Below are 144179 nucleotides of genomic sequence, written 5' to 3'. Positions count from 1 at the left end.
TTGTGATCCGTTGGGTGATAAATGGAAAAAGGTCACACTACTAAAAAAACACTTCACTGCTGGCTTATAAAGGGGTTTCACTACCTGTTTTAGAGCCGGCAGTGGGCAACAGGCAGTGATAGTCCCCGACTATCACTGTCAATCCGGGGACCGGCAGTGAAGGGGTTACCACTGCCGGTTGAAGGCTTTAGCCGACAGTGATAGTCGAACGCCGAATCAATCTTTTTGGGACTAGAAAAATTAAAAAATATATATATATATATTTACACCTGAGAAACCCCCACGTCCGCGCCGTCACAAGTCACGAGATTTTTCATGTGTAATACGTGCACTTGCAGTTCGTGGCACTCGAACTCAGAACCTCTCAGCTCGCGTGATATATCCTTACCATCCCACCAAATAAGTACTTGTGATACCATTAGCATATGCAATCATTTTCACATCTTCTATCTGAAACTTCAAATGATTATTTGGATATCTAAATGACATCAAATGAAAAGTTTTCAACTACAAAATTGTAGATCTCGTCGAGGGCTACAATTTTGATATAAAGTTTGTCTCCATCTGATTTCGTATGAAATAGTTATGAATTTTAAAAAATAAGCTACCATCCACTATCACCGGCAGTGATAGTCAAGGTTTCACTGGCGACTCATAACACGAACCAACAGTAATACTATCTCTGTCGGCTCATGACTAGAGTTGGCAGTGATAGTGGATTTTCACTGTCAGTTTTTTTCGAATGGTCTTTTGGTGCCAGTCCATGGTATGAACCGACAGTGATATTCCATCACTTCCAGCTCGTAAGAAACCGACAGTGATGGGTCGGTATATAAGCCTATTCCTGTAGTAGTGTCATCCGTATCGAAAGAAATTAGTAAGGCATCTATTCATCCCCTCTAATCACCATTCTCAATCCTACAAAGTCGTTGCCTCTGTGTATGCATCTCCTTTTAGGGTTCATGCATGAGCTACTTCAAAATTGGAAGATGTGAGAAAGACCCAGCCCGATTGAGTCTCCTATCCGTTTCTGCAACAACGTGAAACCGCAAGCTTACCTTTGCATCGATTGATCAATCAATCTAGCTAAGCTCGATAAGGTTAGACCAATCTGAGCGAATGTACATGGAGCAGCCTGAGCAACACATTATATTTGCATCAGCAGCTAGCTTGATTGTCCGTGATTCCGGCTGCGACTTCGACTTTCGTTTCGATTGTGATTGACATGAATGTGAAAACGGAATTGATCCTTGCACTGTGTGAGATACTGAGCTTTATTGGCTGAGATCAGCTAGCTGTTCTCTTTTGCCCTCACACTACTATAGAATTGGTCTTATATGTCGGTCCATCACTGCCGGTTCCTAATGGGCTGGCAGTGATGGGACATCGTGGCTTATGAACCAGCAATGAGAAAGGTCATCATCGCCAGTCAATGGATTGAGCCAGCAGTGATGCCCTGCTCCCTCATCACTGCCGGCTTAATCTACCGGTCGACAGTGATAGCATAACATCATTGCCGGCTGGTTAAATGAGCCAGCAATGATGTCCCAGCTATATAAAAATCACCCTCTCCTTCAGCAAGCTCGAGCACAATAGAGAGGAGCTCTGTTCTTGCTCAGTGGCGGCTATTTTTGCTCACCAGGATCTTGGTGGCTTCAAAATTTTGAGAAATCCTCATGCCCTAGGTGTTCCAAGGTGCGTAACTTCCTCTCCAATCCATTTCTATTTGAATTTTATTTGCTAAATTGCTCTAGATTTTGAAATGATGGAGATGAACCTATGGCCATGATGTTTTGAGACAATGTAGATGCAATTATACCTCATTTATGATATGGAAGCTTCAATTTTGGTGGAAAGTGTCTTTATTATTGAATTACATTAGCTATATGTATGAGCATATTTATTTTTGGTTTTTAATGAATTAGAAAATTTAGCCATGATATTATGGTATAGAGCAAACTCCAATTATATTTTTTATATTTTAATTAATTAGCAAGGTCCAATTATATTTTTTCTATTTTAACTAATTAGCATGTTCCCAATGTGGAAACTTTAGGTATGAGCGTATTTATTTTGATTTTTAATGAATTAGAAAATTTCGCCATGATATTTAGGTATGTAGCAATACAATTATATTTATGTATGAACGTATTTATTTTTCATGTTTCCTTAATGAGTCATAGATAAGGTGTTGAATAAGAAAGAAAATTTCTAGGGATGGCACCAACAAATACTCATCGGAAGCGGACGCGAAAGCATGCAAAAGGTGGCTCCTCTAACCCGGGCCAATTGCCGGTAGGAGATGACGAGGTAATTTATTTGTTGGTGATCGCGAAAAGTTCTAAATGTTATGAATTTGGATTTACAATAATGATATAATTGTAGATGGACAGAAGATGGATGTACGATGTGAGCCGTGTGAGCGCAGAGTACAAGAACGGCGTGGATTGTTTCCTGGTACAAGCCACGACGCACAAGTCAAATACACAGTCTCAATACATGTGTTGTCCATGCGTTGATTGCGAGAACAAGAAGCAGTTCTCCACCACCCAGCAAATACATTCCCACTTGATGCCAAGGGGCTTTATGCATGGCTATAACCGTTGGATCGAGCCTGGTGAAATTGAGATCATACAGGAAGGGCAATACATTGAAAGAGAAGACGAAGACATATAAGATACGTTGGCCGATATGCCAGTCGACGAATACATCGATATGCCTCTTGCCGGGGATACGTTGGCCGATGATGATCTAGAGGAGATGTTGGTCGATGCCGACGTTGATGATTTGGAGCAGATGTTGTGCAATGGGGAGGGGAACTTCACCAATGAAAGAGAGTTTCAAAAGTTCCAGTGTATGTTAGAGGACTTTAAAACACCGTTGTTCCCGGGCTGCGAGAAGGAGCACACAAAGTTGCGTACCGTGCTTTCACTGTTGCAATTGAAGGCAAGCAACGGGTGGTCTGGTACAAGCTTCATAGATTTGTTACTGTTCTTGAAGAAATTACTTCCAAAGGAAAATGTGCTGCCAGAAAACACGTACCAGGCCAAGCAGGTTTTGTGCCCATTGGGGTTGGAAGTACAGAAAATACATGCATGTCTAAACGATTGCATGTTGTATGGTGGAGAGCATGCAGACATGCAATGGTGTCTCGTCTGTGGTGGAGCATGGTACAAGCGTGACATTGATGATATCGATGGTGAAGGAAAGAAGAAAAGGCATCCCGTGAAAGTGATGTGGTATTTTCCTATAGTCCCCCACTTGGAGCGTTTATTCGCGAACAAAGGCATGCCGAATTGATACGATGGCACGCTAATGAGTGCAAGGATGATGAAATGCTGAGACACCCCACTGATTCTACGCAGTGGAGAAACATCGATAGGAAATACAAGAAGCCCTTTGCAGAAGATGTGAGGAATATAAGATTTGGGTTGAGTACAGATGGGATGAATCCATTCGGTAACATGAGCAGTAGTGATAGCACTTGGCATGTGACTCTATGTACCTACAACCTTCCTCTTTGGTTGTGTATGAAGCGGAAGTAAATTATGATACTGGTGCTGATACCAGGGCCGAGGCAACCAGGCAATGATATCAACGTCTATCTGAAACCATTAATGGAAGATCTTGTAATACTGTGGAATGATGGTGTGTAGGTATGAGATGCATACAAACAAGAGAACTTCATCCTACATGTAATGTTGTTCGTAATGATCCAAGATTGGCCAGCCCTTGGCAACCTATCGGGCCAGACTGTCAAAGGCTATTGTGCATGCATGCATTGCTTGGATGAAACAGAGAGCTTGTGGTTGAAGAACATCCAAAAAATGGTGTACCTAGGTCATCGTAAATTTCTTCACAAGGATCACCCGTACCGCAACAATAGAAGAGCTTTTGATGGGAAAGTTGAGACTCGATCACCTCCTAAGCATCGCACTGGGAGACAAGTATATGAGATGGTAAAGAGACTTAGGGTTATCCTTGGAAAGGGACGCGGGAGTACACCGGTTCCGAAATCTAATCTTAGAGCTCCTATGTTCAAAAAGAAATCTGTCTTTTATGACTTAGCATATTGGCCAAATTTGGTGGTTCGACATGCAATCGATGTCATGCAAATTGAGAAGAACGTGTGTGATAGCTTGATTGGTATGTTACTAGACATACCTGGCAAAACAAAGGATACACTCCAAGCACAGAAGGACCTAAAATGTTTGAAACTCAGACATGATCTACATCCCAAAGATATGGAAGAAGGCAACAAATATCTTGGCCCCGCGAGCTACAATCTGAGCAAGGCGGAGAAAATTGCAATGAGCATGACCGTCTCTTTGAAGCATTATGGGCATATCGGATTACAATTCGTACCCCCACGCAGTCAACACCCTATGCTTTGTTTTTGGCACAGAAGCCGTTTAACCACTTGAGCTAGAGCTCCCTGCGCTTCGGATCGCCATGCATAATGAAATCATGCAAGACGAACGGGCTTGCTTGCGGTTCCAAGAATTGGATGCCCTTGAAGAAGAACGCCTCAACGCCCTCCAAAATTTGCAGTATTATCGACAAAACATGATTCGAGCGTATGACAAGCTTGTCAAACCTCATGTATTTAGGAAGGGCGAGTTAGTACTCGTTTTGAGGCGCCCGATCATTCTCACCAGCAAAAGCAAAGGCAAATTTGAGCAAAAGTGGGAGGGGCCCTACGTTGTAGAGTAGGTCTATGATGAAGGTGCCTATCAACTTATTAATCAGGAGGGCGTTCGTCCAATGCTCCCTATTAATGGTCGCTTTCTTAAAAAGTTTTTTTTGCTTAAAAGCCATCCTTCGTTTCCCTTGGATTAACATTGAAAAGGGAGAAATCTAAGGATCATTGAATGTTTTCATAAATAAAAGGTGTCAACCCACCCAACAATAATCATTCCTTTTCTACCCATCGCTGAGTTGTGATCTCAGGGTATGGCCACTTGCAGGACTCACCTCTAGAGATGTATGAAGTGTCATGGCAATTTTAAGCTGTGATAATAAACACATTGCACAAAAGACACATGTTCCTCTGTCTATGCTTGGGCATCAAGGCCGACTCATTCTGCCTCTGAAGCGACCAACCATTGTTAATCCTGTACTCTTCCATCCCAACATAAGTTCACCCGGGGATGACTATAGGAAAAGAGCAAGAGAGGGCTACCTTCCTGACACAAGTCGTGGGTATGTGTGCAGCTTCTTGCCACCCCTGGCATGATCAAAACAAGGGCCTTGTTACACCAAAAGTTGCCCGCAAGGTTTAGAACCACAAAGCATGGATGTGGGATCTCAAAGGCATTCGCAATCCTGAGATAAAGCTCAAGTGCAAGCAAATTCAAAGGCCTCAACGAAGGTCGATCAAAGTTCAAAACACCCAATTGAAGGTGTCAACAATTCAAAGCCCTCCCAAAAGTTAAGGGAGAAGAATCAACAAAGTGCAAGAAAATTCGCCATCAACGGGTGGCACGGAGACTACGAATGCCAGCGAGTGACCATCGTTCATAACCCTCGCAGAAAATGGGGGGCAACAATGCCACAATTTGCTTCCTACCCATCTTTGATCCATACCACACACAGATATAGCCTCCAGGGAGTACAAAATTGTCAACGTGCTCTAGCCAAGGAGGTAGTTTCGGGGAACCCCCACCATTTTCAGAAGTAGTTTTAGACATGTGTTCTTCACATGTACACTGATGGGTTGTACAATTAAATGCAACTATCATGACTCTTCGTCATCTCTAGAGGAAAGAGTCTCTTGTGGTCATGTCTTGGGATCACCTCATAGCTCAGTGACACAAGAGATGTCCATATTTCAAAAACATCAAAAGCATCAAACAGGGCCGTTAGAATGCATTTCCCCTTTTATTATCATTTAACCATGTTTCATAGCTAGTGCAGCTTGATGAAGCAGAGAACTATGCCATGTTAGCGTTTACGGATCTGTGAATACTTCAATTTCACTGGCTAGCACCTCCCAAGGTCCCAGTGAAATATTGAATCATTCCCCATCTTCACTGGTTGACACCTTCCAAAGTCGCAGTGGAGTTTTTATTTACGCTATGTCTTCACTGGCTGGCACCTCCCAAGGTCGCAGTGGAGTTTTTATTTACGCTATGTCTTCACTGGCTGGCACCTCCCAAGGTCGCAGTGGAGCCTTTAATCATTCTTTCGACAATAGTGGCTGGCACCTCCCAAGGTTGCAGTGGAATCGAGGATCACCTCATAGGTGGTGATGAGTTTTGCCGCAACTAAGTATTATCAGGAGCAGTGAAGCGTGCTAGTGCGATTCACGTGGAGCTGTGAGACCCTTCAACCCCATTGGCTGGCACTGTGGCTACTACATGGTCGCAATCGAGTTGATAAAATCTCTCAAGAGGGCCCTCACTGGCTGGCACCTCCCAAGGTCGCAATGGAGTTGACAATGCTGGTTGGCTTTGCAAAGCTGATGTAGCGGAAGGCTCCAGGGTGATACTCGGCAGCTGTTCATGTGCACCAAGTCAAGCCCCGCTCTTTTCCTCACGCAGACTCGACTTGGTGGGGGGAATTTGTACAATGGTATTTTGTTGTGTATATTCGCGATCCCCTATGTACATATGCGTATATAAAAAAAGGAAATAAAAAAAGAAAAAAAGAAGAAGAAAAGAAAAAAAGAGAGGACGGGCCTATTTTCTTTCCGGCCGAGCCGGCCCGAGCTCCCTCTCCATCCGCACCAGGCCGGCCCAACTCCCTCCTCCTTATATCTTACGCCAGGCAACGGCAACCCTAGCGGAGGGGGCGCCGGCCTCTTGTGCATCTTCTCTTCCCCTCCCTCTCTTTCCCCGCTGCCACTGCCGCTTCCCTCGGGCACCATCTCCTCACGCTCACCGGCTCGGCTGCGCCCGCGCCTGAACCTCGCCCTCTCTGCTCCCTTCTCACCTCTCTCTGCCCCCTGGACCAGCGCGCCCGAACGCGTGCCTCGGTCGCGCTGCACCTGAGCTGCACCGCCGATGCTCCTGAGCCGCGCCCACCTTCTCCGGTGCGCATCTCCCTTATCTCTTCCCTCATGCTTATCCTTTCCCCAACCGATTTGATCCAAGGACCTCCACGTGGGAGCCCCCCCTCCCCCCCCCCCGGCTGCTATATAGGTTGGGAGAGGGTGCCCGTGGAGGAGGGGCCGGATCGGAGAGGAGGGAGAAGAGAGAAGAGAGAAGAAAGAGAGAGAGAAGAGGGCGGATCGGTGAAAGAGAAAGAGAGAGAGAAAGGTAGAAAGAGAGAGAGGTCGCCGCCTCTGGCCACTGCTTTGTTGTCGCTGTTCGTGCTCGCCGGAGTGCCATGGTCGTCACTACTTTTACCAGTGGGTCTCGGCAATGATTTATCTCCCCGCTCTCTATGTACTACAAGTGGCCAGCTGGCCTCCATTCCGCGCCGTGCCCATGGGTGGATTTGGTCGACTAGCTTGATTGCCGCGTCCATACGTGTGTTGGCCGGTGCCTTCAAGCCCACGCGATGAGCAAATGGATGTGGTGATTTGTGCTAGCCTTTGTGCCGAGGTGTTCGTGTTTGAACCCGGCTGTTCTTGTTTATGGTGACCCGGTCGGCCTCGCGTCGTGTCTGTGGTGATGCTTTTCGTTGTGGTTGTCTGCTATTCTTTGTCTCTCTGATCGGGCCGGCCTCCGCACCACGACCGTGGAAATTGGTCGTGCTTTGATTTTGGTGGTCAGTGGCCCTTTTTTCTTTGCGTCGAAATCCGGCCGACGCTTCAGCGCCGTGTCCGTGCAACGTAGGTGGCCGGCTGGCTTGATTGCCGCGTTTATGCGTGTGTTGGCCAGAGCCTTCATGCCTTCGCGCGATGAACTGGTGGTCTGGCGTGTGTGTCTCTTGCTACCGTGAGGAGATGATGGCCTCCAGCGTGTGTCTCTCTCGCCACCGTGAGGAGATGATGGACTAGCATGTGTGTCTCTCACCGTCGTGAAGAGATTACGGGCTCCGGCATGCATATCTTTTGGCCTTCGTCGCCATTGTGGCGCTCGGTGCCGGCTGTTTTGCTGTGTGATTGGGTTGGATGTGTTCTCCTTCTATGTTCTCGGCTGTCAGTCTGTGGTTGAAATCGGCCGGCCTTCGTGCCATTGACGTGGTGGTGCTTCTTTGTTTGGCCGGCGCACTTGTGTAGTTGGTAACCCTTTTGTTGAATTAACATGCTCATGCCTAGGCCATCCTTCTATCGGCTGGCCTATATGCTTCTCTATGTGTTGGCCCTGTCATCAGCAATGTGTTCTTTTGGTATGGAAAGGAGAGGGCAGTAGAATTTGCCTCTTTGTGGCGTGATGCTCTCTACTCTATACATCACTGATGCTTTTGTGGTCCAGCTGTTGTGGCCTTTGACGTTATAAGTTGTGATCAAATCAGTGGTAGTCTGAGGCCTGATAACTTGCTGCTTCAGTTCTCCTGGCTGCTGGTGGCTTGGCCTGGTCCTGTTATTGTGCCCTTGCTAATAAAAAAAAAACTCTATGATGTGCTCATTTCACTTGATAGTCTGATGATGCTGTTATATGGCCAATGATGTTTAATGAGCTTATTCTGGTATTGTGTCGCGGCCAATGATGTATAGCGAGGCCCGATCGCACCTTTGTAGCTTGCTATTACCCTTCGCCTTTGTGGTGCTAGCCTTCATGACTCTGTTACTATGGGATAGTGATAGAGGTCATAGATAGGAGTTTAGAGGCATTGGTCAGTTTGCTGGGCTCCCGTTAGGTTGTAGCTGGTAGACTGTCGTGTAGCTAGATTCTCTCTCCCTCTATCCTCATGTAGCACCTGAGGCTACGGCCGATAATGAGGGGCTGCAGTTTCTGAGGCCTGTGTGGCCGATGATGGTTCGGGATATATAAACAATCCATAAAGCTCATGCTAGACTGTTTATCTCGTCTTTTTTACCGTTCTGTTTTCTGACGCTTACTTGGCTTGGTCTGGTCTGTGATGTATGTGACTACAGCCTTGCAGGCTCAGCGATGATCTGCTGACGACCAGTGCAAAGCAGCTTAACCGGAGGTTGTCTGGGAGAGCTGGACAAAATTAATCGATGGCCTCACGAGGCCCTGGGAACCAGAAGACACAATCGCCAGAAGTAGTCAGATAGCATGTGCGTTGTACTCGTGTGTGTGACATTGTATTCATATGAAACTATACTTTATGAATTTGAGATTGAATGAATAAAGTTACGTGTTTTGATTAAAAATTTCTTTTGTTCTTCGTATACACTGGTATACTAGCACGCCCTGACAGCTTGGGTCCAGGCAAAATACTTTTACCCCTACTTAGAATATATTATCCACTATGGCAAATAAAATGGTGTAAGTGGTCCTAAAGGCGATATACTGGGCCGGCTGCCTATTACGACGCCACACTTTCCAGGGTGTCAGGTCGGCTACCACTTGCATTGGGATGTCAGGATGACCTCTGCTTGCATGGGTAATAAGTTATACGAGCAACAGGGATGTCATAGTTAGAATCAACTATTTTCCATATTGCACTTCCTTGGCTTAGAAGATAAGCCTCCATGCGCACCTTCCAGTATGAAAAATCACAACCATCAAATAGCGGAATCTTCCCACTTCCCTCCATTATCGCCTACAAATCACAAAGCCAGTTAAGATCAACAGGTGATCAAGCTGGCTCTGATCCCAATTGTAGGACCGAGAATAGCGACTTGAGGGGGGGGGGGGAATAGGCGCCTTACCAATTTCCTTCAAAACGGATGCCATCTTCTTTTTATCACCCAACGCACCTTAAAAATCAATAGCAGAAGTAAAATCTAAGGGAATCAAGTTACTAAGGAAATCTCTATAAAAACATATGGCTCTCGTGGATGCATATGAACCCTAGGTTCTATTGAAACTCATCCCACGAGTCCTTGCCACCAAATATTGCAACTTTGAGGAAGAAGACCTTCAAACCAAAAAGGAAGAGCACCATATGAAGAAACTCTCAAAGTTGAGGATCTGGAGGCAAGGGAATTGAACACCCACTTGTGGACATTTGCATGTGAATTTTATGCCTCTAGCAACAAGGAGATTTGACTTCTCAAGGTGCTGAAAAAAGCAGCACAAAAACCAAAATGAAAATTGCATCCTAAAAGGAAAAACTTGCAACAAAGCAGCGGAGCCAATATCTAAACACGAGTATCGGAGGAAACATGCACTTCATTTCTTTAAGAGGTCAGACCTATTTTAAGTAGATTACAAAATATTTTTCTCACAAAAAGCTCTCACCTATTCCAAAGGTTAAGCACTCCTCTTTCACTCTCCAGAAACTCAACCACACAACTCTCCAATGGCGGGCTCACCCTCTCCCAATAGCTATACCCCTCTATTTATAGGCCTTAGGAGCTTTCTTAGATGCCAACTTTTCTTGTTCTGAAATACCCCTCTTTTGTAGTACACTCCTACCTACCATTGAGGGTATTTTGGTCTATTTTTCGCTCCATCCATCAAACGGCTGCAGCGCCTTCATGACTTAGATTTGCCTTGATGCAAGCTTCATGATGATGCCATGTGGACCCTGTCTTGCGATCTTGATAGCCAGTAAGTCTTCCCCACTCCTGATCCCTCGGGCAGCCTTGTCACTTGCACCGGCATCCCTTTCGCTTGACTTTGTCAACACGTCGACTTCATCCATTTCTTATAGTTTGCTTGACCTCCATGTGTACTGCTAGGATCACCCTTGACTTCACTAGGCCTCCTTGACTGTCCGGCACCAAGCATCCCACTTAGTCCCGATCCCGCCGTTGACCATCAAGTTGCATCCATCACCTGTACACCATAAGACAAGCAAACATAAATCTTCAAACCATGTCCAATTAATCCAACTCAAGAATCTTTAGGTGTCAATACAACCCGCAGAAATTGTGAACACCGGATGTCCCGGTCACATCCGATGCGTGTAAACTCCTCTGTTGTCTATGCTCTTCACCGGAACATCCGGTGTAACATCTAGATTACTCACCGGAACTTCTGGTGTCAACACTGGAACTTTCAACGTTCAATACAGCACAAAACTCTCCGAAATATTCTTTTCTGCAAGAAATGATCTGGTGTCATCACCGGAACTTCCGGTATCAACACAGGAACTTTCGATGTTCAATACAGCACATAACCCTTCAAAAAATTCTTCTCCGCAAGAGATGGTCTAGAGTGCACAAAACCCCAACACCGGACCTTGCGGTGAGGACCGGAACTTCCGGTGTATACAATTTTTCTAAAATCAAAGATAAAACTTTCAGCACAATTTTCTCTCCAACTTTGGTTAGACAATATCATAGTTGCAATATATATAGACACTCTAATGCAAACCTAGAAATCATCAAACCAAAACAACAACTTTATCAATCACTCATTATAAATTAATCAAGACATATTTCAACTTAGTTTCTCAGACTTCTTCAATTCCCTTCTGCCGCCTTTCAGGAGACTGTCTAAAACAATCTCGATGTTGAGGAATAAGTTGATAATAGACGAAAACTAACTGCAGTCATTGACAACTCCTAATCTGATGAGAAAATGAGGCAAAGCATTGCATCCTTATTAATCCATTTCTTGGGGATGTTAAGAAAGAAGGGACTAAAAACATGAGAGTAAGAAAATACAAGAACAGGGTGTCATGTTCTTTGGATACTACATGGATTGAATATGCCAAAAAAAAAAATTAAGTAAACCATTTGAAATTTTGGATGTTACCAAGGAAATGGACACAGATTCCAGTCACAAAAGAAAAATGAAAACAGGGTAATTACACATTATGTCATGTCACTTTTCCCTTTCTATATAATACCCCATTCTGTAGCAATTTCAAAGAGCTTTCAAAGAAAAGTTTCTTGCGGGGTTTCAATCCTTAAAGAAGCCAAGCATTTTCCTTTTGTTTCAAGAGAGCCTTAGCATGTTTTTCTTACGGGGAACGACGGTAGGCCAATCAGGCTGACCTGAACGACTTTTTATTCTCTGGGCTTTTTTATAGTACACCATGAGAACAAAATGAAGCAGATAAAAACAAGAGGGAGTTACATCAAGAGATTGACCAAAATTAGATGATCAAGTTGTTACACGAGCTAGCGTGCCACCCCATCGCGATAGTGGGGAGCACGATATTTCAGGAGGGTCAAGATCATCTTTTATATAACGCGCAAAGTATCTCTGAACCATAGCATGTTTGGGTGGCGTCGCTTTATTTAACTGTTCCCTACCCAATTATCATGTAATGGGCTAGAATCTTGTACGAGCTTGACACTTGCACTGCTGCTGGTGTTTAACAGATGTTTTTCGCTGGCTAGAAGTACTTAATTAGGCTTTCCCTTCTGTTTTTCAAGACCCGGCCTCCTTGGTAGATCCTCCTTTTCAGGTCAAAGGAAAATAGCAGCTCTCCTGTTTCTTTTATCTTTTTTTTAAAAAAACTTGCTGAAAACTGAACATTGGTAAGAAGATTGATACTCAACATCATGTTGCATACATCATATATCCAACGTGCATATTACATAGAACTATATTAGCAACTGAAGCAGTATCTTACATACTACATCCAAGGATAATATCAAATATATACGTACAGCCATACCGATTCCATAGATGCAACAGTACATTTTTCTCCTAGTCCATAGATGGAACAGTACAACATAATCTAGCGAAGGAATTGCTCCTTCTTCAATCTGATGTATTTTTCAGACCTCTTGTTGATGTCTTCCACAGAAACATTGTTGTACACGAGCTCAATCCTCTCAACCTTCTGAACCCTAACCTCTCCATCCATGGGAGGGGCCATGGTGGTCTTGGTGCGTCGAAACATTTTCTGTTGGTGTTTGTTTTAAGAGAGGATGCTAGATTGCTAGGCAAGATTATGCTCTTGAGCTTGCTTGGTTTTGGTGGAAACATGGTGATCTCTATTTATAGGCGGTTGGGAGTTGTTTTCTTGTGAGATTCCCTATCTAGGCGTTATTCCCATTTGTCTTTAATTAACTTGAGAAGGAACTAGTATTGCCATTTGTTGACTGAAATTCCTGGCTAGATGCTCTAGGAATTGAGCAGGTGGCTGTAAAACTATCACTTGGGCATCTTTGTGGAGCCACCGATGTAAACATCCTTAACACGTACCTCATGCCGGAAAGCGAAAAACACAAATATCAATGAGGAACGAAGCATAATGGAAGGGAAGTGTTATCCATAGCATAGTCACATAGGGACAACGAATGACCTAATTCCTCAGGTGTCCTATCGGTTGGATAGCTATCACTATGTAAAAAACAGATAATGGAGGCACGGAATTAATAACGGGTCATAATATGACTCGTCACTTATGATAATAGTGATGGGTCGTAGTTGTGACCCATCACTTATGATAATAGTGACATGTCATAATTCCACTGCATTATCACCAACAGTGCCTCTTTTTCTTGTGTAGTGAAAATAGTCTTATTAGGTCATGATTGTGACTTTGGTGATTAATGACAACATAGTCAATGGAACTAACATATTTGTTAAGAATATATATTAGTAGGTCTCATGGATGCAATACATGAAGAAGCCACCGCAGCCGGGATAAAGTTTGGTCGAATTGAAGAAGTCTCAGGAAGATTTGCCTCACCGGATGGTCCGGTGCTATGGATATTGTGCTCACCAGAACATATTTCACAAAGGGGAAGAAAGGCTTAAAGACCTAACTGGAAGGTCCGGCGATTAGCATGTGTACTTACCAAAGCAATTCTTCCAGAGAAGGGTGTCGTGCTGAACAATGAAGGCTAAGCCTCATCGGATAGTCCGATGATCAAAGCTTGGTAACACCGGAGTGTTTGTGTCCAGAAGGCCGAATGGAACAACCCACCGTATAGTCCGGTGATCAGAGAAGGATACACACCAGAGTATTTCCACTAAAGAAGATTGCAGTTGTGGAAGATCGAAGTTCAACACACCGAAAGGTCTGGTGCATGTGTTGTACACACCAAAGGCTTAACACCAGAGTAATTTACACATACAGGGTGCCAAGTGTTGAAGAATGAAGTTCAAGGCATGATGAAGTGATGTGTATCGGATGCTTACACTAGAGCAATTTACACAGAAAAGAAAGAAAAGCTCGAATAGCTCAGGATAACTCATCGTATAGTAAGGTGATAGAGATGAAGTATACACCAGAGTGTCTGGTGTTCATAGAGGGTTGAGTGAGATTCCAATAGCTAGTTTATGAGATTTGTCTCACCAGATGATCCGGTGTTAGTACTATTGTTCTCATCGGATCATCTGGTGTTAACAACTTTTCTGAGCCGTTGGAGTTTTCGATGGCTAGAAGTACTTAGGATTTCCCTTCTTTTTTTCAAGACCTGGCCTCCTTTGTAGATCCTCCTTTTCAGGTCAATGGAAAATAGCAGCTCTCCTGTTTCTTTAAAAAAGAAAACATGTTGAAAACTGAACATTGATAAAAAGATTGATACTCAACATCATGTTGTATACATCATATATCCAACATGCATATTACGTAGAACTGCATTAGCAACTGAAGCAGTATCTTACATATTACATCCAAGGATAATATCAAATATATACATACAGCCATACCGATTCCATAGATGCAACAGTGCATTTTCTCCTAGTCACGGGCTCAAAGTAAACAACATAATCTAGCCAAATAATTGCTTCTTCTTCTCTCTGATGTATTTTTCAAACCTCTTGTTGAGGTCTTCTATAGAAACATTGTTGTCAATCCTAACATTGTTCTCAATCCTCTCAACCTTCTCAACCCTAATCTCTCCATCCTTGGGAGGGGCCATGGTGGTCGTCTTGGCGTATCGAAACATTGTTTGTTGGTGTTTGTTGTAAGAGAGGATGCTAGATTAATGCTAGGCAAGATTATGCTCCTGAGCTTGTTGCTTGGTTTTGGTGGAAACATGGTGAGGTATCTCTATTATAGGCGCGCGGTTGGGAGTTGTTTTCTTGTGAGATTCCCTATCTAGACTGCGACAAATTTTCAGCCATACTACACTCATAAAAATCTTAGGACACCTTCGCGTAACATTAGCGAGTACCCCAGCTCGGATATTTTAGATTGTCGTGCGATGAGGGCCTACGTCACTATCAATCAACAAAGGACAAGAAGCACTACTTGCTTGATCGGAGGCCCACAAGTGAAATGGCATGGAGAATCTGTGCTTAGGGAAACAGGTGAACATCTCGCCCCGATAAAACAAAATGGAAAGCCGGTGCATTCTGTAAGGAGTATAGAATCCTTATTCGTTATCCTTCACGTATATGCTACTAGAGTCATTTTTGTGTGTACTCTCATGTGCTCCATATATTGTCCTATTAGATCTTTTATTGAATACAATTCCTATTCATAACTGATGTGATTCATGGATGAAACTGATGCGATTTAAGTGTGAATGAAGTCTCTGCCTGCCGAACTGAAGCGTGCTGAACTTCTGTTGCCGCAGATAATTTCAGGTCATTAAGAGTTTCAGAATTCAGATTAAAGAAAACTTCGAGAATAAGTGGCTGAAGTTCAACTAATACCTGTTGGACCTTAATATAAACTATAATAAAGATATTTAGGATCGATAGTGCCATGTTTTATATCATAGTCTTCATAGAGCAAGCAGCTCATCACGTGGTACATATGCAGTCCTATGCATAACTAAAGCAGTCTTATACATGTCATGTGATGCTAATTCCATAACATAATGCTGTATTTGGAGTATAAATAGAACATTAGATCATGAGCACCGGTGTTGAGCTTTTGGACTTGTCATCTCTTCTCAAACTAACTTAAACTAAGCTTCTGGGTGAACAAACTGCTTCTTCTTCCTTGCGAGGTAGTCGTCGATCTCTTTCACCGACGGCAGGTCCCTGAACTCCTTCCTGCCGGAGACTGCAACATTAGCGGTCGGCTTTGTCATCACTGTCACTGTCTTTGGGCTGGCATACACTGAAGGCCTGGTGACCAGGTTGTAGACGGGTTCAATCTTCTTTACCTTTTCGACACTCACCTCACCCTCGGCCGCCACAGGGTTCTTGGCCCGATACATGGTGTGTTCACTGGTTTGTCGCAAGAAAGGAGACTAGATAGCTGGTGAGCAGGTTGTTGAGCTTGCTTGCCTTCCATGGTGCTGGTGATGGCCTCCATTTATAGGCCTCATGGGGTGCTGTTCTATAACTAGTTGTTTATCACAGTGAGGAATAAAGCTAGCAGCGGAGTTATTTCTGATTTGTTGTCTTGGCTGTTCAGTAGATGCCGTCATTATAAGCTATTACGCTAGCTTCGCAATTGGAATTGTAGTGGAGCCTTCAATTAGTGTGAACACATCAACATCCTTAACCTTGCAGAACATACTCGAAAGCACAAAGGTTCGTGTTTCCAATGAAAGGAAGGAGCTTCATGGAACGGAAGAATTTCATCAGAGAATAACCCGATTTTCATCCCAATCAATTTGTTTAACCATGGTTCCGCAGACTGACAAGTTTATTCATAAATGCGCATAGCGCCAATCCATGAATAATATAGATGTATATCACAGGACAGATTGGACCTGGAAGCTTTTAATCTGTATTTTAACATCTAGTTCATCTTCAGCATCTTTCATATCTATTTTCCGAAACACGTAATTTCAGAACAAAATTCAAACTTAATGACAAGAGACCCTCTTTTCCCCAACAATTTGTCAGGCAATCAGCTAAATCAAACACATCACCAACGTACAGAATATCTGCAATCAAACCCTTGGCACCAATTGGCAGAAGAAAGGAATCCAATTAGGCGCAAAGGTGGTGAGCTTAGTGGATATCTAACTTTCCTATTAAGTGGATTAATTAATCATGAAACTTTTTTGTTTCGTCTCGAACACGACTAACTAACTAATTGCATGCCCCTAATCTCAGATTCTTTGTTAGTGGAGTTCCAACTCCTCAAATATTTGCCAGATGTGCGTGCTAATATCATGCTCTAACACTTATCGGTGTCAACCAGTATTATCTGGACACCCGTGTCCAAATGTTTTTACGGAATCAGACACCCCAAATACCAGTCGAATTTCGACACCTGTATCAGATTTTAAGTTGTATTTCGCATGTCCAAATTTTATTTGCCGAATCAGACACCCAAATTCATGTCAGATTCCGACACCTGTCTCTATATTCAGGTAACACTGGCACCAACATGATAACCTAATCTGTCAAGACTCGAATGGTGGCAAATTAACCTGAGAATAAACCGTGTTTACCGTTGCCAACACACTAAAATCAAAGAACACAATAATGCACTGTCACATTGATGTAGTCACCCGCATGACATGTGCAACTTATCTTCTTAGCACCTGGTGCTTTGCCCTTCTTAACCTGAGAAGAAGTAGAGAGAAAGGAAAATCAAACGTGTTGTTGATATTGTATGCCAGCCACCTATTACGGCACCGCACCGTTCATGGTGTCAGGCCGGCCACCACTTGCGTTGGGATGTCAGAATGACCTCCACTTGTGTTAGGTGTTCGAATAAGAGAAGATCATCAATTTTGCAAAAAAATTGTTGATGCGTCTATTCAATCCCCCCCCCCCCTCGTCGCCATTCTCGATCCTATAGAGTCTCTCTCCCGTAGCGCGTCCAGCATGGGACAGTAGTCGGAGGCGCGGTAGTCCTGGACGTAGAATAGATCAACACAACATGTGTCATCTAACAACAAGAATCTAGAGAGAAAACAGGAAAGGGAATACAGATGTTAACTCTAAAAAAAACTAATTTAGCTGAGAAAGCATAGGGAAATGGTTCCGGATTGCCGCACAACATTATGTGGGCTTCATCTCTATTTGAATTGGTGCTACAGATGTACATCCGATGGAGAGATTCAATCCCTTGCTACAGATATGCAAAGAATGCAATCGGTTGTTACTAAAACAGTCCTGCCGGACAAGGAATAGTACTCATGCCGGATATGATACAGTTCTACTGACTAGGGCAAATACACAGCAGGACTTGTCAATGCAGCAGCATCTTTACACGGTTGTTCAACAAACCCCTGTTAATTACATGTAGGTGATCTATACAAGTTGAGAGCCGATACTAAGGTCCGAAAAGGCAGTGAGAAACGACTAGTAATAGAACCATCGACCTTGACCTACTTTTTTAGGCAGTGGATGTTCATTCAAACAGAAAAACATAGAAGCCTCGTTCCCCGAAAGTCCAAAAGAGTTGGGTGGAATATGTGCCTGTTCATGACTGGTTCCCCACAGAAACTGTTCGAGATGTTGGGACTCCTGATTTCAACGAAACAGATCATGCATACTTGCAAATGGGAAAAAGGATTATTCTCCTCGGGAACAATAAAGTTCTTATTCGCGCAGATTATAAATACGATCGATTTGTTTGCTTCGTCAAGGAAATTAAGCTTGCTTCAACAAAGCTATAAATTTCAGCGTCAAATCACCGGCAAAATGTGGTCTGATTCCATGAAGCCTAAATGCCTAATTCAATACCGTGAAAAGTCGTAAATTAAAAGAAAAACGTTGCTACTTATTCATATGGATGGAGACATGGAGTAGTCCTGTGGTAGCTCGTGTCATGAGCTTACGTTGAGGGCAAAAGATCAGCTAGCTGATCTCAGCCAATAAAGCTCAGTCGCTCACACTGTGCAAGGATCGATGCCGTTGTCACTTTCATGTCAATCACAATCGAAACGGAAGTCCAAGTCGCAGCCAGAATCACGAACAATCGAGCAAGCTGCCGATGAAAATATAATGTGTTGCTCAGGCTGCTCCACGTACGTTCTCTCAGATCTGTCTAGCCTTATCGAGGTTAGCTGGATTGATCAATCAATCGATGCAAAGGTAAGCTTGCGGTTTCACGTTGTTGCAGAATAATTAATCAGGTGCCTTCCACACCGGCTAGGAGACTCGATTGGGCTGGGTCTTTCTCACGTCTTCCAATTCTGAAGTAGCGCATGCATGAACCCTAAAAGGAGATGCATACACAGAGGCGATGACTTCTTCAATTCCCTTGTGTGAACTGACCTTCAATTTTCTTTTTTCCCCCTTTCAGGAGACTGTCCGAAATAATCTCGATGCTTGCTAGGTAAAAGTTAGGCATAATTAGCTAGCTCTGTGGCCAGACCAAGTGGATTCTTCAACAAGACCCACGGGGTGTTTGATGTGAGGAATAAGGTGATAATAGTCCACAACTAACTGCAGTCATTGACAACTCCTAATCTGATGAGAAAATGAGGCAAAGCATTGCATCCTTATTAACCCATTTCTGGGGACGTTCAGAAAGAAGAAGACTTAAAACATGAGAGTAAGAAAATACATGAACAGGGTGTCATGTTCTTTGGGTACTACAAGGATTGAAAATGCCAAAATAAGGGTGTTGCTATATTTCAGATGCCTGAAAATAGAGTAACTATCAGTCGATGAATGTCACCTCCATCCGACGATTGTCATTCTTTCTTCTTCCTCCAATTTGCCCTATTCTGTTCTCCTTCTTGCTCAAGCCAGCACAACTTGTCCCTGCCTACCACCTACCTCCACCATCTCCGATGGCTCTCTCGCCGCCGGATCCGCGCCAACCGCCCGCCGTCGTACTAACCCGGCACCGCCACCTGCCGTCCTCCCTTCCCACGATCTCTTTTATGTCCAACGACGAAGGAAGCCCCCCTCCCCAAATCAGCCGTAACATCCTGAGTTTTGACATATAGATTCTAGCAAAATTCACTTCTTTTTAAAATTCTAATTATTTAAACCAACATAAAATCTAGAAAGTATATGGTTGAATATATAAATATATGTAAGTATATATATTCAGATATATTACTAGTTGACTAAGTATTCCAACATGCACTGAGGTAGTTTATGAAATTAAACGCTGCATTAAGATGAATCATTGCATTCTTGGTTTATTCGTATTTATGGTTCTTTGCTTGGATATTTGAATTTGAATGTCTCTCAAATTTAAATCCAATCCCTAGTTTCAATTCAACTGAAATCCAAATCAAAATTCAAATAGCCCTATTTGAATTTAATACCAAATCAAATCCCTTTTCTTTTTCTCCTTCCCGAGCCTCCCTCTTCTTCCTTTCCCCTCCACGCCGGCCCAACCCCAACGAAGCCAGCCCAACCGCCCCCTCCCTCTCTCCCTCTGCAAAGTGGGCAGCGACATGCGCGTGGGCCCATATGGCTAAGACAGCCTAGCCGCGTGCGCTCTCCTCCTCTCCTCTCTCACTGATACGTGGACCCACCACCCAGACTCTTCTCCCAACTCTAGCTCACCCGTGTTGTTCCTAGTCGCGCCCTCGTCCAGCGAATTCAAAGCCCGACAACTTCTTTGCCCACTATCTCTCTCTCTCTCTCTCTCTCTCTCTCTCTCTCTCTCTCTGCTCTCTCCCTGTCACCTTAAGATTACCTGTCGTTATTTATATTAACGTTGAACGCCGCCTTGATATCTAGCATGATTAGGATTGAATACATCTCTTCGGATATGTCGCTAATGGAATACATCTCTTCGGAGATGTCACTTCATTGAATATACATTCAACTCATATACCATGAATCTTTGGTGATTGTGGAATTCTTAATAAACGTGTGGGATATGACGAGTGTGGTGTAAAATGAGTTAAAACTATTTTGAGGGGGGCAAGTAAAGTAGTCCTCCAGTGAGAATGCTCTTGGGGATCGAGTGACCTACGTAGTACTCCTTGCTAATTATAAAGATGCTTGCATTGGCTATATAAAAGACCAAATCATTGCGCCGTTATGCTAAGCTACCCCAGTGTAACCATGCATCCTATTATGGGCAGGACTTGACTTTTCTATCTCCCAACCAAGCTGGATATTTTACTAGGAGGCTAGGGGAGCAACGAGAACCCAAGCATGTGTTAGGTGCTTCACAGGTGTGTTTATTGAACTAGACTCTTTGCGAAGGTCCAGGTGGTACCTGGCACCCAGTACGAGACCTGTAGCACTTGGGGTGCCTTGAAGTAGTGTACAATCTCTGTAGAGTGTAAATCTTTTTAAATAGTCGTGTCAAGAGTCATGGACATGCAAAGCAATGACCTCATTTAGTTAGACTCAGGGCGTGCAGATCTTTGATGAGTGAGTGTGTGAACTAGATGATCATATGATGAGATTGTTGGCTCGTGTCTACCAGGAGCTGAGTGATACTGAAGGTACACCGAACACATTGATAGGGATTATGGAGTGAGGTGTATCCCCTCTCAGGACAAAAAACCCCAAATATAGCTTGCTACCTTGTTTAAATTGATTTAAAGTTAACAGTAGAGAATATAGCTGGATATCTACATGAACTGCTTTACGCTTAAAACTAAACCGTAAAACCTTATTTCTTGAGTTATCCTTTATGCATCTATAAACCTCTTGAAGTAGTATACACTACAACAGAAACAGTCATCCGTTCTGTCCCATCAATGTCGGTTATGATTGAATCGGCACTGATGAAGTATCAGTGCCGATTCGTAACTTCCCGCGCTCAATCAACAATCGAGCCGGGTTGAACCGGCACTGATACTCAGTATCAGTGCCGGTTCGTATTACGAGTTGGCACTAATAAGTCGAGTCTATATAAGGCATCATCCTCTTCCCCAACTCTTTGCACCAACCTTCGTCTCTTCACGCCAACCGAGCTGCCTCACCGTCGAGCAGCCTCACCGTCGTCTCTTCGTGCCAACTGAGCATACAGTGAGCTTCGCGGGGTCGTGCTCTACCTTTAGCGCTCCTCTTTTTCCCCTCGGCCTGAAGCTGTGACGCCTCGCACACCGCTGACGGAGCTCCGAGCGGGCCCATGCCCCTTTTTACGTATCGCCAAGTCCGTGTGCCCGCGTAGATTCTCCGGCCACTACCCCTGGCCGAACGGCGGCGCCGTCACCATCGGCGAGCTCGACCGAAGGCCGACGGCAATGGCTGTGTGCCATGTTGACCGAAGTGAACTTGGTCAGTCCCACTTTACATGTGCTGGGCTAGGTACGTTGGGTACAAAAAGTATTTTAGAGCTTTAGATATTATTTTTATTTTAGTAAAATCAAAAATGCGAAATAGAATTATTGTTCAATGGTTAAATCGGCTGAAAAATTGTAAAATGTGTAGAAAAATGAATATTGCTCCAATAATTATGAAACTAATTTTTTTAGCTTTGTTTTAGAATACTATACATGTTAAAAATTATAGGAGCAATGAATTATATATTTAAATTTCAATGGTTAATAAAATAGGTTTAAGCACTGATAATTCATAATTAATTATTGGTAAGTCCAAAATTGGTGAAATCAATTTTTTTAATCTTTTGATTCTATTCCCTATTCATTAAAAATACTCACCCTCATGATAAACATAATATTCATCTTTTTAGTTTTTTCTAAATAGGATTAAGCTTTACTTAAGAATAATTAATTCAGGAAATTATTAGATGTTTAACAATAATTCCAATTAATACTCTAGTTGAGCTCTAATTGAGTATGTGATTATGCCATTGTTAGCTAGATCTCCAATTTTGTAGTAGTGATTTGAGGAAGAAAATGTTAAAATCACCTCTAAATAGATTAAAACCTACCTCCAATTTTGTAGTACTGAATTAGTTAAAAAGATTAAAATTGCCTGTAAATAGATTAACATATTGAACATGAATATTGTGTTGTATGGATGGCAAATCCACCCACTAGTCGCAAGCGGACGTGGCAGTATTTAGAAGGTGGGTCCTCCAACCGAGACCAAGTGCCGAAAGGTGATGGGCCATCTATCATGGAGCAATTAAGATGCGAGATAATTCAATAAATTAGATTGCATTTTGAAATATTGCATGGTTATCATTTCATTGGATTTTTATTGATTGCTAAAATGTAATGATAATCATAAATTTGCAGATGGACTGGACATGGATGTACAAGTCTAACCGTCATGACCAAGAGTTCTTTCCTGGCGTGGATGCTTTTTTGAGAGCTACCGCGGAGTTCAGAAAACCAAAAAACAGAGGTGATGATCACTATATATGTTGTTCGTGCGTTGATTGTAAGAATGAGAAGCAGTTCTCAGGCATAGAGCAAATCCGTGCACACTTGCTTCGCAGGGGTTTCAAGCATGGCTATATCCGCTAGACCGTGCACGGTGAACATGAGGAGGTTGTGCATGAAGAGCAGCCCACATTCGAGAAAGACATAGGCAACGATATGATGGCTAACAAAGACATCGATATGCCAGCGTTCGAAGATACTTTTGTCTGCAAATAAAGTCTAGCAATAGTTGGTTTGATAAGGGCTTCAACGAGTTGTTATGATTCATGAGGGACTTGCTTCTAGAGGGCAACGAGTTGCCTAAAAACACGTACCACGCCAAGCAGATTATCTATCCATTGGGGTTGGAAGTAGAAAAAAATACATGCATGTCAAAATGATTGAATGTTGTTTCGCAATGGGGATGCAAACTTGGAAGCGTGTCGTGTTTGCGGTGCATCATGGTACAAGTGCAACATTGACGATATCGATAGCGATGACGTAGGGGAGAAGAGTAAGGATAAAAGACCCCCCACTAAGATGGTTTGGTATTTCTCTATAATCTCTCGTCTGAAGCGATTATTTGCCAACAAAACAAATGCCAAGTTGATGCGATGGCATGCCGAAGGGCGCAAGAAAGACGGAATGCTTAGACACCCTGCTGATGGAATGCAATGGAGGAACTTCGATACAAAATACAAGGAATTCAAAGTTGAAGTGAGGAATATAAGGTTCGGGTTGTGTACAGATCGGATGAATCCTTTCGGCAACATGAGAAAAAGTCATAGCACTTGGCCTGTGACTCTCTGTATCTACAACCTTCCATCTTGGTCGTGTATGAAGCAGATGGTCCTTATGATGCCTTTGATGATCAGTGGTCTGAATCAACCAGGCAATGATATCGATGTGTATCTCCAACCATTGCTTGATGATCTCCTTGTACTATGGACAGATGGTGTACAGGTGTGGGATGAATACAAACGCGAGCATTTCAACCTACGCGCAATGTTATTCGTAACAATTCAGGATTGGCATGCTCTTGCTAACCTATCGGGAAAGATTTTAAAAGGTTACAATGGATGTGTCTAGTTCTTGGATGAAACAGATGGACTGTGGCTGCAGAATTGTAAGAAAATGGTCTGCATAGGTCACCGCAGGTTTCTACGTCCGGATCACTCGTACCGCAGGAATAAAGAGCTTTTGATGGGACAGTGGAAACTCGTCGCGCTCTGAAGGTTCACACTAGGGAGCATGTATATAAGATGGTAAAGAATCTTAGAGTTGTCCGTGGAAAGGGGAAAGGCAGTACAAAATTCCCAAGTGGAAAACTTGCTCCTATGTTTAAGAAGAGATCAATTTTTTGGGACTTACCTTATTGGAAGCACTTGATGGTCTGACACGTGATCGACATCATGCATGTGGAGAAGAATGTGTTTGACAGCTTGATTGGTACCTTACTGGACATACCTGGAAAAACAAAAGATACACTCAATGCACAGTTGGACCTGGAAGATATGAAGCTAAGGAAAATTCTGCATTCTAAAATCCTAGGCAACAGGACAAACGAACTTCCCACAGCTTGCTACACCCTAAGAAAGGAAGAGACGATGAGCCTATGAATTGCTTGCATGGAATCAAAGTTTCGACTGGTTACTCCTCCAACGTAAAGAGATTAGTGAACATAAAAACTTTGAAGTTAGTTGGCATGAAGTCCCATGATTGTCACATGATGATGATACAGTTGTTTGCTGTTGCAATTAGAGGTATTATGCCGGATAAGGTCTGAGACCCAATCATAAAGTTGTGGTCATTTTTCAACGTAATTTCACAGAAGGTCATCGATCCGAGCAAACTAACGAAGCTACAAGAAGACGTGGTCCATACTATATGCTAGCTTGAGAGTATTTTTCCTCCATCGTTCTTTGACATAATGCCCCATCTCTTTGTTCACATCATGCATGAGATAAAGTACCTTGGCCCCGTGTTTTTGCATCAGATGTATCCTTTCGAAAGTTTCATGTCAGTTCTAAAGAAATATGTTCATAACCGAGGTCGGTCGGAAGGTTGCATGGCCCAAGGCCGGGGAACGGAGGAGGTCATTGAGTTCGCCGTCAACTACATGGCTCTGAAAGCAATTAGTAAGCCTGTATCTCGCCATGAGGGAAGGCTCAAGGGGAAATGCTAGCTAATGGGCTATCAACTACGATTCATACAAACAAAGCATACGACATTAACGGCTATACATTTTATACGAGAGAATAAGACAACAAGAGCACTAACCAAAATAGTTGTGGCCGTATTGATGCGTACGACCGTGGTGGCAATAAGGAGACCTACTATGGATTCATAATGGAGATTTGGGAGCTTCAATATGGAGAACAGTTGAAGGTCCCCCTGTTCCGGTGCCAATGGGTCAGTCTCCCAGGTTGAGTGAATACCGACAAGTACGGTATGACTAACGTCAACCTCAAACGTGTCGGATACAGGGAACAACCATTCTTGCTTGCCAAAGATGTTACTCAAGTCTTCTATGTAAAGGACATGGACCCAGTTAACAAGGAGAAACGCCATGTGGTTCTACAAGGAAAAAGAAAGATTAACGGTGTTGAGAATGTCATCGACGAGGAAGACTACAATCAATTCGATGACCTGCCTCCTTTCGGAGAGAATGTCGACCTGCCTTTCATTGATGACACTGAGGAACCTACATACATATTCCGTGGTCACAACGAAGCTATAATCGTTAAATGAAAGCAGCTTTGATGTAATAATTAATTCAGGATTCACTATAATTTGTATCAGGGACATGTAAAAAGTGTGACCGATATTGGGGCTATTGTATAATTTATGATAGTTATAGATATATTTCGTATTTACTAAGAATATATCTTAATTTCTATTAAGTATAAAGCTTGAATTTTTTTATAAACAAATACAATGCCTTAAGTAACGAAGATGTAGTACACAAATTATAAATCTAAATATACAATAAGTAAGTTCATGTAAAAAAAGGTTATAGTGTAGGGCCTAGATATACAACAAAATGTTTTGTCAAAAAAAAGTAAAAACAATATCAGTGCCGGTTATAGGGAAAAACCGGCACTGATAGACCAAATATAAGTAGGACTTAGCCGCAGCCTCTCCATTCCTCCCTTGTGCACCCTAGATTCCCACTGTCTCACAACGCCGCCTCCCCGTCGCAGCCCCAGCGCCCGTCGCCATCCCCGGAGCCCTGCCATGCTCATCCCCATCGCCATCGATCCCCGGAGCTAACACTGCCTCCCCACCGTCACCTCCCCGTCGTCATCCCCGTGCCCGTCGCCATCCCCAGAGCCCCACCGTGCTCATCCCCGTCCTCTTCCCCGGAGCCTGCACGCCGTCCCCGAAGCCACACACGGAGCCAATACCATGCCCGTCGCTGTTCCTGGAGCAGACGCCGCCCACGGAGTCGACACCGTTCGCCGCCGCATCTACCCCGTGCACCCTTGCCACCTCCCTGTGCATGTTTGACAAGTACTTGAATCTGTGACTTACTTTATAGCAATAACATTGCTCCACAAAATTGGTGTTTTAATCAACTTTCAATTTGTCTGAAGTTCTATCGCTATGAATGTAAAATATTGTTGGAACTAAAGTATTATTATGCACTACTTGTATCATAATGATTCTTCAGCAACTTATCAACTCTCAGAAGAAAATCAACTTGATCTTTGTGGATGTTTTGGGCTTAGCAATACAATGCCTCTGGTTTGAGCATGGGACCATGCAAGACTTTGCAAGTAGGCATGTTAGTTAGCACCATCACCATGTGTTCACAGAAATTTTATGAGGAAACATCTAGTATTAACAGAAATTTTATTGTGTCGTCTGATGGCTCGTGATGTGGTTGTTGCTGTATAATAAACACAGTGATTTATGCTTCCGTTCTTTCGCACAAACTGAAACAAGGTTGCTTTGCGCTTTTCGTCAAAAAAAGAGAGAAACATTTCTCTGCAGTTCCAGTTCATATTTTGTGCATCTGTTAGAAGTAATATTTATGATGAGCTATTTCTAAAGTTGTTTTTCAATATTGGGTACTCTTAGTAACGACATCTAGTATTAACAGAAATTTTATTTCCAAGGATCCTCTTAGTAACGAGGATAATTCACTCGCCTTCTAAATCAGAACAATAAAACATATTAGCCTTTTCCAATCCCTTGAATCATGAATCTCAAAGGAAGAATGTCACATAATAATATTTACATTCCTCCAAAGATTATGCCACAATTAAGGGGAAGGAGTGAACTTAGACTTGATGGTCTTATGTTGTTAGCCAGGAAAGTTAACCTTAGTATGGTGGCATTTAGCTTTCAATTGAATGGAACTGCACAGCTCCCTTTGTCTACATGTGTCCCAAGATTTCTCTCTTCTTTTCCCTATTTCTGTCATGCACTTCTATCCTCTTTTGTGTGACAATTATGTGCTGATCACCAAAAGAGAAGAAATATACTACCGATCAAGTTGGACTGTCAAATAAAAATGGAAAATTTGAGGATTGCACTCTATTCTTTGGCATCTTAGGAATTTTAAACCCTCACTGACATGTGGCCCTATTAAAAAACTTTCTTTCGATTTCAACTATTTCTTCATACCAATCAATCTTTGTCCAATTTGATTCTACAAAATGTTAGCTGCTATTTATTTTTCTTATTTGTAAGGCAGTCACAGCCCTGTGTTTCATGTCTTCATTTAGGCTTGAGTTGTATAGAGTGTGAGCCTAATTGTATGTGTATTTTGATTGTCTTTTTTTTAAGAAATTGCCATCGTATTTGTATCATGTGAGCAGTCAGTTCTGAATTTCTTAGAATATGATATTCTGTTATGAAAGTATAGATATTCAGTATTTTTTTAAGAATTTTTCTCTTTGATTGGAGCTGCATGTGGCGAAGTTGAGTCGAGGGCATGGAATGCCAACTGCATATCAAACGCCAAGGGCATGGACCACCTCAAGGGAAGCATATCGAGAGAGGAGCTCACTAGGATAATCATTGCTCCCAACATCCTTCAGTCATTTGGCTGATTCCCGGCATATGCACTTCTCCACAGGCTTCCTTTTTAGTTAGCTTTGTTTAGACAGTCCATGTTATATGTTGAATAAGCTTGTGTGTTGCAAAATGATATTGTGCAAATATTTTTTCATTTGTGTTTTCTATCTGAACTGAGTTTTGTTGGGCAGAGGGGCAGAGGAAAGAGACTGTATACCCTTTTGTGTGCACATGATGTACCTGTTTGAATTGTGTTCTTTTCATTTTGTGTATGCATGTCAAATTTGAACTTAAAACTCTTCGCCCATGCAGTACATGGGCTGAATTCTAAGGTACGCAAAGATGCCCAACAAAAACTCAAAAAATATTCCTTTGGATGGCCCGTGTGTCCGCAACAAACTACACACAAAAACAAATGCTTGCAACTAACTTTGTCATGTCCTAGCTGACTACTTCCTGTTATCGTCCCATCCCTATAATCCTTTTTTAATTGCTTAATTGAACCTTCAACTCGTGGGCCGTTGAGTTCAACAATTGCAAATGATTAAGCATGTGAGTTGCATCCACTTTGACTAACAGATAGATGAACAATTCTCAAATGTGTCCGAAAGAAAAACCTTTACAATTGTTTAATCCTCCACTTCCTCGATCTAACCTTGTCATTTAACTTTGTTCTATTAGTACTTGTACTTATATCGATGTTGCAAGAAATCTGAATAGATCGAATTTTTATGTAGGAATGGCTCGTGCAAAATCAAGTCGTCACCCACGGACGTGCCCCCCGATACAAGGCCCCTCCTCTGACCAGGCACCAGTCACGGATGATGCTTAGGAGGAAAGCCCAAGTGCATACCTCAACTTGAATCAACCTAACGATGATGCTCCAGAGGTTCGAATCACTGATGCTGCTGAGGATGGTCCGACCATTGATGCTCCGGAGGGGCCAACCACTAAGTCTGCGCCGAATGGTCAGTCGCCCGAAGGACCGAGGCGTGGCTGAGGTCCCAGCAAGATGCCTGAAGGCTGGTTTGTTATCACGGAGGTCGATTCAGTCGGAGAGCCCATAAAACTTCTACACATACTCGGGTCGTTCAAGACAGCATGCGGATGTCTCGTAAGGGACCACGTCGCAATCACTTACAGAACTTGGAGACGCAAATGAGGTGACAAGTGGGCGGTTCCTGATACCATCAAGGATTTTATGTGGGGCAAGTTGTCGCAAAAGTTCGAGTACCCTAAAAGATCCAACATGGCCATAGCGAACCATCAGGCCCTAGTCCTAATGGGCAGAATTTTTAAAAATTTTAAGGGTAAATTCTACAGAGATTATCACTTGAAGGGTCGAACGCCGGACTGGGATGATTATCCGACACTGAAAGATTTTTGGAATGATTTCGTGGAGTACTGGGATTCGGAGGAAGCAAAAAAGATAAGTGAAGCAAACAAGACTAACTCCAAGAAGAGCATATACCCCCACAGAACTGACTCGCGAGGGTACGTTAGAAAACTTAACCAGTGGGAGAAGATGGAAGAAGACGTAACTAAAAGCGGTGTCACACCTGTGACGGCTGAGTTGATTCCACGAGCGAAGAACTACCTGTATGGGAGAGGGGTGACTCTTGCGCTTGATGGAACCTTATGCTTCAAAAGCGAACGAGAGCTGGAAGTCATGTAGAAGATTAGAGATGCCCATGCCCAGTGTTCCCAGGGCTCCTTCCAGGCAAACAATGAGAACGATGAGCTAACACTGGCACTGGGAAACAAGGAGCACACCGGTCGCACACACGGCAAGGGTTTGAGGCCTTACAAGGTCAGATTTGAACAAAATGCCAACACTTACAAGAAACGAAGAAAAGAAAATATTTCAGAAATGATTGCCATATTAGAAGAACATGTAGAGGAGAGATACATGACAGACGTGAAAATAGAAGTAGCTATGCAGCAAGCTAGGCAGGAAGCAAGGCAGGAGCTGTTAGCCGTCACAGAGAATGCTTTGGTGCCGAGCCCTGGTGGTCTCGGAGTAGCTGCGCGTCCATGGGGCTTCCAGGAGAAGCCTAAATCTGTTACCCCGTAGACACCATCACAGAAAGTACACCATGCAAGTTTGGCATGCTAGTATTGTGTGTTCGCACCACGGTGGCTAGGGGTCTAGCTGAGCAATGGGTGGAAGGGACCCTCTTCAACGATAAACAGATACCACAGGGATATTCTAGGGTATATGTGGACACTGTAATACATAAGTACCATAAAAGAAAGCTGGATTACCTTGGAGAGCCGGGGGAAACGAGGCTCTTGAAAAACGTAGGCCATTACGTCTTGTGGCACAAGCGCGACATATTATTTGGCAAAGACAAAGATGAGTTCGGGTCTAGTTCAGAGTCATCGGACACACCTAGAGGATCTCTGCCTCCTCCGTCGTCGCCTCTACAGCCACCCAGAAGCTCTCCTCCTCCTCCGCCGCCGCCTCCACAACCACCCAAAAGTTCTCCACCTCCATCGCCACCTCCACAGGCACTAAGAAGATCTCCACCTCCGTCTCCTCGACCACCGCCTCCACAGGCACTCACAAGACCTCCGCCTCCTCCGCCAAGACCTCCACAGCCACTAAGAAGATCACCAACCCCTTCACTGCCACCACCTTTCCTATTGCAGAAGCCAGTAGCACCTGCACAAGCTCGGAAGTCGATGTCATCTCAGAAATCGACTTCGTCACAGCAGCGAGCAGCATTTAAGAAGCAACAGTCAGCATCTAAGAAGTCGGCATCTCCTCTGCCTTATGATTTAACTGAGGAGGAAACCAAAAGAAAAGTGAGCGTCGATGTCACTGCACACTTCAAACGTATTGAGCCAGAGAAGATTCCTATGGATCCAATAGTGGTCGGCAAGTTTCTTAACTCTTTGATGGCCTGGGCCTCCACCGCAAAAACCTAACTACGCCCGCATCATGGGTAAAAGCTAGTTGAAGAAGACGTCGATCGATAAGGTAAAAAAACAAAGAGCGCTACAACAACAGGAAGAATTAGGAAGAAACTTTCTAATGTTGGCTAGACTGACAAAAGAAGCTCTTTATGACGAGTCCAAGGATGAAAAGGCAAAATTGTCTGACATTTTAAGCTTGGCGAACCACTGGTTGAGTCCCTATCGAAGCTAACAACCCAAATGCAGAGATTCCATACCTCGTACTTGGAACAGTCGAAATCGAAGGTCGGTAGAGAAATGTTCGTATTCAAATACAGACATTGTGATTTCCCTACGAGGACGGCGAAGTCTGGATTCATTTCAACGAAATGTATCAACTGTACCACCAAGACGCCGTCGGCGTTCAGCTCTTAAGTTTGTGTACTCTGTAAGTGTCTTACATGTACCATTCACAGTATATATTCTTATGCCATTAAACTGAATGTCTTAACTTCTTGTGTATATAGAATGGAGATACATACATGCGGTCAAAAGGGAATCACTCATGTAGGATTCCTCGACCCAATGAAGATAAACCAGATGACGGTCAAAACCAGGCCACAGGAAACTAAGGATTATGCACTTCAATTTTTTCAAACGTACCAATTAAAGCGATACATACTTCTACTTTCCAACTTTGGGTACGTGTTTTCCTCCATGTTTTTACTACTCTTTTTTAGCATCACGACATTAGGACTTACGACTAATTACCTACGGTGACATATGTGCAGATTTCACTGGACCCTATTTGTCATCCAGACTGACTACAACTGTATCATTGTCCTCGACGGGAAAAGAAATTCAGTAGCCGAATACCAACCCGTCATAGATTTGTTACAACGGTAAACTAATTATTTCACTAACACTTTAGTAAACTTCGCATTGATTGAACCTAAGTCTAGTTATGGTCAAAAATCATACTTGTACAGGGTGTACGTGCGCTACGTGAAGAGGAAATGATGTCACTTTCCGTTCTGGAACGAATGGAGGATCGTAACAGACTTCCCTTGTAGGTTTCAGACCCAGGGCAACAATTTATGTGGCTACTATGTATGTGACTTCTTGCATGGATGGATCGAAAGCAATTATAGTGACATTCTCAAAGCTGAGGTTAGTGGTATAGATATTGATGTTTAATTTTTGGTTCTTACTAGTGTTCAAATAAATTAATTTCTTCAATTCTGGTAATTGCAGGACCTCCAGATGGAAACAGGTATCCTCCCGCCGCAGAAAATCAACGCAATTCAGGAACAACTCTACGGGTTCATCAATGACCAAGTCATTCTAGAGTCTGGGTGGTACCATGTTCCCAAATGGTGTATTTCGGACAAAAGCGCCCCTTCACAAGACCCGTGGAGTTCGTTACCTGATTCTTCAAAAGGTAAAATACGTAGTTCAGGGTCCTCGGTCAACAAGAACAATTGAATGACATCGTTTCTTACCCTTTTGTTGTATACTTCTGTTAATTATGAACTTTTGTTGCAATTTATTATTAGTTATGATCTGTAGTCAATAACATGTGAAATAACATTGTTACGTATGCATGAATGAGATGAGATGAGAATGAATTATGTATGTGTGTGATGCATTATGTGCTGAGATGATTATATGTGCATGTGCTTTATGTGACATTATTTGTGTTGTTGTCAGGAAAGGCTACATTCTGTACAGGGGGAGCGACTATCAGTGCCAACTCAATATAAACAACCGGCACTGATATAGATAATATCAGTGCCAGCTTTTACTAAAAACCAGCACTAATATTCTCTGTATCAATGCCAGTTTTTATTCTTTAGCCAGCACTGATACTCATTATCAGTGCCCGATCAAAAACCGGCACTGATAGTCCATGACTATCAGTGCCGAGTAATCAGTGCCGATTCAAAAACCGCCACTGATGGCACTTTTGAGCCGGCACTGATGACCATTTCTATTGTAGTGATAGAACTTGTTGAGTACCTTCCGTACTCATTCTTGCTATCATTCAGATGAGGAAATGGATGCTAACTTTGCAGGAGACGAAGGAGCGGATGGGGATTATATTTGGCGGTCACGTTCGCACCCAAGCTGTCTGTGGCGTTGGGTTATTTTTCGTCGTGCTTTTGTTGGCCGGTTGGCCAGATTTGTAATGTACTATATGGTTTAAAGACCTTTTGTACTCATGTAACCTTAATCTTTTATACGCGATGTATGATCGTGATGCCACAAATGTTGTACTATACATATCAGCTACTTGATTCAGGGACTAATACAAAAGGCGTGGGAGATTCCGGGACAGGGGTCTTACATCAACCCCCTACACTAACCCCTACCGGCAGCTGCCATTCTTTGTCACCTGTTCGATCGATCTCGTTTTCTAGCACCAGATCATTTGGAGGTGTGATCAAGTAAACCATTTCAAATTTCGGATGTTACAAAGGAAAAGGACATAAATTCCAGTCACAAAAGAAAAATGAGAACGGGGTAATTACACATTATGTCATGTCACTTTCCCCTTTCTATATAATAACCCATTATGTAGCAATTTCAAAGAAGCTTAGAATCTATTTTTTTTAATGTTTAGCACAGCTCTAGCTCTGAGATCCATGCTAGATTTGAAGTTTGTAGAATAAAATAAAGTAGTTTAAAATTTTATTTTTAGTCCAAAATAAAAGATAGATGGCTAAATTAAATACTCTCAATCCACTTGCAACTCCACATCCAAGATTTCTTGGAGTTAGATTTAACTAGCTCTAAAAGAATATTAGATGTGAAGCTGTGCGAAACAGACACTTTATTCCAACGACTGCAAAGAAAAGTTTCTTGCGGGGTTTCAATAATCCTTAAAGAAGCCATGCATTTTCTTTTGTTTCGAGAGAGCCTTAGCATGTTTTTCTTATGGGGATGGAACGACGGTAGGACAATCAGGCTTACCTCAACGACTTTTTATTCTCTGGGCTTTTTTCAAGTACACCCCATGAGAACAAAAGGAAGCAGATAAAAACAAGAGGGAGTTACATCAAGAGATTGACCAAAATAACATGATCAAGTTGTTACACGAACTAGCATGCCACCCCATCCCGATAGTGGGGAGCACGATATTTCAGGAGGTCAAGATCATCTTTTATATAACGCGCAAAGTATCTCTGAGCCATAGCATATTTGGGTGGCGTCACTTTATTTAACTGTTCCCCACCCAATTATCATGTAATGAGCTAGAATTGTGTACGAGCTTGGCACATGGATGCTGCTGATGTTGATCAGATGTTTTTGCGCTGGCTATAAGTACTTAGGATTTCCCTTCTTTTTTTCAAGACCCGGCCTCCTTTGTAGCTCCTCCTTTTCGGGTCAATGGAAAATAGCAGCTCTCCCGTTTCTTGCTTTTAAAAAAAACATGTTAAAAACTGAACATTGATAAGAAGATTGATACTCAACATTATGTTGTATACATCATATATCCAACATGCATATTACGTAGAACTACATTAGCAACTGAAGCAGTATCTTACATATTACATCCAAGGATAATATAAAATATATACATACAGCCATACCGATTCCATAGATGCAACAGTTCATTTTCTCCTAGTCACGGGCTCAAAGTAAACAACATAATCTAGCCAAGGAATTGCTTCTTCTTCTCTCTGATGTATTTTTCAGACCTCTCATTGATGTCTTCCACAGAAATCTTTATGACCTCGCTGATGTTCCCGGGATTCTTCTCACCTTTAACAGCAGGTGGCTTCATGGTTCTCGTCACCGGGTTCGGTGGCTTGGAGAGAAGGTTGTGCACGAACTCAATCCTCTTAACCTTCTCAACCCTAATCTCTGCATCCTTGGGAGGGGCCATGGTGGTCGTCTTGGCGTGTCGAAACATTGTTTGTTGGTGTTTGTTGTAGGAGAGGATGCTAGATTGCTAGGCAAGATTATGCTCCTGAGCTTGTTGCTTGGTTTTGGTGGAAACATGGTGAGGTATCTCTATTTATAGGCGCGGGGTTGGGAGTTGTTTTCTTGTGAGATTCCCTATCTAGACTGCGACAAATTTCCAGCCATATAAAAATCTTAGGACACCTTCGTAACATTAGCGAGTACCCCAGCTCGGATATTTTAGATTGTCGTGAGCATGTGAGATGAGGGCCAACGTCACTATCAATCAGCAAAGGACAAGAAGCACTACTTGCTTGATCGGAGGCCCACAAGTGAAAATGGCATGGAGAATCTGTGCTTGGGGAAACAGGTGAACATCTCGCCCCGATAAAACAAAATGGAAAGCCGGTGCATTCTGTAAGGAGTATAGAATCCTTATTCTTTATCCTTTACGTATATGCTACTAGAGTCATTTTTGTGTACACTCTTATGTGCTCTATATATTATCCTATTAGAGCTTTTATTGAATACAATTGCTATTCATAACTGATGTGATTCATGGTTGAAACTGATGCGATTTAAGTGTGAATGAAGTCTCTGCCTGCCGAACTGAAGCGTGCTGAACTTCAGTTGCCGCAGATAATTTCAGGTCATTAAGAGTTTCAGAATTCAGATTAAAGAAAACTTCGAGAATAAGTGGCTGAAGTTCAACTAATACCTGTTGGACCTTAATATAAACTATAATAAAGATATTTAGGAAGTGCATTTACTGTTATTATATTATTATTTCTTTTTTACTATACAAATTGTAAATCATATATAAGGTGCTGAGTTCTTTGATTGGCCAACAGCACTAGCTGTCTAGTGCGGAATCTCTGCTACCGAATTAGTTTGGTAGTGGAATCGGATTAGGCACGATTAAGAACACGCGATTGTGATTGTACATCTAAATTATCATTGTTTTAAAGTACAAGAGCCTGTCATCATCAAGCGAATATGCTGCTACTAATCGCAACTAGCTGTCTCATAATTCGGCACGGTAAACAGGTTAAATATAAACTCTTCAACTTTTACAAGTGAAAGCGTTGTTGATTCACGCGATGAAACAATTCATTAGCCAGGCATTGTCATATATGAAGTTTCGGCAGCAACCGAAAAGCAAAACAAACTCAAAGATTACAAGCACTTCAGAGATAGAAACGAATCACAAGTTCAGGTTGTTGCCATGTAGATTGTTGCCTGGCGGGTCCATAGTAGGCTCGCGGGTTGATTTCCTGTAGCACGTCTGGCACGCAATGGTAGAAGGTGGTGTGGTAGTCCTCAGAAAATTGTTTGTATGCCACTAATTTAGTGGCGTTTTGAGGATTTGCCATCCTTGTTCACATGTATTGGCACAGGTAGTCTCATGTGTCAGTAAGAGAGGGATAGTATTTTATCCAAATACTAATATGGACAAATCCCCCAGGGCTACATATGGTAACTCTGAAAAAACTAATCTACATAAGAAAACAGAGAAAAAAGATTCTGGATTGCTGCAAAAGGTCATGTGAGCTTGATCTCTATTTGTATTGGTGCCATCCGAGAGAGATTCAATCTCTTGCTATAGATATGCAAAGAATCAAATCGGTTGTTTACTAAACAGTCCTGATCTAGCGATCTTGCCGGACAAGGAATAGTACCCATGCCGGATACGATACAGTTCTACCGACTAGGGCAAATAGGCAGCAGGACTTTGCAATGCAGCAACATATTTACACGGTTGTTCAACAAACCCCTGTTAATTACATGTAGCTCATCTATACAAGTTGAGAGCATATACTAGGGTCCGAAAAGGCAGTGAGAAACGACTAGTAATAGAACCATCGACCTTGACCTACTGATTTAAGAAGTGGATGTTCATTCAAATAGAAAAATCATGGAAGCCTCGTTCCCCTGAAAGTCCAAAAGACTTGGGTGGATGACCGGTTCCCCACAGAAACTGTTCGAGATGTTGGGACTCCTGATTTCAGCAAAACAGATCATGCATGCTTGCAAGTGGGAAAAAGGATTATTCCCCTCGGGAGATATATAATTAGTCATGCATGGAAGCATCCTGAAGACGAATTAAGTTCTTATTCGCGCAGATTATAAATGTGATCGATTTGGTGGCTTGGTCAAGGAAATTAAGCTTGCTTCAACAAAGCTATAAATATCAGCGTCAAATCACCGGCAAAATGTGGTATGATTCCATGAAGCCTAAATGCCTAAGTCAATACCTTGAAAAGTCGTAAATTAAAAAAAACGTTGTTAATTAGTCATATGAATGGAGACCTGGGGTAGTCCTGTGGTAGCTGCTTGTTCGTGTCAGGAGCTTACGTTGAGGGCAAAAGATCAGTTAGCTGATCTCAGCCAATAAAGCTCAGTAGCTCGCACAGTACAAGGATCGATGCCGTTGTCACATCCATGGTGATCACAATCGATACGGAAGTCGAAGTCGCTGCCAGAATCACGAACAATCGAGCTAGCTGCCGATGAAATTATAATGTGTTGCTCAGGCTGCTCCACGTACGTTCTCTCAGATCGGTCTAGCCTTATCGAGCTTAGCTGGATTGATCAATCAATCGATGCAAAGGTAGCTTGCGGTTTCACGTTGTTGCAGAATAATTAATCAGGTGCCTTCCACACTGGCTAGGAGACTCGATTGGGCTGGGTCTTTCTCACGTCTTCCAATTCTGAAGTAGCGCATGCATGAACCCTAAAAGGAGATGCATACACAGAGGCGACGACTTCTTCAATTCCCTCGTGTAAACTGATCGACCTTTAATTGTCTTTTTTCCCCCTTTCAGGAGACTGTCCCGAAATAATCTCGATGCTTGCTAGGTAAAAGTTAGGCATAATTAATTAGCTAGCTCTGTGGCCAGACCAAGTGGATTCTTCAACAAGACCGACGGGGTGTTTGATGTGAGGAATAAGGTGATAATAGTCCACAACTAACTGCAGTCATTGACGACTCCTAATCTGATGAGAAAATGAGGCAAAGCATTGCATCCTTATTAACCCATTTCTGGGGACGTTCAGAAAGAAGAAAACTTAAAACATGAGAGTAAGAAAATACATGAACAGGGTGTCATGTTCTTTGGGTACTACAAGGATTTAAAATGCCAAAATAAGGGTGTTGCTATATTTCAGATGCCTGAAAATAGAGTAACTATCAGTCGATGAATGTCAACTCCATCCGACTATTGTCATTCTTTCTTGTTCCTCCAATTCTTCGCCCTATATTGTTGTTCTTCTTGCTCAAGCTAGCACTTGTTGAGTATCTTTCGTACTCACTTTTGCTATCTTTCAGATTAGAAAATGGATGCTGACTTTGCACGAGATGTAGGCGCGGATGGGGATTAAATTTAGCAGTCACATTCGCACTCGAACTGCATGTGGCTTGTTGGCCCAGCTCACACACACACAGAGAAGGAAGCTAACACTCGAACACGGGCTGAAACTCAATGCTAGCACTTGGAAACACAAACACTGTAGAGAAGCTAGCAAAACATTCGCACTAAACAAGCTCAAGAGAACACACGTACAGCCGGGAGTTTTATGGCTCTGCATACCAGAGCTTTCACTTGTATTTCACTTCACCAACACTCACACACACGATCACCTGGCTACGATTGGACTTCTGCCAGCCACACACCTGCTACTTATACACAAAAAACCACTTGCATCTACCACTAACTCCACTACCTATACATGCACACAATCGCTCACTGCAACTCACATAGCAAACACATCACCAACATACAGAATATCTGCAATCAAACCCTTGGCACCAATTGGCAGAAGAAAGGAATCCAATTAAGCGCAAAGCTGGTGAGCTTACTGGATATCTAACTTTCCTATTAAGTGGATTAATTAATCATGAAACTTTTTTCTTTCGTCTCGAACACGACTAACTAACTAATTGTATGCCCCTAATCTCAGATTCTTTGTTAGTGGAGTTCTAACCCCTCAAATATTTGCCAAATGTGCATGCTAATATCATGCTCTAACACTTACCGGTGCCAACCAGTGTTACCTGGACATTCGTGTCCAAATGTTTTTGCAAAATCGGACACCCCGAATCCGAGTCGAATTTCAACACCCGTATCAGATTTTAAGTTGTATCCAAATTTTATTTGCCGAATTGGACACCCGAATCCGAGTCAGATTCCAACATCTGTGTCTATATTCAGGTAACACTAGCACCAACATGCTAACCTAATATGTCAAAACTAGAATGATGCCAAATTAACGTGAGAATGAACCGTGTTTACCGTTGCCAGCTTACTAAAATCAAAGAACACAATGCACTGTCACATTGATGTAGTCACCCACATGACATGTGCAACTTGTCTTCTTAGCACCTGGTGCTTTGCCCTTCTTAACCTGAGAAGAAGTGGAGAGAAAGGAAACCAAACGTGTTGTTGATATTTGCAAGAAAGATCTTCCCCCTTGGCCTGATAGCCAATGGTCTGTATTTATAGTGCCATCAGGATGCAAGTATACAAGTTTGCCTTTACAGAGATAGCGATACCAGCCCTCACCATACTACATGGACCTTGGGCCAGTTGAATCACACAGCCTGAGTCTAGGCAGAATACTTTTACCCCTACTTAGAAGATATTATCCACTATAGCAAATACTATGGTGCAAGTGGTCCTAAAGGTGATGTACTGGCCAGCCGCCTATTACGGCACCGGACTGTCCAAGGTGTCAAGCTGGCCACCACTTGCGATGGGATGTCAGGATGACCTCTACTTGCATGGGTAATAAATGTCGGTCACTTCCTTGTAGACGAAGGACGCCTCGTGGGCCCTCTCTAGCTGATCTTTTGCTAAGACCTGATGGCTCCCCCTCCGGGCTTCGGGGAGGTTGCCCTATCCTTCAGAGGACAAGGGCTCCAAAGAGCCCACCTAGGCTTCGGAGGGTAGAGACTCCGACCTGAAGGGTCTTTGGAGATCCGTGATCCTCAGGTGTAGGCTGGCTGAGCCAGAGTCATCGGGGGGCCTTAATGATGACCCCCAATAGTAGCCCCTCGCGAGGGCAGCCAGAGGAGCAGCCTGCCCTGCGGTTTTTTGGAGCGAGGCTTCCAACGATCCCTGGCTCTGCATCTAGCGACCTACGGTCCTTCGTCTTGTTCGAGTTATTTTGGAAAGTCCAGACCAATCGATTTGAACTGACTATCTGGTAACACCTGTGAGAGGGCATTCAATGCGTCCTACATTTAGCGGTGTGGTCACGCCTTATCGAGTAGTAGTGGGACACGTGGTGCCTCGTCGTTGGAGGGTCGTGGGGGCGGTTTTGCTCGCCATGATCGTGGCCTCGTGGGTGAAAGGACGTGGCGTGCGCACATGTTCTCAAGAGAAAAAAAACTCCTGCCTTAGTTTATAAGGTGGAGGTCCCAGCCGAGTGGAAGCACTATCTGACACCTCTACTTCTATCTACATTTTATTTAGCCAACACGTGTGCCTGGCCATAGCACTCCCATTTCCACCGTCGTCCAACGCTTCTCGCCGCCTTCCAGGGATCATCATGGTTAGCTCTGGTGCTTGAGGTGGGCCATCGATGTGCGTGGGGCAGCGGATGGTCAAGCAGCGATAATTCCTCCTCCGCTGCCCGGGCCACCGCCGGGTGTGGAGCTTTGCTGCACCAGCAAGAAGTGTCACTAGCAGACCAGCATGCTAGGGGAATCTACCATCACTAAGGTCGAGCCTGATCGGATGGTCGAGGAGGGGAAGATCCCCTCTAAGTCCATCGCGGGGGCACCGTAGGATGAAGTAGTTCCGGAGCCTCAGGACCACAAGACCGTGGTGTTCGAGGCCTTTTTCGATGTGGGCCTCAGCTTCCCATCAGTGCTGCTTCTCGAGGGGTGATTCACCTTTTTTACATAGAGCTACCACACCTTGCAGTCAGCACGATTGCCCGCCAGGCTATCTTCGAAAGGGGCCATGCAGGCGGAGGGATGCAAAGGGAGAGTGGAACTTTCCTCCTCCATCCATGAGGCGAGTTGCCAACCGAAGACCCTGACAGAGGACAAATTGACGAAGGCCCTCAGCTTTGGTAACATGAACTTCTAGCTCTTGCCAGAATATCAAGATGCATTTTTGGCAAAGGCCATCAACAACCGATGGTACTCCAGGTGGTCGGAGCGGTGGTTTTACTATGATGTAGGCATCAGGTTCCCCCTCTATTCTATGAATCAACGCATTGAGTATGTTCGGACCCTGGTGGCGGAGATCTCTGATGCCCAGCTCGCTTCATGATTGGCGCTTCTCCAGAGAGTGGCCCAGAGGATGAGCATGCATGATCTCGTGGAGGAGTTCACAATGTTGTGTATCCAGCCCCTTCGAGCGGACTGGGAGCATGTCTTTGCATAAGGTGGGGACAAAGAGTTGAACGTGAACTCCAGGCCCACCATCAGTTTGGGTGAGTCCTCCTCATTGTATAGCTTTGACTTTGTGGATGTGACACATCTTTTCTTTCAGAGGATTGCCTTCTACTGGAGCGAGCGGCTGAAGTCATGGAGGAGTTCTTGGACCCACCTACTGCTGTAGAGCGAGACCAGCGTATGGATCTGGTTGGGAGCTAGGAGTGGTACAATCGCATCTGCTTCCACCTCAGAGTAGTGGCTCCAGCACGGCTAGACCCGGCAGAGCCCAGGGTCACCGAGAAGCGAAGGCACATGGTTTCTGGTGCCGCGGCCTCCGCAATCCCTGTGAGCCCTCTCTCAGCATGACTTCCTTCTGCTTCTGAAGGTTTGCAGGATAGTCAACGACTGAGTCATCTGAGGTAAGGTGGGCCACTGACACCATTGTCACTTGCAGCGTGTCCGGAGGTGAGACCCGGCTTGGAGGAAGCAATCGTGCGAAGGATCCGACCTGTCTAGACCCATCCACCCATGGCTAAAGCTAAAGAGGGGGTGAGGCCTCCCTGGATTTCAATAAGGATTGGGGGTTTGTCGATTCAAACGGCAAGGATGTCACGAGCCCTTCTGATGAACGAACCAAGGGCCCTGGTGAGACATTACTCCATTGGTTTATATCTTGTTTAGCGATGCGCTATGATCGTGACTTATGTTCTTGGGGTGTTTTAGTGGTCACCGAGATGGACCCGTCTATTGCCCCTGCTCCAAAGGTTTTAGAACCCCAGCAGAACATGATGACACCTCCGGAGGTGTCCATGATGGCCACTCCTGAGGTGACGGCCTCGACGCCCTGGGACGTCGCACCAATTCATGATCTGGCCATCGCGGTCAATATCAGGGGAGTCATCCCTCCATGGTTGCTACTACCGCATCAGTAGAGGGAGGCCTTGATTTTAGAAGACTTTGCGTTTCACTCGGAAGGGGCTGAAAGCTTTTGCATCCACCTCATCCTGCCTTAGGAGCATGGCTCGGAGCCCTCCGGAGGAAGTGGAGGCACGCCTGGAGACGGTGCCCTGGTAGGTACGCTCTTACCCAAGGTTTCCTTGGCTGTGGTTTCTTGGGCTTCTCACCTTATCTTTCATGTGTCGTGTTCCACAGCAACTACTTTTCACGAGGGCGCAAGGATGTGTGCGGCACCAGACTCTCACTACGGCCTAGGACATGACCTGAGGTGAAGCGGCAAGCCTCCGTAGCACCTTAGAGGGGGCCTAGAGGCGAGTGGAGTCTGCGAAGGGTCATTTGCAGGAAGAGGTGGCATGATAGGAGCGCAATGAGGGCCTCCGGCAAGAGCATGTGTAGGCTGAGGTGCGAAAGACTGCTAAAGCTCTTTGGGAAGCAGAGGTGTCCATTGAATCGGCCATTACAGCCTGCGTGTCAGCAGAGGGTGATGCCCAAGTCCTCTGAATTACAGTGGACGAAGTCCAGCAGGAGCTGGGGCAGGCTCGGGTGGTAGAAGAGGCACTGCGCGTAGAACGCCACAAGCTAGCCAAATGTGCTTTGGAGGCAGCCTAGGCCATCCATGATGCCTTGAGTGGACTTGGGACTGAAGACCCACCAATACCTTCCGGTTGGTAGGCGCGGACCTAACACTCCGCTAGCTCTGGTCTGCCGCGAGGGTGACCACTAATGCTGCCGAGGACTATGCGAAGTCCAGCGTACGTGTGGCCTCGATGCTCTAGCCAGCCTTGCTGCACCGGGTAGGGCTCCACCAATTTGAAGCATTGGAGCAACCAGTGCCAGACTTCATGATCAAGGGTTTCCAGTGAGAGGCGCCTCTGATGACTCGCATGGCTTTGGACAACTTCCACTAGGGTCTATGGGCGAAGCATGGCCAGACCGTGACGCTGTGTTTCATGGCAGCTCAAGTGAAGCCAAGCGGCAGAGGGTCTACCCACTCAAGCTCTTCTATGGGGGGCCAGGCTCCTTGTTAGGAGCTCCCAGATGTACTATTGTCATTTGGACATCCTTCACATCCGGTCATCTCTCCGTGAGAATAGTCTTCGCGCAGGGACGACGCTTCGCAAGACCCACCTATGGAGGTGTAGCTCTAAGTAGGCTGCTATTTTTGTTTTTCTTCTCTTCCTGTTGGGGGTTGGAGTCCTAGTATGTTGACCACCGTCCCTTGCTTTATGTAATTTGGCTTCGTTCACCAAATGGGGCAATGTTTGCCTCATGCTTTGTAATTATCTATGTTTGTGCTATTCTAGAATACTCGTGTCACATGGCTAACTTGAGTAGGATTTGCGCCCACAGGTGTGGCGACCCAATGCCAGATGGGGCCTCACCCATGCTTGAGATGCCGCCTCTAGGGAGGGGTCTAGTGCGTCCCAAACGTCCGGGGCAACCCTACCTTTCCGAAGGTGGCAGCAGGATCGCTTCATCCTGCGTCGCGATTCACAAGGGCGCATGGATTCGAAGGTGGCCACTGACATCTTGGTTAAGGGGGAGCCAGAGGACCCCACTGCATTTGCTTCTGCTCCTACCTCAACGACGTGTTTTGCTCAAAAGGGTGATTGGTGGACAGCTTGGGAGGCTTCTGGCCCGCACATTTCTCAGTGTCTTTTTCGTCCATAGGGTCCTGACGAAAGGGTGCCGTCAGATATCCTTGAGGCTGTCATGGCTGAGATCAAGGAGTAGGAAGTCAAGGTTGCGGAGATGTCGCCAGAGGAAGAGGATGCGGAGGCTACGGAGGCACCACAAGAGGAAGAGCTAGATTTTTCGGCCTTCGATATGTATCCCTTCCAAGCAGACCCTTCACCCCCCACCCTCTTGGGCTCAGAGGGATTCCATCTTACTAGAAGGTTTTCACACCAGGGGTATCCGTGTTGCCACTCTGTGCGTCGCTATAGGAGCCGATCCCCAACATCTCGTGGTGCTTCAAAGAGGAATGGTGGTCTAGTGCCTTTACATCTCGTAATACCAATGAGGCATGGTAGGTTAGCGTGTTTGTTTGGCCTGGATTCAATATATGGCAACTAGTCGGCCACAATGTTTGTATATGTCGTGCATAAATAAACTTGCACCATGATTGTTTAACTCCTTGCCTTTTTATTTTTGATCACGCCTACACTTCATTTGCCTCCCCTTCCTGGCCCTCTAGCATTCTGCGGCCACTAGAGGCTAGAGGATACGATTATTTCAGGGGTGCTTAGTTGCGTTGGGTGGGATCGGATCTGAATTCTTTGTTGGCAAGTGGTTTGATGCGATACATGCCTCTTCGGCATGGAGGTGAGGCCTCCAATATGCTAGAGGATACAGCTGCTCTGGCACGGAGGCGAGGCCTTCAAGATGTCGAAGGGTCCAGGCCTCCCCAGCACAAAGGTGAGGCCTTCAAGATACCAGAGGTTACATGCCTCTCCGGCACGAAAGCGAGGCCTTCAAGGTGCTAGAGGTTACAGGCCTCTCTGGCACGGAGGAGAGTCCTTCAAGATGCTGGAGGTTACAGGCCTCTCTGGCACGGAGGCGATGCCTTCAAGATGCCAGAGGTTACAAGCCTCTCTGGCACGGAGGTGAGGCCTTCAAGATGCCAAAGGGTATTTTAAGTAATAATACATCTCTAGCTAAGTTTTGTATGTACTATTATGAGCGAATAGCTAATGGCAGTAGATAGTATGCCTAGCTCGGTTGGCTATTCTCAGCATGCATCAAGTTTAAGGTTATTGGTAAGCCATGTAATGGTCGAAAGTGACTTGCAACACTAAATTGGAGGAGTAATTATAGGGTGTACCATATGTGGATTAGGCCATTCCAGGAGGACCTAACCTGAGGGCCTCCTACGCATAGTACTTGCAGAGGGTATCCGCATTCCAACTGTGCTCCAGAGGGATCCTTCTGTGTTTGATAATCAGTAGGAGCCTGGCCTGTTGGACTTGAGGATTAGGTACGGGCCTTCCCATTCTTTGCATAGTTCCCCCAGAGCCAGGGCACGTCGAAGCACTAGGTCTCCGAGTTCAAAGCTTCGAGGAACAACCCTGGGATTATACCAGGACTTGGTTTTGGTGATGTAGTGGTCAAGATTCTAGACAACGTGGAGCCACGTGCCTTTAGCGAGATCGAGGGAGAGCTCTCTTTCTCCAGCAGTCTGTGGCAGTTGAGACCAGAGTGAGCATCCTATGATTTCGGTTGGAGTTGTAGCTTCATCACCATATAGGAGGCAGAAGGGGGTGAACCCTGTAGGTCGTGTGACTATGGTGCAGAGGGACCACAAGACCTTCAAAAGCTCCTCAACCCATAGGCCATTAGCCAGGTCACGAGGCATCAATTTATGCCTGATAGAATGTTGTCGTTGGCTTGTTCAATGGCCCCGTTGGACTGTGGGTGACGGACGACGGTGAAGCACAGCTCAATGCTTAGTTCGGCACAGAATTCTCTAAATGGTTCGGAGTCGAGTTGTGTTCCATTGTCGACTGTGAGTTGTCTCGGAACACCAAAGTGGCAGACTACATTTTCTAGAAAAATTTCTGGACATTCTTTGATGTGATTGTCGTGAGGGGCTCGACTTTGACCCATTTTGAGAAGTACTCCAATGCCACTACTGCGTACCGAAGGTTGCCCTTAGCACGAGAGAATGGTCCGATGAGATCCATTCCCCAACATGTCAGGGGCCAAATAGTAGCCATCAGTTGTAGGGGAGCTAGGGGCCAGTGGCTCCAGCACCCCATCCATTGACACCCTTGGTAGGTGTGAACCTGGGCTTCCGCATCAAACATGATTGTTGGCAAGTAGAGCCCCTGGTGGAGTGCTTTACCGGCCAGGGCACGGGGCGCTAGATGATTGCCGCAGAGTCCTTCATGAATTTCCTAGAGGAGGGTGACCTCCTCCTGCTTAGTGAAATAGCAGAGGAGGGGGCACATACCCCTACTTTATAAAGGGCCCCATCCACCAAGAGGTAGCCCCTGGCATGATGTTTAATGCGACGGAGTGCGACAGGGTCGTCCGGCTCCTCCGCTCCGCTCAAGAAGGATAAGAGGGGGCCCTCCACTCCAGTGCTTCAATAGGGATGATGGTGGCGGCTGTCTCATCTGGGGTACCGGCCGATGGGTGGTAAAGGAGCTCGAGGAAGGCTCCCAATGGCATGTCTCTGCTCCCAGCGGCAGCTTTTGCCAGGGCATCCACCTAGAGGTTTTCCACCCACGGTATACTCTGTATTGATATGTTGCGGAAGCGCCCTTCGGCCCTACGGATGGCCTCAAGGTATCTCGCCAGGTCCGGATGCTGAACTTAGAATCTCTTGTCCACATGCCCAGTAATGACCTGAGAGTTGGTCTTGATGATGACTCTGGTGGCTCCTAAGGCCCAGGCCTTCTGGAGGCCTAAGAGGACGACTTCATATCCGGCGATGTTGTTGGTTGCCTTAAACTACAACTGGGCGACAAACTCGTCCCGCTGGGCTATGGGGGGGGATAAGGACCACACCAGTCCCCGCATCAGAGGAACCGTAAGCTCCATCGTGTATATTGTCCATATATCTCAAGGAGGGGTTCTCTGGTGTCCTGCACGTGCCAGAGTCCATTCGGCGATGAAGTCGGCAAAGACCTTCGACTTGATGACTGTACAGGCCACTAACTTTACCTCGAAGGGGGCTAGCTCCATAGCCCACTTACTGATGCATCCGGTCGCCTCCCGGTTGCGAAACATGTCACCAAGCGGGTATGAGGTTGGTATAGTCATGTCATGGGCGAGGAAGTAGTGTCGGAGTTTGTGCGAGGCCACTGGAAAGGCATATGCCATTTTCTCAAGCTTGGTGTAATGCGTCTTGGCCCCGACTAGGGCCTCTGACACATAGTATACAGCCCTTTGTATAGAAAAACCATCACTTTCCTACTCCCGTATTAGTGAAGCACTTACAGTGGAGGCAGAGGTGGATAAGTACATGAGGAGCCCTTCATAGAGAAGGGGTATCACGAGCATCTTGACGTCAGAAAGGTGGGCCTTGAGGGCCCTGAATGCGGCTTGGCACTCTAGAGTCCAACGGAAAGGTTCAGAGCCCCTCAACATTTTAAACAATGGAAGGTTATACTTGGCGGATTTGGCGAGGAAACGGCTATGGGTCATGAGGCGGCTAGCTAGGCGTTGAACCCCCTTCGCATTAGTGGGTTGTGACATCTCTGTGATGGTGTGGATCTTGCCAGGATTGGCCTCGATGCCCCTCCGGTAGACAAGGTATCCCAGTAGCTTGCCGGCTTTGGCACCGAACACACACTTCTCAGGATTAAGCCAAACGCTGGCTGCCCGTAGGCTGTCAAATGTTTCCTGAAGTTTAGCAACGTGGTTAGCCTCAAGCTTGCTCTTTACAACGATATCGTCGATGTAGGCTTCGACGTTGTGACCTAATTGTTGCGCCAGGATTTTGTGCACCAAGCGGGAGAAGTGGCTCCGGCATTTTGGAGGCCAAAAGGCATCCGAATGTAGCAGTATACCCTAAAAGGGGTGATGAAGCTAGTCTTGTTCTCATCCTCTGTAGCCATCCACACCTGGTGGTATCTGGAGTATGCGTCCAGGAAGCTTAGCAACTCATAGCCAGTGGTCGAGTCTACCAGCTAGTCGATGCGATGGGGGTATCGATCTCGGGGGCACGCATTGTTAAGTGATATGAAGTCGATGCACATGCGCCATTTCCCACTGTGTTTCTTGACCAGAAAGAGGTTTGAGAGGCACTGAGAGTGTATAACCTCTCGGATGACTCCAGCTTTCAGCAGCTTCTGGACTTCCTCTTTAGCGGCCTCCACTCGCTCAGAGGAGAGCTTGGAGATCCCATGGCGTACTAGCCTAGCCCTCAAATCAACCTAGAGGGCGTGTTCGATGACGCAGCGGTCGACTCCAGGGAGAACCTGTGGGGACCATGTGAAGACATCAAGGCCCGTAGGATGGCTAGGAGTCGGGCTTGTTGTTCCAGAGTGAGATCTGCCCTAATTTGGAAAGTTCGGTCAAGGTGGTCTAGACATGCTAGAACATCTTTGATATCCCTATAGTCATGGATTTGGAGGGCCATGACGTCTGAGGTGTGCCAAAGGGGGGTCCTCGAAGTTCTCTTGGGCTACTTTATGGACGCGGCGGCCATTGAGGGGTGCGGGATGCCCGTACTCGGCCTTGCCAAGTCTTGGTCACCGTGGATGGATCAGCCCCATGGGGCTGAGCATCTTTAGGCAGAAATAGTTGTGATGGGGAACAGCTCCAAACCTGTTCAGAGTCCCCTGGCCCAAGATAACATTGTAGTCGTAGGGTACGTCCACGACATTGAAGGTGATTACCTTGGTCATGCTGCGAAGCCTTCGCCAAAGACGACCGGAAGTTCTATTTCACCTAGGGAGTCAAGAGGGGCCTCGTTGAACCCCTCCAGGGGCCTGTGAGCTGCGAAAAGCTGGCTCCATGGAATGCAGAGTTCGTCGAAGGCATGTATGAAGAGGAGGTCCGTCGAATTGCCTCTGTCTACAGCACCCTTCGAACTTCCACTTCGGCGATGTTGGCTAAGATGACTAAGGTGTCGGAGTGAAGGAGTTTTACCCCCTCAAAGTCATAGAAAGTGAATGTTATGGGGGCGTCGGCCCATCCAAGGCTCTAACGATGGATGCTGGTTGCCCCGACGTGGTCCACCCCACGTGCGTAGTCTCACCACTGTCGTTGTTAGGAGCAGCCAAAGCTTCCTCCCCCTGTTATGGTGAGGACTACCCACTTGTCCCTATCTTCCTCGTTGTCATAATGCTCCATAGGAATCGGAGGCAGGGCCAGCTGGAGAGAGGGTTCTGCAAGGCCATGTGATCAACCTGGTGGCCCATCGTCGGCCTACAGCCTTTGGGTCGTTCGTCGTCGGTCCCTTCCGCTATTGGGCAGGCTGCTTGCCCCCCGAGGTACTCCTCTCGGAAGATTATGAGGGTCCAGCAATCTTTGGTGTCATGGCCACATCCAACCCCGTACAGGGTACACCATTGTCCCTCCTCAGGGTGCCGTCCTAGGGCGCGATGCCTCTCGAGGAAGGCTCCAAAGCGCCCTTGGCTACGGCCCCTGAGACGGGGCAAGATCGGAGCTCCTCGACCTTGATTAATATTGTGGATGTTGTGAAGTTGCCATCGGCCCTTGCGCACAATGGAGCCCTCAGCCCCCTCGGGGCCTCTTTTTGTTGCTGGCGGAAGAGGGGCGTGCGTGGACCCTACCTGCAAGCGTAACTTCTCTGGCTCGACACTGGGGGCGGTAGTGGCCTGCGCGAGCCTCCATCGGAGCTTTTCTTCCTTCGCCCATGCGTATTCCTCGAATTTGCACATGAGGGCCTCCACTGAGCACACAAGGCATCAGTTTAATCGATCATAGAGGGGCCCTTCGGCCAGGCCCTGGGCTGCAGTGTTGATGATCGACAACTCCGATTTGCCTCTGATTTGGGCCTTGGTTTGGGAAAACCTCCAGAAGTAATCGCGGAGGGTCTCACTTGGTTGCTGCCTAACAGTGAACAGGCTCCCGGAGATCATTGATTCGACAAACATGCCCTGAAAATTGTTGTAGAAGGCATCTCAAAGCTGGTCCCAACTGTAAATGGTCCCCGGATCCAGTGCCCAGAACCATCGGAGGGCTACTCCCTCCAAGGCAAGAGGGAAGCATTTGGCCATGGTGGCTTGCCCACCTCTGCTGGCCTCTATAGCGAGGGCGTATGAGCGAACAAACTCCTCCGGATACGAATCTCCTGTAGACTTGGGTGTCATTGAAGGAAATATTGCACGCGTCAGATGTTCCAGTGATCAAAGGGCAATACACGTCGGATCATTCGGTGTTCATGATTTTTCTGTGATGTACTTTCAACTGAGGATTTTGATTTTGACTAATCTATAATGGAGTTGGAGATACGTGTTTTCTTGTCTTATGATGTGTAGGTGATGGATGCAACTTGACGGTCGACGGCGAGATGATCGGGTCTAAGTAGGGTGCTTGGTACCGGACGATCAAGGAGGCCAGGGCGGAGTCAAGGGTGCTCCTAGCTGTACACGTGGAGAGCAAGCAAAACGTGAGAAGGTGGATGAAGATGGTGTGTTGACAAGCGAAAGGGATGTCGATGCAAGTAACAAGGTGGCCCAAGGGATCGGGAGCGAGAGAGACTTTCTGGTGGTCAAGATTGCAAGACAAAGTACATGCTTCAACATCGGATCGTTTGCTTAAGGTATAAGTAAGTGGCAGTAAGTCATGTTTTGAGAAACGTGCGAGGCGGTTTCGTAGTTCAGCATCAAAACTGTGGAAAGGAGGAGTGCACGTGGCATCATCACGAAGCTTACGTCAAGACGAAGCTAAGTCATGAAGGCGCCACAGCCATCCGATTGACAAGAAAAAAGATGGACAAAAATACCCTCGGTGGTAAGTAAGAATGTATTAGAAGGAAGGGGCATTTGGGAATAATATAGGAAATTTAGGAGTTAAGGAACATATGCTATAAATAGAGGGGAGGGCTAGTTGAGCCCTTTGAGCCATCCATTTGAGAGTTGTGTGTTAGGGTTTTAGGAGAGGGAGAGAGGAGTGCTTAGTCTATGTATTAGTGATAGCTTTTATATGCAAAAACACTTTATAATCCATCAAAAATAGGATGTTTCTCTATAAGAAATGAAGTTTATGTTTCCTCTTGTGCTTATGTTCATCTCTTTCTAGTTTCCCTTTATTGACTCCCTTGCTTAGTTGTAGGTTTCTCGGTTTTCATTGCATTTTTTGTTTTTGTTTGAAAATTGAAATTTTCATCTGGTTGTTAAAGGCATAAAATTTACATTCAGAATTGGTCTTGAATTACCTTACCTCTAAATCATCAATTTTAAGAGTTTCTTCACTCGGTGCCTAGATCTAAGTGTTTTCCATTTTAAGTTGCTAGTTTTATGGCTATAACTCTTGTAATAATACTCTATAAAATCTATGGTTCAATTTCATCTATGAGAGCCGTATTTTTTTTTGAAGATTTTTATTGTGACTTGTTTTCCTCCTTTATGTTGCTTTCGCTCTTAGTTTTGAGGTGTGTTGGGTAAAAAAATAAGAAAATATCATCCAAAAATTGGTTGAGACGTCTATTCATCTACTCTAGTCACGTTTCTTGGTCCTACAAAACCAATATACCGTAGGTTTATCTTGTAATAAAATTATAAGTGTAAGATTGTATGCTTGCGACAATCTTGCCGTCAAAGAGGCTGAAACATCAGGAGTCACGTCCTCATGTGGGTCTTGCCGGCTCTGATCTCAGTAAAAATGGCGAGCAAAAGCAGCTCATCAATCTTATCAACGAGCTAGTACAGTACTTATATCAAATGCACAACTCGGAGAACGATCCTGTGATATTGATCTGTATATTGATCGATCAAGGCTATCGCAAATCCGGCCGCAATCGCAGTCTGGTTTTCGCTTCCCAAATAGAAATGGTCTGATGGTCTGTTGCTCATACGGCTCCACGTTTCTCCAGTGCTGAATCGGTACGAAGGCATCATCATTTGTTGCGAAGCATCAGGTGCGTTCCAGACTCGATCAGTGCAAGACTTGAAGTCTTGAACCGGCATCGCGGCATCAATCTAGCTGCCTAGCCTGCCTCTCCCAAAGTGAGGAAAACGCTAGGCAACACAACACATAGAATATAGATAGCCTGGAGAATAGGCGTTTGGTAGCAAGATATGTTTTTCGTAGGAAGATATGTTGGTGGCACTTCGCAGAAAGTTCTGATCTTGGACAGATTGGCTTTAGGAATTATCTAGTACGTGCTTGGTAGTTGCATTCCGTGGGAGCAGAATATTACTAGGTGTCCATGAATGATTCTTCATAGGAAATTACTAGCTAGCAGTTGTTGGATGGTCTGTATCCTATCCATGGATTTGCACTTCTTTTTTGGTAAAGCTCTGGTTTCATAATATTTCTTTTTCAGAAAGTGAATCTGGTCATGATGGTAAGATTATATTTCAATTCCAATTTCATCTCAGAGCCAAAATATCTCATTACTATTTCTAACTGACTAGATTAACGATATACCAGACTATGGCACATGTAAATACTGACTGAATTCTGTGCTTTGGCATGTGATCTGAAGATTGCTTCTGGATATCCACGCTTCTTTGGAAGAAGATAACAAGGGTGAAGAAACGGACTTCTTCAGCCAGAACCCAGAAACTGGCAGCAGACGAGTTGCTCAGTGCAAGACCAACCATGTCGTGTTTTATCAAAAGCAGGTCACACGAACTCCACACACGCACACGACCAGGGATTAAAATTTCACTGAAATTTCAGCAGATTTCAAGAATTTCAAAGGGCAATGAAATATCTAATTCCAGATATTTCTTTCACCGACATATGGAAACTAGGACAAAAATGACCGAAATTTCTGCAAAATTTCACAAATTTTGATCTTTTCGCCGGTGAAAAAAAAATTATAAAATGAAATTGAAATCCCTGCACACGACCATACACATGAGCGCTCGCATGGACGGGCGAGCCTGGCTAATGCCACTACTTTCCAACATGAACATAACCGCATGTAGATAAGCTTTTTCCTGACGGAATTAGTTGTTACTCGATGGCAGTCAGCCATAGCTTAGTTGTAAGCTATAGCCACCGAGACAAAGCCGTCGGCATTTTCATCCACGTCCCCAACACGGACAGCGTTGACGGTCACACTCCTTGCTATCTTGGTCGTTGCCGTTGCCATCGCCGGCGGCTTGGTGGTGACGTTGTTTGCCTTGATCCTCTCCACTTTCCTCACCCTCACCACGCCCTCGACCAGAAGCTCATTTCTCGTGTTCGTGCTCGCCTTGGCTCCACTGATGAACATTTTCGATCCTTTTCTTCTTTAGGTGGTGGTGAATGAGCCTGTCTAGCCTGTTAGGAACAATTTCTGGCTAAATTGGTATGTTCTCTCTGAGCTTGATGTGGTCTCCATTTATAGGCCAGCCTAGCTAGGATTGTTCTTGAGGGACTCTGTAGATGTTGCCTGTGCAGTGATCGAGAGCAGTCAATCACAAGCTGCAATGCTTGCAGTTATCGCTGCTTTTTGGATGCACAAGCATGCATGTATGACATGTATGATGATGTATCAGATATGTTCGGTCGTTCCTGGGCAGAGTAATTTCTCAGCATCTTGGTAGAACCACTCGACCACATGTGGAAATCATTCTGCATGAGACAGATGATATCACTCGGGTAACAGAAAATGAAAACGCAGTTCTGACGGCCCCGTTTTCGGAAGATGAAGTACGGAACGTGGTTTTTTAAATGAAACACATAATAAACCCTCAGGACCCGACGGCTTCCCAGTGAATTTTTACCCATATGTCTGTTGAACGTAAGCATCAAAATTTTCGTAAAAGTGGCAACTAACCATGTAAACAGTGTTATCAATAAAATAATCCGATCAACACAAACTACGTTCATGCAGGACCATAACATCTTAAAAGGAGTGGTCATTCTGTATGCGACTATACACAAACTCCATAGAAAAAAGATGAATGGGCTTCTTCTTAAAACATATTTTGAGAAGACTTATGATAAAGTGAAGTGGTCATTTTTCTACAAACCCTACTTATGAAAGGCTTCTCACCTAAATAGTGCTCATGGGTAGAAACTTTTATTACCGAGGAAATGTAGCAATTAAGGTCAATAAAGAAATCGGTCGGTATTTCCAAGGAAAAAAAAGGATTATGATAAGGAGACCCTATCTCCCCAATTCTATTAAATATTGTCGAAGACATGTTAGCAGTCTTTGTCGAGAGAGCCAAAAGCGTCGAGCAAATTGCAGGTATTGTGTCCCACCTGGTAGATAATGGACTTTCAATCCTTCAATATACATACGACACAATCCTTTTTATGGATCATGACCTCAAAAAAGCGACAAACTTAAAACTTTTACTATGCACCTTTGAACAACTATATGGCCTAAAAATAAACTTTTACAAAAGTAAATTGTTCTTCTTTGGCGAGGCAAGGGATCATGCTGAGCAGTATACAGATATCTTTGGATGTGCTAAGGGGAGCTACCCCTGCGTTATCTAGGGATCCTGACACACTATCATAATAAGAAATAAAGACAGGAAAGGAGTAGAAGAATGTTTTGAAAAAAGAATAAGCAGTTGGAAGAGTAAATACTTAACTTGGGGGGGGGGGGGGACTCGTCCTTCTTAATTCGAGCAATCTTCCTGCATACATGATATCCTTTTTCTTAATTCCAAGAGGGGTTTAAAAAGACTTTGACTACTTTTGATTCAAGTTTTACTTGCAAAGTGGTAGTCATAAAAAAAATATAGCTAGGCTAAATAGAAAACCCTATGCCAACCTAAAGAACAAGGGGGTTTAGGGATTCTGGACTAGACATTCAAAACACTGCCCTCATCTGCAAATGGTTGTATAAACTTCTCACTAAAGAGGGGGTGTAGCAAGACCTCCTTTGAAACAAATATATTGGATCAAAACCACTTATTAAAGTAGAGGAAAACCAGGTGATTCGTACTTTTGGTCTAGCTTAATGAAAATAAAGCATAACCTACTCTGATATGGCTCTTTTCATATTAAAGATGGGTCGGAAATTAGATTTTGGGAAGACAGTTGGTTGAGCAATTCATCATTAAGAGATCAATATCCAAAGCTATATAATATAGTCTCAAACAAAGAAGACATGATGGCTACCGTTTTACTGTCTTTCCCACCAAAAATCACCTTCAGAACAAACCCGGTTGGCCCAAAACAAATTATGTGGAATGATCTCTTTTCTCGTCCTACAAATATTAACTTGATACAAGAACAGGATGAGTTTTGATGGAACTTAAATCAATCAGAAAGATTCTTTATTAACTCACTCTATAAAACCCTCATTCACAGTGATCAACCTATCAAGTACAAATAGATGTGGAGACTAAGACTTTCATTAAAAATTAAAATATTCCTCTGGTACTTACGTAAAGGTGTACAACTAATAAAGAATAACCTTACTAAAAGAAAATGGCAAGGCAATCAGAAGTGCTGCTTTTGTCACAAACCAAAGATGATTAAGCATCTCTTCTTTGAGTGTCATTTTGCTCGTTCCTCATGGTTTATAATTCAAGTGGCAACAAATCTTTACCAACCACGAAGTGCACTAAATATGTTTAGAACTTGGCTATGTGATCTTAGTAAAAACTAAAGCTAATATTCTGATAGCGACGGCCTCTTTTTATTGGTCGCTATGGTTATGCAGGAACGATATTATCTTTAACAAAATAAAATATAATTTTTCTTTACAGGTTATTTTTATTTGTACCCATTGGCTCCATATGTGTCAGTGATGCAACAACATGAACATCATCAGTTTATTACATCTAGATGTGCATACTTGGAGCAAGCGGCCAGGCAGCTCTTTATTCGGTTTGGGTGGCGCTCTAATCTTGGCATTGAAGCTCACAATGACTCATTGAAGACATATTCTCTTTTGATTTAGCTTTATTCCGGTTTTCTTTGTTCTTTTTTCTAGCTGTGTACATTTTTATGCAAAAGCCGAGAATAAATTCTTATATATTGTATCATATTGATATGACTATAATAATCAATAAAACTTCTATATAAAAAAAATGCGGAAATCATAACCCGAATTTGCATCGGGTACTCAAAAGGGCATCTTGATCACAATTCAGACGTCGTAACAGCGCACATAGCTTGGAATAGAATCTGAGCTACTATTGAGCCCTGATTGTGGCACGTGATAAACTTCGCAGCATATAGGCTGTCAGATTAAACAGTATAGGCTGTCTGAATCTGGGCTCGATAAAATAGAACAAAAGATTTCCCTCTGTAATAAATCGTGATCTATCACAACGTTGACTCTCTATCCAACCGTTCCAATGGCCTAAAGAGCAGCACGTAGTCTAGAATTTTATCGTTCCAATGGCCTGAAGAGCAGCACGTACTCTAGAATTCTATAGATTAGTTAAGTATACGTGCATTACAAAAAAAATTCATATTCTACACAAAACAATTGTATTTTGCAACTTAGTAGTACATACATATAAACTTAGAAAATCAGCAGAGGCATAGACTTGTTTATCAGTAGAGGCAGAGGCATTTCAAACGGAGGAATTTACACATGAGAAAAGAAGAAGCGACGGCAATATCAATTGTTAGAGTGGCTTCACTGTACATGTCATTTCATTTCATGCAGTTAAGGTTTCTGTCACAACACATCAATGAAAAGCATTGTTTTCATTTGTACATTCTGAAACAAGGTGCTTGCGGATTTTAGTGTTCTCCCTACTCAACAGCATACAGTCTTTGTCGAAAATCCACCAGGCTCAAAGTTGCATCACATGAACAAAAAACAAGTCATCTGACCAAAGATGTCCGAGTGGCTATTCTTCATGTCTTTAAAATAATTATAACTAAATAGCTTAATAGTATGTTTAACAGGGGAGATCATACCTGAGTGTTTTCGACCCTTGGTTGGAAGCTACATTTCTCAACGATAGATGACCTTAAAATCTCTGTATTAATGAGTGGTGTGAAATCCTTCTTTGAGACATTCGATATAGCCCAATTTACAAGGGCCATCTCCAACAAAGGGCCGAAAACACTCAGGTATGATCTCCCCTGTTAAACATACTATTAAGCTATTTAGTTATTATTTTAAAGACATGAAGAATAGCCACTCTAGCACATCTTTGGACATCTTTGGTCAGATGACTTGTTTTTTGTTCATGTGATGCAACTTTGAGCCACTGATGTGCTAGAGTGGAACTTGGAACCACTGACCTGAGCAACACGGTATGCACCTTTGGCAAAAGGATCAAGACCAAACTATACATCCACTTATATAAGAACTTCATAACATAAGGCAAATTAACAATATCATTTTCCAGAGGGAATTTCAAATTCATTTACTAAATGTCATGCAGTTCGACTTTTCAGGTGTATAAACAAATCTGTTATTGAATGACTTGCTACAGCGCATTGTTTAAATTATAAATTGAACATAATATTGTCACATTTGTACCTCGTCAGTTGCATCAAAGTCAAACAAATCAAGATCCTTTCCCAACTGAAGGTGATCTTTGATTGCGAAATTGAAGCTCATCTGACTACCATTCTACATGATTCAAGCAAAAGAAATTACAAAGTTTACAAAGTGCAAAGCCAGCAATATATATGTACAACAATACACTATCTCCTTTCTGACGACAGAGCTTTCCTCAGCCCCTACGGGAACATCTGGATGTGTACCATTAGGAATACTTTGCGCTTCTAGTTGAAGCTTATCGTTCAACTGAACAAGATCCTCTTCCAGTGCAATAAATCCCTCTTTCAAGTTCTTACCTGTAGCAACTCAAAATGAGTTAGAACTAATATAGTGGCATGCTTTTTAAGGCGTCCAGGTGGGTTGTAGCCCTGGGCGTCACCCTCTCCTTGCTGTCTATAGGTATGGCGTCCGCCTAGGCGTCGTGTAAGATCTTGTTCTGGAATCTTCCATGCCTCCTGGATCAATCCCTCGATTAAGTAGCCGATACATGTAGTACAACATTTGTAGCATCATAGGCATACATCATATATAATGAGATTAAGGTTATATAAGTACAAAAGGTCTTTAAACTATACGATACATTACAAACCTAGCCAACCGACCAACAAAAATACAGCGAAATAACAACCCAAAACCATAGGCAGCTTGGGTGCAAACATGACCACTATATCTACTCCTCATACGCGCCTTTGTCTCCCATGAAGTCGGCTTCCATCTCCTTATATGAATGACAGCAAGAATGAGTACGAAAGGTACTCATCAAGTCCTATACTACTTTAAGAGATTGATAGATGCATAAAGGATAGCTTAAGGATAAGTCTTCCTCTAATCCTTGGTCCAAGGTCCTCCGCAAGTCCTTCGGCTCTACAAAGCGTGATTTACAATTAACAATGACCTATGCTATTGAAGAATCAAATAACATCAAATGAGTCCTAATAGATATCACAACATGATTGATAGATAGATCTCGAATTTAGATGAACTTAGGCCAAAAAAATTGCAAATATTAGAGTCGAAACAAAGAAGTTATGACTCCTAGAAGATGAATCTAAAATTAAATCAGGAAAAAATCTGAAATGATACTATTTATGGGTGAGTCCCACTAAACAGTACACTATGGGTCCCACTAAATAGTGTATAGGCTAGGGTTGGATTCTAATTCGGGTTTGGTCTGGGTCTGATTGGGCTAGAAGTAATAGTTGGCCCTGGGTGGACTTGGGCAGTGGGAGAGAAAATGGCCCAAGGCCGGTTTGCTCTAGTGGGCTGAGGATGAATAGCCAACCCAAGGAGAAAAAGACCCCTAGCTCATTTTTTGGATTGGGATGTCGGAGACAAGATGAGTTAGCCCATCAATGGCTCAGCCTGGTAGACACGACCAGGTGGCCCGTGTAGCGTTCTCGCGACCTGGCCTGACAGATAGAGTAGAGAAGGGGGCGGTGGTGAGGATCCACTGTGGCTTATTGCCGGAAACCTCGCCGGAAAGGTCTTAGAGGTGGCGGGCTACCTAGGGAGACCACGGTCGAGTGACAGGGAGGCATGGGCAACCCATTTTGCCTGTCCCCGCCGATGGCCGACGGCCAAGGCACACTCAGACAGTGGCCGAAGTAAGCTCGACGGCGGAGGAAAAATGGACAACACTCCCTATTGTGCTTAGGGTGGTTGATGGTGATGAGAAGCCTGCAATGCCAAAGGTTGCGGTACTAATGACTTATGCAAAGGAGAATATCAAGCTAAGCTCCGCTATCCAATCCAAGAAAGCTTTGAACAAAAAGATCATGGATAATATTGAGCAACGTTGGGTGAAGCAAATTGATCATCCATTTTATGTGGCTGCACTATATTTAAACCTAGGCAAATTGCATCCCCTCATAAGAGCTGATGATGATGCCACTGTTGGGTAGCTAAGGGGTTGCTTCCTTGATGTGCTTGGAAGAATGGTGGAGAATGAGGAAACTCGAGATAAGATTAATGCTCAAGCCATGGACTATGAATTTCTTAGAGGAGATGTATTTTCATATAAAATGGCTAAACAAAATCTGGAGTCAATGAGCCCTCGTTAGTGTTGCATTTGCTTTTAATTTCAGCAAGTTTACATCTCAATAATTTAATTCCAGCAAATGTATTCCATTCCTAACTCGTAATATATGCTTGTATTTACAATTTTAGTTGATTTGTGGCATTCGTATGATGGTTGTGCTATTGAGATACAAAGGTTTACTAGGCATGTTGTTAGTCTTTGTGCTTCATCATCTGGTTGTGAGCGAAACTGAAGTACCTTTGAATTTGTAAGTTACAAAACACAGTCCTTGTGTTTTGAAGTTTTCTCATTTCTGGTTGTTTTGACAATATTTGCTATTTCGTAGATCCACACTAAGAAAAGGAACCGGTCACTGCATAAGAGATTGAATGCTATAGTCTTTGTTTCCTATAATCGGAAGATGAAAACTAGGTTTCAAAAAAGACGTAAGAAAATAATCGCAGGTTGATATGCCACATTGCGCATGCAAAAAATAATCAAAATCTTCGGTAAACTTTCTAGTGCCTTCGGTATATATCGTCAATTAATCCACAAAGCAGACGAAATATATGATTCATTCGTGCATCGCGTGGTCATAATCACCTCAGGAGCTGGAATAAAAAGCAGGCGTGCTGCACGCTCCTTGATAAATATTTGAAAAGAGCCAACACTAAGCATCTCGAATCGAGCTAGCCGGGCTCACAAAAAGGAAAAGTTTGGATGCTGGTTTTGTATGTAGTCCATGTATGTCACTGATCACCTTGATGCGTGTTAGGTATCTGGATATGTTTATCCCTAGCTATATTCCTCTCCACATGGAGGTACATATATACGTGTTGGGTTCCCATAGGTTGTCAAGGTTGTTCATTAGCAGGTGTGGTGATACAGATGTATTTCTAAAAATTTGTGCAATTTTTTTAATCTATATGTCATATTCTATAGGTTTTTCTAGTGACTGTGGTCCACAAAGGCCAAAACCCATCTCACCACGACTTGATAGGCGTTGACGCGGCCACAGCTCATGACCACTAGCGGTCCAGATGCTCTCGAGGCACGAGTGACGACCGCGTGCATAAGTGCGTCAGTTAAGTCCTAAGAGGATGAGATCGTGTGCATGACTGCGTGATGGCCGTGTGCGTGACGGCCCATGACCTGATGACTTGACTCGCATTGCACTTGACCTGTCAACCATGAGATTAGGGACAGCGGCGGCACAGGCTTGAGCGAGCAAGGCCACGAGGGCATGGTGCAGCGCGACGGCGGTGGCGGTTGCGACACGGGCACGAGCCAAGAGGGTGGCAGCGACTATGGCACGGGTGCAAGCGAGGCAGGGCACGGTGTGGGCGCAGGCATGAGCGAGGCAAGGCACAGCAGTGATTACGGTACTGGCACAAGCGCAACGGGATATATATACTAAGTTGAAAATTCTGAGTCTGTCACTTATTGTGAGAGGGTATTCACCTGTTATAATACTAGCATTTTTAGGAAATAGCTCAAGTATCACTTCCTTGTCGCCCTTCTACACTAGCAGGTTTAGCTCATCCAGCATGCTGAAAACCTGAAATACAGTCGATCCACTTAATGATCCGGTTGGATCGATCTGAACATAACGATCGTTTAGGTGGTGTTTGGTTACTCGTATGCCTAAGTCTATCCCGTATCTGCATAGTGATTTTGCATCCCATGAGCCATGCTCCGGAGGTGGTATCCTCTGACATATCTATCGCTCGTGGATTCCAAGCTATATCTGCTCTAAGTCCTTTTTTACATAGATGGACTAGGCGACGTTTTTTTTTTCAGGCCGCCGTTTGTGGCACGTGTTTTTTGTTTTCTCATGTAAATACATTCTATTTCTCTCTTAATGCATCCCGGCAGTCCTCCTGCCGTTTAAAAAAAAAATCTGCTCCAACTTGATGGGATCTCAGTTTGCCGAGCTTAGCACACCCAACGTACGAGGCGGAGCTTGTTAGGATAATCTATCTGACGCTCGAGATCGAAAGGTAAAATGTGGTTGGAGCAGCTCCAAACTTGATGAGATCGTTCTACACTTGGAGCATTTCAGTTTGGTCAGTTCAGAAGGTGGGTTGAGTAGAGCCCATGATATGGTAGTGGTTTAGTCAGCTTATCTTGCAGTGAATTCAGAGGTGCGCAAATCTCGGTTGATGATTAGTTTGAGGAGTTGAGCCTATGAAGTTACATCAAACTAGTTTTTCTTTTGACGGGGAAGTTGCACCAAACAATTGTTAACCACTACATAAAAGTAAGCATTGCACAAATCTACATCCACAGATTCATCATTTATAGTTATGAAACTTATATAGTGTGAAATTATTTTGAATTGTAAATCTAGTTAAATAATTTTTTACACTAGAAATTCTTATAATTTGATTCAATATTAGTCAAAGTATACAAAGTTTTATTTTTTTAAAATAAATTACACATATTATTTCTAAACGGAAGGAATACTTCGCACTACCGGAGACGGCGTCTTTGTCGAGTGTCCCATACTTTGCCGAGTGCTTTTTATCGGACACTCGGCAAAGAGGGTCTTTGCCGAGTTCCAGAGGTAAAGCACTCGGCAAACATCTGGCACTCGGCAAAGACCCTCTTTGCCGAGTGCCAGAAATAGGACACTCGGCAAAGGAGTATCTTTGCCGAGTTCCAGAGAGCAAGCGCTCGGCAAACATCTGGCACTCGGCAAAGAGGGTCTTTGCCGAGTGTAATTTTTTAACACTCGGCAAACCCTAATTTTTTTTCCCCCCTTTTGGCCTCTCCAAATTTTTTCTACGGTCCTCATACAGTACCTGGTACTCCATGTTCCAATGTGGCACATTTCTCGGATTTTTTCTATATTTCTTTAATTCATTTCAATTAATTGAATTTTCTTGGATAATTCAAATTATAACTGCTAGTCATTCGAATAATGAAAAAAAATGAATGGAAAAATGATATTCATGTTATTTAGTATATTGTGAGACCGTATCCAGGAACATAGCACCAATTTCGAATATCAAGGTCACGAAACATGACCACGAACTTGCGATCGAGTTGTTTTTAAATTGTATAAAAAGCAAACAAAGTCCGAAAATCTTGAAACTTGTCAAGATATCATGATATCATATGTGGAGGCTGTCATAAAAATTTGAGAAGGTTTTAAGCAAGTTATCACGTACGATGCTTGCAAACCGAAGAATCTCCGAAGAAGTTTCTTAAAACCTTGCTGAGATTCTTCGGTTTGCAAGCATCGTACGTGATAACTTGCTTAAAACCTTCTCAAATTTTTATGACAGCCTCCACATATGATCGCCTTCCTTGGCGCTGCGAGACTGCCTGCACCACGTCGCCTGACTCCACCGCCACCCTAGGTATAACCCATCTTTCCGTATCATGTTGTAGATCACGTAACCTAGTTAGGCGTCTCCCGTTCGAAAGAGATACGGTTGGAAATATGCAGATATTTGCATATCTAAAACCGTATCTGTTTTGAATTGTCCACGTTTTTTGGACAGCACGCGGATGCGTAGGTGGGGTTAGTTTTCATGATCTGCTCCGATCGGAGACAGAGTTTCGGCATCATCTCCCTGTTGTTCTCCGGATACACACTCTCCCTAGCAGGACGTGTATTTGGAGAACAGCGGGGAGGTGCTGCCGAAATTCTGTCTCGAATAGGAGTAGAGAATGGAAACTAACCTCATCTACGGATCCTCGTGTGGGATTAGGACCTAACCTCACCTATAAGATAGTAGGAACGTCGTGTAGATGCAATTGATGTTTATATTACTCGCCGCTATATATGTTAGAGGATGGAGGACCGTGAGTGGATGTACACGGGCCGCGCAAGTCAGGGTCAGGTCACCAATGAATGGATCGACAAGACCGATGCTTTTTTGGAACGGGCGTTTGGCGTGGCTGCTAAAGGAGCGAGTAAAATTTGCTGTCCCTGCAGCAAATGTGCAAACAGGAAAAGACAAACGAAGAAGGTAATGGGGGAACATCTTTGGAAGAATGGATTTACGGCAGACTATACCCGGTGGGTCTACCATGGTGAAGCCGATCGTACGAGAGAGGAGGTGGTGAGGCCACGCGTCGAGGATTATGATGCTGAGGCCGGGGTAGCAAACATGTTAAATGACTATCACGAGGCACAGTTCGCTGAAGGACGTACGGAGGAGGAGCCAGAGGCAACCGCAAAGGCGTTTTACGACATGTTTGCCGCGGCACAGAAACCCCTTCACGGCCAGACAAAGGTTTCTCAACTGGATGCCATTGGACGCATAATGGCGTTGAAGTCCCAGTATAGCCTGAGTCGAGACGCCTTCGATGGTATGTTGACAGTTATTGGCAGCCTGCTTCCGGAGGGTCACCTTCTGCCAAAGAGCATGCACGAGTCACAGAAACTCCTTCGTGCACTTAAGATGCCGTATGAGCAGATACATGCTTGCCCGAAGGGGTGCGTCCTATTTAGGAAAGAATACGTGGAAGCAAAGTACTGTCCAAAGTGTAAATCATCTAGGTTCCTGGAGGTAGATTCTGGTGATGGCCAGAAGAGGCAGCTTGACATTCCCGTGACAATCCTACGGCACCTTCCGTTCATACCGAGGATCCAACGGCTATACATGACCGAGGAATCCGCGAAACAGATGACATGGCACAAAAATGGCAAACGATACAATCCTGACAGGATGGTACATGCATCCGATGGTGAAGCATGGACCCACTTCGATGGCATTCATCATGAGAAAGCTAAAGAGGCTCGTAATGTACGTGTTGCGCTGGCAACAGATGGGTTCAATCCTTATGGAATGATGGCTGCCCCATACACATGTTGGCCCGTGTTCGTTATCCCCCTCAATCTCCCCCCCGGCATATGCTTTCAACGACAGAACGTATTCTTGTCGTTGATAATTCCTGGACACCCGGGGAATAATATGGGTGTGTTCATGGAGCCTGTGATTGATGAATTGGTCCGTGCTTGGGAGGAAGGGGTATGGACATACGACCGAGCTACAAAGAAAAACTTCAAAATGCATGTTTGGTACCACTACTCCCTGCATGACTTCCTGGCGTATGGGATATTCTGCGCCTGGTGTGTTCACGGGAAGTTCCCATGCCCAGTATGCAAGGAAGGTCTGAGGTTCATTTGGTTGCAGAAGGGTGGCAAGTATTCATCGTTCGACAAACATCGGCAATTCCTCCCTCTTGACCATGCATTCAGACGAGACATCAAGAACTTTACGAAAGGTGTCGTAGTGACAGACCCTGCACCACCGATAATGACTGGTGCCACGGTTCGTGAAAAGATAGATGGTCTCGTGGTCAATCCAGAAGGTGGTTTTGTGGGATATGGTGAGCAACATATGTGGACTCATAAGTCGGGCTTGACTCGGCTCCCCTATTTTGATGACCTTCTCCTTCCACACAACATTGATGTAATGCACACTGAAAAGAATGTTGCCGAGGCACTTTGGGCAACAATCATGGACATTCCTGACAAGTCAAAGGACAACGTTAAGGCTAGAGTGGATCTGGCAACGATATGCGATAGACCAAACCAACATATGAAGCCTCCTAGTCGCGGCAAGACATGGAGAAGGCCTAAGGCCGATTTTGTCTTGAGCAAGCCTCAAAGGAGGGAAGTACTAGAATGGATCCAGACGTTAATGTTCCCTGATGGGTATGCAGCTAATCTGAGGAGGGGAGTGAACTTATCTACTATGCGAGTCTTAGGGATGAAGAGTCATGACTACCACATATGGATTGAGCGGCTTCTTCCGGCGATGGTTCGGGGCTATGTCCCTGAGCATGTCTGGCTAGTGCTAGCAGAGTTGAGCTATTTCTTTCGCCAGCTTTGTGCCAAGGAGTTATCTCGGACCGTGATTGCTGACTTGGAAAGAATGGCACCTGTGTTGCTCTGTAAGTTGGAGAAGATATTTCCACCCGGCTTCTTCAATCCGATGCAGCATTTGATTTTGCACCTCCCGTACGAGGCACGAATGGGGGGGCCCGTGCAGGGCCGTTGGTGCTATCCAATCGAGAGATGTCTAAAGGTTCTTCGAAAGAAATGTAGAAATAAATGCAAAATCGAGGCTTCCATTGCAGAGGCATACATTCTGGAGGAGGTGGCGAACTTCACAACAACATACTATGGTGACCACCTCCCTAGCGTGCATAATCCACCCCCTCGTTACAATGCTGGCGAAAATGAATCGAACCTCAGCCTTTTCCGAGGCCAACTCGGAAGCGCAAGTGCATCGACCCCCAAGACCTTGAATCATGAAGAGTGGCGCCATATCATGCTATACGTGTTGACCAACCTTGACGAAGTGGCACCGTACATGCAGTAAGTTCTCAACGAACTTGTTAAATACGCCATCACTATTCTGCATCCAACCCCCTTGTTTCTCGTTGGTACAGGGAATTTCTGGATGAATTCTGGCGTCAATCAAGGGATCCTACCCCGCAGCAGGTAGATACCCTTCTTAGACAGGGTGCGGGAAATGGAATGCCCGATTTCATTTCTTGGTTCAAACGGAAGGTACCGTCTAATTTAGCTCGTACGTAGTTTGACATTCCAAGTTACTCGTACGTGCGAATAATATAACGATGTATCCTGCTTGAGCTTGCAGGGCCAGAGGGATGCGTCTATGTGTGCCGAGTTGAGACAGGTTGCCGATGGCTTTGCCTATAGGGTCAGGTCATTTTCTGGTTATGACGTGAATGGATATCGCTTTCGCACAACAAGCTACGAGCAGAGTCGGCCCAATCGAAGAACCACAAGTTCCGGAGTTTTTACGCCCGGCGTTGATGAGGTCGAGTATTATGGAAGAATTGAAGAAATATACGAACTCAAGTTTCATGGTTCCAAACCTTTTAATCCCGTCATATTTAAATGCCATTGGTTTGATCCTGAAGTAACGAGGCGGACATATTGTAATCTTGGGCTAGTCGAAATTCGACAGGATTCTGTCTTACCAGGAGACGATGTCTATATTGTGGCCCAACAGGCCACGCAAGTTTATTATCTCCCATATGCGTGTCAAACCATAAGGCATCTTAAGGGTTGGGATATTGTGCACAGGGTATCGCCACACGGTAAAGTGCCTGTCCCAAACGATGAAGATTACAACTTAGACCCAAACACATATGACGGAGAGTTCTTTCAAGAAGAGGGACTAGAAGGGAGGTTTGAGATAGACTTAACTGAAGCGATCGGAATGGAAGTAGACAATGAAACGGTTATTGAAGAGGACGTTGGAGATGAGGTGCAAAATGTGAAAGACTTACAAATGCTTGAGCGATTACATTTAGACAATGACAATGGCAACATTGCTCATTCGGATAGTGTTGATTATTTCGACATGATTGATAGTGATGATGAGACTTATGATCCAGCTAATCCCGATCATGAAGATTATTTCTAATACATGTAATACTATGTTATTTTGTAATTACGTTTTGTTTATTTTGCATCTCTTTCTAAGTACTTCTTGTTTATCTGTGCTTATTGGTTTACTCTTTTTAATTGCAGGTGATTGAACAAAGATGGTGGGCGGTGGGATGAGGAAGCTAACGTCCTTGTACCGAAGGACAAGGAGGAGCAGCCGCAGGAGGGAGTCGTCGCGTGAGGAGGAGGAGGAGGAGCAGGTGCCCCAGGAGGACGCCGAGGAGGCGCAGGAGGACGCGCAGGAGGAGGCGCAGGAGGACGCGCAGGAGGAGGCGCAGGAGGACGCGCTGGAGGAGGCGACAGCAGGGGGTTCCGCTTCCTCTAGTTCGTCCAGCGTCTACTTGCGAGGTCCCGCGAGCCTCCCTCAGCGACCGATACCTCGTGAGAGACGCCTGCTGATTCGACCCGAGGGGGAAAAGTAAGTAACTTTAGATGTTATCACTACTTTATATGATATGTTGAATATCAAAATAGAAATTGGACGATTGTTAATCACTTGGGCAGGAACTGGACGATTGTGGCGAGTGGAGGTGCTCACACACGCCAAGTCAATGGCATCCTCGGTCTTCTGTGCAAGGAGCACTTCCCTGGCCTGGTTGAGTACGCCGGAGTGACGGGGCCGGCCTACTCGTTTGACCACTACGCCGCCGCCCCCGATGCTGCAGATCGGGCCCACAGGGTATTCAACAACAAGGCGGAGCGGGTGAAGCAAGAGCTGTGGGTAAGTCTTCCTCGCACTACATTCCTCAATACATCGTATTTATTGGACATTCTTTAAATAATGAATGGATACATCGTGTTTGTATGCAGGATTTCTTTAGATGCCAGGACGGACATGAGGCCAGGGCGGATGCGGTGGCTACCAAATGCTGCAAAAAACTCGTCGTGGACATGCATTACGAGGCGCGCATCCAGGCCGTCGTAACTTACCACGGGACCGTCATTGGAACGAAGGTCACCAAAAGGGACGCAAGAACCATGACGCTGACCCGGGACCAGTACCTGCAGGTAAATACAGAACATTAATACTGATTCCTTTTGAGATTAAGTAGGCTTAATTTCATCTTGATGGCCTGTAGATGATTCCTTATTGGTGCGCCGCGCATCCCCAGTGCTGGGAACAGATGGTGGACAAGTGGTGCTCACGCGAGTGGGAGGAGACGCACAACTTGTGCCGGGAGCGGCGTTTGATGATGCCAGGTGTAGCACACCATCAAGGCAGCCGCAACCTCAGCGGATACGCAGAAACATGGGTACGCGAATTCATTTATTTATTCTAACGCTCAATTCTGCATGATTTCTAATCATCTTGCTGTTTTTCTCGCAGTCGGCGTCACATGGTGGCCAGCCTTGCTCCATCTTCAAGGCATTTGCTATGGCCCACAAGGGCAAGGCGACGTCCGACGTCGACTACAACCCGGAGGACGGGCCCGAGGCGTACAGCAATGCGACCGTCCACAACCGCCTTAGTGAGTACACATCGATGGCAAGGGAGGTCCATAGGCCAGAGTACGATCCGAGCACCGAGGACCTTGATGGAGAAGTCGTCATGAGGGTGGGAGGAGGCAAGAAGCATGGGCGATACTGGATTGGCGACGGCGCAATCGACTCGGCCGCTACTCCCAGTCTCTCCCAGATTCGAGCAAGCAGCACGAGCACGAGCCCGGCCATACGACCTCGGAAGGACACTTCACACCACCGGGTGGAGGCACTCGAGGTTATTTCTGGTTTATTCGTCGTTCATTGGTTTTTTCATACCTTTCCTTTGCATTATTGTAACATTAGGGTGAATATATTGTAGGCCCAGCTGGAACAAGAGAGGAGGATACGGGAGCAAATGCAGGCGACGATGGAGGCCGATCAGCGGAGGATGGTGGAGATTCTTCAGTACATTGGCGCCGCTACGGGTGTGACTCCGCCACCTTCGCTATTCGCTCCACCTCCACCTCCACCTCCTCACTATTCTACTCCTGTGAGTATAAATGTTTTAGTTTGTATGTTCATGCTTACGGTCAAACCTAGTGGAGTATGAAAATTTTATTCATGTATGGTATATATTTATCTTGTCTCACACATGCAATCTCTTCTCCTTTGTGCAGAATCAATCGGCGGCATCGAACGATCCTCATGCTTCAGCGAATCATTCACCAAATCAGTTTCATTGACCATCTTGGTGATGATACTTGTAGTTGTTAATGGTACTTCTATTTGCAATTATGGTTGTAGATGATGGAGCACTTGGATTACTTGTGAACTTATTTGTTATATATTGTGAGACATGTGATGTTTGTGATATATATGTGGTGTTGGTGATATGTATGTGCTGTTGATGATATATATGTGATGTTGGTGATGTTTGTTATATATATATATATATCTGTTTGTTTGGATGGGATGTCAAAAACAAATAAAAAAGGCTGTTTTCAGTCACTTTGCCGAGTGCAATGGCCATGACACTCGGCAAAGAGGCCTCCGCTTTGCCGAGAGCCATGGTAAGGCACTCGGCAAAGAGGCCTCCGCTTTGCCGAGAGCCAAGGTGAGGCACTCGGCAAAGATGGCCTGTTTGCCGAGTGTTTGATTCACAGGCACTCGGCAAAGATGGCCTGTTTGCCGAGTGTCATGGCATTGCACTCGGCAAAGCCTTTGCCGAGTGCCCGATAAAGTGCACTCGGCAAAGAGATCTTTGCCGATAAATTTTTTACCGAGCGTCCTTTGCCGAGTGTAGCACTCGGCAAAGCCTTTGCCGAGTGTATATCGTCCTTTGCCGAGTGCCTGAGGCACTCGGCAAAGAAGCTGTCTCCGGTAGTGTCGTACGACACTCAACCAGGTTTAACGTACATGACAACGCACTTATTTCCATGATCGCTATGAACTATATATCTGCATGACGTCAGGATGTGCATGCGTTCATGCATGCAATGTTCGATCAAACGCTCATGGCCTTTGGCCCGGATATGATCGCCGCCCCCCCAGGAACTCCGCCTTCTTCCTCCGGATGAAATCAGCAGCCAGCTCGTTCACGTCCGGCACCGCCAGCTTGGCGCCGGCGCCGGCTGGAGGACCCCGGCCGCCGGCCTCGCCCGGCGGAGGCAGCACGAAGACGCCAGGGGCATGGACGGCGATCCGCTCCACCCTCTGCACACGAATTTCACTGTCCACAGCTACGCGTGCACCACCATTGCCGTCGTTGGCGCCTCGCCGCATCTTGGATTTCACCGCTTCTACTTCTCGGAAGAGGGCGGTCACGGATTAGTGATCGATTTGAGCTGGATCTGTGTTTGCTTTGATGACCGATCGACGATCGATGAGCTGGTATTTATAGGCTCCAATCTGTGGAGCAGGTTAATTGCTTGGATCCATCGAATCGATCATTGTGCGACTCTTTCTGTCGTGTGAACATGTAGTAGCTAGCAGATTGTTAAAGTGGAGTAGACCACTGTGTAAGACGACCGGCACGGGTCGATCAGATCGATCATCACGTAAATTAAGCTATGTCTAGAAACGTGCGTACTTAGGCACGAAGCTAACTGCTGAAAAAGTCCAAAAGAGTTTTGGTTGATTTTTCAGCGTCAGAAAAAGAGTGGTTACAAATGCTGGCTTTGTTGAATTAGTAAGTTAGGAAATATGAATCAGGCTTGTATATATCGATGCCTACTCTTGCTGTGGGGAAATGTGTCGTGCGTGTTTCAGAATTTCAGACATTGCGGCCGGAAGCATCCGGGCGGTGTCTGAATGGCGATTTTCCGATAAATTGAAGGCAATGGAAGTGGATCCCAGTTTGCGGTAGATTTCTCGTGATTGTACCTGTAATTGGCATTTTACTTTTACTCTTGTAAGGACCGGTGATGTTTAAAAGGGGTTGAATTAGGAGTTTAAAATTAAGAATCAATTTCGACAAAATCTAAATTAATTTTTATCTAAGAATATTTTAGATTTATCTAGTGTTTCTACTTCATCTTATAAAGTTTTACATCCTAGAAACTAATCCTATCAACTACATATGGTAGTTCTAGAAAAGTTAAATACGGAAGGTAAAACGGTGCAATAAGTAAATACAAAATGTAAAAGGTAAAAAGAATGCAAACTCAGCACACCAACTTTTTCTCATAGTATTGGTGAGTTTTTGATCACCCCTAGTCCACATTGAAGCCCCTCGTAAGAGCTAAGCTCCTCAATCAGCTAACTCCATGGATAGCTATTAGAGCTCCCCACACACTAGTGGGAAAACTACTAAATCTCTCTCAGAAACTCACCGTAGTCACCACTAAGGTGGTGATTTGCCGCTCTAACATGGTGCACTCTAACCATTGAAAAAGCTTGCAATCACTCCACAATCTTCTCGAAGGGTCTCGCAAGACACAAACGTCGTCAACCATCTAGGTGTCAGCAAACACCAAGAGCAACAAGTATGTATTACTCACTTGATCCAACTCTAGACTAATCATCTAGCTAGATATACACTAGACCTAAACCAACACTAATCAAGTCCTCAATATGTCCTTATATCTTCACAAAGATATTCTTTGACCTTAAATTACAATTCTTTGAGATGTTTGACACCCCCAAGAATATCATATAGCATCCATAAAACTGAACCTTGCATACTAGCCAACTATATTAGTCATATTGACTATATTGATATTAATCACCAAAATCACATTAATCTAATACTAAAGTCATTGATCCTACAACTTTTCACCCATAGCAACGATTTAGTGTGTTACTATAGGTCTATTTGGTAGAGCTCCCCTTGATCTAAATTTTCTAAGAAAAATGATTATATGACTGAAAGTAATTCTCTAGTGAAAATTACAAACGATCGTTTAGCAAAGCTCTTACTAATTTCACTTAAAAAATTGATCAGAAAGCTCTACCAAACATGCACTATGTCACACATTGATGTCATTAATGCAAGGAACTTTGGTGTGTTTGGGGCAACTAGCAGTGTAGCCTACCTCTTCCGATGTCCAAACTGCTCATCGTCCACCTTGTATGTCCTCTCCTTGCTGGGCTTGCCTATCATCACTCTTATGATATCTTCCTCTCCAAGACTCTGACGATCGCTCCCCTCCCTTCCCACGCATGCATCCACGCTCCTGTTCACTACCTAGAATATGGTTGTCCTCGCTGCAGCCCTTCCTAATACCTACTAAAGTGGGAAAACCAATTGATTTCCTTTTTGTAATTCTGTTTTTGGAAAAGGTTTGTTTTTTCAAAATAAGGTAGGAGTTCTTTTTTATGCACCAATGGGCCCAATTTTACCATTTGAGTAAGACGGCCCATAAAGCGGTTCTGTAGTTGTGTTGTTTCCCATCATCCTTGTCCCTATTGAGGAACCACTGCTACCTGTATAGTCTAAAAATCCCTCAAGAAAATAATCATATAAAAAAGACACAATGTAGTGGAAAAGTTTCTCTTCTTTATTCATCTACTACCTCTGTTCTCAAATAGATGTCGTTTTAGGAATTTGATTTTGGTCTTAAATAGATGTCATTTTAGGTTTTTAAGATAGTATTTTACTAGAGTGACTATATTAAAGGCTATTAGAAAGTGTTGTAGTTTCAATTCAATGAGTGTGGTGGATTGGTGACTTATGTGTCATTGATTGAATGTTGAAGAAATCGAGAGGGTAAACATGTCGTGTATGAAAGAATTTATTATAACCTTATTCTGTGTATCGAATGCTATAATAACATCTAAAAGAGAATGAAGGTAGTATCTTATACAATGAGGGATCCACCCCTATATTTATAGTGTCAAAAACCTCTAAGAAATAGAATCGAATCTTTCAAGATATCGATACAAGTCCACAATTAGTTGTAAAATCCCAGGTTTCTTAACACTTCCCCTTGGACACTTCTCACGAAATGCATATGTCTTATCAAAACTCCCTAAAAAACCAGTGAAAAAATTAGGAGAAAGAGTATATAGCTCGCGATATGGTCACACAAATTACATCATTAAAAACCTTATCGTGAGAAACTTCAGGAAAACTCATTTAAGAGGAAAAGAGTACAATCCACCCAAAATATTTCATATAATCTTCATGATTAACTTTGGGACTTAATCTTCTTGACTAAGATTTAATTTCTTGTATTGGTATTATGTGAAAATTCTCCCTCTGAAATGTGCAACTCTTTAAGCCTCATCATCCCAATGCCACGAACACATCTTTCAAAACTAGATGCAGAGAGAGACTTAGTGAATAAATTTATAAGATTTTCACATGATTTGGGATATATTACCTTTATTTCATTCATCTTATGCAATTCGTGAGCATAAAAGAACTTGGGTTAATATGCTTTGTTAAGTTACTTTTCACATATCCTAATCGCACTTGTGCAACATATGAAGTATTATTTTCATAGATAATGGTGAGGGAGTTAGTAGTGTTCAAACCACATGACTGTTAGATATGATTTATCACTCTTTTAAGCCATGCGCATTCCCGTGCGGCTTCATATAAAGCTATTATTTCCGAGTGGTTCATCGAAGTAGATACAAAACTTTGCTTTGATGATTTCTAGAATATTGCAGTTCCACCACATAGGAAAACATAGCTAGTCTGTGATTTCGCTATATGCATGTATGACAAATACCCAGCATCTGCGTATCCAACAAGACTTAGATCATGATTCTTTCTGTAGAACAGATCCAGATCTTTGCTACCTTGCAAGTAACGCAGAATATCCTTCACTGTATCGTGCAAGTGGGTTTACTGCAAACGCTATATCTGGCCTAGTACAATTAGCCAAATACATCAGCACAGCTATTGCACTTAAGTATGGGAACTCCGGTCCAAATACTTCATCCCCCTCTTCTCTAGGTCTATAGGGATCTTGATCTGCATTCAATGACCTTCCGACTATAGGGTTTTAGCGGGAAATGATTTTTCAAAATCAAATTGCTCTAACACATTCTAAGTGTAGTTTGACTGATATACAAAAACTTCATCTGCCACATGCTCTAGCTGTAGGCCTAAGCAAAACTTGGTTTTACCCAAATCTTTCATTTCAAATTCAGACTTCAAGTACGAGCTTACTTCCTCAATTTCTTCTTGATATTCAGATCATCTACATATACAGATATTATACAAAATCTATTGCGGGACCTTCTTATGAATACACAAGAACAATCTGTGCTATTTGTGTAGTCTCATTTTTCAAGAAATTCACTCAAACGATTGTACCACATTCTACCAGACTGTTTCAACTCATATAGCGACTTCTTCAGTTGTATGCTATAAAGGTGATATTTCGTCTGTCCTGATTTGGCAATGGTATTCCTTCAGGTATCTTCATATAAATGTCTGAATCAAGGCTCTTATAAAGATATGCAGTCACAACATCCATCAATTTCATTTTTAACTCCAGGTTGACTACCATTGAGATCAAATATCTAAAGATAATGCCACACATGACCAGGGAATAGGTTTCTCCATAATCAACGCCTGGTCGTTGAGTGAAACCTTGTGCAATCAGTCGTGCTTTGTACCTCACAATTTCATTCCTTTTGTTCCTCTTATGAACAAAGACCCACTTGTATCCTACTGGTTTGATGTGGTGAGGTGTGCAGCATATTTTCCCAAAATCCTCTCTTTTATTTAGGCCCGATGCTGCATTTAAGAGGGAACGTGGCCTGTCACTTCCAACCACTCCCCTCACGCCTGTCGTACTGAGTACGTCAGTCCCTGTCACCGCCTGGCAGGAAGGCGTGGGGACATTTAATGAGACGGGTCCCATCGCACGTCACCCTGCGAGGCCCATGAAGGAAACGACATGGAGATATCGTCGTTGGGCTCGAGGCATATCGCCTGCCCCCCTGCTGTGTCAGATCTGCTCTGACTGAGAGGGCATGCGGGGTAGTTCGGCGGCTGCCCGGTGGGCCCCCTGCATCTACTAAACATTTTCAACCCCCTGTAACATCAAACTGCAGCCCCATGAAGGTTGCTTTCCATTTATGGATCATGGGAACTCGTGCCCTCGTTTCTGAGCATGCTGAGCCTCCCCCGATAGGATAAAAGGGGGGGGTGCACTCCGTAGAGGACAAGCTTTCCGAAGAGCTCTAGCACACAGCTGAAGGTCGGAGAGATCCAAGCCGAGTAGAAACTCAGAGAGATCGGCACTTGAAGACCGAAGCTCAAGACTTAGACAAAAAAACCTTGTAATACAGAGATCTAGAGAAAGGTATTCCCAGAGCATTAATAGCACATCATACACACAGGAGTAGGAGAGCATTAATAGCACATCATACACACAGGAGTAGGGTATTACGCTCCGTGCGGTCCGAACCTGTCTAAAATTCCTTGAGCATTTACTCTTACTAGCAGACGATCTTCCGTCCCGCCTACATCTCACACATTCGCATTAAACCCACATACGAGGTAGATCCAGAATCAGCCCCCCAGCCGAATCTCAAATGGGCTCACTCAGGATCCCCGCTTGCGGTGTTCATCCACCGACAGTCTCCGGCAAAGGTTCATGTTGATAACGTGTTGAGGAACTACTGCTACCAGTGTAGTCCAGAGATCCCTTAGGAAAATAATCACACAAAGGAGACACAATGTAGGGAAAAAACTTTCTCTTCTTTATTCATCTATCTTATACAATGAGGGGTTCACCCCTGTATTTATAGTACCAAAAACACCTAAAAATAGAATCAAATCTTTTAAGAGATCGAGACGAGTCCACTTGTAAAACTCTAGGTTTCTTAACAGTCCTATCTCAAAACTGTGCAAAAAAGGGTACCGCCACCACCGCCGTCAGGTGGCCTCCCGCGCGTGCTCAATTTGTCCCATCCCCGAGCGCATCTCAAAATCAGCATAAGCTCATCCAGTCGCCGATGGCTCTACCTGAAGCTCATGTTCCTCACCGTGGAGCCGCCTGCCTGCACCCTCACCTTTGCAAGGTACGCCCCACCCATTAGCAATCATACTCACAGCGGCACTCAGAGATCTTTAGCTCTGTGGTGCCCTCTCCCGATCGATTGGTGGTTCAGGAAACAGTAGCGATCGAATTGGTACAGCCTTTGGTTCGGATGCTGGATAGGCTGCCTGTAATGCTAGTATTGGTGGACTATCTCTGCTTTTTTCGTCGCCTATTCTAGGTTGATCTGCAGCTGCAATGGACTAGTAAGAACCCAGTGAACCTGTAGGTCATGCAATTGTATAGATTTTGCCTTGTTTGCTTCATAATCTGCTTCGCTGATAGGCAAGTTTAACTTTAATAGGCCGCCATTTGGTTCCAGCCACAGATGTGAAGTGTCACACTTCCTTAGTGCTTTGCCAACCTCATAGATGCAATCCATGACAATGTTTGAGTGACCTACAACAATTGATTAGCCAGCCACGAAAACGTTTGGCAAGCCACAAATTAGGGGGAAATATGTGGCAGTGGCATGAACCCACACATGAATACGCTAAAAGTTCAAAGGAGACAAAGTTATTTGTTTCCGATTTCTTTTCAAAAACTATATGTTGATATATATTTATTTAAATTTGTTTTTTTGCATTTGTTTTGTGCAGAAAAGCTGGAGGTGGTTCTATCACACCACATGTCCAGAAATTTATTGTGGGGAGTCGTACTAACCATAATGTAAATGCTATATTTTGTTATTATCTCACAAAATTTATTCAACTACACAACCAACTTATATATTTTGTAAGAAAATCAACATGTAATCGTCTTAATAAAATATTAGAATAGTGTTGTTATAAGTTTTATTGCCTATGGCCTTTCCGTTTTATACTGATGCAGATAAAGGGATGCCAAAACTGTACCTACACAACAAATATTCTTAAAAGAATTATATCTGTGGTTGAATTATCATCAGACGATGTCATTGATGAACTTTATGAGGAATTTGCTTAGCATATGTTAACAAAAGAAGTATGTGGATTTTATTTTGTAATATATCTCGATAATTGATAATCGTTGGCATTGTATACTCAAATAATTCATGCTGCATGCAAAAAGATTCATTGATAAATACAGAAAATCATATCTACAAATATATATCTTTTATTTCTTCTACATATGAGTACTCAATTCAAACTCTTTCATCAGAAAAATATCCTCATCATGTTATTAATTATAATGGTATACAATGACACCCTTGTATATATAGATGATGATATTTCCCCAAGGCTAGTAAGCGTGGTTGCTCGATTATCATGTTCGTCTAATATGCTTGAAGGTGATACAGGGTATGATGCCATTAAACACTGAAGTGTTGTGTGTCTAGATATTCTATTAAATCATTTTCATATGTTATTGATTTATGTTCTGGATATTATACTATTTCAGGTGCTCCTTTGGCCATTGAGTTTATTCTTGTCCGAGTTTATTCTTTCAAACCCAAAAAAAATCTACAAAAGTTGTTGCTTTGAGGTAAAGTAATTAGTTTTGCTATTAAAATGAGAAACATGAATAATGTAGACTCATATTAGAATATTTACATAAACATGTTTAGCTCCTGCATAGCCACCCTTCAATAATTTAGTTATGTCAAATAGTAATACGGATTTAGCATCCCTATACTTATTGTAAAGAATCCTATGAGTAGCAACTCTTTTTCCTTTGTTTGGTATGAGGCTAATTGAGATTTTATAGGAGTGTTAGTGTTTATGTACATGTCATTATATGTCGTTTGCACCTCTATTTGATCCTTTATTTGTAAACATGCGTTAAGTGGGCTGCATCCTGATGAAAACATTTTTTTCTTATACATAGTAGTACAGACTAAGTGTTCATAATGGCAAGTTACTTGAGAAACACACACTTGTTCATTTTGTGCAAAATAAAGTAGATATATATGACACTCAGTCCTCAAGCATGTTCGAGAAAAAAAATCTAGATATTTTTCCTTGGGTAGTTAGATAGGTGGTGGTGTTTGCTGTAGCTAATTTAGTGTATGCTCATGTGCCTGAATTGATTTCACTCTTATTCATTGAGGGTATTATATCAAAGGTAATGATGCTTCAGACCGAGTATTCTTGGGATTGCTTAAATGTGATTATTGTTCTAATGCCCGGCTGGGCAAGCTTCCGCTCGTTTGGTTCGCTGGCGAGTTTTCCTCGGGGTTTGCGTCGGTAAGCTTTTTGTTTGCTTCCACTGGAGAGCTAATCTGGCTCGCTGGCGCTGGCAAGGTAAGGCTTGCTCGCGCAGGCGAGGCAAGGCAAACTCAGCAAAGTTTCCAAAAACGCTCTTAATGTGCCAATTAGAATTTATAATGGACTTTTTGGGTGTGGACATGTGGTGCTGTAGTATGATTTTTTTTTTAATTGCAATAAGATGTTTATAACCCCCTGGCCTTCAGCAACAACACTTGCATAAACTTACATCTTTTTTCAACAAGTAATAAATATTAATCTGATAACTAAATCTGTAACCGATTAAACAAGTTTATAACTTGTTTAATGTTATAAACTTAAAAAGATATGAACCGAACTTAAAAAGACACTCCCTCCTTTTTCCATTTTAGGCAGAAACATGTTTTAGTTGGATATGTTTTGGTTTTATATTTTAAGCTCAGTTGGTATCTTTCTGTTTACCTGTTAAATGCTAAACATGCCATAAACTTGTTTAGGCCTGATCAGTGTGTTAGTTGCCCACTCAATGATTCTGTACTTGTTGGAAACCATATGTAGAATTCATGCAAATCTTGTGTTGTGGAGTTGGTGGCATCCCACTCCTGCCAAATGCATGGCATACATTGTAAAATGTGGTAACCTGTTTGATCAAATAAGAATTATCTTGTAAAATGGATTACCCAATGTGTCACTGTTGTTCATGCTTCCTTTCTTTCATCTAACATCTGTCTCCTTTGCCAGTCTTGGTGCAGATATTATTTACGATCCGGTCTGCGTTGGGGTAGAGCTCCCACCGGGGCACCTGGGGCGTGGCCTAGGTCGCGACCCGTATTCTACCCTTGTTTTCCTGTAACTCCTACGAGCCATCGGCCGTGACCTGTGTTCAACCCTAGACACGGCCCGAGTCAGGCCTAGCTCCACCCCTAGGTCTGCGTGCCACAGCTCATTGGCGTACTCTCAATGTTGTTGAGAGGAGGTGGTAGACAGGGGAAAACCGACGGGAAAACTGGCGATATATTTGTAACAGAAGGTCCTGTCGCCTATATTGCCCAGTTGTTCGAAACGTGGACACTTTCAATTGCTTTGCCAAAGCAGCTGCTGACGCCAAGCTGTCTCTGTTTTGAACATTACCAGCAGCGGCTCCTTCAAATTTTCTCCCTTACATGCTGTCATATGATAGATCAAGTGTACAACTTCTTAAAATTACATAATTGTCGTAGAACATCGAAAAAGTTCATCTACCCTTTTGAAGTATTCATCATTCAACTCTCGTAGTAAGAGCATCAATCATATCGTCTGAATGTCAAATGCTTCCTCGATGTTATTTTATACTTTGTTTTGATGCGAGAGAGTAGAATTCTTTTTATATTTCAAAACAACGTCAGGAATTCTGGCTGACATCAAACAACAATTAATTAGAAAAATAGGTGAAGTAGCTAGGATATGACTGTCTGATAAAAATATAAATAAGCTCTGGATATTGGATTATTCAAAGTTCACAGAGACAAGCAGAATTCATCTTTCATGTATACCAAGCTCCCCGTAAAATTCTGTACAATTTACAACTTAGCTCATTTCCTACAAGATTAATTAGAAATGAGAATCATGATTTGGGCATTTGGAACTTAGTCCTACAGAAGCAGTACTGCCACAATACTGTACTGAACCAAAAAGGTGAATTATATATCACAGATGGGTTGGAAAAACTAAAAATAGTACGGTAGTTGCTCATGCAAACTTCAATGCAGTGATAGCCAAGAGAGTTACAGCTCTGAAGAGAATTTCGTTCATGCTTTTTTGTATTCTCACTGCTACCTCATCCTCCTCGAAGTTCATGTTACTTGGGCTTCTGAAAATGCTGGCGATGGTGTCTCGCAATCCGTTGACCGCCCAGGAGAGCCAAAAGAGCCCAAATCCAACACTGGTGCTCAGCAGTCGAGCTGGAGCAAAAGGAGTCCTCATGCCGATAGCCATCTTGCACACAACTGACAGAAGAATAGCCAAGCCAGTTCCGGCAATGCCAATAGAGCATTGTGTCAAAAGTTCAGTGATCTCTGGACCAGCCTTTTTCAATGAGAGAATTGTCGAGGTGCTTTTGTCCTTTTCCAGTAGGATGGATAAAAATGCTTCGCTAGCATGTACGTAGTTATTCTGATACAAGTCACGTTCTTTGATGTTTTTCCCTCTCTGTTTCTTCTTTGATGCAGATTTTGACTTCACATCACTGCTGCACATAAAAAAAACATACTGATACATGAAAAATGATCTTGGCTCTTGTTTGAAAAGGTCCAAACAGCAATTTGAATGTAGCATAGCATAAAGTTGAATGTCCAAAAGTTACTGCATATATAGTTAAAGAATCATTCTGAACATGCCAGATTTAAGGCTAAATGATGGCTTTCCAAATAAGGTCTCTTAACGCAATTGGTTAGGCCCAAAACAATGTACAAATGATGGGAGGACAATGTCTTTCATGTGCTACTGGTATAACGACCATACTAGTTGGTGCATGAAACAAAACCTTGGTACCAGCTAGTAAAATGATCACAGTAGATAAAGATGAATAAAATTTTAAAACAGTTGGTTTGCTAGATGCAGGAATTACTGTTCACTCGAGCGAACATTAGCTGCAGTACCGTAGCAGGTTATTGGTTTGTTAGTTCTAATCAGGTTCGGTTTAGGAGATAAGATAGAGTTTGGATAGTTTAAATCAGGTGAGAATTAGAGGTAAGATTAAGAGATAGAGTTAGATTTAAACTATAGATAAGATTAGAGATAAAGTTGGTTTGAATGGAGTCTTTGTAGGCCAACTTGCCGGCTATATATACACGGCGTCTGCCGTGATTAATCAATCAAGCAAGAAGAATTAATCTAGTCTCCCCCAATATTCTAAGTCTCCCCAATCTATGATCTAATCCCTCCCCTAGCAGCCGACGCCGCCCGGCTATCCTCCCGACGAGTGTTTACCCTAACATGGTTCACTTTGTAACCGCTTAAAAATGTTCAACAGCAACTGGTCCTCCCTCTAGTGTTTGCTAATTTTCATATAAAATTTCTTAATTTGAATGTCCGCTTGTAATGTACAACATTAAGATTATTTAAAAAAGCCAGATACTTTTTGTGCCTAGTCTATGGTGCAAATGATTAGATTATATCTTTAGAATTAGAAACTACTCCAGGATCTATGCTGTCCTGCCAAGCATCGCATTACTCGGTGTCAAGACTTTTAAAATAATAAGCGAAGTCAGAAAATAGCATGGAAGCTGCCATAATTGCCTATGTTTAGAAGCAGCAACATGAACTAACATACAACAAAGAAGTTCCAGAAAAGGGAGCAAAATGAATGCAATACCTTTTTGAAGTATCAACTGTTGTGCTTGCTAATTTTGAATTGGATACTTGGCTGTTAGCCCGTGAACGCCTTTTCCTGATTCAAAAAGGTGCATGTCAGGTAAACGACACAAATGTACAGTACTAGTAATAATAAAGGATAACTACATTATTGCTACAAGAATGAACCACAAAGTTTAAAGATGGCAACCAGGACAATGTATATTAGTTTTTTACTTACAAACAGATCATTGGCATAAAGGAAATGCATCTTCTAGATTGAAGGGTAATACCAAAATATTTCCATATTCCATGCATTTTTTACTACCTACTTCTGTATTGCTACTGTCCATACTTCTTGGTTATCAATTGATGCAGGGATCAGTAGGTCTATACCACTCCATCCATGGGTTCTCTTAAAAGAGAATGTATATAGTTTGCATCCTATTAATCTGACATGGCTGTAAATGCCTGGTTACTAAATTGCCATGTGTGCAGCCAATGAAGATTTAGCTGACAGCATCTTGCTATCCGCTAAATAATTAATAGGAAAGCTGTAGCAAGGGAATAGTTCCCACTGAATATCTTTGACAGAAAAAGAAAAGAAAAGAAAAACTGTGCAACAATCAGAAGCAAAGTTACAAAAAATACTCTCCATTTGCAACCTTATCAACATTATGCACAGGTATGAAACTAGACAAATTCTTAAATAGCAGTTCAAAGATAAACATTCAGTAATGATGCTTCGCAGTATCACCTGTTAAAGTATGGGACCAGAAATGCAGACTTGCAGCCACTTGATTCTCGTTTTGACATGTTGAACTCTAGGAAAACTGAGAGTAAGTCTCTCATCTCATTGCCATTGCCAGCGAATAGGACCCGGCCATTTTGATCAATAGTAAGAGCAGAACCATGGGACTGAACAAAGTCCACAAGAGGATCAGGGATGACAAGTTGTTTTTCCGGCAGATACTGTTGGGGCTCATCCAACCCAAAGTCATGGATAGATAACTTATCATCCAGCATATATGGCTGACTTCCAATGTTGATTGCCAGAGTCTGATGTCCAGTGAATTCAGCTAGCACGGATTCGTCAAGTTCTTTCACGTCGGACCCTGACATTAGAAACTTGAGAATTTTCTCTTGCCTTGCACATTGCTCAGCAATCCCAAGGCTAAGTCGAACCAAGTCAGGGTGAGAATCTGTTCCAAAGAGATTAACATGAGAACATGAGATGATGAGACTCATAAGAGGCCGTAAGATAATTTTAAACACGCCGCTCGCAAATTTTGGACTGTGCTACTATGAATTGAAGGGATGTGAGTGTTCAAATAAGCGTGGCATAGCATGGACAAGTGGACAAGCATCGTACGAGAACCTAATTTGTGCAACATGGAAGATAGCCATCAATGTCTATTAGTTCCTCTTGTAGAGCCAAGCTAAGGGTCATGCATGTCATCACTTCTATTTCTATCAATGAGAAAGCACCTTTCTTTTTTGTTTCACAGGTTTCATTAGCAGGTTTGTTTGCATAGAGAATACGCTGCACTTTACTCAAAGTCCTAGGCTCATAATCTGGAGCCGTGAAAGAACATTCAATTGTGGAAACGCCAAAGCTCATGCGCAAATCACCCCTTGAGCATACTACTGCCGCAACACATGATGAAGACGAACATACATAGTAGTAACATGCAACAGCACATTTGCAAAATGGCAAGAGAGAACATAAGAATCACAATTCACGAACCTTGCACGTCTAAGAGGGTAGGCTTGTCGGGCATCGCGAAGGCCTGGTAGGCGGCGGCCTGCCCATGGCCGGTCACCATCATTTGCACGGGCTGCCCCTGGTAAGGCGTCCCCTCGAGCTGCTGCTGCCGCGTGCAGAGCTGTATCGCAGCGCCTTTTGCAGCGTCCTGCTGCCTCTTCCCCTGGAACGGCAGCACGCCATGGAGCTCCTGCATCACCAAGTCAGAAGCCATATGGAGCCAGCCACGATAACTGCCGCAGCAACTGAACCCAACCCGGAGCCACAATTGAACGCGGCCCGGGGCCAATTCCGCGCAGGAGGAGGTCAGGAATACCTTGGATGGAGGAAAGACGATGGGAGAGGCGGCGGGGAAGGCGAGGAGGGAAAGGTCGCCCACCATCGGAGTAGGGTATTACGCTCCGTGCGGTCCAAACCTGTCTAAAATTCCTTGAGCATTTACTCCTACTAGCAAACGATCTTCCGTCCCGCCTACATCTCACACATTCGCATTAAACCCACGTACGAGGTAGATCCAGAATCAGCCCCCCAGCCGAATCTCAAAGGGGCTCACTCAGGATCCCCGCTTGCGGTGTTCATCCACCGACAGTCTCCGGCAAAGGTTCATGTTGATAACGTGTTGAGGAACTACTGCTACCAGTGTAGTCCAGAGATCCCTCAGGAAAATAATCACACAAAGGAGACACAATGTAGGAAAAAAACTTTCTCTTCTTTACTCATCTATCTTATACAATGAGGGGTTCACCCCTGTATTTATAGTGCCAAAAACACCTAAAAAATAGAATCAAATCTTTTAAGAGATCAAGACGAGTCCACTTGTAAAACTCTAGGTTTCTTAACAGTCCTATCTCGAAACTGTGCAAAAAAGGGTACCGCCACCACCGCCGTCGGGTGGCCTCCCGCGCGTGCTCAGTTTGTCCCATCCCCGAGCGCATCTCAAAATCAGCATAAGCTCATCCAGTCGCCGATGGCTCTACCTGAAGCTCGTGTTCCTCACCGTGGAGCCGCCTGCCTGCACCCTCACCTTTGCAAGGTACGCCCCACCCATTAGCAATCATACTCACAGTGGCACTCAGAGATCTTTAGCTCTGTGGTGCCCTCTCCCGATCGATTGGTGGTTCAGGAAACAGTAGCGATCGAATTGGTACAGCCTTTGGTTCGGATGCTGGATAGGCTGCCTGTAATGCTGGTATTGGTGGACTATCTCTGCTTTTTTCGTCGCCTATTCTAGGTTGATCTACAGCTACAATGGACTAGTAAGAACCCAGTGAACCTGTAGGTCATGCAATTGTATAGATTTTGCCTTGTTTGCTTCATAATCTGCTTCGCTGATAGGCAAGTTTAACTTTAATAGGTCGCCATTTGGTTCCAGCCACAGATGTGAAGTGTCACACTTCCTTAGTGCTTTGCCAACCTCATAGATGCAATCCATGACAATGTTTGAGTGACCTACAACAATTGATTAGCCAGCCACGAAAACGTTTGGCAAGCCACAAATTAGGGGGAAATATGTGGCAGTGGCATGAACCCACACATGAATACGCTAAAAGTTCAAAGGAGACAAAGTTATTTGTTTCCGATTTCTTTTCAAAAACTATATGTTGATATATATTTATTTAAATTTGTTTTTTTGCATTTGTTTTGTGCAGAAAAGCTGGAGGTGGTTCTATCACACCACATGTCCAGAAATTTATTGTGGGGAGTCGTACTAACCATAATGTAAATGCTATATTTTGTTATTATCTCACAAAATTTATTCAACTACACAACCAACTTATATATTTTGTAAGAAAATCAACATGTAATCGTCTTAATAAAATATTAGAATAGTGTTGTTATAAGTTTTATTGCCTATGGCCTTTCCGTTTTATACTGATGCAGATAAAGGGATGCCAAAACTGTACCTACACAACAAATATTCTTAAAAGAATTATATCTGTGGTTGAATCATCATCAGACGATGTCATTGATGAACTTTATGAGGAATTTGCTTAGCATATGTTAACAAAAGAAGTATGTGGATTTTATTTTGTAATATATCTCGATAATTGATAATCGTTGACATTGTATACTCAAATAATTCATGCTGCATGCAAAAAGATTCATTGATAAATACAGAAAATCATATCTACAAATATATATCTTTTATTTCTTCTACATATGAGTACTCAATTCAAACTCTTTCATCAGAAAAATATCCTCATCATGTTATTAATTATAATGGTATACAATGACACCCTTGTATATATAGATGATGATATTTCCCCAAGGCTAGTAAGCGTGGTTGCTCGATTATCATGTTCGTCTAATATGCTTGAAGGTGATACAGGGTATGATGCCATTAAACACTGAAGTGTTGTGTGTCTAGATATTCTATTAAATCATTTTCATATGTTATTGATTTATGTTCTGGATATTATACTATTTCAGGTGCTCCTTTGGCCATTGAGTTTATTCTTGTCCGAGTTTATTCTTTCAAACCCAAAAAAAATCTACAAAAGTTGTTGCTTTGAGGTAAAGTAATTAGTTTTGCTATTAAAATGAGAAACATGAATAATGTAGACTCATATTAGAATATTTACATAAACATGTTTAGCTCCTGCATAGCCACCCTTCAATATTTTAGTTATGTCAAATAGTAATACGGATTTAGCATCCCTATACTTATTGTAAAGAATCCTATGAGTAGCAACTCTTTTTCCTTTGTTTGGTATGAGGCTAATTGAGATTTTATAGGAGTGTTAGTGTTTATGTACATGTCATTATATGTCGTTTGCACCTCTATTTGATCCTTTATTTGTAAACGTGCGTTAAGTGGGCTGCATCCTGATGAAAACATTTTTTTCTTATACATAGTAGTACAGACTAAGTGTTAATAATGGCAAGTTACTTGAGAAACACACACTTGTTCATTTTGTGCAAAATAAAGTAGATATATATGACACTCAGTCCTCAAGCATGTTCGAGAAAAAAATCTAGATATTTTTCCTTGGGTAGTTAGATAGGTGGTGGTGTTTGCTGTCGCTAATTTAGTGTATGCTCATGTGCCTGAATTGATTTCACTCTTATTCATTGAGGGTATTATATCAAAGGTAATGATGCTTCAGACCGAGTATTCTTGGGATTGCTTAAATGTGATTATTGTTCTAATGGTTGCAACTTTGCATCATAAGCAGCTAGGTTCTGGTGTTGGTTTGGTCGGTGTCTGTCTTAACTATGTCGGTGCCTCTAAGTATGTATGTTTATGATATCACTCCATTCAAGTAAATGATTAGCAGATTATTTATGTGCCGAAAAGTGAAACATAGTTTTTTCCTAATGAACTAACTTGGTGAAGTGGAACTGCAGAAATGCTAATGTACATATTTAACTGTTTAATTTTGACTGTCTGTGAAGCTAAGAATGATAATTAGGCATGAATTGTTTAGCCCAACTATGTTCGCACATTTCTTCAGAAGTCAAAGATTAGTTGGAAAATATATGTCATGCACAATTCATTTATGATGATGCAGGTTATTCTCACTGATGGTGATGCATCTACACTAAGAAACATGAAGGAAAACATGGAACTGAATAAATTATGCATTGAGCAGGAAGATTCTAAACTACTAAAAGAAAGCACGAATAAGGTCGGTCAGTTTCCTTGTATAAATCAGCATATTGTGTGTGGATTCTTTTCTCTCTCTTTACTGGTGGTACGTAACCAACATGCCAGTGTTGAATCAAATGGCTCTCGTTGAGCTTTCAATAAATGTGTTGTTAGATTGAAATTAACGACAAAATGTTCTGGCATGCAAGTAGAGTGCAAATATCAGATGTTAGAAATCGCTTTCAGACACTTCTTCTTTTCTGGGAAGAAGTGTCTGAAAGCGATTTATATGGCTACCAGTCAGATAGTGTGAGTATAGTAATATTTTTTTGCAATATTTCTTTTTTACTGTTGCAGCTTTTACACATAATCATAATCATGGAAACCATGAACCGCGGTATTTATATGAATTTGGATTTTCACTGTTTCATCCAGCTCCTGAATCCTGATATGCCAGTCTTGTAGAGTAAGTTGTTTAACAACTGGTAAATATGGTATACAAAATATCAACCGTTGAGAGCATAGATCTGAAGAAGCGTCTCGTAAAAGCTGTGATGAACGGTGCTCATTCAGTAAAATTATTTTGTTAAGCTGTGAACCTCCTGAAACATTTCTGATCTGTTTAAACCTGAAAATAGTTAAAGATTCATGCTGTACAATTCGGTAGCTTAGGGCGTGTTTGCAACCCTTGCCCACGCTTGCTTTGCCCGGCTGGGTAAGCTTCCGCTCGTTTGGTTCGCTGGCGAGTTTACCTCGGGGTTTGCGTCGGTAAGCTTTTTGCTTGCTTCCACAAGAGAGCCAATCTGGCTCGCCGGCGCTGGCAAGGCAAGGTTTGCTCGCGCAGGCTAGGCGAGGCAAACTCAGCAAAGTTTCCAAACATGCCCTTAGTGTGACAATTAGAATTTATAATGGACTTTTTGTGTGGACATGTGGTGCTGTAGTATGATTTTTTTTTTAATTGCAATAAGATGTTTATAACCCCCTGGCCTTCAGCAACAACACTTGCATAAACTTACATCTTTTTTCAACAAGTAATAAATATTAATCTGATAACTAAATCTGTAACCGATACTACAAGTTTATAACTTGTTTAATGTTATAAACTTAAAAAGATATGAACCGAACTTAAAAAGACACTCCCTCCTTTTTCCATTTTAGGCAGAAACATGTTTTAGTTGGATATGTTTTGGTTTTATATTTTAAGCTCAGTTGGTATCTTTCTGTTTACCTGTTAAATGCTAAACATGCCATAAACTTGTTTAGGCCTGATCAGTGTGTTAGTTGCCCACTCAATGATTCTGTACTTGTTGGAAACCATATGTAGAATTCATGCAAATCTTGTGTTGTGGAGTTGGTGGCATCCCACTCCTGCCAAATGCATGGCATACATTGTAAAATGTGGTAACCTGTTTGATCAAATAAGAATTATCTTGTAAAGTGGGTTACCGAATGTGTCACTGTTGTTCATGCTTCCTTTCTTTCATCTAACATCTGTCTCCTTTGCCAGTCTTGGTGCAGATATTATTTACGATCCGGTCTGCGTAGGGGTAGAGCTCCCACCGGGGCACCTGGGGCGTGGCCTAGGTCGCGACCCGTATTCTACCCTTGTTTTCCTGTAACTCCTACGAGCCATCGGCCGTGACCTGTGTTCAACCCTAGACACGGCCCGAGTCAGGCCTAGCTCCACCCCTAGGTCTGCGTGCCACATCTCATTGGCGTACTCTCAATGTTGTTGAGAGGAGGTGGTAGACAGGGGAAAACCGACGGGAAAACTGGCGATATATTTGTAACAGAAGGTCCTGTCGCCTATATTGCCCAGTTGTTCGAAACGTGGACACTTTCAATTGCTTTGCCAAAGCAGCTGCTGACGCCAAGCTGTCTCTGTTTTGAACATTACCAGCAGCGGCTCCTTCAAATTTTCTCCCTTACATGCTGTCATATGATAGATCAAGTGTACAACTTCTTAAAATTACATAATTGTCGTAGAACATCGAAAAAGTTCATCTACCCTTTTGAAGTATTCATCATTCAACTCTCGTAGTAAGAACATCAATCATATCGTCTGAATGTCAAATGCTTCCTTGATGTTATTTTATACTTTGTTTTGATGCGAGAGAGTAGAATTCTTTTTATATTTCAAAACAACGTCAGGAATTCTGGCTGACATCAAACAACAATTAATTAGAAAAATAGGTGAAGTAGCTAGGATATGACTGTCTGATAAAAATATAAATAAGCTCTGGATATTGGATTATTCAAAGTTCACAGAGACAAGCAGAATTCATCTTTCATGTATACCAAGCTCCCCGTAAAATTCTGTACAATTTACAACTTAGCTCATTTCCTACAGAAGCAGTACTGCCACAATACTGTACTCCTGAACCAAAAAGGTGAATTATATATCACAGATGGGTTGGAAAAACTAAAAATAGTACGGTAATTGCTCATGCAAACTTCAATGCAGTGATAGCCAAGAGAGTTACAGCTCTGAAGAGAATTTCGTTCATGCTTTTTTGTATTCTCACTGCTACCTCATCCTCCTCAAAGTTCATGTTACTTGGGCTTCTGAAAATGCTGGTGATGGTGTCTCTCATTCCGTTGACCGCCCAGGAGAGCCAAAAGAGCCCAAATCCAACACTGGTGCTCAGCAGTGGAGCTGGAGCAAAAGGAGTCCTCATGCCGATAGCCATCTTGCACACAACTGACAGAAGAATAGCCAAGCCAGTTCCGGCAATGCCAATAGAGCATTGTGTCAAAAGTTCAGTGATCTCTGGACCAGCCTTTTTCAATGAGAGAATTGTCGAGGTGCTTTTGTCCTTTTCCAGTAGGATGGATAAAAATGCTTCGCTAGCATGTACATAGTTATTCTGATACAAGTCACGTTCTTTGATGTTTTTCCCTCTCTGTTTCTTCTTTGATGAAGATTTTGACTTCACATCACTGCTGCACATAAAAAAAATATATTGATACATGAAAAATGATCTTGGCTCTTGTTTGAAAAGGTCCAAACAGCAATTTGAATGTAGCATGGCATAAAGTTGAATGTCCAAAAGTTACTGCATGTATAGTTAAAGAATCATTCTGGACATGCCAGATTTAAGGCTAAATGATGGCTTTCCAAATAACGTCTCTTAGCGCAATTGGTTAGGCCCAAAACAATGCACAAATGATGGGACAATGTCTTTCATGTGCTACTGGTATAACGACCATACTAGTTGGTGCATGAAACAAAACCTTGGTTACAGCTAGTAAAATGGTAACAGTAGATAAAGATGAATAAAATTTTAAAACAGCTGGTTTGCTAGATGCAGGAAATACTGTTCACGCGAGCGAACATTAGCTGCGGTACTGTAGCAGGTTATTGGTTTGTTAGTTCTAATCAGGTTCGGTTTAAGAGATAAGATAGAGTTTGGATAGTTTAAATCATGTGAGAATTAGAGATAAGATTAAGAGATAGAGTTGGATTTAAACTATAGATAAGATTAGAGATAAAGTTGGTTTGAATGGAGTCTTTGTAGGCCGGCTGGCCGGCTATATATACACGGCGTCTGCCATGATTAATCAATCAAGCAAGAAGAATTAATCTAGTCTCCCCCAATATTCTAAGTCTCTCCAATCTATGATCTAATCCCTCCCCTAGCAGCCGACGCCGCCCGGCTATCCTCCCGGCGGGTGTTTACCCTAACATGGTTCACTTTGTAACCGCTTAAAAATGTTCAACAGCAACTGGTCCTCCCTCTAGTGTTTGTTAATTTTCATATAAAGTTTCTTAATTTGAATGTCCACTTGTAATGTGCAACATTAAGATTATTTAAAAAAGCCAGATACTTTTTGTGCCTAGTCTATGGTGCAAATGATTAGATTATATCTTTAGAATTAGAAACTACTCCAGGATCGCATTACTCGGTGTCAAGACTTTTAAAATAATAAGCGAAGTCAGAAAATAGCATGGAAGCTGCCATAATTGCCTATGTTTAGAAGCAGCAACATGAACTAACATACAACAAAGAAGTTCCAGAAAAGGGAGCAAAATGAATGCAATACCTTTTTGAAGTATCAACTGTTGTGCTTGCTAATTTTGAATTGGATACTTGGCTGTTAGCCCGTGAACGCCTTTTCCTGATTCAAAAAGGCGCATGTCAGGTAAACGACACAAATGTACAGTACTAGTAATAATAAAGGATAGCTACATTATTGGTACAAGAATGAACCACAAAGTTTAAAGATGACAACCAGGACAATGTATATTAGTTTTTTACTTACAAACAGATCATTGGCATAAAGGAAATGCATCTTCTAGATTGAAGGGTAATACCAAAATATTTCCATATTCCATGCATTTTTTACTACCTACTTCTGTATTGCTACTGTCCATACTTCTTGGTTATCAATTGATGCAGGGATCAGTAGGTCTATACCACTCCATCCATGGGTTTTCTTAAAAGAGAATGTATATAGTTTGTATCCTATTAATCTGACATGGCTGTAACTGCCTGGTTACTAAATTGCCATGTGTGCAGCCGCCAATGAAGATTTAGCTGACAGCATCTTGCTATCAGCTAAATAATTAATAGGAAAGCTGTAGCAATGGAATAGTTCCCACTGAATATCTTTGACAGAAAAAGAAAAGAAAAGAAAAACTGTGCAACAATCAGAAGCAGAGTTACAAAAAATACTCTCCATTTGCAACCTTATCAACATTATGCACGGGTATGAAACTAGACAAATTCTTAAATAGCAGTTCAAAGATAAACATTCAGTAATGATGCTTCGCAGTATCACCTGTTAAAGTATGGGACTAGAAATGCAGACTTGCAGCCACTTGATTCTCGTTTTGACATGTTGAACTCTAGGAAAACTGAGAGTAAGTCTCTCATCTCATTGCCATTTCCAGCGAATAGGACCCGGCCATTTTGATCAATAGTAAGAGCAGAACCATGGGACTGAACAAAGTCCACAAGAGGATCAGGGATGACAAGTTGTTTTTCCGGCAGATACTGTTGGGGCTCATCCAACCCAAAGTCATAGATAGATAACTTATTATCCAGCATATATGGCTGACTTCCAATGTTGATTGCCAGAGTCTGATGTCCAGTGAATTCAGCTAGCATGGATTCGTCAAGTTCTTTCACGTCGGACCCTGACATTAGAAACTTGAGAATTTTCTCTTGCCTTGCACATTGCTCAGCAATCCCAAGGCTAAGTCGAACCAAGTCACGGTGAGAATCTGTTCCAAAGAGATTAACATGAGAACATGAGATGATGAGACTCATAAGAGGCTGTAAGATAATTTTAAACACGCCGCTCGCAAATTTTGGACTGTGCTACTATGAATTGAAGGGATGTGAGTGTTCAAATAAGTGTGGCATAGCATGGACAAGTGGACAAGCATCGTACGAGAACCTAATTAGAGCCAAGCTAAGGGTCATGCATGTCATCACTTCTATTTCTATCAATGAGAAAGCATCTTTCTTTTTTGTTTCACAGGTTTCATTAAAGCAGGTTTGTTTGCATAGAGAATACGCTGCACTTTACTCAAAGTCCTAGGCTCATAATCTGGGCCATGAAAGAACATTCAATTGTGGAAACGCCAAAGCTCATGCGCAAATCACCCCTTGAGCATACTACTGCCGCAACACATGATGAAGACGAACATACATGTACTAACATGAAACAGCACATTGGCAAAATGGCAAGAGAGAACATAAGAATCACAATTCACGAACCTTGCACGTCTAAGAGGGTAGGCTTGTCGGGCATCGCGAAGGCCTGGTAGGCGGCGGCCTGCCCATGGCCGGTCACCATCATTTGCACGGGCTGCCCCTGGTAAGGCGTCCCCTCGAGCTGCTGCTGCCGCGTGCAGAGCTGTATCGCAGCGCCTTTTGCAGCGTCCTGCTGCCTCTTCCCCTGGAACGGCAGCACGCCATGGAGCTCCTGCATCACCAAGTCAGAAGCCATATGGAGCCAGCCACGATAACTGCCGCAGCAACTGAACCCAACCCGGAGCCACAATTGAACGCGGCCCGGGGCCAATTCCGCGCAGGAGGAGGTCAGGAATACCTTGGATGGCGGAAAGACGATGGGAGAGGCGGCGGGGAAGGCCAGGAGCGAAAGGTCGCCCACCATCGGCGCGAACCCGAGCAGCCCTCGTCCCCGCTCGGCCCGCGGCGGCAGCGACAGGAGATAGAGGAAGTGGGGTGGGGGGCAAGGGTAAAACCCGGTGTTACCAGGGCGAACGGGTGGAGGCGGCGGAGGCGCCGGAAAAAGCCGAGCGATTTTGCCCGTCCGCGGCAAGGGGGGATTTTGCGGTGCGCGGTCGTCTCGGCCTCTCGGGTGAAGTTTTCTTGTGGTGTGGGAGGAAGATTCGCGAACCGGAGGCGAGGACGTCTTGTCGCCAGCCGGGCGGTGTGGACCACCGGAGCCGGATATTTCCCCGACGTTTTTGTTTTTTTTTGAGGGGAGCCACCACCCCCAGGTCACCAGGTGCAAGCTGGTTGAGCCGTCGCGTGAATGGGCTTCTCCGCTTGCCGGTGTGGCTGTCTGTGCTTTCGTGGACCGGCCCAGACGGCAGCCACTGCCTCTCGGACCGTCGTTCTCGCCAGTTTCCCGCGCTTTCCCCGCGAGCGCGGCCGAAATTCCCGCCAAAAGCCGCGGAGACCAGGCGAGGAGAGGCAGTGTCGCCGCCGAGACGCCGGCGCACGAGCCAGTAGCGAGAGAGGACGGGAGCATGTCTTCTTGGGACGACTTTGACGACGACTCCGCGGCATCGGCGGCGACCACGGACGTGGAGCTGCTGAAGCGGGCGTGGCGCAACGAGAAGGCGGCGCCGGAGATCCTCCGCTTCGACTCCCCCCTCGTCTCCCGCGTCCGCGAGCAGATCCAGCTCCTCGTGCGTCCTTCTCCCTCTCAATTCTTCTATGCGGTCGATTGATTCTCCATGTTTGATGCGAGCTCGTTCTCGTTCGCTGGACCAGCGGAACTCCAATCTCTGACGGTTCTTGATTTGATCAGGAGGAGACGCTGGATGACTTCGCGGACAGCGGCGTCGACGACCTGGTGGTCTCGCTCTACCAGATGGACCTCGACCGCACGCTCTTCCTCCTCCGCTCCTACCTCCGCCTCCGCCTACAGAAGGTCAAATCAAAACCCAATCTTTGTACCGCTGCCTGCACAGTGAAACCAATTTTGGTGACCGAATTGTTGCCATAGACTTTACATGATTGCGTTGCTGGCTGCAGATTGAGAAATACACGATGCACATTTCCAGATCCGATGACCTTTTGGGTCGGCTGTCTCAGCAGGAGCGGCGGCTCACCAAGAGGTATCTTCTGATGGGATAAGTCCTTGTGCAGCACATGGTCTTTGTGGGGTTACCACATGGTGGTCTTGCTGTCCATATGCTTTAGGACAGCATCTAGGACACTAGGACAGCATCTAGGACAGCATCTTAGACTAGAGGACAGCATCTAGGACAGCATCTTAAACTAGCATCTTAGACTAGCATCTTAGACCAGCATCTTAGACTAGAGGACAGCATCTAGACCAGCATCTTAGACTAGCATCTTGGCATATGCTTGGCTGACCATGGGCCTATAAATATGTATCCCCAACCCCTCAGGTTGGCATGGTATTTGTGTGAGAAATAAAGGAAAAATTGCCCCAACTCCTAGTGTCATCCTCTCTCGATGAGAGTAAGAATTCAGCTACTACCAAGAGTAAGAATTCAGCGACTAACAAGTGGTATCAGAGCCTGTTTATCCTGTAGCCTGAGCATCTCCTGCTCATCTCCCCCCTCAGCCTCGCAGCAGCCCCAGCTAAGAGCAGCAGCAGCCCCGGTTGCTCCTGCTCACCCCTCTCCCTCTGCGCAGAGCAGCAGTAGCTCGTCTGAAGCAGCCCTCTCCCCACGCAGCAGCCCTCCCCCGGTAGCGCGTCATGTCCGCAGGGCAGTCTCAGCGCTCGGTCGTCTCGAGCACGCGGCGTCGGCAGGAGGCCGAACTTGCCGCGGCAGAGGAACGCGAGCGAGCGGCGGCAGAGACCGCTGCGACGGCGGCAAGGGCGTCGAGGCTGGCAGCGGCGGAGCTAGCAGCAGCCAGAGCGGAGGCAGAAGCAGCGGCGGCGGCGGTTGCAGCGCGTGCGGCGGCAGCGGAGGTCGAGGCTCTGCGCGGTAGCACCGGCAGCTCCATTTCTGCTGACGACAGCGCCGACGCGGACCTCGAGCTGCCGGAGGTAGAGGCAGCGCGAGAGCGGGCGGCACAGTGGGCAGCGGCGCACGCCCAAGAGCGGGGCGGCAGCCCAGACAGGCGCGGACGCGCCGGCGGCGCTCCTGGAGGAGGCGCGCTCGGCAACGGTGGCGGACGGGTCGATGGAGAGCGCGGCCTTTACAGGCGGCGTGGCTCTCTCTCCCCGGATCGGTACCGTGGTCACCACGGGTTCCAGGCTGTTGTCAGGGACGTCGGCCCCGGCGGTGGGTGGCCTACCCTCACTAAGACCAACTACGTCGAGTGGGCTGCGGTGATGAGGGTAAAGCTCCAGGTGCGGCACATGTGGGAGGCAGTCCGGTACGGCGACGTCGACTACGACCAGGATCGACGGGCGCTGGATGCCCTCATCGCAGCAGTCCCGTCCGAGATGCAGTTCTCGCTTACCAATAAGCGGACTGCCAAGGAGGCTTGGGACGCCATCGCTGCGGCACGCATCGGCAGCGACCGCGCCCGCAAGTCCACACTGCAGGCACTTCGCAAGGAGTGGGAGAACCTGGCCTTCAAGCCAGGTGAGGACGTTGATGACTTTGCTCTCCGTCTCAACACTCTGTTGCAGAAGATGGTGCAGTTCGGCGATGACACCTACGGCGAGGAGAGAGCTGTCAAAAAGCTCTTCCGTTGCGTCCCCGAGAAGTACAAGCAGATGGCTCGCTCGATCGAGTCTCTGCTGGATCTCTCCACGATGTCGATCGAGGAGGCGATAGGTCGCCTCAAGGTCGTCGACAGCGATGAGCCACAATCTCTCTCGGGGCCCATCACCACTGGCGGGAAGCTCCTTCTCACTCGGGAGCAGTGGGATGCCTGCCAGGGTGACCGGAGGAAGGGGGAGCCTTCTTCCACGACAGGCGGCCGCAAGCGTGGCAAGCCGCGCAAGGCGCGCAGAGACGCCCAGGCCGGGGCGCGAGGACGTGCCGAGGGTGATGCCCGCGGAGGCGCCCAGGGCGGCGCCGCCGGCAAGCACAAGCCGGCACGAGACGACACCTGCCGCAACTGCGGCCGGCTTGGCCATTGGGCCAAGGACTGTCGTCAGCCACGACGCGGCCAGGCCCACGTCGCACAGGCGGAGGAGGAGGAGCCGGCTCTGTTCATGGCTCATGCGAGCATAGAGCTACCTCCAGCGGCACCGGCCGCAGCGGCTCTCCTCCACCTTGACGAGCCAAAAGCACACGCCCTCCTCGGCGACGGCTCCGGCAACGACAAGACTGACGGGTGGTGCCTCGACACCGGCGCCACCCATCACATGACCGGTCGACGGGAGTTCTTCACCGAGCTTGACTCTAGCGTCCGAGGCTCCGTCAAATTTGGGGATGCCTCCGGCGTGGAGATCAAGGGCGTCGGTTCCGTCATCTTCACCGCCGTGTCTGGTGAGCACAGGCTGCTCACCGGAGTCTACTACATTCCCGCGTTGAGGAACTCTATCATCAGCTTGGGACAGCTGGATGAGAATGGTTCGCGCGTGGTTGTTGAGGATGGAGTCATGAGGATTTGGGATCGCCGTCGTCGCCTTCTTGCCAAGGTAACCAGAGGCACAAATCGACTCTACGTCCTTAACGTGCAGGTGGCACAACCCCTCTGTCTCGCCGCTCGTCGGGACGACGAGGCGTGGCAGTGGCACGAGCGCTTCGGGCACCTTCACTTCGAGGCCCTGAAGCGGCTCAGTGTCGCAGAGATGGTGCGAGGCCTGCCGTGCCTCGACCATGTGGAGCAGCTCTGCAACGTCTGCGTGTTGACGAAGCAGAGGCGACTCCCCTTTCCCCAGCGGGCGAGCTTCCGAGCCAAGGAGAGGCTCGAGCTTGTGCACGGAGACTTGTGTGGCCCGGTGACACCGGCCACACCGGGAGGACGACGCTACTTCCTGCTGCTCGTCGACTACCTCTCCCGCTACATGTGGGTGATGGTCCTCGGCAGCAAGGGCGAGGCTGCGGACGCCATCAGGCGCGCGCAGGCTGCTGCGGAGGCGGAGTGCGGCCGCAAGCTGCGCGTGCTGCGCACCGACAACGGCGGCGAATTCACGGCGGCTGAATTCGCGTCGTACTGCGCTGATAAGGGCATTCAGCGCCACTACTCCGCGCCGTACAGCCCGCAGCAGAACGGCTTCGTCGAGCGGCGCAACCAGACGGTTGTGGGGATGGCTCGGGCCCTCCTCAAGCAGAGGGGGATGCCGGCTGTCTTCTGGGGAGAGGCGGTGGTGACGACCGTCTACATCCTCAACCGCTCGCCTACCAAGGCGCTCGACGGCAGGACGCCGTATGAGGCTTGGCATGGGCGCAAGCCGGCGGTCTCCCACTTGCGGGTCTTCGGCTGCCTCGCGTTCGCCAAGGAGCTTGGCCACATCAGCAAGCTCGACGACAGGAGCACTCCGGGAGTGTTCATAGGCTACGCGGAGGGCTCGAAGGCCTACCGCATCCTCGACCCGAAGACACAGCGTGTGCACACGGCGCGCGACGTTGTGTTCAACGAAGGGCGAGGATGGGCGTGGGACAAGGCGATGGACGACAGATCGGCTCCGACGTACGACGACTTCACTGTCGAGTACGTCCACTTCGAGGGAGCTGGGGGAGTAGGCAGCTCTTCTTCGACGAGCGTGTCTACCCCAGTCCCCGAGCCTCCACCAACCCCGGCGCCTGCTACCTCGACAGCACCACGTTCTCCAGCCAGGACCTCGGCTGCGATGAGTTCTTCTTCGGCTCCACCATCGCCGGCAACGCCACGCACTCCAGCACCGACAGGCACCTCTCCGGGCACGTCTACTCCAACACCAGCTCGTGTCGAGCACAGCCCGGTTGAGCTCGCTACTCCGCTCTCTCACGACGAGGAGCGCATCGACGCGTACCACGACGGCGAGCCGTTGCGGTACCGTACGATGGAGAACCTTCTCGGTGACCAGCCGGTGCCGGGACTGGTGCCTCACGATCTGGAGGCGCAGTTGCACCTTGCGTGTGACGACGGCGAGCCTCGGTCGTTTGCAGAGGCCGAGAGACACGCGGCATGGCGCGCCGCAATGCAGTTGGAGATGGATGCGGTTGAGAAGAACCGCACCTGGGAGCTTGCTGACCTCCCTCGTGGTCACCGAGCGATCACCCTTAAGTGGGTGTTCAAGCTGCAGAGGGATGAAGCCGGCGCCATCGTCAAGCACAAGGCTCGCTTGGTGGCACGAGGTTTCGTGCAGCAGGAGGGGGTCGACTTCGACGACGCCTTCGCTCCCGTGGCACGGATGGAGTCCGTGCGACTCCTCCTTGCGCTAGCTGCCCAGGAGGGCTGGCGTGTTCATCACATGGACGTCAAGTCGGCGTTCCTTAACGGCGACTTGAAGGAGGAGGTCTACGTGCACCAGCCGCCGGGATTTACGATCCCCGGCAAGGAGGGCAAGGTGCTCCGCCTGCGCAAGGCCCTCTATGGCTTGCGGCAGGCACCGAGGGCGTGGAATGCCAAGTTGGATTCCACGCTAAAAGGGATGGGCTTCGAGCAAAGCCCGCACGAGGCGGCCATCTACCGACGGGGCAGTGGAGGAACTGCTCTGCTGGTGGGTGTCTACGTCGACGACTTGGTGATCACCAGCATCAAGGATGCGGAGGTGGCGGCATTCAAGGAAGAGATGAAGGCCACCTTCCAGATGAGTGACCTGGGACCTCTCTCCTTCTACCTGGGGATCGAGGTGCACCAGGATGACTCCGGGATCACGCTTCGACAGACCGCCTACGCCAAGCGCGTCGTTGAGCTAGCTGGGCTCACCGACTGCAACCCAGCTCTCACTCCGATGGAGGAGAGGCTGAAGCTGAGCCGCGACAGCACGACGGAGGAGGTGGACGCTACGCAGTACCGGCGTCTTGTGGGGAGCCTTCGCTACCTCGCCCACACACGGCCGGACTTGGCATTCTCCGTCGGCTACGTTAGTCGGTTCATGCAGCGACCGACGACGGAGCACCAGCAGGCTGTGAAGAGGATCATCCGCTACGTTGCGGGGACTCTCGACCACGGCCTCTACTACCCTAGGTGCCCTGGGGCGGCACACTTCGTCGGGTACAGCGACAGCGACCACGCCGGCGACATCGACACCAGCAAGAGCACGAGCGGGATCCTCTTCTTCCTCGGCAAGTGCCTCGTTAGCTGGCAGTCGGTCAAGCAGCAGGTGGTGGCTCTGTCCAGCTGCGAGGCCGAGTACATAGCGGCCTCCACCGCTTCGACTCAGGCGCTCTGGCTCACTCGACTGCTTGGTGATCTCCTCGGCAGAGACACTAGAGCGGTGGAGCTCAGGGTGGACAGCAAGTCCGCTCTAGCCCTGGCAAAGAACCCCGTTTTCCATGAACGGAGCAAGCACATCCGGGTGAGGTACCACTTCATCCGAGGCTGTTTGGAGGAAGGGAGCATCAAGGCGAGCTACATCAACACCAAGGATCAGCTTGCGGACCTGCTCACCAAGCCTCTTGGGAGGCTCAAGTTCCTTGAGCTCTGCTCCAGGATCGGGATGGTTCAATCTTCCCACAAGACGACGCACAAGACTTAGGGGGAGAATGATGGGATAAGTCCTTGTGCAGCACATGGTCTTTGTGGGGTTACCACATGGTGGTCTTGCTGCCCATATGCTTTAGGACAGCATCTAGGACACTAGGACAGCATCTAGGACAGCATCTTAGACTAGAGGACAGCATCTAGAACAGCATCTTAAACTAGCATCTTAGACTAGCATCTTAGACCAGCATCTTAGACTAGAGGACAGCATCTAGACCAGCATCTTAGACTAGCATCTTGGCATATGCTTGGCTGACCATGGGCCTATAAATATGTATCCCCAACCCCTCAGGTTGGCATGGCATTTGTGTGAGAAATAAAAGAAAAATTGCTCTAACTCCTAGTGTCATCCTCTCTCGATGAGAGTAAGAATTCAGCTACTACCAAGAGTAAGAATTCAGCGACTAACATCTTCTGCGAGGCTGGGCTGTTTGCCCCCGTGTTCTTTCTGCTAGCTTGTGAAAATAGATGGTTCCGATGGGAATGAATTTCTTGTGTTTGATCTGTCACTAGTTGCGCGGAGATCATGGAGAAGCATCTAGAGCAGTCAGTGCTGTCAAAGCTTCCGTATGGGTATGACTCGGTTACGAGGCAGTCATTGTCGAGCACTGAGGATGACATGAGTATGTATCCTTCACTTGGTCTTCCAAATTACTATGTTCCTTTTGTGATGCAATACTGCTTTTTGTTGTTTGCAGCCTCGATCATTAGATTTTTGCATATGCTGCTGATGAGTGTGTATGTTTTCGTAGGACCTGACCCCTGCTGTTTCTCCTCAAAGAAAAAAAAATCATAGGATCTCTAGTATAATCATGCCACTTGAACTCCTCATGTGATGATTCTGGCTAAGCAGACATTGTAATGTTACATAAACAACGTCTTTAGACTTTCATCCCCAAAATTGTGAATATGCTCCCACCAGGTTGCCATGAAAATTTGGAATCCTTGACTGTTCCAGACCCGAATCTGGTAAATTTTATCAGACCTTCTATTGGAATTTCTAGTGATACTTTGCATTTGTTTTATGGTACAGTGATGCTTAGATTTATCCTCGTCAATACAAATTAACGCCTTCTACTTATAATTATTAGTTTTTTGAGGGAATACAGAGTGGTACATTCTCTGAAACAGTTTTTTTTTTTTTTTTGTAAGAGGAAAATGGTCTGCCTTACTGTAATGCACTGCCATTTGTCCCTCACGAGCAGTCTGTTTTCTCCTAGCAGTTTGCTTATTATCTTCTTCCATGGATGCGTAAAAAATTATGCTGTTATGAGCAGCTTAGTTTAAAGATTTACCGAGTTTTTTGTGGTCTCCAACTTGAGTTTTTAGATCACCACATAGAAATGCATATCTGTTGGAATCATCACATTTGACGGCATAATAATCTTGAATGTTAATAGTCTAATGAAACTGGGAGCAAAATGAAACTGCCAATGATGCCAACAATACAAACAAGAGATCTGCAAAAGCAAAAGGTACCTTTGAGGGAGTGGCGGGCAAGAAGAACCGACCTGGCCCAAACTGATAGTGTAACTTTTAGCATAATAACCAGGTCCTCATGTCTCTCCAATTGTCAAAGATCCATGTTCATATCTTTTAGGTTTTAACCTGTATAGTTGTTGGCTCACAGCATGATAAAAGACCCCAACCCAGTGAATTGTGGTGCATTCAGTTATGAATTAACTTATTTGTCTTCACAAAATATGGGAATTGACCTATCTGTAATAACAAACAACTAATGCGGAGCTTCTGGAGCTGATCAGTTTTGATTATTCAATAAAGGGATTAGCTACAGCAGCAACCTTAGCTTCACTTTTAGATGAAGATCGAGTAAAAGTAGTTTGAAAGTATACTTCCTATGTTGATACAAGATGCAGGTACATATTTATGGATTATTCATTACATGGCTTTTGTTTCTGATTAAGTGAATACTTCTGGCTTTTTATTGCTGAAGATGTGGGTCAAATGTGTTTTTTATGCATGTGGACCACTACGCATTCACTGATTAGGTTCTCAAATGCCTTTCAGTTCCAGAGCCTCAGCTTGACACCTTTTGTCTTCTGCAAGACTAAGAGCGACGTAGGAGCATTCCAGCTAGACGACATGTAAGTGCCCGAGAACACTTCAATCTTCGCCACAGCACTTTTTCAAGCTCTGCTTACTTTTGATGCTTACTTCATGAAGAGGAGAGGAGGTTGTGGACTTGGTTGCTGATGACTTGTATGTTCTTCGGTATAAGTCCATCAAGGGACTTGTGGAGGGCGGCCGGATCAATCTTATCTGATGTCAATCACAAGTCAGTGCCTGCAAGAGAGCATTGGTGTAGGATCGAATATGCGCAAAATAACTAATCAGAGGGGTGGATAATTGTAGAAATTAAATTTAAAGATTAACTCATTCAAATTGAAACTCGGTTTAAACTCGGTATTTCACTCGAAACAGATTGCACAAGCTCTAGTAAAAACGATGTAAATTCAAATACAAAACTAACCCAACAAAAATCGAGTAAATCATATATGTGGATCAAAAGTTATTCATGTTCGAAGCAGACTGTGTCAATCAGAATTGAGTGGATCAAAATCTAGTCGAGTTAACAAAAAGTTACTCGAGATCAAACCAAATTCACTCAAAATTTTCTCAGATCAAATACTTAGATATTCTAGCAAGGTTTTGGATGGATTAAACTAAGATAAAATTTCATAGAAACATTAAATTAATTGAAAACGAAAACTAAACATGCAGAATATAGAACAGAGAGAAAATTCTGAATCAACAACTCATCAACTTACAAAATTTGATTCTCATTGTATAGATGAGTTTATAAGATGCCTCTCCAAAGCATCCAACAAGGATTTTCAGGAAATTCCAAAACACCTCTCTCGAGTTTCTCTATCTCTCTGCTGCGTTGTGCTGCTCTGTTCTGCGCTCTACAGCCCAATATAATAGACCTCTTTTTTATATGGTAGCTACACGTACAAATGTGATCGAATCAAACTACAACTCTCTGTCGTATTCAATTTGGTCTCTATCCTCTTCTAATCACAAGAGGACAAATAACTTCCGCTAATTAAACTAATTAGCCAACAACTCTTACATAGTCATGCATGCACATCTCCCATGCATACATGCAAATACGTAACCAACTCAGAGTCCGTCTCCGACACTAACTCTTGTCTCAGGCTCAGCCACCATACGACTCCCTCATGCCTGCTCCGATTTAAACACAAATTAGTCTTCACGTCCTCTCATGATTAGATCGCCTCCTATGTCCATCGTGAAGTCTTGTCTACATATGCATTGTTTTCTTAGCTCGAACGTCCCGCATGACATCCTCAATCACCACGATCTCAGTTCCTCCTGAACCTAGTCACCGAATCTCAGTTCCTCCCTGAACTTAGTCCGTCGATCCGCCATCGACCACGTTCGCCTTTAAGCAACATCTGCACATTAATTAAACAATAATTGAGTATGAGCACAAATCCTTCCCAACTTTACTCAAGATCAGCTCACACAACACCATGCAAACTTCAAGCAAAACCAACACGCTAACATAAGCATACCTAACTAATGATAACGCATCAAACCAACTATATTATCCAAGCATATCTTAGCAACTCATGAACATCAACCAAATATCATTACGCTAAATCACTTCGCTCTGCCAATTTCATCAATCAAACTAATTTTTTATCACATGATCTCACAGTTGGAGATGTAACAGCTAAGGCTTAAAACATGTTCAACCTTTGGTCCAAGATTCTTCTGGCTTCCTACAAAGGAAGGGGTCAAGCAAAATTCGCTTTGTACCATCGCAAAGATAACCTGAATTGAAAAATATCGTCTATGCATCATTGGCATGTGGCCTAGGCTCCATATGTAAGCGAGGCTCGCATTGGATGGTATTTTGTAATTTGTACTTGATTGTGATGGTCCTGAACTTTCTCTTCTTTTTTTACTCTAATCAGCATCTATCAATCAGAAGTTTTTTGCCATGGAATGCAACTCTGCAAGCTTTTGGAGTCGTTTGGGTGTGCGCCATTTGTATTATGTATCTGTACAATATGAGGGAAAGAAGAAATCATGCTGGGCGCCTCTTTGATTTAGTTGGTGACACGAGGACTGGACTGGCAATGGCAACCGAGCCCATTTATTAGTTAGAGATTGCAGTCACATAGGGGGTGTTTGGTTGCGAGCCACATTTTTGCATATCTCCCTTAGCCTAATTGGTTAGCTGTTTGGCTCCTAGTCACAAGTTAGGAATGCCAAACTTGTTTCCAATTTGGTCTGATAGGTCATAATCCCCTAGGCAAGGATACTTGTCGCATCAAAATTCTTCACCACATCTTAGACAAGTTGGGTAAAAATGGTTGGTATAGTTGGACTTCTGTTTCTATAGCTATAAACCAAATAGGCAAAAAAATTGGTGCAAACTGAGCTCATTGTGCAAAGTCGCGTTGTACACCATTCGATTTGCATCCAACGGCTCCCCCATGATTCCACCGTCCCGTCGTGGCTTTTTTATAGAAAAACCCATGCGCAAATTGAAATTATCACACCCAGGTCCTCCTCCTTCCCCGCCCGCAGCCGTAGCCAAAATCGGCCTCCCCATTTTGAGCACTAGTCTAAGGTCCGCCCAAATTCCCCATATGAGTCCACGTGCTAGGTTTTGCGTCACCGCCGTGGACGAGGACCTGCTCGCCGTCTACCTCCGCCGCAAGGCTGCTGGCGAGCCACTCCCGTGCGCCACGAGCAAGTTCTTCCACGACGCCGACATCTGCACCGCCGACTGGGCCACGCTCACGGGAGATCGCCTCCTAGCGCCGGCAACGAAGCGCTACGACGGTTCTTGGTTCTTCTTCACCCACGCAAGGACCAAGAAGAGCCGCGGCGAAGAGTTCTTGGCGGTCGGGGACGGCGAGGGCGTGTGGCTCGCCGAGAGGGCCGACGCTAGGGATGTGCTCGACGGCAACGGCCGCCGCATCGGGCGCAGCCAGGTGTTCTCGTACAGGCCCAAGAGCAGCAAGAGGTTTGAGTGGTACATGGTGGAGTTTGCCGTTGAGGATCAAGATGAGGATGGCGAGGACCGCGGTGGCAACGACGAGTCCCTGCTTGTTCTTTGCAAGATCTACCAGTCTATGATGATGGATCTACGTTGAAGTTAGCTCCCGTCAAGAACGCTACATTGGAGTATATCCTCCTAGCTTATTGATATCGGAGCCAAAGGCGTCGCGAGGTGGGGTAACGACGTTGGATTGCAACTTCTCGGCGGTTGGCGGTGCCCATCTCGTGTTGGGTTCGCACGACGTGCTCTGCTCCTGAACTGTTGTGGACATCGTCCTCTTGGTGCTGATGCGGTCCTGATTTGGAGCGTTCTCTCTTTTTGCGATGTTCTAAGATTTCTGTCTAATTGATTGATAACCATGACGAGGCTCTTGGCACTTTCTTGAAGTTCTTTGACATCGTTTATTTGGTTCCTGGAAGATTGCACAACCATAGCAGACCAATTTTGCCTTTATATAGTTTAAGTCGATTGATTAGGAAATGTATTAAGACTCATGTTGCAGCTGAATGTTCAAGTGTTTATTCAATCTGAATTTTGGTGTGCTTGATCTTGTTATTACTCCTTGTGGTGCAAACATATGTTGCTGTTGTCGTGGAGCAAAGAACTTGCTCATGAACACTAACTAGAGCCTTTTGTTGAATTGGACAATTGATGTATTGTTACTGGTGGGAGGAAAAGAGTATCAACAGATTCTACAGACTAAACTGGATTATCACAATCACAATCTAAAGCTAAAACAAACATGCACTACACCATTGGATGGGGATTAGATGGCCCTTATTTATTTTGGTGTACCGTAAAAGTCCTATTATTGAATATTTGTACTCAATTTGATGCTCTTTTCGATAAGTGACCCCTAGCTAATCATGTATCGGTGAATCTAAGATCATCATTGTTACCTCGACTTAGTAGTGTCCGCAGTTCTCACCACTTCTTTGTTTTCCTAATCCATTTCTTCTAGAGCTACATGTGTGCATGAATATGATTTGTGCAAATCTCAATTCTCCCATAAAACAACTAATAATCAACATCTCAGATGCAACAACTCAATTATAGACAACCATGTCTCCAGTTGCACAGATTACACACCGTCTTGCTCACATACATAGATCGAAATCAGGTCAGGCAGAGCGAAAACAGCTAGAAACCAAAGGTTCACAGGCCTAATCACAGCAAGAGGCCACCGAACTCCTCGTCCTCGTCGAGGGTGGAGGTGTAGACAGTGTAGAGGGACCAAATGAGGCAAAACACGCCCAGCAGGATCCACCCCAGCAGGTTGTTGCTCAGCCCAAGGCTCTACCCGGTACCCTCTGTCAACATCCGCTCATCCACTAGCACCAGCGTCGGCAATGCTGTCATCGCGCTTGCCGCAATGAGCAGGGACGCGTCGGTCGTAGTCGATGTCGCCTTGCCGTTACCGTCGAGCCCGTCGTCGTCGCGTCGATCGTCGAGCCCGTTGCCGTGGAGCCTTTCGTCGTCGCGCCTGTCGCCGAGCCCGTCACCGTTGAGCATGTGGCCGTCGAGCTTGTTATCGTCCATGGCATTGTCGTTGCCCCCATGGCCGAGTCCGTCGCTATCCAGGCCATCGCCTCGGTTCGAAATTTCATCGGCGGCGCGGGAGGTGGTCTCCCGTGAGCGTGGCCGAGTCAGTGGGGTAGATGTTGGCGTCGTGGAAGAACTTGCTCGTGGCGTACGGGAGCGGGTCGCCCATGGCCTTGCGACAGAGGTAGACGGCGAGCAGGTCCTCGTCTGCGACGACAACACAAACCCTAGCATGTGGACTCAGAATGGGGAATTTGGGCGAACCTTAGACTTAGCGCTCAGAATGGGTAGGCCGATTTTGGTTGCGGCTGTGTGAAAATGTATCTAGGCCTCTTATGTGGGTTTTGGCTAATTGATGACAAACGATTAAGAAACTAACGTTTTTATTGAGGTTATGAATATGTTTTAGTCCCGATAGAGAAGTTAAATGACGATGATGTCCCTCAAAAAAAATAAAAGCGGTATATAGTTACTTAATAGGTTTTAATTCGCTTTATTTTTGAATTTGAGTTTAGGAATATCGTTCTATCAAGAGGGACGCATATTGATAATTTTGATGATATCTCAGTGCTCATGATGTCCTTTTAGAACTAAAAATTGAGAGACACAATAATCCACAGACACCGGAAAAGTTCTGTTTTGTCTAAACCCGGAGTCTCCGGGTTGGTCCGGATACTATGGATTCTGGACAACAGCTCAGAATCTCTGGGTAGAGCTCCGAGTCGGGCTCTCGTGATAGGTTTAATGTTTAACCCGGAGTTTCTAGGTTGGCCCGGATACTTTGGGTGACTGGAGTCTCCGGACTTTACTCCACCAGAGAGTCTCGATTGGAGCCTAAGAGTTTAACCGGAGTCTTTGAGTTGACCCAGATACTCCGGGTTCTGTGTTCATCCGTACCCTCCGGGTAGGGTTCCGGGCAGGCTTGTGGTTATGCGTTGTGTGTCAATCTGGAGTCTTCGGGTTGACCCGAATACTCCGGGTCAGTTCAAAAAACACAGTAACGGCTAATTTTTTAGGGGAGGGTATAAATACCTCCTCCTCCACTCTTTCATTTGCTGCTGAACAACTCGTGGACAAAGTCATTTATAGCCATTTAATAGCCCTCATAACTCCTCTAAATCCTTAAATCTTTGAAGATTTGGATAGTAGGGTTGGGAAAGTGAGACTAAAGAGCTAGTGAGCTTAAATCCAATCTTGGGCACTTGAGTTCATCGCCAAGCCGTCGATCTGTGTTCTTTACTCTCGGAGCCTTGAGCTCCTAGATGGTTAGGTGTCACCCGGAGAGTACCCAACTTTGTAAAGTGCCCCGGGAAGTTTGTATTACCCTAACGATTTGAGTAAGCAACTCTAACTTGATCTTTGTGGTCGCTTAAGTGAGGAAAGGGTTGAAAGAGATCCGGCTCTTTGTGAGCTCCTCAATGGAGACGTAGACACTTCTTTGTAGAGTGGCCGAACTTCGGAATACGAATTCTTATCTCCTTTACTTTTTGCACACTTTCTTGTTCTACTTGATTTTGGGCGATTTGCCCCGATCTACTTACTTGTGAGTGTTTAGTTGCAGATTGTTGATCAATAGGTCTTTAGACATCTATTAGAACATGTGGTAACTCATAAAATAAATTAGGTTTGCTTAAAAGTTCTTGATTTTTCGATATCCTGATCTGGTTGGAGTATCCGGATTCACTCGGAGTATCCGGGTCTATATAACCCGAAGTCTTCAGATTTACCCAGAGTATCCGGACCTTATAATCCGCTGTGAAGTTTTAAATTTCAAAAAATACCTATTCACCTACTTTAAGCGACATCTTGTACATTCACTGTGGGTGGGGAAGGAGGACCTAGGAGCGATAATTTCAATTTGCGTAGGGGGTTTTCTATAAAAAATCAATGGTGAGACGGTGGAGTCGCGGGGAGCCGTTGGATATGAATCGAATGGTCTACAGAATGGTCTACAACGTGAGTTTGCACGGTGAGCTTGGTTTGCACCGAAATTTTTCCCAACCAAATGGCGAAAATCAATGGTGACACCAAAGAAAAAGAAAAAAGAAAAGAAGGAAACGGTGACACCATAAGTACTCCAATTTTCTTGATCCTAAAGGTAAAAAAAATATGCTCTTTTTAAGCGTTGGCAATTTTGTAAAGCTATTATTAACCTTAGATTCGAAGAGTTAGATGTTAAAGAAAAAGATGTGTAGCATATATAGTATAGAGTTTTTAAAAATCAAGAAGGAAGAAGCAAATGAAACAATCAGAGATAGGAGTTAGCCTTTTTACGTTCCTTTGACCAACCGTGATGACATTTATCCTGTAGTTTGACATTTGCATGGCTAATTTGTCAATTTTTATGGTAGTACGCATGGACCATCTGCATTGATGTGATCCGCCGTGTATTCAACCAAGTGCAGCCAACAGTTCAACCCTGGGAGCAACACATTCAGGAAAGAATTTGCCCCGGGTAACCAGCATGCAAAAGCCAGTATTTCAGCTGAAGGTCGACACAATTTTATTTAGCCTTTTCTTCTGTTACTTTTGGTTCTTGCTTGTACATATAACTCTTCTATTTGTACTAAAAAAAAACTCTTCTATTAATATATTTTCACAGTTGGATCATTTACTACTGTTTCCACTCAAAAGAAAGACTTATCATCTGGATAAGGTAGTCTGTTCATAACTTATATCAACTGTCTGTTCCTATACAACCGTACCTAATTCTTGTATACTTTGCAGTCTATCACGCATATTCTCATGGTCAGCATATGGGAGAAACAGAGAAATATTGGCGTAGATGTCTTCGGGGTCATAATTGCATGATTTTTGTTACCCATAGGGGCAACATCAGTTTTTTTTAAAAATCGGATCCACACTCACACAGTCGCACAGGGACAGAGGTAACATCAGTTACCCCGATCTTTCCATCAAAATGGAGGTACACCCAATTCCAACCATTGATTTACGTAGGGTAGGATCGATATAATACAAACTAACAATACCAAAACAAATATAAATTTTATATACCAAAAAATATAAATTTTATTCTTTTAAGAGAAATACAAAATTTACTCATTAAATGCTTTACAACATCCATATTGTATCAAACATCAAAGGATTTTTTTTTCTAAGCTGGCTTAGCTTAGTTCGTATACGAAAAATATATATCAAGGTGAACTTTAGATTCGAAGAGTTAGTGTTTAAGGTTATCTTTAGTAGATATTTTAAAATTTCGTCCTCTTTAATACTATTACAGTATCCTTTAATACTATTACAGTATCCCTTATTTTTCTCATCTACAACAACTACTTTATTTCTACCTTCTATTACTCTACTCCTCCTCTCGTATCCACATGCATACTCCATGAACAGTGATACAGTCGTCGATTTCCGTTCGCAAATTTGCGGACAATCCCTCCCGCCCGCTTCACTGTACATGGCCTGTAGCGGTGGAAACTACACCCGCCGGAGTGCTTTGCAGGTGGACGGACGTCCGTATCGGCACTGGCGCACTCGAAAGCGGCTCCTGCTGGAGTCGGCCTAAGAAAAAGATGTGTCGCATATATAGTACGGCTTGCCTTTTTGGGAAAACTGCAAACCCCCCCCCCCCCCCTCAAGTTGTTTTGTTGCAAAAAAAACCCCCAAAAGTTTGACTTTGTTGAAAAAAACCCCTAAAAATTCAAAAAAATAAACAAATTACAAAAAAAATTGTAAAAAAAACTAGAGGTAATTCTAAGACCTTCTGTGAAATTTGTTTTCAAAAATAATATCCTTTACATCATATTTCATAGAGAGGAAGTTTGGAAAAAAAAAGAAAAATGTGCAGCTCATTTATTAACTCATGTTATTTTAACTTTTCCATGTCTACCATTATTTTTTCTACACAAATAATTGTTTAAGTAAACTAATAAAAGTGGTTTCACTAATTTTGGGGGTGTTATGGATTAGTTATGAATTAATCTATCTACAACATATTTACTCAATCCTGCACGTTACAATAACTATTTCAAGATTTCATGTATTTTTACAAGATATAGGATCATGTAAGAAGACTAAAAAATTTTGTTTCATGATTTTTGGATTAGTAAATAATTAACTATGCATTTAACTCGAATTAATAAATGAGTTGCACGTTTTTCTTTTTTTTCAAACTTACTCTCCATGAAATATGATGCAAAGGATATTATTTTTGAAAACAAAATTCACAAAAGGTCTTATAATTGTCTCTAGTTTTTTTTAGAATTTTTTGTGATTTTTTTAATTTTTTTTGAATTTTTAGGAGTGTTTTTGCAACAAAATCAAACTTTTGGGGGTTTTTTTTGGCAACAAAACAACTTTTGAGGGGGAAAGTCAAAATCCAAATGACTTTTGGGGAGGTTTTGCATTTATCCCTTTGTGATCTTACGAAATCGATCAAGCGACAAAGAATCGAATGAAACAATAAAAGAAAAGGGTGTTATGCCTTTTACGTTCCTTTGTCCAACCGTAATGTCATCTACCCTCTAGTTTAACATTTGCATATCTAATTTGTCAATTGGTAGTTAGTAGTACGCATGGTCCATCAGCATTGATTTGATATGATTAATTTGACTGGTTATATATAGGGTGTTGCTGGATCATTATCAATTGTGGATATAAAGTATGGCCTAATTTAGGATCAATTTTGTAGCTCTTTTAGTACAGTTTTTTTTTAAATAGAGGAATTCTGTCAAACAGTAGCTTTCGGTTTTTAGTTCTCTGAGTGGAATTCGTGTGAATGATTCTCTGAAATAAAATAGAAGCTAAGGAGCTGAAAAAAATAGCTTCATTTAATTCACTTTCCGTATAAAATCACTTCCTTCATATAGTTTATTCTAAGAATTATTTTTAGCTACATAATTATTTCTCCAAAAAATCACTCTCCGTAAAAAATTTAAATCAGAGAGCTCTATCAAATATATCCTTACCATCCAAATAAGATGTTAATCCGGAGATTTGAAGTCTGCTTGTAGCACAATGTTCGTTCATTTCGCAATCCATTGCCCACTCTTACTGTAGTCTTACAAGTCAGCACAGGCGGAGGCAATAGGAAAATAATCGTAGATGCCTTCATGGTCCATTGTTTAGGACCTCGGGAACAAATGCAATTTTTCGGCAAGGAGAATACCAACTTTGTTAGATACATGTCCGTTTTCAGGAAATATAGACGAATATTTCTAAAAAGAAATACACCAACAAAAATTAATGGTGAACAAATCAATTGCTATAGTTGTCGGAAATTTTTGTAATAATGTGATTACAAAAGTTGGGCCGAAGTGTTAAGAAAGTATGGCAACCATCACCCTGACAAAGAACCCAAATACACACAAAAAAAAAGACTTTCAATTAACATGACTGGGGTACTAAACCAAATAGCCCCAAATTCTTCTAACCAAACGGCTTACTACTTACTAGCCACTAATCGACAAGCTTAACTTATCCAAACGCTCACTCACAAATTGCAAAAAACACATCAAGCTTTACGAGGGAAGATCACCGTCTGCACGCGTAACAAAAGATGTCCAACGCGCCGTCCAAAATTAGTTTACTCATTGAAATGAGCATTCAAAAACTTCTAAATTGGAGCAACTGGCTGGCACCACTGTGCAAGACGGGGACAGTTCCAGGTGGCTCCATGTGCCCCCAATCATTTTGCAACTGGGTTGCCTTGCTGCCTCATAATCACACCAGCCAAACAAATCGTGGTGAAATTGAGAAGAAAAGGAAGAGAAACCTGCAGGAAAACAGCTCTTGGCGGCTGAAATCCCGATATAATTGGAAAACCAGGGGCCACTGGTGGCGCTGGTGCCTGGTGGTGGTCTCTCTCCCTCACTACTCCTCAGCTCTGCTTAGATCACAGCTGTGTTCATTTTTGGTTGATCCGCCTCCTGTCGGCTCCTTTCAGCTCTCAGCTTTGGGACGGGGAAATCTGCGCTGTCTCCACCGCGGATTTTGTGTGTTCGTGTGGGCACTGAGCACTGAGCTCGTTTCCTCAGCTTTGTAGCCCCCTTCTTGCTGGATCTGGCTTACAAGATCCAATCTTTCTTGCCCTTTTCCGGAAAGATCCCTTCTTGGGTGGTTCTTGGAGATTGCTGGGGGGATGCAGCACGACCAGAAGAAGAAGGTCGGAGTCTTCTGTCTGATTTCGTGGATTTGCTGAGCTTTCTAAGCTCGAAATCTTGGGATTCTATGTTAATTTTTACTGTCTTGTTCATGTTCATTTTGTTTGAAGGCTTGTCCTTGTTGCGATTTTTTTATTTATGTTTTAGTGATTATCAGTTTGCATTGTAGAAATCCTCATGATCTTTAGTATCTGATTAGCCATTTCTTTTCTGATCCATGGATGATTAAAGACTACTCTTTGTCACCCGCAAAATCGTGATCCTTAGCATTTTTCTCTTCAAAACAGCACATCTTGCAGCCTGAGTCATTTGTTGTCTCTTGTGATACAGGCACCTTCGGAAATGGATTTTTTCACAGAGTATGGTGAGGGAAGCAGGTACAAGATAGAAGAGGTCATAGGAAAGGGGAGTTACGGTGTGGTCTGCTCTGCTCTGGACACTCATACTGGCGAAAAAGTCGCTATAAAGAAGATAAATGACATCTTTGAACATGTGTCTGATGCAACACGGATACTTCGCGAGATCAAGTTGCTTAGACTCCTTCGGCATCCGGATATTGTGGAAATAAAGCATATTCTACTTCCTCCGTCAAGGAGAGAATTCAGGGATATATATGTTGTTTTTGAACTCATGGAGTCTGATTTGCACCAAGTTATAAAGGCTAACGATGACTTGACCCCAGAGCATTATCAGTTTTTCTTATATCAGTTGCTTCGAGGATTGAAATACATACATACAGGTAATTGATTTGTTTTCACATGAAATATGGTTCTTTTTGTATATTCCAATGGGCAATATCTTTCTGTAAGGAGTTCTCCGTTGACAATAAAAGTATAATTACCATGGGCAACTTATGTTGTTTTTCAGTGAGTCCTATTTGTGAGGCTAGCATGCTTGATATGACTGATGCATCTTCCAATAGCTTATTGCAGCAAATGTATTTCATCGAGATCTCAAACCAAAAAATATTCTGGCGAATTCTGATTGTAAGCTCAAAATATGCGATTTTGGCCTAGCAAGAGTAGCTTTCAGCGATACTCCAACTGCCATCTTTTGGACGGTATACCATCTTTTCCCCACTATGCTGTTCAATTATTGTAGCTAGTCAAGCTTTCTAGCATTGGCTAATTTCTTGCTCTGTTTATAGGATTATGTTGCAACTAGGTGGTACCGAGCACCTGAGCTGTGTGGATCGTTTTTCTCCAAGGTTGGTGGTCTTCTGAACATATATTTAATTTGCTATGCATCATGATACCGGCAAGAATATACATTATTGATTTCGTGTAATCTGATTTAATGTGGTTAGTGGTTACTTTAAGAATACTGCAACTCTGGATCGGGAAAACAAGCATGCATAACATTTCCTTACTAGTTCATTTCCAATATATTTATATTCAGAGATTTTTGTTTAGTTTACGGTAAACCAGTACTAGTCTGATATCATCGCTAATAAGTAATAAATGATAACTAAAGACTAGTTCCTACAAGGTCCGTATTTATCTCTTCTGCTGCACTAAGCTTTGGATCATAAACTGATCAAATGAAACGTTAATCGACTACCTAGCTGTTCATGTTATTTACAGTGCTTCAATGTCATTCTGTATTAATCGACTACCTAGCTGTGCGCCTGGTGCCTTGGCTGAAGCAATAGTTGATTTTGGTGAAACTTATGGTTAAACAACCACAGAGAAAAAAAGAAGGTACAAGTCCCTTGTGTCTAGGATGGATAAGTCCAATATAGTAATTCGATATAGTTTGTTAGTTGGAATGTAAACACCTTGCTGACCACCTGACAATCCAATTATTCCCAAAGAAAAAATAATCCCTTGTTAATGATCCTTGCATGACTCAACCGAAAATTTCAGTCATGCTGAGTTTTCGACACGGACTATCTGATAAGTTGAGTTTCATACTCTGGTTTCTTTGATCATTTTTTTTTTGCTTGATCTAACATCATGTCATTTAAGTTTTGTAATAGCATGTTCTGTGTTCATAGAAAGGAATGGTGCATATTTCCCTCTCACTTGTTCCATGGGCTTATATATATTTGCTACTATGGAGCACTGTTGTGTTAACTTTGTATAGATTGATAAATGAAGGATGATTATATTGAGGCCCAATGGGCACTATATATATAGGTGGATGGGGAAAACTCTAGACTAGGAGATGACTCTTATACCCCTGACTATTATACTCTTAACACCTTCCCCCTCCCCCCCCCCCCCTCTCAAATGCAACGCCATTGCATTCACGTTGCATTTGAATGCAATGGCGTTGCATTTGAAGAGTTGACACTAAGCACTAGACTTAAAAAAGAATGATACATTGAAGTCCGATATCGAAGATGTCATCGAAGCGTGCAACTCTTGAACAATGTCAATGTGAAACAAACTCCTCCACAAGGGGTACTGCCTTCACGACCCGTACTTCAGCAAATACCTCAGATATGAATCTTGCTTTGGAGACTTTGAACGTGATGAGAATAGTGAGGAGACTTTGAACGTGATGAGAATAGTGAGATGTGCCAAATCAAGCCGAAAGGAGAATGGAGGTATCATTGCTACAAGACGGCAAACAGTGAGACTACTTCGTGATGACGACGAAAGGGGCCATTGGTCATGATGTGTAGCAAGACGGCTACGAAATGACCAAGAAGGCAAGGTCACATCAATGATGATGATAATGGGATTAGCCAAATCGACGGGACACAGCTAACCACAAAGCAAAAGAAGCAATTGGCTGACTAACAGAATTTGTGGACACGCACAACTAAGATGAACTGAAAGAGGAGATGTGTGGACTTGAATGGACGAACGCAACGGAAAACATGGAATCTGGACACAGTGGAAGACAACTCTAAAGCAGGATACTAGCAGCAGATTGATACTAGCAGCAGCAAAAAGACACGAAAGATAGCTAGCAATAGATAGCAGCATATTTGGATGGACACGCCGGAAACATGACTTGACATACTAGAGATACTAGCAGCAGCAGAATTTAGATTGAAAGAGCGGTAAAGAATTCACCATGATGAGCTGCTACTAATCAAGACGAACAACAAAGGAGTCACTGTTGAGCGTGAGACTTCTACTCCTCAAGACAGAAGCGGGCAGCCCCAAGACAGGGGACGAATGGCGACGAAGAGCGGTGTGGCGGAGCAGATCAGCCCTGACATGGATGGTGGCGGCGACGAAGAACAGCCTGATGCACGACGAAGAGTTGCGACGATGGATGACCACGATGACGGCGCAGACAGACGGTGGTGACTGGGTGCAATCAGACGCCAACGACAGGCAGGTGGTCGTGACAGGTGACATGTTGTCCTGAGATGGAGGGCTGTGGAAGGAAACAATGGCATGCGATCTGACAGAGATGATGGACCGGGGGGGGGGGGAGTGACCAGCGGAGCAGATGAGCAGCCAGCGACAGCAGATCCACCGGATGAGTTGTGCCTGCGCAACAGTGAAGAGGAGGAGCGCCTTCGCGACGAACAGAGGGAACATCAGCGGCGGAGGGAAGATGCGCCTCCGCGACGGGTTGCTTCGTGAAGGCGAGAAGCACCGCCACGACAGGCTCCACGACGGGAACGTACAGGCGGGCGCAGCCACAACAGCGGATGCGACTGCAACGGGTGAAGAGGCGACGGTGGGCGACCTCCAAGACGAAGACGGCATTAGGCAGGAAGATCCTGTCAGCGCCTGACACGGAATGAACGTGGGCTGCTCGACAAACGACGGGCGGTCGATGCGCCGCGATGGAGGACAGGGCGACGACGGGCGATGCAAATCCAAAGATGGAGGCGGCAGTCAGATCCAGACGTGAAGACAACAGTGGACGACACAATGGAGAATGGGATGGATTTGGATCGTGAGTGAATTAGACTAGATCTAACCCTAACCCTAACCAGGCTCTGATGCATGTTAACTTTGTATAGATTGATAAATGAAGGATTATTACATTGAGACCCAATGGGCACTAATATAGGTGGATGGGGAAACCCTAGACTAGGAGATGACTCGTTTACCCTTGACTATTATATCCTTAACATGTTGAACATTATGTGTTTTGATTTCTTGCAGTATACACCAGCGATAGATATATGGAGTATTGGCTGTATATTTGCAGAACTATTAACTGGAAAACCTCTTTTCCCTGGGAAAAATGTGGTACATCAACTTGATATTATTACAGATCTCCTGGGAACACCGTCTCCAGAAGCAATATCTAGGGTAGGTATGATTTGACATTAAAACATGTATTATATTGCAATAAAATGTTCTAAAGCTTCTAGGTACATGTACTTATCCTGTAGATTCGTAATGAGAAGGCCAGGCGCTACTTGAGCAGTATGAGGCGGAAAAAGCCTGTACCATTTACGCAGAAGTTCCCAAATGCAGATCCACTTGCACTAAGTTTGTTAGAGCGAATGCTAGCTTTTGAGCCGAAAGACCGGCCAAGTGCTGAAGAGGTGATTTTACTAACATGCTTTTTCGTACCGTACTCTCATGCTAGTAATCTGAGGTGCCAGCACCACCAGCTAATTTCTCATACACATTGCCAGGCACTTGCTGATCCTTATTTCAAGAATATAGCCAATGTGGATAGAGAACCTTCTGCACAGGCTGTCACAAAGCTGGAATTTGAGTTTGAGAGGCGGAGAGTTACAAAGGAAGACATAAGGGAACTCATATATAGAGAAATTCTGGAGTATCATCCAAAGATGTTGAGAGAATTTCTTGAGGGGACTGAGTCAAGTGGTTTCATGTACCCAAGGTGTGTAGTTATGCCAAGTCGAGTTTCGTCGTTTTAACATCTTTTGGCTGAATAGAGTGCCTAATTTAGTTCTCGAGATTATTTTGTGATGCTACTGTTAGTAACCTGGCTAGTCTATATGTTTGTATCTTATCATTCTTGTTCAACTGCCTGTGCATGTTCATGAATCAATAATCACATTTTTATGCATATTTTTCTGTGTTGCCATTTTGACTGCTGTGTTAATGCTGATAAGTGGTACATAAAGAATGGGATAAATGCTTTATTTGATGTGTATTAAGTAGTGATTACTTGTTTATTTGTTTTGTTTCGTGGGACGGTAACCAATGTTGATTAGCTTAACCGATCATGCACTAAATAAACTTGAGACTACATTTTTCGTAGCAATGAAATAAGTTGCTCTATTCTGCTTTCAGTGCAGTAGATCATTTTAAGAAGCAGTTTGCATACCTTGAAGAACATTATGCCAAGGGATCTACAGGAACTCCACCTGAGAGACAACATAATTCATTGCCACGGTAAGATATCACTCTTTCTTCTCTATCTTGAATTAACTGACAACAATTTTAGCCACAATAGAATGTCTGGTTGCTGATTATATAACTTGTGTATTAACAGGCCTTCTGTTATATATTCGGATAGCCAACCACAAAGCACAGCCAACATCACTGAGGATCTTTCCAAGTGTTTAATGAGAGAAAATACACAGCAACATTCTGCTTCAGTTGGTGCAAGTAAAGTTGCACTTCATGTTCCTCAAGGTAAGCACCTGCAGCGCCCAAGAAGACATTTTGGTTAACTTTATAAACTGTTGTGTTGTAACGGTACCTCAATCAAGTTACGCTAATACTTCCAATGGATTCAGTGAAAAACAGGCATCTTATAATAAAATTTCAGCTAAGCAGCAAGTTCTTGGTTCACTATCTATTTTTGTTCATTAATGTCTAGTTGTTTGGAAAATTGATAAATGGTATTGATGTTGTTGTGCAATAACATTGATGTTGATTTGTCTGCACGCCAACCTACTATATCAGGCATATGATATATCTTTTGATCTTATACTTTTTTCCTGCATATAAGCATATTCGTGATTGGCAACTCTAGACTAACTTTGCGCATCACTTCATCTGACAGGTGCTGCTGCGAGGCCTGGTAAAGCGGTTGGTTCAGTGCTGCAGTACAACTCCTGTTCAACACGTGCTGCTGATCAATATGAGCAACGAAGGGTTGCTAGAAACACTGCGGTTGCTCCAAACAATGTCCCTTCTGGAAATTCGTACCCCAGAAGAAATCAGACCTGCAAGAGTGAGACAGGTGACCCTGGAAGGATCGACGTGAACCAAGCCGGTCAGCCAAAGCCATATGCAGCAAACAAACTACCTGCTACTGTCGACGGTAGCGGTGGCCACTGGTAGATTTCCGCAGTGCACCAACAAAACATTTCTTAGGGTGGCATCAGCATGCCGTTGCCGGCCACAGGGAAGGAATAGCTGAGAGAGACAAGTGTAACGTAGCAAACAAATTAGGGAAAATTGCATATTTGTGACCTCCAATTAGATATTTGCCACTGGTGTGACCTCCAATTGCATATTTGCCATCCAAAAAATGGCTTCCATCTGCTACTATTTTGGCTGTGTATTGTAGTTATGTAAAGGTTGAGGATAAATTCTTATTCGTTTGTATCATCTAGATGTAACAATGAAAATTTAATAAGGCTTTTTTTTTAACAAAACTACTTTGCCACCCCGTTACGAATGCTGCATTTTGGGCTAGAAAACTATTTACAGAAATGAAAGGACTAAAATGCCTCCTCCGGTCTTTCCTCCTCTGCAGCCGTTCTGCTCGTTCTCCCCGGCCGCGCTCGAGCTCTCTGCTGCTGGAGGAGCAACGAGTGGCGGGCGCGTGGTTGTTGGAGGAGCTGACAGGCATGGTGCGCGTCCATGCTGCGGATGGGGTGGATGAGCACAGGGGAAATGCTGATGGGACCTGAGAAAACCTACCCTGCCATGTGATTTTAGCTACCGCATACTCGAGGAAAAGCTGATTCATACATAGATTCGGCACAATCACAGAAATAAATAGGGAAACTAATCCGCGTTGAGCTAGCACACTGTCCCGCTGCAATATCTTTTTTTTTCTGTAAAAAGAGAACTTTTATTAACTCACATTGTTACATAAGATAATACAATCGCATAAATATATATCCTCTGTGTCTGCATTTGATGCACACAGCCTGCAATGTCTAATAGAATGAAACACGTACGCTCGAGACATTTGCCCGCGAGAGGACGAAATCCATCGAACGAAGCCGAAGCATTTCCTAGCTAGCTCGGTAGCTGATTCAACGAAGCCAGCATCAACATCCAACAACTGGATCCGATCTGCCAGTCAGTCAGTCAGAAACCAAATTCTCTCGGGCTTTCAACAGCTTCTTGCCTAAGTGTATACTGTATTTTTGTATCGGAAACACTGTACTCGGCTGGGCATAGCGGCACGTGCCCAGCCCACCGTAGCTTTTTTCTGTCGGAGACGGAGAGAAGGCCGACTCGGATTTGACTCCGACGCCATGCAGGGGAAGCACGTCCATATAATGCTTGGGTGCGGAGGGCTTTCAGAGGCACAACAAGCGGTGGCCTTCGACTCGATTCGATTCGATCTTGGGGATGTTCAGAGTGAGCTCGTGAATCCATCGAACTCCGGCGAGAGACATGGCAGCTGTAGGGCCTTCGACAAGCGCGGCGGTGGCGCTGCCGTTCCTGGTGCACGACGTTGGAGCAGAATACTATGAGCCCCAGTCGCAGTACGGCATCGCAAGCCAATCCCTGGTGGACGCAACCATCGAGCTGCTCCAAGACCACCGCTGCTTCGAGACCCCTCAGGGCTGGATCCTCGCGCTCAACCCTGCCTCCCTGCGCACATTCCTGTGGCGGCCCGAGGACGGCTAGCGGATCACCATGCCGTCCATGGACAAGGACTTGCCCATGAACTGCAAGTGTCTGCTCTCCGACAAGCCCAGCGCCAGCTTTTGTGCCGTGATGGTCCTTGATCTGGATGACTTCGATTACTGGCTCTGCCCGATCGGGGGAAGCAAGTGGGAACGCCATGGCTACACGCTGACCATGTACAACGCCAAGGACCAGCCCGTGGAAAGGCATATGGCACGGCGCCATGGCATTGCTGCTGTTGGAGGCAAGGTCTACTTTGAGTTTACCGAGAACAAATTGGGATTCGTTGAGTTTGACTCCGTCGATCACAAACCGAACCTTGGGATGATCGAGGTCGACATGATCGACACTCCTCGCAACATGCCGTTGTGGTCGAGCTACCTCGTCGAGTCCTGCTGCGAGCTCTTTCTAGTTGTAGTCTTCTTTGATGGCGATAACGTGCACAAGATCGCCGAGGTTGCGGTGTGCAAGATGGATTTCTCGACACTAGCTTGGTGCAAGGTGGAAACGATAGGTGATGATCGGGTGTTTCTTCTCGGTGGAGATCGGATTGGGGTTTCGAATTTTGGAGCATCGTGTTCGGCTTCTCAACAAAGGCTGACCGGCAATTGCATACTTTCTGAATCACATTGCAATCAACGAGAACTTTCTGCATGTGATCAACTTGGAGAAAGGGACTGAAGAAGTGCAGAGGCCCTTCAAAGGTTTCGTTGACCCATTGCATCCGCCATTTTGGATGTTAACTACAGATCCATGACTAGTAGCACGATTAGACCATAGCTTTGTTGCACTATCTCTAATGTAATTTTGTAACTTTCATTGTCCAATTCATCATTGATGTAGTTTCCGATGAAGCTATTTTTCCTTTAATAACATTTGTTTGGTTCTTATTGAACCATGGAACATCTGGTTTTCTATTTTGATGGTCAACAGGTTCGCTTAATTCATAGTCAGGCTTTCCTGCATATGTTGAAATTACTTTGTAGTTTTCAAGATACTGTCACATGGACCCAATGTGGCATGTAGCACCTAAATTCTTCATTATGTTACACTCCGAGTTAACATTCTGGCACGTTATCCATGTAATTGTGTTTAGTTAGGCATTACGAATTCCCTGTCAAAAGAAACTTTTTTATATCATAATTGCACAGCAATTATAGTTGACAAGTAAGCATAGTAGCCTTGTCTTAATATAATTGCAAGTAAGCACAGTAACATTACCTGGCCTTGTTATGCAGGCAAGCAACCACCCGTTGCTTTCCAATTATTGCGTTGGCTTGCGCATGGATTACCAAGGAACCAATCTTAGAGATTTCCTTCAAACTAATGGGCCAGTGGTACTTCAAAGAGTGGACAACAACTATAGCCTGAGATATTTCACAGAAAATAAGATACGGCACATCACCAATGGATATTGCACTATGCTGGGAAAAGGGGCATTCGGTGAGGTCTACAAAGGAATGCTGGATGATCAGTCCTCAGTTGCTGTAAAGAGATATATACATGGGACCCGGAAAGAGGAATTTGCCAAGGAGGTGATAGTGCACTCTCAAATAAACCACAAGAATGTTGTTAGACTCTTGGGCTGCTGCACGGAGGAAAATGCTCTAATGATTGTCATGGAGTGTATCTCCAATGGAAACCTCTACAACATCCTTTTTTTTTTCAAAAGGACAGCATGAGAATTGCCGATTTTATTAGAGGAGTAAAAAGGATATCGAAAGGAAAAACTACAGGGCAGCACCAAGGAAAACAACAGAACAGTGCAGAGTCTTTGCCACTACTAACTAGAAACAAAGCGACTTCAAACAACCAACGCACCTTGGAATTGTTTATATTGTAGCTTGATCCTTTCGGCGACTTGCACCACATCTCCTGCTAAGCTTTGGAAGGTTCTATTATTTTGTTCTTTCCAAATGCCCCACCAAAAGGCAATCACCAAGCCATCGAATGATCTTTGATACTCCTTGTTTACTCAGCGTGACGCCGCGTTCCACCAAGCCTTTGTGGTTCAGAAGGATGATAGAGGTGGCAGGGTGGGGAGTCTCATCCACTGAGACAGCTGTGTCCAAACTTGCCTTGAGAATACGCAGTCTTTGTAAAGATGTATGGGAGTTTCGTCCTCTTGATCACATAAACAGCAAAGATGTATGGGAGTTAGAATCTTGTTTTGCAATAGCACCCATGAGAAGATCTTACATTTCGGCTCAAGAGACAAGACCAATCGTGAATTGACCCTTTAGGAAGGCAAGTACTATTTTCTTGATCGTATTGAACCTATATTTTCAAATAATATACATGATCAACTAAAATCGGACTTATTATCGCATGTGCTATATATTGCATTTTCTTTCAAACTACTTGTAGTAGTTAATCCTATCAACACTGCCATGACTTACATGTCATCATTCAGAATATATATCACCCTAGGAATACCTATTGTTAAATATATTAATGTTAGACAACGTCTTGATATCTAGCATGCTTAGGATGGAATACGTCTCCTCGGAGACGTCGTTTTTAAAAACACTTCTCTTCGGAGGCAAGAGTTACAGTTATCAATGACAACTCATATACCATGCCTCCTTGATAGTTGTGAATTTCGGGATGGTCGTGAAATCCTTGATGCCATGTGGAACATGGTTGGTGATGTGTAAAAATGGGTGAAAACTGTTTTGGTGCAAGCAGGTAGAGTGGTCCTCCAGGGAGGATGCTCTTGGGGGCTTGAATTACATGGTGGTATTCATTACCCATGAAGATGCATAGCCCGGCCGCTTAAGGACCGAGTCTTGCACCGTCATGCTTAGCCACCCCCGTGCAACCATGCGTCCTGTATGGGCAGGACTTGACTTTCCTTCACTAGACTGAGTTGGGCATCATACCAGGAGGCTGAGAGCAACGAGCAGCCAAGGGCCTATCTGTCCCGCTATTTGGAGGTATCAGGGACTGGCTTAGGCTTAAAAAGGGATGCTGACCTTCGGAACATGCAGCTCTGGGACTTGGCGTGTCTTGTGGAAAAGCCCGGCAGGAAAGGTGCTTGGAGAGTCTCGGTATGATTTGCTCCTCCGCTTGCAACGGTTGGAGGCTGAGCATATCGCATGGGTAAAGTTGTACAATCTCTGCAGAGTGTAAATCTATTCGAATAGCCGTGTCCACGGTCATGGACGTGCAAAGGCATGGTCACGCTTGAATAGACTTCGGGAGCATGTGTCTTGATGAGTGAGTGTGTGGACTAGATGTCCGTGTGATGAGGTTCCTGGCTCGATTCGTCAGAAGCTGTGTGGTACTAGAGGTACACCAGTTGTGATAAAAGGGACTGCAGAGTGAGGTATAGCCCCTCCCAGGACCGAAAACTCCCAGATATAACTTGTTACCCTGGTTTTGGTTTTAAAACTATTTCGACAGCTTTGCTATCAGGTCACCTTCTAATATGTTGGGGACTTGAGGTGATACTCAGTACCAACAGAAGATGCCTGAACCGTTTTACTTCTAAACCGTTTTGACAGCTTTGTTACCAGGTTACCTTCTAATACATTGGGGACTTGAGGTGATACTTAGTACCAATAGAAGATGCCTGCAATTGTTTTCAAAAGCTTTGTTACATTTATTTCAAAAGGTTAACAGTAGAGAATATAACTGGATACCTGCATAAAACCTACTTTACGCTTAAAACTATGCCGTAAAGCCTTATCCTTGAAATATCCATTATGCATCTATCAACCCCCTTGAAGTAGTATAGGATTTGTTGAGTACCTTCTGTACTCAGTCTTGTTGCTTTCAGATTGTTGAGTTGGAGATCAGTCTCAACCCAGATGAAGTCAAAGAGAAGAAGTCTAAGGTCGTGTCCGCACCCATGTTGCCTGTGGCATTGGGTTGCATCGTCGTTTCGCTGCGCTGCGCTGTAGGCTCTTCTGCCTGGCTGGTCTGCTGTGGATTCTTGTCCATCGGACCATCTTTTCTCTTTTCAGGTATTTATTTTACTTATTTGTATTCGAAGTGTGTATTTGATATCATTCTGTTGAATTCTGTGTGTATCATCTACTTGATCTAGGGACTGATACAGGAGGCACAAGGGAACCCAGGATCAGGGTCCTGACATTTCAGTTGTAACCAGTGAAAGATGCAAAGAAACTAGATCAACACATGAACACAACTCGGCTTCGTGCATCTCCAGATGTTGCGATTGATATAATATACTCCAATTACCCAAGACAGCAGAAATCTCTCTGACACTGAGGTCTGGTTGCACCGGCGCTTGAAGATACACTGTCTCGCTCTAGCTTCCCTCCAACGTACAATTGCTTGATCCCGGTCGCGCCTCACGTGGCTGCATGAGGGGGACGCGAACACGTCCTTCTTCCACCTTTATGCAAGGTCCCGCAAGAGAAAAAATTTGATAACCATGTAGTGACTGCCCAAGAGGATAAACAGAGGGTTGTTTGGGAGTTCTTCTACAACCTTATCGGCACACCTCATCAGCATAGCTTCACTCTGAACCTCCCATCCATCCTCCCCGTAGGGAGTGATTTGGAAGTGCTGGACTTGCCGTTTAGTGAATGGGAGGTTTGGCACACGATAAAGCAGTTGCCGTCGGACAAAGCACCGGGCTTGGATGGCTTCACGGGTCGCTTCTATAAGATTGTTGGTCGTTGATCAAAGATGATTTCATGGACGTGCTTCATGTGGTGCATGGGGGGGATAGTAGAAATTTGCGCCTTCTAAACTCTGCTCTCATGGTTCTAATTCCGAAGTCGCCGGATGCTGAGCAAGTAAAGGATTTCAGGCCCATAAGCTTGGTCCATAGCTTTGCCAAGCTCGTCACAAAGATCCTTGCAAATCTCCTTGCACCCAAGCTGCCGTCCGTGGTCTCCGTGAACCAATCAGCTTTCATCAGAGGTCGCTCCATCCATGACAATTTCCTCCTTGTCCAACAAATGGCCAAGTTTCTTCACAATCAAAAGAAGCCTCGAATTTTGCTTAAGCTTGATATCACCAAGGCGTTTGACTCCATCTCTTGGCCCTTCTTACTTGAGGTTCTCACGCATTTGGGTTTTGGGCTTCGATGGAGGAACATCTTGAGCAGTCTTTTGGCGTCCTCGTCGACCCGTGTTCTCCTCAATGGCTTCCCAAGGGACATGATTATGCACCGCAGAGGCCTTCGCCAGGGTGACCCGCTGTCGCCGATGCTTTTCATCCTCGTTATGGACGTGCTCAACGCCCTGTTCACCAAGGCGGCTGACGAAGGTCTCTTACAGCCGCTTTCCTCCAGGGAGATGGGGCATCTATGTCTATGTATGCGGATGATGTGGTAATCTTCATCCACCCTTCGGCCCCAGATCTATCCATTTCCAAGCGTATCTTGCATTGTTTCGGTGGGGCATCAGGTCTTCATACCAACATGCATAAGAGCTCAATCATACCGATTCAGTGTCAAGAGACAAACCTGGAAGCTATCCAATCCGTGCTGCCATGCAAGATTGCAAGCTTCCCGTGCGTCTAGCTGGGACTCCCCCTGTCGATCACCAAATTGACCAAGACGGACCTCCAGTCGATCATAGACAAAACAAATGATAAGCTGCCGGGATGGAAAGTAGCGCTGCTCAACACGGCTGGCCAGTCCATTCTTGTTAGCGTGGTGCTCACGGCGATACCCATATACACCCTTTTGGCCCTAGACATGCCCAAATGGGTGATCATAGCCATCGATAAGCGGAGGAGGGCCTTCCTACGGAAGGGGCGTCGCAAGGTTCAAGGGGGTCATTGTGCGGTGGCATGGCAGAGGGTGTGTCGACCACGGGATCTCAGTGGGCTCGACATCCATAACCTTGTTCTCCTTGGTTGGTCGCTTCGGATGAAATGTCTCTGGCTGCAAAAAACGCAGCCTCACCGGCCCTGGGCGACGCTTGGCGTCCCGGTATACTCCAACGTCCGTGAATTGTTTTTAGTCTCGGTCGTCACCATGGTTGGAGATGGCATGGCCAATCTGTTCTGGACAGACAGATGGCTCAATGGGCGCTCAATCAAGGACATGGCGCCGGCATTGATACAGTTTGTGACGAAGCGGGCGATCAACAGGCGTACGGTTCAGGACATCCGCGGTGATCTTTCGGCGGCTGCTTTATCCGAATACTTGATGGTTTGGGATGAGCTTCAGGAGACGACACTGCATGCAGACCAGCATGATCAGCACATATGGACGCCGTCTGTCTCTGGGGAGTTCTCCACATCTTCTGCTTATCGCCGTTTCTTCTTAGGGGCCATTGGTTTCGAGCCTTGCAAAATAATATGGAGAACCTGGGTGCCGCTGCGGGCAAATTTTTTATCCGGTTGGCCACTCTTAATAGGTGTTGGACGGCAGACCGTCTCGAGCGTGAGGGTCTCCAACATCCTTCGGCTTGCTTGTTGTGTGATCAGGCAGAGAAAACAATGGAGCATCTTCTTGTAGAATGTGTGTTTGCGAGGGAGGTATGGCTCATGGTGTTCCAGCAGGGGGTTGCACAGGCTTGCGCCAATTGGAGAGCAAAGGGGCTTCCAACATTGGTGGAGAAAAGCGCAGCGGCGAGCTCCAAAGGACATGCGAAAGGGTCTCCAATACCCTGGTGGTCCTTGTGGCATGTTTTATTTGGAAACATCGAAATTGTTGTGTATTTGAAGGAGACAGTCCCCGGGTGGCAACACCCCTACGGTACATCCATGATGAAGCCAAGCTTTGGATGGCGGCCGGCGCAAAGGGCCAGCGCTGCTTGCTAGGTTGAAAGTGTTGTAAGAGGTAGCTATCCTAGTATCGGGCGCGTATGATCGTTGTAACTATCCCGGCCGTTGGTACGGCTTTGTAAACTATTGGTTCTTTCCATAATTTTAATGACATGTAGTTCTTCTGTGTGTTCGAGAAAAAAAATATATACTCCATTATCTAAAAACACATGAGCACAGCAACCGAACAACAACTATGAGAACCACTGTTAGTTACTTAGTTTTGTAACTATAACACCCTTAAATAAACTATAGAATCATATATCTAACCTCCCCCAATGTCAGATCAGGTACTACTCGAACCCTAACCTTGGTTTTGTAGACGTGGTTTTTGTCCTTCAGGTAACCGCATCATCTGACATTACACTGTAAATAGGCTAGCTGTCCAAAAGAATAAAGAAGCATGTCATCAACTACCCTCTTCGGTTCTAATTCCCTCGTTGACCCCGTTATACGCGTAGCTAGCAAAGCATCTATCCGCGGTGGCGCGTAATAAGCGAAGGGGCGACGGTGCGTGCACGTTGGAGAACGCCGTCGTCTCCGACCAGCAAGCTAATTGGCGGCAGCGGGGAATTGGGATATCGAGTTCCTCGAAGACGTACGTACGGCTGGAGAGGACGAGCGACAGGTATGTACGTACTCAGGTTCCTCCTCCCTTACAATTCTTTTGTAGTAGTAGAGAAAGACGAGATCCTCTCGTGCATGCCGTTCAATTGGTCCCTTACAACATGCCGCCGATGAGAAGTGTTCATCGCTCTTGCCGCCTGCCTCCCGCCACAGACAGGGTGCTTAATCGAGAGCATTATATTGGAGCCTCCCGCCCCATGTTGCCGCGATGCTCGGCGGTCGGCACTAGCTCCCACCCGCAGGGTACTTGTCAGGTTTCGGGTTGGATTTGGGGTCTGAGATGAATTTTCACCTGTTAGTAGTTTTGGATTTAGGTCGGGTTTCAGGTCGGATACATTCTTGCTATATCGAGATGACTCAATAATTTTGCTATTTCGATTTTGCTAGTCCTTGGGAACAGCGTAGGTTCCCGGCACCAACCAAACCTTTTGAAACATGGTTCAAACTTGTCTGGAACTATCCAAAAACTTGCTCAAATATTTGAAAAATTGTTGCTTGGACTCTGGACTCACTAGGAGTCTCGAACCTTGCATTGTTGAAACTCGCATTTGAAGCTCAAGATGTCAGTCTAGAAACCTAAAACTCGCCTTCCGCATAGTAATTTCAGTTTTGAAACTTGAAACATCAAAGTTCAGTACCTCGGGCTAGTAGCTACCATAGTAACATGTCGCCCTACCTCTTACCAACAGACATTTGGAAATAGATACGAAAAGGACTCAGTGTCTCCAACGGGCAGCAAAAAATATTCAGAAATCATGATGTTTCAGAGGACGAGTAATTCTTCATTATGTTACACTCCGAGTTAACATTCTGGCACGTTATCCATGTTTTTTTTTAACGGCGCTTTCTCACGACGCTGTCTTCATTGGAGATCTAGGGATGCGGGACGGGGACTCGAACCCTGTCGGCTCGGTTCCATCCTGGATCGTTGCCATCGAGCTTCATGCTCCTCCGCTCATGTAATTGTATTACGAATTCCCTATCAAAAGAAACTTTTTTATATTATAATTTCACAACAATTATAGTTGACAAGTAAGCATAGTAGCCTTGTTTTAATATAATTGCAAGTAAGCACAGTAACATTACTTGACCTTGTTATGCAGGCAAGCAACCACCCGTTGCTTTCCAATTATTGCGTTGGCTTGCGCATGGATTACCAAGGAACCAATCTTAGAGATTTCCTTCAAACTAATGGGCGAGTGGTGCTTCAAAGAGTGGACAACAACTATAGCCTGAGATATTTCACAGAAAATGAGATACGGCACATCACCAATGGATATTGCACTATGCTGGGAAAAGGGGCATTCGGTGAGGTCTACAAAGGAATGCTGGATGATCAGTCCTCAGTTGCAGTAAAGAGATATATACATGGGACCCGGAAAGAGGAATTTGCCAAGGAGGTGATAGTGCACTCTCAAATAAACCACAAGAATGTTGTTAGACTCTTGGGCTGCTGCACGGAGGAAAATGCTCTAATGATTGTCATGGAGTGTATCTCCAATGGAAACCTCTACAACATCCTTCATTGCAGCAACACTGATGGCCACGTCGGTCGTGTTCCCTTCCCTTTGGTCAAACGTTTAGACATTGCTATTGAGGTTGCTGAAGTACTATGGTGCATGCATTCGATGTATAGTCCCGTTCTTCATGGTGACATCAAACCTTCTAATATACTGTTAGACGAAGATCTTGTACCAAAGATATCAGATTTTGGAATAGCAAGGTTGCTTTGTGCTAATGGGGCTCAACACACCAAAAATATCATTGGTTCCATTGGTTATCTGGATCCTGCATTCTGCGAGAATGGAATTCTAACCCCAAAGAGTGATGTTTACAGCTTTGGAGTGGTTTTGCTGGAACTTATCACCAGAAAGAAAGCAGTTGATGGGACCATTATTCTTGCTCAAAGTTTCACTGAGGCCTGTGAAAAAGGGAAGAAGGTGATGTTTGATGAGGAAATCAACGATACAAAAAACATGAAGTTTCTTGGAGACATTGGGAAGCTAGCAACTAAATGCTTGAGGAGGGATGTCAAAACACGTCCTGAAATGGTTGAAGTAGCGACCAATCTAAGGATGATTAGAAAATGTATGCAGGGAGAACAAGGAAATATTAGTCAGCAGAATACTAGTTTGCCAAACAACTCAATTTCCCCAAAGGAAGTAGGGTCAGCAGCTCACCAATTTGGCAATCTGAATATCTTCACACAAGAGGAAATGAAGAAGATGACAAGAAACTACAGCATGACCTTTAGGGAAGAGTTTCGTGAACGTCTATACAGTGGAGTCCTTACCAAGGGCCATCCAGTTATAGTAAAACAACTTATAACACGTTCAGAAACTGACAGAGAGATGTTTCTGAAGACTATGCGCATATTGAGTCAAAAGAATCACAAAAACGTCGCGAATGTTGTTGGCTTCCACTTAGGGGAATCCATTTCAGAGTGTGTATATGAATCTTGCTGTGGTTTATCCCAGTCAAACGATGGTTCCATATCACTGTCTAACAGAAACCTTTATGAGACTATCTGCTCCAGGGAAAAACTTCCTCTTCATATACGTTTGTCGATAGCAGTCCAGTGCGCAGAGGGCCTGGTTCATATCCATTCATTAGTAGCCGAAAATCCTGAATCACGTGGCACTGGCCTCTCTGGAAATTTGAGGTCTACCAATATATTTTTGGACAACAACTTCGTGCCAAAAGTCTTTAACGCTAACTTATCAACATTTCTTGGCCTTTCAGTTGTGCAGCGATATGCGGTATCTGTTATTCGTATTTATGAGCACGAATCAAAAAAGTATTATTCAGATCCAATGGATGTTTCTGGTCAGCTGTTCAACCCCAAATCTGATGTTTATAGTTTTGGAGTTATTCTTTTGGAACTCGTCACTTGGAAGACAGTAAGATACATGTCTGATGGAAGAGCTCACGTGCTTACAACAGACATCCTTGGTACTTGTAGAACAGACCATAATGCAACAAATATATTTGGCAAGAAGGTTTACGATGAACAAGGAGGGTGCTTTCTACATGAGGCCATTGCCATTGCAGTTGAGTGCTTAGAACTTGATCTCCAAAGGCGGCCAGAGATGAGTGATGTACTTTCCCGTCTCCGGATCATCGCTGAAGCTCAGAGTATCAGAAGCAAACTCATGGGTACACAAAACGAAATCTCTCAATAGAAGCATCATTAATGCCATGCTTAACCAGCTAGATCCTATGAAGTCCAATCTCCATGATATACTTGCACCCATACACCCACATTCACTAGATATCGGTAACCATGGAATCCTATACTGTCAATCTTTTAAGACTTTCACCATTATTATATTTAAAGAAGTTTGTCTTGCTTTTACTGTGGATTTATTATAGAAACATATGGTCAATATATTCCACTGTAGAACAATTCATATCTAGTGACAAAGCTTTTACTGTGGATTTATTATAGAAACATATGGTCAAAACATATGACAAAGGGAGTAAGGAAATTTTTCCACCAAATTTTCAGGTACAACTTTATACTCGGTATAAACCTAGATCATAATGGATGAATTTAAAATGTGCACCTTGTTTGCCAAAATATAATATTTGTTGTTCTAAGTAGTACTACTAGCGAAACAAGAATTTCCTGAGCACAGCAATCACCTAACCTTAGCCTATTGGATTTCTTTTTTCAATCTCTCCGATGCAGCTGTCACCGACAATAAACCTAGCCAACACTTGGCCCCTACCCATGTCAACAACGCTGCTAAAACTCTGCCAACTCCTGCATCGACCATTTCCATGGACAAACTGAAGAAAATAACCAGGAACTTCAGTCATGATGTTCTAATAGGAGAAGGCTCACACACAAAAGTTTTCTTCGGGGTGCTTAAAGATGGACGAAAATCTGCGGTGAAGAAACTAGATTCTAATGAAGACATTCTAGTGCAGGTTATGCCTGCGCGTCTTGCTTTCTCTTTTTTTAAGCTAATGTTCTTCATTTATTAGTTTGTTCAGCAAGGGATTTCCTTCTAATTCCACTTGTGTAGCAGATTCCAGCTATTTCAGGAATGTCGAAGCATGAAAATGTTATCGAACTTCTTGGATATTATTTCAAAGAGAAAATTCGTGTTCTTGCTTATGAGTACGCACCAAGGGGCTCCTTGCATGATATTCTTCATGGTAAGAACTAATAAAGCTTTTAGTTTCATAAAACCCTAGCTTGGTCACTTAGTGTGTTCTGGTTAGACAATAGGTCGGTAGAATGACACATGCTGAAATGTTATGTAATTTGTGTTGATCACATTGCTTGTCCGCTGCATAATCTAGAAAACTATCATACATGGAAAGCACATCTGATATTCTTCGAGTTCATGATCACAGGTAAGAAGGGTGTCAAGGGAGCCCAACCAGGACCACCTCTGTCATGGGTGCAGCGTGTGAAGATTGCTGTAAGTGCTGCAAAAGGGCTTCAGTTCCTCCATGAGACGGTGGATCCTCCTATCATCCACACCAACATCAAGTCCAGCAACATACTTCTCTTTGATGATGATGTTGCAAAAATAGGTGACCTCGGTGTCTCAAGGATTGTGGTCTATGACTACGGTTATACCTCTCTTCGTCGTCCGTATGATTATGAATATGAATATGAATATGAAGCACCTGAGTATGCAACGCAATGTTTCCATGCTTCCAGATTTTTACACTAGGGGCTAGGCTTGGAGATTGATATGCATTTTCGTACTTATATGCTCTTCCCTGATTTGGTTCTTGTTAGGTGCTTAATGACAGGACAGTATAGCATAAAGAGCGATATCTACAGGTTTGGGGTTGTACTGTTGGAACTTTTAACCGGTCGTAAATTAGTTGATCATACACTGCCGCGTGGCCAGATGGGCCTTGTGACATGGGTACACATTTCTGCATTCATTGATCAGATTTCTTTATTGGATGCAACAAGTAGCTAACCAGTCGATATTGAGGTGCAGGCTACACCAAGGCTTAGCAAAGAAAAGGTGAAACAATGCATAGATCCAAGGCTTGGAGGAGGATACCCACCCAAGGCTGTCGCCAAGGTAATAATATTCTTAAGCCTAGATGTTACTATGTTTTGGCAAGCAATTTGAGGTCGTTTCTACAGTTTGACTTGTACATTTAGCATTATAGTTTTTACGCATTAGACAAAACTTGATATAACCATTTTAAGGGAGTTTTCATCGAAGACTATCTTTGACCTATATTTAAGCTGAACTTATCAGCAAAGTAATTGTTAGGGTCAAATTGATAGTTTCTGTTCTCCACTTCGAAATAACAGATGGCTTGTTTTGCACATCTCAAGCTTAGCTCCCTTTCAAAGATAAAGCTGAAGCCATAGTTAGGAGGCTTTGTGAATCTTGACACATAAAGCTAATATAAAACAAATGAAAATTATGTTGACTTATATACTCACATTTTTTAAAAAAAATGAAGTATACAGCAAGAGATTGAGTAGAAGGTACAATTTCTTATGGAGCAATTACACCTGAAACTGTTATGGCCTGGGTGGATTGCTCTCGGGATGGCAAGGCTAGTTGCCTTGCCACCTCGGAGCTGCTGGGAATGATCGAACAGAGAGGGAGAGAGAGGAAAGACTCTAGCTTCTTGCTTGCCTTTATTGATGAATGCTGCCTCTCTTTATATAGAGCAGGCCGGTGGAATATAATCTAAACAAACTCCAAACAACTTAACAAAGCAATCCTGAATCCTAACAACTTGAGACTTATCTAATGAGCAAACTTAATTGGCAAGCAATTATCCAGAACGGCCTACTCTGCTTTGGCTGTTCTGATCCTGTTGTGGCGCCGATTGTAGTTTTGCCCCCAAATAACAGAAGCTGATATTGCACCATAAGAAAATTGTATTCTCCAGAGCATCACAATGTGTTCTTGACTTGGTTTGGAAACCAGATGGCTGCTGTTGCTGCGCTGTGCATTCAGTACGAGGCGGACTTCCGGCCCAGCATGAGCATCGTCGTTAGTGCTCTGAGCCCGTTACTGCAAAGCACGTCAAGTAATCACCCCAGCATTGGTGAAGCACCTGGAGTGTGAAGCTAATGGGTCAACTGGATTTGATGTGATTTCGTTGCATGATATTGTGAGTTCAAAGATATCTCAGTATGGGGATTTTCACGGGGGTGACTTGGTGTGGAACACAAGATTTTCATTGCTGCATTCCTCTAGACCTGAACTTTGCTTTGTCTCAACCGGGCAATTGATTTAGACTCGTTACAGATATTATGATCGTGATGCATCTTGTTCGGACACTTTTGAAACACACAACGGAACATGTTACTTACATTTTCCTGTAACTGCTGATTTCATATCCATAGCGTTCTGCAAGATTGTAAGTTGTAACTCGTCATCGCCGGAGCGCATTGTCTGGGACTCAGCAAAACCTTCTTCATTTTCCGTTTGTCTTACTATGTTGTGCTACTACTATCTATCATATTTATGGCGAATACATTTTTTTTAACGATGCTGTTGAATACATGTACTGGAAGTATATTCCTGGTATAGTCTCTGTCATTTCAACCACCAACTTAATTCGACTTTTGTAAGAGTAAAGATGCTGGTTGCACCTGCTGTTGTACAATTTTTTTTTTGATCATTCCGTGGGTACAGTTTGAGACATGGTGCATCATATTATGTCTGGTGACATTGACCGGAAAAAAAAAATCAAATTTGGAGATAATCAGATCTACTGGTGCTATGTTGACCATGTTGCTGCTCGACTAGACGTTTTAAGAAACATTTTAGCTCTACACCTGATGTCATCAATGTTGTAATTTATGAAAATTTCAATGTTTATGCTTTGGGCCGCTTTATGGGCTGCCAGAACTGGGCTCTGATCTGCTTTGGCCTAGACCCACAGTGGGCACCATATAAGTGCGGTTTCTAGGGTTGGGAAGGGAAAATTTTCCCCTGGCTGTGGCACTCTTCGATGGCTCGGGTGCTGGCGGCGACGGCAGCAACGTCCGGCCGATTTCTCGGGTCGCTTGGCTGGCTGCAGCAGCACTGGAGGCCGTCGATTCGTTGGGTAGCCGCGGGAATCTCGCTGGGGAGCTGGCGCCGGTTCTCTGCGATGAGGATAAGGCCCATATTTCTTCCCCTCTCCCTCTCTCGGTGTGAAGGCATGAGCTTTGGCTAATTCCTCTCCCCTGTGATTTCTCTCTGTGTTGCATCGGGAACTAGAGCCCGAGGTTTCTCTCGTGCTGTCTCTGGTGCTCTACTCTAGAGAAAGGGTGTTGGTGGCCGGAGCTGCAGCATCGAGGCTTGCCCGTATTGCGGTGGCAGTACGGTGGAGGGCTTTGTATCTCCAATCTCCTCTCACCGTCGGCAACAGAGGGTGATAGGTTTTCTGGGTCAGCGGCTTGCTAGCCGTGCCTAGCCTTTCTTCATTTTGATTTCGGTCAAATTTTCGCTGTGAGTATTCTTCCACTTCCTCTGGACAGCATGCTCTGTGATGATTATATATGTTTAGATTGGGCTATTAGATGAGTACAATAGCTATAGACTTGTGATCTGGACAGGGTGCTGATGTTCCTATAGTAGGCACAATTTTGGACATAATTCTGTTATTGCTGTGAAAAGAATAGCAGCTGCAGACTTGTGTGCACATGTGGTTGTATGTTGACTGCAACCTTATGCACATGTGTTGCTGATCTTGCTTGTAGCACTGTCAGTTCCTTTGAAGGTGCAGTGTCCAGCTCTATTCTGAAATATCTAGCCATAACATACTTCTGTTGATCTCATATTTTGTATGGCTTAGTTGGTTCTGTTATGGCTAGATGGATTATGTTAAAGAAGTCTTTTTCAGTCACTGTCCAGAACATAAATTGTTTAGCTGTCCAAGTTCTTTGAGCTAGTTGAGATCTCATTAATAGCCCAATCTATGATAAAAAGAAAAGAACAATTAGGGAACAAGACTTCTAAGTCTTGGGGCCAATTGTTACTCAAATCTGAGTAATATATTCTCTGTCACTTTTATGCTGTCATTACGTTATGGAGATCATACTCATATGCTTTATTTTGGTATTCAGCTATTGGTGATACACCTGTTTGAGATGTTTGCTGCTGTTAGTTTTAATTCTCTCAGCTGCTTATTCATGTGTATAAATAGCTCGAATATTTGGTATAATATTTGTATATTTGGAATAAGGTATATGCTCATTATATGGCATTATATTCTTCAACAATCAAGCCCTCTATGTAGCTGAGCGTATACATAGGGCGTGTTTGGTTGGCTTATCTGTCTAGCTCATCTCACCTCGATCGGCAAGGCTAGCTTTAGCACGGTCAGAGAGCGGTTTTGGATCATCCAAGCTGACAAAGTAAATCATGAAAAACGCAAGACAACCAAAAGTCTGATTTCTTGTTCAGTCAGATAAGACAGGTGGCGGCAAGGATCCAAACGTGCCCATAGTCTCTCACTAGGTGATCCACCTGCATGTTGCTGCGAATCTATGTGGGCATATAATTTAGCAGATCTTAGTGTCTACATTTCGTTTCGAACTATTAGAACATTTGGAAATTTTGGCCTGTTTCAGGTTTCAGCCTGCCATAGCCCATCCCCACCGATCTGGCATACTGATTTCTGATCAGCGTGATAAAAGGCAAATGAGAAATATTTGAAGAGAAATGATGAGGCCAATTTGCTGGTCCCAGCTGCACCATTCATCGGTAAATCATGCTGCTCGAAGACAACATCATATAAGTGACACTAAAAACAAATTTAAAGCAACAAGGAGTCAAGGAGAGAGAATAAATTGCAAGTTGATTAATTGTGCACCTTTCAAGTGACAACAACAGCAATTCAATGAAATTACAAGAGATGAAACAATAATGAATGCATAACGCGTCCAGATTACTTTGCAATGCAATATTAGCAGATGCAGCTGCTCGATCGTTTAGCTTAATTGGCCTGATCAGCTAGCGCTAGCGGTTGGTGGCGTAGCAGAGCTTCCTGACCTGGCCGGCAGTCCCGGTGAGCACCTGGATGCCGCCCATCTTCACCAGCGCCGCTGCGAACCGCCCCATCCACGCGGCAGGGTCGGCGGAGTTGCCGGCCACCTTGGCCGCCGTGTCGGTTCTGCTCAGGAGTTGCTGGTCCGACTTGAAGAGCACCTTCCCGTAGATCACGTTGCTGTAGTACTGGTTGCTCAGCTTGTTCGGGTCCGTCACGTTGTTGTTGTTCACCACCGGGTTGCCCCCGTTGCTGCCCGGCGGCGGGCACACCGTCTTCAGCGCGGCGGCGAAGGTGGCGTCCATGGTCGGGTCCACGGTGGGGTACAGCCGGCCGTTGAAGAAGGAGCAGTGCGCCTGCCCGAAGGAGTGCGCGCCGGAGAGCGTGACGAGGTCGTCCACGCTCATGCCCTTGGCGGCGAAGTTGTTGATGAGGTCCTGGAGCTTGAAGGTCGGGGAAGGGATGTGCTGCAACACGTCGAAGAAGTTGGAGACGGTCCCGTCGCGGCGGCCCGAGGGCATGGCGAAGCTGGTGAAGCCGCCGGAGACGACCGCGGAGTCGCGCGCCGCGAAGGCGAGGATGTCGGCGCAGGAGACGACGTTGGGGCAGACGGCCTCCACGGCCGCCTTGATCTGGTTCACTGCGTCGTACCCTTGCAGCGGGATCGCCCTCTTCTCCGTCGACGGGTTGCTGCTGCTCGGGTCAAGAAGAATGGAGGCGTCGCAGCCCTGCAAGCAGAGGCCCGTTTATTTGTCAGTTCACAATTCACATACGCATGGATGCGCGCGAGCTCATTGGTTCCTTTTCATCACTTTTTTAGACGACCTTTTCATCACTTGCTGTTTAAGAGTACACTAGTTCATCATGCATATGCATAGCGCTATCAAGCGACGGGATTGGTGGCAGCGGGTTAGGGATCCGGAGTTGACGGGGGTGGCTTCCTGGCGGGTGGTAGGTCGGCCCAACGGAGGAGGCTGACACGAGGGCATAGCGGCGAGGTCGCTACAGGCTATGGGCGATGGAGGACAGCCAGCGGGCGATGTTGGGGCGAGGGTGAGCAAAAATGTCTCGATAAAGTCGGGTTAGCACGGGGCGGATCTAGCTATAAGAGCACCACCGGAGATGGATGGAGGTAGGCGGGGGAGCGAGCACACGAGCCGCAGGGACACATATAGGTAGGCAGGCAGGCAGGTGAGCTCTTCACGTTGACGCACGGGGAGAAGAAACAGACATAAGGAAGAAGAGGAGAGGTGAAACGCATCATCTAGATCCAATGACTATCCTTCTTCGACTGAAAAGCCCCAAAATTTTCAGACACTTGAGCAGTAGCATCCCCATAATTTTAAAGCAACATTATCAATTGTAGCTGCTTCATGGGGGCACACAATTTCGAGGCAAGGGATGCAGCCACCCATGTGCAATATGTGCCTGTTACTACCAATATTCTTGTGTAACTATTTTTAAATGCTGGAAACCAACATAATTATTCGTCAATCATCATCTTGCGATTACTACGAGCTTTGATATTTACATTTCATAGTTTTCATATCAGTAGAAATTACCAAATTACAATTTTGCAGCAGTACTCGTAACAATAAACCAAATGCAAACGAATAGGAATTGTACTGAGACGGCCATTACCCTGACGAAGCAGTCGTGGAAGAAGAGGCGCACGAAGGCGGCGCCCATGGTGAGATCATTTCTGATAATCGCCTCGGTGACGCTGCGCACCGTCGCCTCGGCTTGCGGGCACGAGGAGTTGTAGAAGTTGTATCGCAGCGGCGGCGACTGCGCCAGCGACGGCGTGCTCAGCGCAGCAGCAGCCACCAGCAGCAGCACGGCCAGGTTGCATGTCGCCATCGCCATGCTTCAGCTTGAGTAGCTCCTTAAGCTAGCTAGTTAATCGGCTTCGATTAGAAAGCTAGCGAGGATAGAAGTATATAGGGAATGGATGTTTGATGGTGACGATGGTTTGGCCTCCACAGGGTATTTATAGATCATGACACGGGAGCTAGGAAGCCTTGAACTTATGCATCCACTGAGTTTTCACTTCTTTTTCATTTAGCTTTTTCTAAAAGAAATGTTAACAACAAAGATGATTGAGAGGTTACTACCATACTACCGGCGAAAAATATTGGTAGGTAATTACGGTTGCAGGTTTGCAGCTAGCAAGGCGTGTTGACTCTGAGCTTTGGGGTATGACCTGTGCAAGGAAATGTCATAAAACCCAACTAGCTTAATCATGGCAAGATTCCAGTTAATCTAATTGTTTGACTTTAATATTTGGGAACTCTCAAGATGTATATAATCGAGTCGTCGTTGGCCATTTAGACCGACAGTGTGAGTACGTGTGTTTGCAGTCATGCGAACGAGACAGCTACATCGGCTTCAACTTCTTCATGTTTCCAACGTTCCCTCGACAACGCCTACCTGCTTGTGCTATTTATTTATTTATTTTAAGGTCGCATATGATTAAATCGACAAATCGACATATTAAGATAGGTCAATATCGATTAGGACATGTACAATATTGGTCGGCATAATATTCTCTCCACTAATTATATGGTATTTGTTAGTTGACAAGAATGTCGACTCAGCACTCAGGGTCGTTACTGGATACTGATCCTTATTGTTGTGTCTACTTCCTATTTTGTTTCTTTTATATCGGTCTTGCTATTTATTTATTTATATATAATGCCAATAGGTCTGAGCGTTCGCTTAAGAAGGAGATCTCCTGGTTTTTTTACACACTAGTTCAGATGCTTGAAATCGCCATTTCTCGCAGTCGACGCATGTGAATGCGATGACAATGAAGAGGAGGGGTAGCTCCAGAGAGGAATTCAATGTCACCGAGCTTAGAGGGAGGGGCTTGGGAGGCAGATCAGCCTGGCGGTGGTGGAGGACATGGGGGCGAAGCGGTGAGGTGACAGAGGACAACCGGATGGAGAGTGTCGGGATGGGGGCGACGACATCGTTAGGTTAGCACGGGAGTGGCCAGCAGTGTGGATGTCATCGGAGACGGGAGCAGGAGGGAAGGGTGGGGGGAGGGTTAGCTCTGAGGAGGAATTCATTGTCACCGAGCTTAGAGGGAGGGGCTTGGGAGGTAGGCCAATCCAACGGTAATGGAGGACGTGGGGGCGGGGTGGCGAGTTAGCGGAGGTCAACCAAATGGGGAGTGTTGGGGTGAGGGCGACGACACCGTTGGGTTAGCACGAGAGCGACCGGTGATGGCTGATCTGACATTGGGGATGTCGCTAGAGATGGGAGCAGGAGAGTGGGGTGGAGGAGCGTGGAGATCTATTGGCGGTGGCGTCGCTCAGAGGAAGAAGAAGGGCAGCAGCTGCAGGAGATAGAAGATGAATAGATGTCATACGTTTTGGATTGGATGTATGAGATTCATCGACTGATGTGGCCTCCATTTCCGAGCGTCTAAAATATAGTATCTTTTTTAATATTCTGAATAGGCTTTGGAGATCACCTGTTCGACACCCCTTTACTGCTCTACCAATTGAGCCAACGCTCAGTCTGCAACTGTGCCATTTATAAGGCGAACTCCAGCGGAGTCAGTTTCGTGTGTGACAGTGCCTGATATGGCACCATGCATCTGTAAACGAGCTCCAGCGGACTCCTTTTCCATTGCTACATTCGACACCCCCTTTACTGCTCTACCAATTGAGCCAACGCTCAGTCTGCAACTGTGCCATTTATAAGGCGAACTCCAGCGGAGTCGGTTTCGTGTGCGATAGTGCCTGATATGGCACCGTGCATCCTGTAAACGAGCTCCAGCGGACTCCTTTTCCATTGCTACAGTATTGTAGATTTCCTCCCTATCTGCATATTTGTCGATTCTCTCACTCATCTCTATCACTATTCACAGAGGATGATTATGGACCCGAAAAGAAAGTGAGAGTAATAGGAGTTAGAAAATATAGTGGGTGATGGAGATAGAAAGAATAGATATTATTATAATAATATTATATAGAAATGAAATTTTAGAGTCTCTGTTGGAGATTGCTAAAATGCCAAATACTCCGTACTCCATTTCTGCTATTTGACAGGCGACTTAATATGCCATAAGTCTCCGCCAACCTTTTTTTAGCTTTCTGACCGGTAAAAAAATTCGTGCACTTCCTATTTGCAGGTTTCATTTGCTTGGCTTTTGGTCTGGAAAAAAATTGCTAACAATCCTATTTTCGGTCGCTTGATGACTAGGCACTTCCAAAAACTTGTGCTAGCTTAACAAATAATCTTAAGGCCTTAGCAATAGACGATTCGATCGTCACTGATCTGGAAGACTTTTTAGTTTGAGAGCATTGACTCTCAGGTATGAAGAGTGTAAGAAAATGTTACTTATAAACCTAAATAGCTTATGACTGGATTCTAAGTAGCTAATTAGCTTAGGACACATTGCAAATTAATAGTCCAGCTGACCAGCAAGGAAATTTACTTCAGTAACAAGAAAACATGCAACTTACGAACAGCTATTTAGATGGACATACTGAAATGTTATCTATGGAAACTATATATGAGGACAAGAATGTCAACTCGATTAGTGTATACCTGTCTTGCTCTTTTGTCTCTCTTATTGGTTCAAAAACTGTAGATGTAGTACTTCTACATTAGAGAAAATTGCACTACTATAGCAATGATCATCTGCGCACCTCTTTCACTATCGGTTTAGTAATAATCGATGATAATAATATATCACTGCCGTTTCGTAAATTCAAAACGCACATAAAAAAATCAAGTCAACAAGAATCAGCCGTGATTATGATTATCATTGTCGGTTCTTAGTTGTAACCGGCAGTGATACCAGTTTATAAAAAGACATGTTTTTAATAACCGGTAGTGATAATAGCTATCACTACTTGTTGTATTTACAAACTGGTAGTGATAGCCTAAAAACCGTATGAATTCATATGCCTACATATTTGGCTTCTCCAAACGCCTTTAAATTTCACTCTATCGCTCATCTCACTTGATCTCTTTCACCCTCTCTCCTCCACCCCCGCCAATGCGATGGATCTGCTACCTACTTCTCTCGCTCTAGCCACTCCATCACCGCCTCTGCCGCCACCTTCTCTGGCAACGCCACCCACACTCGTGTCATCGTCCGACGATGAGGTGGAGGCCTCATCAAAGAGCTCTAATGAGGTTCAATCCTCGGACTCCGGTGGATCGGCGGGGTCCCCCCTCTGTGGATGACATTTGTGACTACTTCCTCGATGAGCCGAAGACGAATAGGCCCCGAAGCTCAAACGAGGAGGATGAGGAGGAGGAGGAGGAGAAGAAGGAGGAGGAGGAAGAGGATGAGGCCGACGCGCGGGAGGAAACCATAGACAACGACAACAACGATGAGGATGAGGATGACGATGAGGACGACGACGACTACTACTACATCTTCGTCATCGTGGCCGACCGGTAGACGCGCACGCGGGTTTAGTGTTCTTTTGCGTGCGATGCCTGGTCTTTTGATTTTTGATGTACAATGACAGAGTTAGGAATTATTAGTGACTTAATTATAGATTAGTGTGATATAAACTAGTAATTATAGAGATTAGTAATATAAAGATCAGTTAAATTATCGTCTGTCTGTTTAAATTTTAATTTTTCTCACTGGATTGAGTATCATTGCCGGTTTGTAGCTGGAACCAACAGTGATAAGTATATCAATCGGCAGAATCAGCTCAAGAACTGGCAGCGATACAAACTATCAGTGTCAGTTCGTGTTACGAACCGGTATTGATATTCATTATCAGTGCTACTTCTATATCCGATAGTAATATAGTTTTTGAATCGGCAGTGATACTCGATCTATGATTATCACTGCCACTTAATTACTGCTGGTTTAGTAAAAAATAGTAATGTAGTTTTTGAATTGACAGTAATGATCATTTCTGTAGTAGTGTTATTTTGGTTGACATGATGATGAGGATGAAAAGAAAAACCTGGGAGATGGATTATCTCTCTCACATACATACATACATACATATATATATATATATATATATATATATATAATTCGAGATGCATGGTTAGCTAGCTTCCTCTGGTTGACTTGAGTTGGAACAAATATATGTCACATATTCGCATATCTATCTTGTAACAGACACGGTTCAATTGATTTGGTCATGCTAACTGCGTATATGTAGTAGCTGGCTAGGGATCGAGAATATTGCACGTTGAGCATGTTATAAAACAATGTTGCCGGCGACTTTTTCCTCTCTGTCTCTGCCGATGAACACAGCAACAATCACAAATATAATTAAAAAAACAAGGACACATGATATAATATTGAGCTCTCTTCTTTATTTCTTTTTTTTTGTTCGTTTTACAATAAAAGAATCTTTTCATAAATATAGGAGTGTAGTACGTTCAACAAAACAAGTTTGATAAAAATCACACCGAATAGGGCCACAGAAGAGAGAGCGCCCGGTGGGCCCCATCCCTTGCCGCGTTCGGCACGGAAAAGAGCACACCCAACTGATAAAAACGGAGTAGTTTATGTGCCAGAAAGATTTCTACAACCACATGGTAGAATTGCTACTTAGCGCGCGTCCGCAAACAAATCCATTTGATCTTCTGTTTCATAATTCATGTACAGCCTATTTTAATTAGATTTATTTAAAAAATATGTGTAGAATTTAAATTAATTTTTTTTTAAAAAGCTTGTTTTATAACTTCTAATAATGGTTAGTGCCTCAAATAAAATCCAAAATATCTGAAAAGTACCTGAAACAGAATACCACTATTTTTTAAAGAAATAGAAGACCCTTGTGCACATGAACCACATCAGTGAATAGTACCGATGAACAGTGAATTTCAACGTCAGAGATAACGGCTGGTGGATGAAATCGGGTTATATATGAAATTAATGTACAAAACTTGTACCTTGATAATACTAGATACAATAGTTATAATTTTATGTTACAAATAATATAATATATATAGTTTTGTGTAATTCACTCCTTTTTTATCTGGTTGTAGTGGAAACAGTTTGATACACGGTGTATAATATTATCCTAGTGACTTCCACAGCTGGAGTCATCAAGTGCTCGGCATATTGTCGAGCTAAGCGTATATGGGCTTGTTTGCCACACTTTGTCATGTCTAAAGTTAGCCAAATTTAGTTAAATTAGACATATATTTGATTCCGCAACCATAACTATGGCAAAATTCTTTTCTTGCCACACATATCCCTCTCGTAAGGGACTTAGAAAAATGTAGCAAGTTCTTTCAAGGTAGCCGAAAGTGTGACGAAAAAATTGATCATCGGCAAAAAAAATTATGGCGTAAGTCGGCAATATGCGTCGGAGAAAAATCGTATGAGACCGGATCTATTTTCTGCAATAGTGCCAAAAGTAGACAACAGGAACCTGAAGGCACTACAGTCTCATCGCACAGCCTTATTTTTTCCCGCCGCCGCGACATCACGAAGGCGAGTGACTCCATAGCACCGAGCCGTCGACATCTCCGTTTACTGTTTTGCCAACTGAAATAGTGGAGGAGAAGAAGAATCGTGGGTGGATTAACGGAGCAGTTAATGGTTTTCATATTTTTAAGGCTGGGTTTGCTTAGAGATATATCTTGGAATTTTTATTACAGCTGGATCTCTTTGCTGAGTCTATATTGAAGGTCTTAAATGTGGTGCACGTCTAAGGTCGAATCTCGAATCAGCAAGCTTGCGTCCGTACGTCTTGCCAGTGAGCCCTTCCCTCGCATGCAGAGATATCTTAGATTGGAGATAGCCATTTGATGTGTTTAGTTGAAATGTAAGCTGTATAGTATGATTATTTAGAGAAAACATTTTTCTCAGATACTAGATACGAGTTTATCCACTAAAAACTGTTGGATGGAGTTGTCTATATTTTGGATAAGCTTTGTTCCGGCTGATATGACATATTTTGGTTGATTTGAGTAAATATATTTTTTGTTAGCACACTTTAAATGATATTATCTTTTAAATCGTTTATCTGATTTACGATCCGATTGTGCTATTTTATTTATTACAATTAAATCAACAAAATAAGATGTCATATCATTATATTTTGATAAAAAAACTAAATATATGATAAACGGATCTGAAATTTTTTTAACTAATCTTGTCTAAGTTCTATTTATCTAAC

The 144179-nt window shown here is 44.3% G+C and overlaps 6 protein-coding genes and 3 pseudogenes across 9 annotated transcripts; 6 read left to right on the top strand and 3 right to left on the bottom strand.

The window, feature by feature from the left end:
• The first annotated feature begins 69693 nt into the window (after positions 1–69693).
• On the top strand, positions 69694–78290 carry LOC133885022 (uncharacterized; annotated as a pseudogene).
• A 1004-nt stretch (positions 78291–79294) lies between these two features.
• On the bottom strand, positions 79295–83266 carry LOC133884275 (uncharacterized). 2 transcript variants are annotated; one of them, XM_062323629.1, is made up of 5 exons: positions 83199–83266; positions 82865–83072; positions 81875–82319; positions 81140–81214; positions 79295–80014 (listed from the first exon to the last, which is right to left on the bottom strand). In XM_062323629.1, exons 1-5 carry the CDS (start codon positions 83262–83264, stop codon positions 79516–79518), a joined length of 1293 nt encoding a protein of 430 aa, XP_062179613.1. In that variant the 5' UTR covers positions 83265–83266; the 3' UTR covers positions 79295–79515. The 2 variants fall into 2 exon arrangements, with proteins under 2 accessions (XP_062179613.1, XP_062179614.1); XM_062323630.1 differs by having other exon boundaries at positions 79295–80011.
• A 348-nt stretch (positions 83267–83614) lies between these two features.
• On the top strand, positions 83615–88457 carry LOC133885021 (protein-lysine N-methyltransferase EFM3-like; annotated as a pseudogene).
• A 294-nt stretch (positions 88458–88751) lies between these two features.
• LOC133884274 (uncharacterized) lies at positions 88752–92890 on the bottom strand. Of its 2 annotated transcripts, none has more exons than XM_062323628.1 (5): positions 92532–92890; positions 92198–92405; positions 91254–91698; positions 90516–90590; positions 88752–89411 (listed from the first exon to the last, which is right to left on the bottom strand). In XM_062323628.1, exons 1-5 carry the CDS (start codon positions 92595–92597, stop codon positions 88916–88918), a joined length of 1290 nt encoding a protein of 429 aa, XP_062179612.1. In that variant the 5' UTR covers positions 92598–92890; the 3' UTR covers positions 88752–88915. The 2 variants fall into 2 exon arrangements, with proteins under 2 accessions (XP_062179612.1, XP_062179611.1); XM_062323627.1 differs by having other exon boundaries at positions 88752–89414; positions 92532–92889.
• An 86-nt stretch (positions 92891–92976) lies between these two features.
• Positions 92977–101741, top strand: LOC133884738 (DNA replication complex GINS protein SLD5-like; annotated as a pseudogene).
• A 2146-nt stretch (positions 101742–103887) lies between these two features.
• On the top strand, positions 103888–104397 carry LOC133885020 (NAC domain-containing protein 41-like). The gene has a single exon (XM_062324646.1). The coding sequence runs from the start codon at positions 103888–103890 to the stop codon at positions 104395–104397; it is 510 nt and encodes a 169-aa protein (XP_062180630.1).
• A 7074-nt stretch (positions 104398–111471) lies between these two features.
• LOC133884336 (mitogen-activated protein kinase 14-like) lies at positions 111472–118478 on the top strand. 2 transcript variants are annotated; one of them, XM_062323696.1, is made up of 12 exons: positions 111472–111669; positions 111757–111829; positions 111911–111975; positions 112304–112712; positions 112906–113033; positions 113121–113180; positions 116053–116202; positions 116286–116441; positions 116535–116746; positions 117163–117264; positions 117365–117507; positions 117881–118478. In XM_062323696.1, the coding sequence occupies exons 1-12, from the start codon at positions 111487–111489 to the stop codon at positions 118159–118161; spliced, it is 1962 nt and encodes a 653-aa protein (XP_062179680.1). In that variant the 5' UTR covers positions 111472–111486; the 3' UTR covers positions 118162–118478. The 2 variants fall into 2 exon arrangements, with proteins under 2 accessions (XP_062179680.1, XP_062179681.1); XM_062323697.1 differs by lacking the exon at positions 116053–116202 and having other exon boundaries at positions 111516–111829.
• Positions 118479–128186: 9708 nt separating this feature from the next.
• Positions 128187–133139, top strand: LOC133885017 (uncharacterized). Its single transcript, XM_062324644.1, has 7 exons — positions 128187–130249; positions 130770–131004; positions 131106–131235; positions 131437–131719; positions 131831–131963; positions 132042–132128; positions 132999–133139. Exons 1-7 carry the CDS (start codon positions 128220–128222, stop codon positions 133137–133139), a joined length of 3039 nt encoding a protein of 1012 aa, XP_062180628.1. The 5' UTR covers positions 128187–128219.
• Positions 133140–135953: 2814 nt separating this feature from the next.
• Positions 135954–138000, bottom strand: LOC133885746 (peroxidase 2-like). The gene is made up of 2 exons (XM_062325488.1): positions 137695–138000; positions 135954–136781 (listed from the first exon to the last, which is right to left on the bottom strand). The coding sequence occupies exons 1-2, from the start codon at positions 137917–137919 to the stop codon at positions 136026–136028; spliced, it is 981 nt and encodes a 326-aa protein (XP_062181472.1). The 5' UTR covers positions 137920–138000; the 3' UTR covers positions 135954–136025.
• Positions 138001–144179: the final 6179 nt, after the last annotated feature.

Source organism: Phragmites australis, chromosome 11 (genome assembly GCF_958298935.1).
Source record: "Phragmites australis chromosome 11, lpPhrAust1.1, whole genome shotgun sequence".
Classification (NCBI taxonomy): Eukaryota; Viridiplantae; Streptophyta; class Magnoliopsida; order Poales; family Poaceae; genus Phragmites; species Phragmites australis.
Note: the sequence above shows the minus strand (reverse complement) of the source record. Positions and strands in the feature narration are given on the sequence as shown.

Bases quoted from the DNA above. Each gene is read 5' to 3' on its own strand.
- LOC133884275 (XM_062323629.1), bottom strand. From the start codon at position 83,264: ATGGTGGGCGACCTTTCCCTCCTCGCCTTCCCCGCCGCCTCTCCCATC. The intron at 82,320-82,864 runs GTTCGTGAATTG...TCTTTGGAACAG, and splicing joins TACCCTCTTAGACGTGCAAG to ATTCTCACCCTGACTTGGTT. The intron at 81,215-81,874 runs GTGATACTGCGA...TTTTTGAATCAG, and splicing joins CTGGTCCCATACTTTAACAG to GAAAAGGCGTTCACGGGCTA.
- LOC133885017 (XM_062324644.1), top strand. From the start codon at position 128,220: ATGGATTACCAAGGAACCAATCTTAGAGATTTCCTTCAAACTAATGGG. The intron at 131,005-131,105 runs GTTATGCCTGCG...CTTGTGTAGCAG, and splicing joins ATGAAGACATTCTAGTGCAG to ATTCCAGCTATTTCAGGAAT. The intron at 131,964-132,041 runs GTACACATTTCT...ATTGAGGTGCAG, and splicing joins AGATGGGCCTTGTGACATGG to GCTACACCAAGGCTTAGCAA.
- LOC133884336 (XM_062323696.1), top strand. From the start codon at position 111,487: ATGTGCCCCCAATCATTTTGCAACTGGGTTGCCTTGCTGCCTCATAAT. The intron at 111,830-111,910 runs CTGAGCTCGTTT...GCCCTTTTCCGG, and splicing joins GTTCGTGTGGGCACTGAGCA to AAAGATCCCTTCTTGGGTGG. The intron at 116,203-116,285 runs GTAGGTATGATT...CTTATCCTGTAG, and splicing joins CTCCAGAAGCAATATCTAGG to ATTCGTAATGAGAAGGCCAG.
- LOC133885020 (XM_062324646.1), top strand. From the start codon at position 103,888: ATGAGTCCACGTGCTAGGTTTTGCGTCACCGCCGTGGACGAGGACCTG.
- LOC133884274 (XM_062323627.1), bottom strand. From the start codon at position 92,597: ATGGTGGGCGACCTTTCGCTCCTGGCCTTCCCCGCCGCCTCTCCCATC. The intron at 91,699-92,197 runs GTTCGTGAATTG...TCTTTGGAACAG, and splicing joins TACCCTCTTAGACGTGCAAG to ATTCTCACCGTGACTTGGTT. The intron at 90,591-91,253 runs GTGATACTGCGA...TTTTTGAATCAG, and splicing joins CTAGTCCCATACTTTAACAG to GAAAAGGCGTTCACGGGCTA.
- LOC133885746 (XM_062325488.1), bottom strand. From the start codon at position 137,919: ATGGCGATGGCGACATGCAACCTGGCCGTGCTGCTGCTGGTGGCTGCT. The intron at 136,782-137,694 runs GTAATGGCCGTC...CTCTGCTTGCAG, and splicing joins TCCACGACTGCTTCGTCAGG to GGCTGCGACGCCTCCATTCT.